General features: G+C 32.8%; 14 protein-coding genes, 1 long non-coding RNA gene and 2 other non-coding genes across 25 annotated transcripts; 8 read left to right on the forward strand and 9 right to left on the reverse strand.

Annotated features, from left to right (window-relative positions):
- Nucleotides 1-2,047: 2,047 nt before the first annotated feature.
- Nucleotides 2,048-4,714, forward strand: LOC107628858 (cytochrome C oxidase subunit). The gene is made up of 7 exons (XM_016331474.3): nt 2,048-2,522; nt 2,766-3,106; nt 3,208-3,360; nt 3,485-3,577; nt 3,791-3,849; nt 4,197-4,290; nt 4,444-4,714. The coding sequence occupies exons 1-7, from the start codon at nt 2,186-2,188 to the stop codon at nt 4,657-4,659; spliced, it is 1,293 nt and encodes a 430-aa protein (XP_016186960.2). The 5' UTR covers nt 2,048-2,185; the 3' UTR covers nt 4,660-4,714.
- Nucleotides 4,715-14,350: 9,636 nt separating this feature from the next.
- Nucleotides 14,351-17,425, forward strand: LOC107628857 (uncharacterized). The gene is made up of 2 exons (XM_016331473.3): nt 14,351-16,901; nt 17,019-17,425. Exon 1 carries the CDS (start codon nt 14,611-14,613, stop codon nt 16,885-16,887), a length of 2,277 nt encoding a protein of 758 aa, XP_016186959.1. The 5' UTR covers nt 14,351-14,610; the 3' UTR covers nt 16,888-16,901; nt 17,019-17,425.
- Nucleotides 17,426-17,675: 250 nt separating this feature from the next.
- Nucleotides 17,676-21,204, reverse strand: LOC107628855 (uncharacterized). The gene is made up of 5 exons (XM_016331470.3): nt 20,784-21,204; nt 18,923-19,025; nt 18,482-18,582; nt 18,257-18,378; nt 17,676-18,134 (listed from the first exon to the last, which is right to left on the reverse strand). The coding sequence occupies exons 2-5, from the start codon at nt 19,023-19,025 to the stop codon at nt 17,843-17,845; spliced, it is 618 nt and encodes a 205-aa protein (XP_016186956.1). The 5' UTR covers nt 20,784-21,204; the 3' UTR covers nt 17,676-17,842.
- A 1,009-nt stretch (nt 21,205-22,213) lies between these two features.
- LOC107628854 (Papain family cysteine protease) lies at nt 22,214-24,206 on the forward strand. The gene is made up of 4 exons (XM_016331469.3): nt 22,214-22,726; nt 22,927-23,046; nt 23,341-23,587; nt 23,680-24,206. The coding sequence occupies exons 1-4, from the start codon at nt 22,214-22,216 to the stop codon at nt 23,955-23,957; spliced, it is 1,158 nt and encodes a 385-aa protein (XP_016186955.2). The 3' UTR covers nt 23,958-24,206.
- A 456-nt stretch (nt 24,207-24,662) lies between these two features.
- Nucleotides 24,663-32,995, reverse strand: VHA-A2 (vacuolar proton ATPase A2). 2 transcript variants are annotated; one of them, XM_016331468.3, is made up of 18 exons: nt 32,574-32,995; nt 31,949-31,993; nt 31,470-31,589; nt 31,271-31,378; nt 30,341-30,451; nt 30,059-30,232; nt 29,775-29,912; nt 28,991-29,098; nt 28,684-28,791; nt 28,416-28,564; nt 27,634-27,787; nt 26,825-26,985; nt 26,514-26,720; nt 26,129-26,312; nt 25,958-26,041; nt 25,677-25,870; nt 25,368-25,427; nt 24,663-25,243 (listed from the first exon to the last, which is right to left on the reverse strand). In XM_016331468.3, exons 1-18 carry the CDS (start codon nt 32,724-32,726, stop codon nt 25,039-25,041), a joined length of 2,463 nt encoding a protein of 820 aa, XP_016186954.1. In that variant the 5' UTR covers nt 32,727-32,995; the 3' UTR covers nt 24,663-25,038. The 2 variants fall into 2 exon arrangements, with proteins under 2 accessions (XP_016186954.1, XP_088365467.1); XM_088509341.1 differs by having other exon boundaries at nt 25,677-26,041; nt 32,574-32,946.
- A 1,211-nt stretch (nt 32,996-34,206) lies between these two features.
- On the reverse strand, nt 34,207-39,792 carry MCM4 (Minichromosome maintenance (MCM2/3/5) family protein). The gene is made up of 19 exons (XM_021117980.2): nt 39,647-39,792; nt 39,104-39,555; nt 38,739-38,967; nt 38,512-38,640; nt 38,333-38,414; nt 37,749-37,881; nt 37,598-37,669; nt 37,374-37,496; nt 37,176-37,289; nt 36,878-37,090; nt 36,700-36,798; nt 36,381-36,541; nt 36,046-36,142; nt 35,791-35,952; nt 35,337-35,417; nt 35,166-35,244; nt 34,931-35,067; nt 34,779-34,829; nt 34,207-34,664 (listed from the first exon to the last, which is right to left on the reverse strand). Exons 1-19 carry the CDS (start codon nt 39,675-39,677, stop codon nt 34,590-34,592), a joined length of 2,520 nt encoding a protein of 839 aa, XP_020973639.2. The 5' UTR covers nt 39,678-39,792; the 3' UTR covers nt 34,207-34,589.
- Nucleotides 39,793-43,989: 4,197 nt separating this feature from the next.
- Nucleotides 43,990-45,275, reverse strand: SRS3 (SHI-related sequence3). Its single transcript, XM_021117514.2, has 2 exons — nt 44,966-45,275; nt 43,990-44,442 (listed from the first exon to the last, which is right to left on the reverse strand). Exons 1-2 carry the CDS (start codon nt 45,273-45,275, stop codon nt 44,051-44,053), a joined length of 702 nt encoding a protein of 233 aa, XP_020973173.1. The 3' UTR covers nt 43,990-44,050.
- A 9,553-nt stretch (nt 45,276-54,828) lies between these two features.
- Nucleotides 54,829-55,844, reverse strand: LOC107628852 (uncharacterized). The gene has a single exon (XM_021117981.2). The coding sequence runs from the start codon at nt 55,725-55,727 to the stop codon at nt 55,182-55,184; it is 546 nt and encodes a 181-aa protein (XP_020973640.1). The 5' UTR covers nt 55,728-55,844; the 3' UTR covers nt 54,829-55,181.
- A 2,550-nt stretch (nt 55,845-58,394) lies between these two features.
- Nucleotides 58,395-64,056, reverse strand: LOC107628851 (Coatomer, alpha subunit). Of its 2 annotated transcripts, none has more exons than XM_016331466.3 (4): nt 63,802-64,056; nt 63,228-63,497; nt 62,000-62,494; nt 58,395-61,689 (listed from the first exon to the last, which is right to left on the reverse strand). In XM_016331466.3, the coding sequence occupies exons 2-4, from the start codon at nt 63,433-63,435 to the stop codon at nt 58,736-58,738; spliced, it is 3,657 nt and encodes a 1,218-aa protein (XP_016186952.1). In that variant the 5' UTR covers nt 63,436-63,497; nt 63,802-64,056; the 3' UTR covers nt 58,395-58,735. The 2 variants fall into 2 exon arrangements, with proteins under 2 accessions (XP_016186952.1, XP_016186951.1); XM_016331465.3 differs by having other exon boundaries at nt 63,228-63,477; nt 63,802-64,051.
- A 470-nt stretch (nt 64,057-64,526) lies between these two features.
- On the reverse strand, nt 64,527-68,692 carry LOC107628850 (uncharacterized). Of its 2 annotated transcripts, none has more exons than XM_016331464.3 (11): nt 68,446-68,692; nt 68,261-68,352; nt 67,971-68,059; nt 67,702-67,800; nt 67,537-67,602; nt 67,339-67,455; nt 66,100-66,174; nt 65,688-65,790; nt 65,361-65,408; nt 65,096-65,217; nt 64,527-64,962 (listed from the first exon to the last, which is right to left on the reverse strand). In XM_016331464.3, exons 3-11 carry the CDS (start codon nt 68,007-68,009, stop codon nt 64,864-64,866), a joined length of 768 nt encoding a protein of 255 aa, XP_016186950.1. In that variant the 5' UTR covers nt 68,010-68,059; nt 68,261-68,352; nt 68,446-68,692; the 3' UTR covers nt 64,527-64,863. The 2 variants fall into 2 exon arrangements, with proteins under 2 accessions (XP_016186950.1, XP_016186948.1); XM_016331462.3 differs by having other exon boundaries at nt 67,971-68,079.
- A 525-nt stretch (nt 68,693-69,217) lies between these two features.
- LOC148569731 (small nucleolar RNA Z107/R87) lies at nt 69,218-69,327 on the forward strand. Its single transcript, XR_015908976.1, has one exon. It is a non-coding gene; the product is annotated as a small nucleolar RNA Z107/R87 (small nucleolar RNA).
- An 89-nt stretch (nt 69,328-69,416) lies between these two features.
- Nucleotides 69,417-69,519, forward strand: LOC148569732 (small nucleolar RNA R30/Z108). The gene has a single exon (XR_015908968.1). It is a non-coding gene; the product is annotated as a small nucleolar RNA R30/Z108 (small nucleolar RNA).
- Nucleotides 69,520-80,021: 10,502 nt separating this feature from the next.
- LOC148569733 (uncharacterized) lies at nt 80,022-80,918 on the reverse strand. The gene is made up of 3 exons (XR_015907370.1): nt 80,785-80,918; nt 80,547-80,669; nt 80,022-80,382 (listed from the first exon to the last, which is right to left on the reverse strand). It is a non-coding gene; the product is annotated as an uncharacterized LOC148569733 (long non-coding RNA).
- On the forward strand, nt 80,795-82,177 carry BZS1 (B-box zinc finger family protein). Of its 2 annotated transcripts, none has more exons than XM_016337656.3 (3): nt 80,795-80,980; nt 81,148-81,504; nt 81,757-82,177. In XM_016337656.3, exons 1-3 carry the CDS (start codon nt 80,795-80,797, stop codon nt 81,862-81,864), a joined length of 651 nt encoding a protein of 216 aa, XP_016193142.1. In that variant the 3' UTR covers nt 81,865-82,177. The 2 variants fall into 2 exon arrangements, with proteins under 2 accessions (XP_016193142.1, XP_016193143.1); XM_016337657.3 differs by having other exon boundaries at nt 81,148-81,499; nt 81,757-82,075.
- A 1,147-nt stretch (nt 82,178-83,324) lies between these two features.
- LOC107628849 (kinesin-like protein KIN-7D, mitochondrial) lies at nt 83,325-93,550 on the reverse strand. Of its 4 annotated transcripts, none has more exons than XM_016331461.3 (26): nt 93,321-93,550; nt 92,853-93,217; nt 92,601-92,698; nt 92,375-92,464; nt 92,093-92,145; nt 91,057-91,122; nt 90,872-90,925; nt 90,600-90,659; nt 90,064-90,142; nt 89,902-89,969; nt 89,591-89,647; nt 89,386-89,490; nt 89,117-89,221; nt 88,819-88,926; nt 88,589-88,720; nt 88,303-88,485; nt 87,730-87,933; nt 87,262-87,402; nt 85,767-85,886; nt 85,599-85,649; nt 85,363-85,410; nt 85,096-85,242; nt 84,194-84,910; nt 83,943-84,072; nt 83,734-83,833; nt 83,325-83,630 (listed from the first exon to the last, which is right to left on the reverse strand). In XM_016331461.3, exons 2-25 carry the CDS (start codon nt 93,194-93,196, stop codon nt 83,748-83,750), a joined length of 3,246 nt encoding a protein of 1,081 aa, XP_016186947.1. In that variant the 5' UTR covers nt 93,197-93,217; nt 93,321-93,550; the 3' UTR covers nt 83,325-83,630; nt 83,734-83,747. The 4 variants fall into 4 exon arrangements, with proteins under 4 accessions (XP_016186947.1, XP_016186946.1, XP_088364980.1 ...); XM_016331460.3 differs by having other exon boundaries at nt 85,599-85,652; XM_088508854.1 differs by having other exon boundaries at nt 89,117-89,214; nt 89,382-89,490; nt 93,321-93,527.
- Nucleotides 93,551-107,369: 13,819 nt separating this feature from the next.
- Nucleotides 107,370-112,138, forward strand: XK-1 (xylulose kinase-1). 2 transcript variants are annotated; one of them, XM_016331459.3, is made up of 10 exons: nt 107,370-107,511; nt 107,638-107,822; nt 107,969-108,108; nt 108,320-108,572; nt 108,650-108,782; nt 108,988-109,076; nt 109,330-109,607; nt 110,229-110,290; nt 111,490-111,559; nt 111,697-111,927. In XM_016331459.3, exons 1-9 carry the CDS (start codon nt 107,454-107,456, stop codon nt 111,555-111,557), a joined length of 1,266 nt encoding a protein of 421 aa, XP_016186945.1. In that variant the 5' UTR covers nt 107,370-107,453; the 3' UTR covers nt 111,558-111,559; nt 111,697-111,927. The 2 variants fall into 2 exon arrangements, with proteins under 2 accessions (XP_016186945.1, XP_016186944.1); XM_016331458.3 differs by lacking the exon at nt 110,229-110,290 and having other exon boundaries at nt 111,697-112,138.
- A 1,725-nt stretch (nt 112,139-113,863) lies between these two features.
- Nucleotides 113,864-115,873, forward strand: LOC107632279 (putative F-box/LRR-repeat protein 9). The gene is made up of 2 exons (XM_016335978.3): nt 113,864-114,254; nt 115,051-115,873. The coding sequence occupies exons 1-2, from the start codon at nt 113,869-113,871 to the stop codon at nt 115,871-115,873; spliced, it is 1,209 nt and encodes a 402-aa protein (XP_016191464.2). The 5' UTR covers nt 113,864-113,868.
- Nucleotides 115,874-120,155: the final 4,282 nt, after the last annotated feature.

Genomic DNA, 120,155 nt, shown 5'->3' on the forward strand with positions numbered 1-120,155 from the left:
GACCCGGGACTACCAACTCATACTTCGGCTCATCCTCTTCAGAAGTACAAATTTTGTGGTGAGTACGAAGGTGGGTGATAAACTCGGTATCGACTGAAGGCTCCTCCCCTAGGACCGTGACATCAACCCACTGAGAAAGAACATCTACGGAAGCCATTTTCTTTTCTTAAAAGGGGTGACAAGAAACCTACAAAAAGAAAAGGAAAATCAACACACGGTCTCTAAAGGGAGGGGGTACGGAACTAAAACCTACAAACCAATCTACCTACAAAATAAAGGCACGCAAATAGAAAGCATGTTACAGAAGGGGAAAAAGCTAACCTTTAAGTCTGAAATCAAGACTGGAGGAAGTAAAAGCCTTCGAAACGCAAGAATGTAGCACAAACGAATGCAAGGGAAATTTGAAAGATCGCAGAAACGAAACAACGAAAGAGAGGGAAAGTATTTATAAGAACGTTAGGGGCATAATGGTAAAATTGGGGCAATCATTAATGAAGATGCACCATTACCAAGGCCATTAAATCCCTACGCACACCCCTAACGGACACGACGCTTGATTAGACGTAACTGTCAGAACCGAAAGGTCAAGAAAAATCACGTCGGTTCTTAAACCATCACGTCGGTCCTCTTGCAAATCAGCTACGACCCCGAGTTGAATACTCGAATCCAAATCCTAAAAAGAAATTGGGCTCGAGTAGGGGCACTGTTCATACCCTGGCCCAATAATAAAGGTCCAGGATCCAAGCAAATAGGCCCAACCCAAAGGGTTGGCCCTCACCCAGTACCAGCCTTCATCCCAAGAAGTCGGTACTGAACACGACCTGCTCCAAAGAAGTGGGATACGAGGGTTAGCTGGCAGATAACACTCATTCGAATGAATAACTGCCCCTAGAAACTCTCTAACCACTTCATAGAGCCATATCTTAACCTCCCTAAGATATGGGAACGGTTATCCATCTAAAAAGGTGGCACTACTTCAGCGGTGGTTATTGGTTCACCACTATAAATACACTGACACCATTCAGGTATCTCTAAGTTCCAATACTCTCTAACCTGCTCACACTCTTGCTAACTTAGGCATCGGAGTGTCTTTGCAGGTACCACCTCCCATTCTTTCACACGTACAAGTCGGACGGAGGAACACCGAGTAGCAGATCCACTCGAAAGCCACCTCCTTCATACGTTTGGGCCAACCAACGCCATCCAGCCCATTAATCTCCGATTACCCACAGTAACAATATATATTAACTATTTTTTTGGACTGGATGGTATATGTATTTTTTGGTATTATTCGGAACCTAAGTCCAAAAAAAAATCTACACATAAATTAAGTTGAGTAAGATAGTCCTTCTTTCATCATTTATGAGAATACTAATAAAGTAACAAGTTTAGAAGTAGGTAAATATCAAAAAACATAGTTAGTTTCTGAGTTCATACTCCTGTTTCCTTCTCTATATATCTATATAAAAAATATATTCCACTTTCTTCTCGGTTCATTTACTTTTTTGATTATGCGGTTAGAGTGTCTCTCCAAATTCTTCCCCGTTCAAGAGACTCACCACTGTTGCATAATCAATCTCACCAATAATTCTACGAGTAATGTTAAGAAGACAAAAAAAAAAGCCAGAATTTGTCTTATTTATCATTTATTAATTGTCGCAATAATTAATGAATATTAAATAAGACAAGTTATAGTTGTTTTTGGCTAATTTTTTTTGTTTGTACCAGGGTATCCATTGGGCCAGAAGCCCAATGACTAATCTCACTAATCCCTCAGGTACTGCAGTAAGTATCGAACCCAGGAGAGATGATTAAGGGACACAAACCCTCATCTATCTGTACCAATTTGCGTTGGTATTTTTGGCTAATTTTCTTTGGTTACTAAACATTTATGTAATTCTACGAACCCAATGTCCAAGCCGAACTCAAAATATTCATTATCAGCCCAATAGGTTGCTTTTTTGGCCCATTTAATTTAGTTGTGGAAAAGCACGACCAAAATATTTTGGAGAAACCATTACCAAAAAAAAAAAAAAAAACGGAAAAAGAACCGTGATTGTGAGGAGTGAGAACCGTTAGTTAGTAATTGCCTTATCCAGGAGTGAGGAGAAGAAGTGCAGAAAATGAAATGACTGTGTTCTTTTTCCTTACAACTGAAAGTGTACATGAAAACGGTGTCGTATAAATGATGGCTTCATGGTTCTCTTCATTGCGCATTTTTCCCTCCCAGGCAAACACGCGCGTCCCTTCGACGACGTCGTTTAGGGCTCCTAAGCTGTGTTCTTGTGCTCTCGGCCCTCAAAATGCTGAACCTTCTGAACCTGAACCTGATCCTGAAACGGCTCCCGTTGATCCTGTGAAGCTCGCGTTTAGCAAGGCCAAAGCGTATAAGGAATCATCCAACAAATCGAAGAAGGAAGATTCTGTTGTTGAGAAGAAGGAATTGCCAGATTCTGTCAAGATTGCAATGGAGAAGGCCAAAAACTACAAGCAGAATAAATCCCAAATTGGAACTACCCAAGGTAGTAATCATGGAACTCAAGTATTGTTCAGTAATTGCAATCAAATGAATAAAGGTCAAACATGTTTCCCAACAGAAATTCCTGGGTGTCTGATTTAATTTTGGTTAGGAACTGTCTCTATGAAAAATTGTCAATGACCTATTTAACTTGATGACAAAATTTGGACTTGAAAGCCTGAAAGGTATGTGCTTTTCATTTCAATATGTAGTACTTGCTGAAATGGGTATCTGAATTTGTTTCTAGGGTTGCAGGGAGGGAGTGAGAAGGTTTCAGGGAACAATGTTGTGGTAGACAATGGTGGTGGTAAGAAGGGGGAACTTTCAGTTTCAAGGATTGATTTTGTGGGGCTTGACTTTGCGGATAAGAAGAGCACTAGGGGATTGCCAGCTGGACTGGTTCCTATTTCGGATTCCTTCTCCGACGGTGACTTTTCTGAGGTGGAGCTCATTGTTGGAGACACAAGCAAGTTTGATGCTGAAACAGATTCAAAACCTGATCAGGCTAATCAAGACGGCTCGGAACTTTACAAGCCAAAAGTTTCAACATGGGGTGTCTTTCCTAGGCCTAACGATATTTCAAAAACAGTATGATAGGATTCAGTATTTTTAAACTGATCTTACCTCAGATGAAGCACTTTTCTACCATTTCAGTGTCCATCACTTTTCATTTCCACTAACCTTTTCAGTTTGGTGGTGGAAGAACTATTCGTCCGGGAGAGGTCCTTGAGACCGAAGAAGAAAGAGCTGCTAAAGATGCACGCACTAAGCAGCTACTTGCTGCCTACAAGAAGAAAACTGGATTAGTTATTGATCCAAAGCTAAAATCCGAGTGCGAGGAGGTAAGCATATACAGTGGTACCACAAATATTACTGCCTTTCTTAGCAATAAAGTTATGGTCTATGGTTGATCCTTATTTATTGCTTAGTTATCCCAATTTCCTATATTATATATGATATTTTTAGGCATTGAAGGAGGGTGACTTGTTAATGAATTCGGGAAAACTGAAGGAAGCATTGCCCTACTATGACAAGGTCATGGATAACTTACCGTTCCAGGTAACTATTTTAATTTAAACCACATTGGTATATTTTGTGGGGGAAAAAATTGCATATGAATGTTTTAAGATTAGAAAGGTTGTAGATAACTTACCCTTCCTAATATCTAGTTTATGGACTTTCAACTGTAGTGACATATACCCTAGTAGGGAAACTAGGGGAAAAAATATTTGGATGAATATAAACATGATGAGGTTAATCATGTTTGTGCAGAGTGAGCTCCATGGTTTAGCTGCTTTGCAGTGGTCAATTTGTCAAGACTCTCTTAGTAGGTATGTTCAGAAACTCTGAAATATTTAAACTTAGGAATATTTTCCACCTAGAATTCAGTTACTCCTTAGTATATATCCTTTGAATGCTGAGAATTGATTGTTAGGAATAATATCCTTGTCACTGTAGTGCACTGTACTAAAACTCAAGCTTCTTTTAATATAAGACCCTGCTATCTCTTCAAAAATAATTGCATGATTTTCTTGGCATTCCCAGCACAGTCTTAAGAAAATATTTAGAAGTGTATGTGTGTGCACTGCAACTGAATTAGAAAGTGAAGGTGCTTTTCACTATTGCAGTGTCTGTTTAGTGATTCTAGATTTCCAAACACATCTTGATGTATTGACAGGTCTGATGAGGCTAGACTTATGTATGAGAAGCTCCAATCGCATCCAAATGCTAAAGTAAAAAAGAGAGCGCGACAATTCATGTACAGTTTTCAGGTAATTTCTGGTGCAATTTGTTCTATAACTCTTAACATGATTTGTATTCTTGGCTCTCTAATCTAATATATGTCCCTTCCATGGAGGAGTTTTAGCATGTTACATTTTTATACTTGCATTCATGTATGATGATATGGTTGTGGATTCTTGCAGGCAATGGAAATGATGAAGGTGAATACAGGATCTCCATTTTATTTAAAGAACACAGGCTACCAGAATTATTTTGATGCTTTTGTAGAAGATAAACAAAGATACACACAAGATGGCGTGGCTGAAGAAAATGCAATGACTCAGACCTTTCTATATATTATTTTCCTTGTTTCTCCCATTTTTGTTGTACTACTTATTGCTTTACAAAAGAGAATATAAATATCTCCTTTTTCTGGGGGTCATATTATGTCCAAAGTGACCTTTTACACTCAAATCGTGGAGTGATAAATTCATGATAGTATATAGTATATTTTAATAACTATTATATTGTTTGACAATTAACTAAACGATTATGTTATGAATATATTAAAATTAGTTACTAAAATTAATTATTGGTATAAAATATATATTAAAATATAAAATATACGTTAAAAATAAACTAAATAATACATGTATTTATACACAAATACATGGTGATTAATTTTGGTGTATAAATAATATTTTTGTTAATTAAAATATATACAATCTAATATTAAATTTGATGTGTTTTTTATTTAAAATATTTTGTAATGCAAAAATTTTTTATATTAAAGTTGTCTAAAACTACATATTTATTTGTTGTTTTTATTTTATTTGTTGTTTTTATTTTTGCATTTGTTTTAATTGACAAACTTAGTCTTCTTATATGGTGTTTGTCCTCTTTTTTTATTTTTAATTATTGTTGGAGTTGTTTCTTTTTTCTTTCTATTATAAGTTGTTGTGAAAACATGTTTTTTTCTGAACTGTTGACTTGTATGCATTTTTTATTATCTTGTTTGTTCCATCTTTGTATGTATATTCTTCATCTGAAGATGTATCTTGGATTCATTTATTTTTTTTTTCTCTTTAATCTCTTGATTGGTATATCATATAAATCTGACAATATTCGTGTTGGTGAAGTTAGTTCCTATAATCAATGAAAAATATAAATGATGTTTTGAACAAATAAAATTTTTACAATATTATTATCTGTTTTATTTGCTGTAATAGGGAGTGAGTTTCAGTATTTTTTGTTAGACAAATGTCTTGGTAAGAGATTAATAATATATTGTTAAAAGCCTTTTTTTAAGTTAAAATCATTTACTTTTACTTCAAATATAAGTACGTGGTTATATAAATTTTTCAATTAGAATAGCGTTTCAGTGTCATTATTGTCTTAGTGTGTAATTAGATTTAAGGCAGTTGTGCCCAATAATTTTTTTTGCTTCTCTATCAAATAACACAAAAATTATTGTAGCACTTTAAAATGAAACTTTTAATTTAATTTTAAATTTGTATTAATTCTTCAGTTAGTAATTTATAATTTGATGGATTTTTTATGATAAGTATAATTTGATAGAATTTGTTATAATTTAAATTTGTAATTTTTTTTATATTGTAGGACAAAAAACTCCATTTTTCGTATTTTTTATGAATTTTGTTTTGAGATCTACTTGTTTTTCTTCTTCTAGTACATATATTTTTTCAATGACAGCTACAATAGTGAGAATAAAATTGTTTAAAATATTTATTGTGTATATATATATTGAATAAGTTATTTTTAATAAGAATAATTTAAATAGCATAAAATAATAATATCTATTAATATTTTTTTTTAAAACCACTTTGTCAGACAATGTCGTGAGTGATACAAACTCAAAATAGTGTTAGAAAATGATCAAAATTGTATCTTTAATTTAAATAGCGTATTGAATTAAGTATAATTATAAGGATCTAAAAATATAATAATATGTAATGCATTGCAAAATAATAAAAAAATATAAATAGTTAAAATAATAAGGGTATTTTTTCTGTAAATTTGTTTTAAAAATGTAATAAATATTTTTATTTTGTACCTAGTCATCTAATAATATTATTTTTAAGTAGATAAATTTCTCTTCATTTCATCATTTGTTAGTGTAAATATTTTTCATAAAAGAACTACAAATTGTGAAATGAAGTAAGAATCTTATGTATGATATATAAATAGGTCAAATAGTGTGAAATTTAAATATTTTATAACTTAAATTTATTATGATAATGTTATTATTATGATATTTTTAAAATAGATGTTTATTATATTTAATTAAATTAATATTTATATTTTAATTGAATAATAATATGTAATAAATTAATTAATTATAGGAGTTATAGTTTTAATTATTTTAAAGATTTTTTAATTCAATTAATTTTTAAATTTTATCAAGTAATTAAAATTGATAATATAATATCATTAAAAAAAACATAAATTTAATGTACAACGAGTTATTATCAATTTTTATATAATATAAATAGTGTTGTGATAGGAATGGGACGTGGATGCCCATTTCCTATATAAAGTTTACATTCTCAAAAGAGAATGAAATAAATGAAGGTTGACAATCTTCCTTCCATAAGCCTATAAATAGGAGGTGAACCTCTGTGAATGTAACAGAACAAAAATACCATTCTCCCTTTCTTTTCATACACAAGTAAATAATAATAAATCAATCCTCTTTTATGCTGCAATCAAATACTCTTCTCCTTATATTTCTACTACAATTCTTTCTCTTCTTTTATTTTATAAGTATTTTAAATTCTATTTTCTATTACTCTTTACATATAATATTAATAGCAATATTAATCATCTTTATTATATTGAGATTGTAACAATAAACAAATGCGATTCTCTCTCTTTATTTTTAATACTTCTTTCTATCTTTGTATATATATATATACATTACAACATATAATATTATTATATATATATAAATTATTATTGAGCTAATTATTTTAATACTAGAGTCTTCTATTTATACATCTCTATTATATATATATATATATATATATCTTTTATTTCACAACACGTTATCAGCACGAGACTCTGATCAAATTTTTAGGAAGACTCAGGTAACAAATTTTCATTATGTCGAAGCTCTCTCATCTTGAATTCAATGCTCTTGATATATCTGGAAACAATTATTTATCATGGATACTAGATGCTGAAATCCATCTTGATTCAATGATTTTGGAGATACCATTAAGGCTGAAAATAATGCATCCCAGAAGGATAAAGCCAAAGCCATGATTTTTCTCCGTCGTCATCTTGACGAAGGATTGAAAAATGAATATCTTACATTAAAAGATCCTGCAGATCTTTGGAAAGACCTTGAAGAAAGGTATAATCATCAGAAAACGGTGATACTTCCTCAGGCCCGATATGAATGGACGCATTTGCATTTACAAGATTTTAAATCTATAAATGAATATAATTCTGCAATGTTTCAAATCACCTCACGAATGAAATTGTGTGGGAAAAAAATAACTGATCATGATATGTTGGAGAAAACTTTCTCAACCTTCCATGCCTCGAATGTGCTCCTGCAGCAGCAATATCGAGAGAAAGGGTTTAAGAAATATTCTGAGTTAATTTCTTGCCTTCTTGTTGCCGAACGCAACAATGAGTTGTTATTGAAAAATCATGAAGCGCGCCCAGCTGGCGCCGCCCCATTTCCTGAAGTAAATGTGGCAAATCATTACCCCAGAAGAGGTAAATGGCAAACTTTTAATAACAAGAAAAATTATGGAAAGAAAAAAAATTATGTTCAAAAGAAAGGATCTCACCAGAAGTGGGACAAAGAAAGGAATATCGGGCAGAATAAATCAACCGAGGAGAAGTGTTTCCGCTGTGGTGGAAAGGGCCATTGGTCACGTACCTGTCGTACCCCAAGGCACCTAGTCGATCTTTACAAGACATCTTTGAAAAAGAACGACAAAGGAAAGGAAACAAATTTTGTTTCAAATGATGCTGAGAACTCCACCACTCATTATGATGTATCTGATTTCTTTGAGGACCCTGAAGGAAATATTGGTCATTTGATCAATGATGGAATAGTTTAATATGTGAAATTGTGAAGTATCTATGTAAATAAATAATGTAAAAAATTTATTAAGTTTTATTTTCTATGTATTTAAGTTTCAAATGTGATGTACATAAATAATGAAATATTAATATGAATTTTGAAATTATTAAATATGTCAAATTTTAAAATAAAATTTTAGTATATGACATTATTTTATGTACAGTGTTTCTTAGAAAAAATAATTCTGATCAAGTATTCAATTTAACTGTGCATACTACTCATTTTATTATTATTTGTTTTTGAAGAATGGCAAGGATATGTAATGAAGATGTATGCCTTGCGGATAGTGCAAGTTCGCACACTATTCTCAAAAGTGATATATATTTTACCCATCTTGTGCCAAAAGAGGAATATGTTAACACTATTATTGGCTCAGGCAATGTGATAGAAGGCTCCGGAAGAGCTATAATTTTGTTTCCTGGAGGAACAAAATTTATAATAAATAATGCACTATTATCTACCAAGTCTCTGAGGAACTTGTTGAGTTTTAAAGATATTCGCCGAAATGGATATCATGTTGAGACGATGAATGAGGGAAATCATGAGTATTTATATATCACAACTCATGATTCAAATAAGAAAGTTATATTAGAAAAATTACCCTCACTTTCATCTGGGTTGTATTATACCAAGATTAGTGCAATTGAATCACATGCCACTGTAAACCAGAAGTTTATTAGCCCAAATGAATTCATAACTTGGCACGACCGATTGGGTCATCCGGGAACAACCATGATGAGAAGAATTATTGAAAACTCTCATGGACATTCACTAAAGAACCATAAGATTCTTAAAACTAGTGAATTTTGTTGTGCTGCATGTTCTCAAGGAAAGTTAATTTTAAGGCCATCACCAGTAAAGATTGGATTTGAGTCTCCTGAATTCCTGAAAAGGATTCAAGGTGATATATGTGGACCTATTCATCCACCATGTGGATCTTTTAGATATTTTATGGTCCTAATAGACGCATCTTCGAGATGGTCACATGTGTGCTTATTATCTTCTCGCAACCTGGCGTTTGCGAGATTATTGGCTCAAATTATTCGATTAAAAGCACAATTTCCAGAAAATCCAATCAAAGCAATTCGTCTTGATAATGCTGGTGAATTTACTTCCCAAGCTTTTGATGTTTATTGTATGGCTAATGGAATAAGTGTTGAACATCCAGTAGCTTATGTTCACACGCAAAATGGGTTAGCAGAATCACTTATTAAGCGCCTCCAATTAATTGCTAGACCCTTACTTATGAGAACAAATCTCCCAACCTCGGATTGAGGGCATGCTATTTTACATGCCGCAGCACTTATTCGTTTGAGGCCAACGAGTTATCATCAATTCTCTCCTATGCAATTAACTTTTGGCCAGCAGCCAAATGTTTCCCATTTAAGAATATTTGGGTGTGCGATATATGTTCCTATTGCACCACCTAATCGCACCAAAATGGGACCCCAAAGAAAATTGGGGATATATGTTGGATATGATTCTCCCTCTATAGTGAGGTATCTTGAGATACAAACTGGTGATGTGTTTAAAGCCCGGTTTGCGGATTGTCATTTTGATGAATCAAAATTTCCAACATTAGAGGGAGAGAATAAGCTTCCTGAAAAGGAACTTAATTGAAATGCATCATCGTTGATGCATTTAGATCCTCGATCAGGGCAATATGAACTAGAAGTTCAAAAGATTATACATTTGCAAAGAATAGCAAATGAATTGCCTGATACATTTTCCGATACAAAGAGGATAACCAAATCTTACATACCAGCAGAAAATGCCTCAATTCGAATTGACGTCCCAGTAGGACAAGTAGCCACTGAAGCAAATTCACGCCAGAAGCGTGGCAGAGCGGAAAATGCCCCAATTCGAATTGATGTCCCAGTATGGCAAATAGCCACGGAAGCAAATACACGCCAGAAGCGTGGCAGACCTGTCGGTTCCAAAGACAAAAATCCTCGAAAGAGAAAAGAGGTAAATAATATTCCTGTTGAAAAAGACATAGTAAAGACACCGGCAGTTGTCCAAAATTCTGATATAACGCCAGAAGACGTTTAGGTACCTGAAAATTGTGAAAATGACGAGATCTCGATAAATTATGTCTTTACAGGAGAGAAATGGGACCAAAATAAGACAATTGTCAATGAAATATTTGCATATAATGTGGCATTAGATATCATGCATGAAAGTAAGGATCTTGAGCCAAGATCAGTCGAAGAATGTCGACAAAGGAATGATTGGCCAAAATGGAAAGAAGCCATGAAGGCTGAATTAGACTCACTTGCAAAACGTGAAGTCTTTGGACCTGTAGTCCGTACACCTGAAGATGTAAAACCTGTTGGATATAAGTGGGTATTTGTGAGAAAACGAAATGAGAAAAATGAAGTTGTGCGCTACAAAGCTCGACTTGTGACACAAGGTTTTTCACAAAGGCCCGGTATAGATTATGAAGAAACGTATTCCCCTGTAGTGGATGCGATAACATTGTGCTATTTGGTCAGTTTATCTGCATATCATAAATTGCATATGCATTTAATAGATGTGGTAACAGCCTATTTGTACGGCTCATTAGATCGGGATATCTATATGAAAGTTCCTGAAGGACTAAAGATATCCAAACCATCCAATGAATATTCGCAAGGGTTATACTCAGTCAAATTACAAAGATCTTTATATGGTCTAAAGCAATCTGGACGAATGTGGTATAATCGTCTTACTGGGTATCTGGCCAAAAACGGATTCAAGAATGATGATATCTGTCCATGTGTTTTTATAAAGAAATCTGTATCTGGATTCGTTATAATTGCTGTGTACGTTGATGATTTAAATATCATTGGGACTCCTGAAGAGATTCCAATAATTATAAAAACTCTAAAAGAAGAGTTTGAGATGAAAGATCTTGGAAAGACTAAATTTTGTCTCGGTCTGCAGATCGAGCATATAAAAAGTGGGATCTTTATTCATCAAACAACATACACAGAAAAGATCTTGAAAAGATTTTATATGGATAAGTCACATCCATTAAGTCCCCCAATGATCGTAAGATCTTTGGATGTGAAAAATGATCAATTCCGTCCTAAAGAAGAAAATGAAGATATCCTTGGTCCTGAAGTATCATATCTTAGTGCCATTGGAGCGCTAATGTATCTTGCTAATAATACGCGACCCGATATATCATTTGCTGTGAATTTACTAGCAAGATATAGTTCCTCTCCAACCAGAAGACATTGGAGTGGAATCAAACAAATCTTTCGATATCTTCATGGGACGGTTGATATGGGATTGTTTTATCCCTATGGATCCAAGTCACAACTAGTTGGCTATGCAGATGCCAGATACCTGTCTGATCCACATAAAGGGAGGTCTCAAACAGGATACCTATTCACATATGGTGGTACAGCTATATCATGGAGGTCCACGAAACAGAAGATAGCAGCAACCTCCTCTAATCATGCTGAAATACTGGCGATTCATGAAGCTAGTCGCGAGTGTTTTTGGCTGAGGAGTCTGATTTAATATATTCTGTCATCATGTGAACTGATTGATCATAAGATAGCTCCAAATGTCCTGTTTGAAGATAATACAGCATGCATTGCTCTAACTTAAGGGTGGATACATCAAAGGTGATAGAACAAAGCATATTTCTCCCAAATTCTTCTTCACTCATGACCTTCAAAATCAAGGGACAATTGATGTCCAACAGATCCGTTCAAGTGACAATCTGGCAGATTTATTCACGAAGTCACTCCCAAAATCCTCCTTTGAAAGATTGGTACATGAGATTGGGATGCGCCGATTTCGAGACATCAACTGATGTCGACAAGAGGGGGAGACTGTACTCTTTTTCCCTTGGTCAGATTTTTTTCCCATTGGGTTTTTCTTGACAAGGTTTTTAATGAGGCAGTCCCTATCACTAAAGGATATTGTACTCTTTTTCCTTCACTAAGGTTTTTTCCCACTGGGTTTTTCTTTAGTAAGGTTTTAACGAGGCAATAATCCTAAATGGTCATCCAAGGGGGAGTGTTGTGATAGGAATGGGACGTGGATGCCAATTTCCTATATAAAGTTTACATTCTCAAAAGAGAATGAAATAAATGAAGGTTGACAATCTTCCTTCCATAAGCCTATAAATAGGAGGTGAACCTCCGTGAATGTAACAGAACAAAAATACCATTCTCCCTTTCTTTTCATACACAAGTAAATAATAATAAATCAATCCTCTTTTATGCTGCAATCAAATACTCTTCTCCTTATATTTCTACTACAATTCTTTCTCTTCTTTTATTTTATAAGTATTTTAAATTCTATTTTCTATTACTCTTTACATATAATATTAATAGCAATATTAGTCATCTTTATTATATTAAGATTGTAACAATAAACAAATGTGATTCTCTCTCTCTTTATTTTTAATACTTCTTTCTATCTTTGTATATATATATACATTACAACATATAATATTATTATATATATATAAATTATTATTGAGCTAATTATTTTAATACTAGAGTCTTCTATTTATACATCTCTATTATATATATATCTTTTATTTCACAACAAATAGATCGTCTAACAATTAATTCGTTCAGCAAAACGTTTTCCACCACAGCCAACAACCAACCCTGGATTTTTTTTTTTTTTTTTTTTGGGTCAAATAATGAATCATGCGTTTTCCTTTTAACGTTGATGAGATGAGATGACAGAAGAGGAGCCCATGGTAGGGCCCACAGGCAGCCCATCTTCGCCTGCCACAGGCTTGTCTTAATGAGTTTAGAAAGCTCCACCTATTCCATTCACTCTGCCGGTTAGCGTTTAACTTGAGTTGCATGAAAAAAAAAACAATTAAAAAGGCGTTACTCTATATTAAAACTTTTTAATAACAATTTTTCCAGCAATTTGAATTCAATCAAGTAGTGTCAAATCTCACAAGAGTTCACGAAAGGCAAGTTGTTTTCTCTTGTAAGAGAGATTAATGCAACTTGAATTAAGACTATATCTTTTTTATCAACACAATTTCATTGCAAAAGATATATTTATTTCTCAGTGAATGCTTCCAATCGATGAGAGAATGTATTTGGTTTTTAGCCATTCTGTTAGGTCCTCAAATAACATTGAATTAAGTAGCCTAAGTCCGAAGATTGAACATCCATCTTTTTATTATACAGTCCTTTCAAATCTTTGTTTAAATCGCTGGGATCTCACAAGAAGATGGCTAAAAAAAAAAAGCTGACCATATGTATATAAAGATTAAGATGGAAGTGTTTCCGTTGTTAAGTTGTTTTTGTGAACTTTTTCTACATGCATACTTCCCAACTGATATCACAAAATATTCTGTGAAAGTGTGAACAACTAATTTATGTATAACTACTTGTACAAATATTGTAAATGGATGCATTTTAGAACAATTTTGGAAATAAATTGAAATACACAACTTCAAAATATACCTATTTGTAATAATTGTACATATTATTTGTTCGAATAAAATTTGTGAATTGATATTCTCCTAGATAAAGGACCAACCTTACACCCTACACGAATCAGAAAAATACTAACCATGAAATATCCGTTGGAGCTATTGTTAACCTATTACCATTGTAGTAATAATAAAATCTGGCTACCATTAGCACCAATGATCTCATAAAATTCATTTATGTAAGATCATTACTAAGCAATTGAATAAGGAGAAGAAAAAATAGTTGAGGCTACTTCGTGAATAAAAGGGATTGCCTTAAAACAACTTAATTGCCATTAATAATAAGGGGTTGCCAGATAACCTAGAAGAGGCTTCAATTTGAGGGGTGATTTAGTCATTTTATGGACAGATGAGTTGGGGTATCATATATCAATTATCAGCAAAAATGTGATGCTTTAAATATAAGAAACAAGCCAGTAGCCAATGGAAACTTCCCATGTTACAAATACTAATAATTCCAAATCAGAAAAATTATGATCATGCAAGAAGGGTCCATAAACAGTTCCCTTGTGAGAGTCAGCATGAAACATTTATGTCAGCCTTATTCAAATTTCATTATCCATCAAACAACAACTAAGTAAAACAAACAACAAAGCTCACTGCAAATAAAGCAAATAAACAAAGAGAACAGAATCTCTCTTCCTCTTTTTCCTTTCCAATGTGAAATTCCTCAGAGAGAAACCAAAAGCACAAGAAGGTTTATTTTCTTCTTGTGCTTGAAATCCACAAAGTAAAGGAAAGGAAAACTGGTTTTTAATCCAAAATCCCAGTTTGAGTTTGAATATGGTTCAAAGAAGGGTTCTCAGTAAGCTTGGTATTCAAGCTGATCATGTCATATCTGAGAAGAGCTTATCTTCTCCTCAACACCAAGATGGTAAGAGCAGAAAGAGTGACATCAATAAGAAAAGCAAAAACACAAGGTCAATTAAGCTTTTGGATTTTGAGGCTCCAACTCCAAGGAGGAGCTTATATCAACCAGGGAACCAACGGCCTCTTCGTGCTCCAACTGCAGCATCATCATCACTGCAAAAGCATAATAAGCCTTTGGTGAGAATAGATGGCTCTCCCAATTACATGAAGCCCACAAGCAGTTCTGTTGCAAGAAAGGAGAGTTTCCCGGTGAGTCTTCAAAACACTCCAACTGAAAAGAATTTGCCACAAAAATGTTCAAGAGCTAGCTCCATTTCTTGTATAAAACAAGAAAAGCCTTTGACTCGATCATCTAATTTGAATTTGGCAAGATCATTGACAAAGACTACTACTTTCAAATCCACCGCAGCGATTTTGCATGCAGATATGAATCCACCAGTGAGAGCTACTTGTTCTTCAACTTTGAAAGACTCTAGGTTCCCTGCATACCTCATGCTGAATCATGGGGCAAATAATGAATATGAGGGAACTTCAGTCACAGAAGTTTGCCCCTACAAATATTGCTCTCTCAATGGTCATTATCACACTCCTTTGTCTTCATTGAAGAGCTTTGTACCAGCAAAGAGGCGTATTCTGAAAACCCAGAAGAGTATGAAGCTGGAAAGTCTGAGCCCTCAAAGATTGAAGATGCAGTGTCAGACAGACAGCAGTGATATTGAGCAGAATGTCCTGGATGGAAAACATGCACATAATGAAGCTGATAAACGTAACCCAATAACGACTCCCTTGGCACAAAAAAGCGCGATGGATTTCTTTACTGAAATATCTGTTAAAATAAAGGAAGGAGCTGGTGACAGAGAAAACATTTACTCTGCGGAAGACCTTGAAGATCAAGATGACATGAAGTCTGTGACTGAAGAAGATGGCATCAAGTGTGTTATTCAAACTATAAATCATGATCTTCCCAAGTGTGAGATCAATCTTGAAGATGATTTCAAAGACTGGTTTACTGCTGCTGCAATTGAAGCAGATAACAAAGGGAGCTCTCCCCAAGAAACAAATGCCGTAGACGCAGATGAAAACCACTCAACTATCTGGTTTGGTGAAGAAATATATATGGGAAGCTATACCAAAGAAGTTAGCTATGATGGTGAACACATGCATAACATTGAAGTTGATGGTTGTCATTCCCAGGATACTGATAATGTTGAATTGGATGGTTCTAGTTCCCAGGATACCGATATACAGTGGAAGGAGGAGGAGCAGTTTTTTTCATTCGGCCATGGAGAAAACATTGATTCTTCTATCTTCACAAAGGAGGAAAGTGACTCAAACTTTGAGTCCTTATCAGAGCGCTCACGTGATGATTCTGTGACGTGGTTAGATGAAATACTTGGCAACCATCATACGGATATTCTGGTAGAAGGAACACTCAGAGAAGCCAGTGACGAAAAGAACACCTATTTTGAAGCAAAATCTCATGGCTCTAATTCTGTTTTGGAAGGCACATGTAAAAGCATGGAACTTGAGACTCAAGAAAATGATTACCTGTCCAATGGCATAAGTTATGATCAACTTCCTCCAACAGATGATGAAGCATTTCAGCACCTCACAGATGTAGAAGAAATAGTGAATGAAAACTCCATGAACAAAAATTTAAAGGCTGAGGATAGCTTTGAAGATAGCAACATAAAGCTAGAGAATAATGTTGAAGGAATTAGCGAAGACAACCAAATTCACCCATTTGAGGTGCCAGAAGAAATCAATATTGTTGTTCAGGACCATGAACTACTGGAGGAAGATCAAGGTAACACTAGTAAGTTCCAGTGCACAAGCTGTATAGGTGGTGAAGATCTTAACACGAGCAAGGAAACAAAGCACAAGAGAATAGAGAAAGATGATGAGCAGCTGAGAAAGATTAAACCGCGAAAACCAAATTTCCTCACCTTGGTTCCTGAACCAGAGCCAGAAAAGGTTAATCTGAAGCATCAAATTATGGATGACAGAAAAGATGCTGAGGAATGGATGCTTGATTTTGCACTCAGACAAGCTGTCACACAACTTGCTCCAGCTAGGAAGAGGAAAGTGGCTTTGCTTGTTGAAGCTTATGAAAAAGTAATGTCACTACCTAAATGTGAAAGCCACAATTCACCGTTTGCTCATGCAAGACCTATTCAAGCTTGTAGCTGATGTATGTTGCTGAGGTAAACCAAATAGGCCTTTTTTTATTTGGTATCATCTTTCAACAACACATGATTTCACAATTTAAAACCTTATTCGCCAACTACAAGCTAATAATTACATTGGGTATGCTTTTGAAGTTAAACAACTTGAAGTTCGATCTTGCATTCTTAAGCAGAGGAGTAAGACAACCAGGAAAAGAAATGATCAGGAGTGATCTGCAGCATTATTATTACGGTGAAGAACTCGGTTCTGAAGCTTGGAGACAATTCAAATTGCCAGGTTGCGAGAATGAGGCATGGCTCTTACATGGAGAGTGAAACAAAAATACTGGAATTTGTAGTTTCTACTAAGCTGCATGGAATTGGTTCACAAAAATTGTTCAATGTTGTTGAGTGTTTGCTTTTCCAAGCTGTGTTCGAAGCACTATTTATTTTTGTTTTTATGTTATCCCATAAATAATGGGCACTTATGCTCCTGAATCCTGAACTGTTGATTTCACAATGTATGTATCATTAAGAAGTATAACTAATTTATATGCTTTATATATTTTATTTTTATTTTATCTTTATCATCATCAAATACAAATTGGATTAGCTAATGGTCGTGTGTAACAAATGAATACAAGAAAAGGATCAAGTCTTTTGAGGCCTTGTAGCCAATAAAGAAACCATCATGAGTGCAATAAATTATAGCAGCACCTAGGTTTCGATAGTACCTGATTAATTAATTGATCTGAATAGGCTTACTATCAATATAAAATAAAAAAAAAGAAGAGAGAACAAGGAGGAGTCATATATGACTTCATGTAAGCATCATGATTGAATTCACTGGTTTGGGAACTAAATTGCCTGTATTTATTTTATGCGAAACATATAATAAATTTTACAATCATGCACATGGAAGATATCAAAATAACCTCATATCATCTAAGCTAAACAGCTTTAAACACCAGGTAGAACACCTATTTTGGCTCAGGTAAATGAATGTCCATGGTAGGTGTATCATGAATCAGAGATTCAAGTTGTTGGTGATAATTTCTCAAATGAGAAACATGTGAAGTTTGCCAGGGGCTAACCTTCACATCTTTGCTCTGTTCTAAAGCTTCTTTTGCTTTGATGTCTTCATGAAAGAATCTAAGGGCATCTGCTGTTGACACAGAATGCACAGATTCATGCATCCCATGGAGTTCATTACGTTTTTCTAGCTTTTCAACCAGCTTCTCTTCTAACTCATCTGGAAGATGCGCAAATGCACTTTACAGTGTCCAAATAAGCAAAAGAAATATTTTAAAAAATAAATTAATGGGGAAGAAACATTATTGAACTCAATTTTACACAATATAAATCATCTCATTCTGAAAGAACAGAACGCATACCTCGTAACACCTCTTACAGCACCCCAGCTATAACCAGCAAGGACTGATTGTTTAAAACCAATATTGAACCCCTCCTGAGATGAAGCTTCCTTTCCTGCTATAAGACCTTCCCGATACCCGATCTATTAAAAATAAGCCAGAGAATGAAAAAGGGCAGCTGATCATTTCATAGAGTTAAGAAAATAGGAACAAAATAAGCAGAGTTTACTCAAGTTGTCAAAATACCGTGTGGAATTCATCATGCCTCCTTTGCCACTCTCTGTCCAAATCTAATGATTTATCCAACTTGTCATCAGAATCACCCCAAAAATCATCATCATCACATTCTAAAAGCATAATAGATAATTAGTACAAAGCACCAGCACCATGAGTTTATGCACAAACAAAATAACTTCTATGCCATAGAAAACAGATAAACCAACATCAATAATTTATATGATATCGACACTTCTATTGAAAAAAGCCATTGCCTATCTGACAATATCCTTCACTCATTACCATGATTGAGATGTGGAAGTTAGGATAATACAACGCACTGGCTAAACAAGAAATTCATACGAAATCATAGAATGGCATGAGTCATGGAGTGAAGTCAAGTCTAAACCAAACCATTTTTTGCATTTAGTAATAGAGTTTCCATGTCAACTCATCCACACTAAACCTTACCATGTAACTTATTTTCTTGATCATGAGCACTAGTTGATTTTAGTTCTGATTTTGAAAGTTCTAAGCTTTCAGCATAAAGTTCTTCAGCAAATTTACCCTCCATCTGCAAATAGAGAACAAAAAATAAAAAAGTAAATAAATAATTAGATAAAGTTAACACCAGAATATGATGGTTCTCCATTATATATATCAAATCACCAAACAACCCTTAACATTAGAATTTTTTTTCCAATTCAGTATATAATAAATATTAAGGAAATGAACCACTCCTAAAACTTAATCATGACAGGAACCATCAACTACAACTCAAAACAAAGACCAAAAAATAGTCCTGCTTTAGAACCATAATTTTGATGGCAAAATTTTTTTATTGGGATGTCCAAGGAAGAAAATCAAGCAAACATTATAATGTCACTGCGTCAGAAAATTGAAAAAGAAAAAGCTCTGTATGAGCTTATCAAAAGAAAAAAGAGAAGAGAAATCAAAAGCTCCTTACTTGAAACCCTTGAATGGTTGGAAAATTGAATTGATCAATTAAGCAATAGCAGTAATAATTAGAACAAACTCGATGAACGGGAGCTGCCACAAACAGAGCTGCAGCCACGAGCTGACAAAGTGACGAGGGCGACGCTGATGGCTACACTATTGGGCCAGTTTGGGTTTATCATTTGGGCCAATTTGGGTTTATCTGTTTTATCTGACCAATTGGACAAAGCTCAACCAAAGCCCAGAAGAGAAGCTTCTTACCTTACTCAACGATTTCAAGAAGCTACTTCCTCCTGACCAAAAAAAAGCTACTTCCTCCAATCTCTCGCCATGGAGCAGCGCCCGAAACTTCAATCTGATCGGAGAGTATTTTTCCGATTGGTTGGTTTAAAATGTGTTTTACTAATTTATTTTTTTTATTTATTTATGTTCTTGTTAATATGTAAACAGAAATTTATGTGAAATTAGTTAAGATAATAAATGTTTAATCTTATAATTAATAGTTAGTTCAGATTATATGAACAAAAAAATAACATGATCTAAACCAAGTGCATTTTAACATAGTTATCAGAACCGAACCGGTAATCAACCCGGTCATATGACCGGGTCACCGGGTTACTGGTTCAACCGGTGAATCACTGATTTATCCGGTTAATCCGGTCATAATTAAAAAAATATAAAATTATATAAATAAAATTAAAATAATGTCTTAAAACTTAAAATGCAAGTCTTTACAAACATTAATAATCTAATATCAAGTCTTAAACATAACTAATAATCTAAAAATAGATAATAAACTAATCTCTAGTACAAAATATGTTCTCAATTTAAATCAACAAGAACAAGTAAAAGATAACACAATCATTGATGCTGGCGTTTCTGATGGGGTTTGAGATGAAGACATTTTTTAAATTCTAGCAAAAGAAACCAAAAATATTTTCAGCAATAAAAGATTTACTTAAGTCAGTTTTTAAGTAACACAGCAACCACCACCATTCCACCAAAGTACAAACAGCAATTCAAAACAAGCACCAGCAACAAACAACAGCAGCTCTAAAAAACACAGCAACTCTAAAACACAGCAACCAGCAACAAACAACAACACTAAAAAACTAAATGCAACATCAGCAGCCACCAGATTCAAGTTCAACAATAATTCTAACTAAAGTAATAACCACCAGATTCAATAACAACTCTAAAAAATCAAATACAATAGTAATAACCACCAGATTCAATAACAATACTAACTAAAATATGCTCAGCTTCAACAACTCTAAAATTCAATTACAAATTTACAACAGTCAACAGCAACACCAGGTTCAGTATTCAACAATTCCAGTGAAAGACCAGGGTCAAAAACTTGAAGGGAGCTCACCTGGATAACTGGTTCCTAGACCGCGACCAAGAAGACGACCACCACCACCCGACTAACCCGAGGGAGCAGATTCAGAGCCAGAGATGCTGCTTGATTTCTGTCTTCTGTGAGCTTTCTGCCACCGACGAAGTGAACACAGGGCAGGAGCACGGGACCGCGACGACGACGAGGTGAGAGACTGATAGAGCGACGGGGTGAGGGCGTGAGGCCGTGACCGAGAGAGACCGATAGTGACAAGGTGAGTGGAGAGGCGACGAAGTGACGAGATGAGGGGAGAGACGATGGAGAGACGAAGTGAGGGCGAGGGTGAGCGACTGCCGAGTGCCGACGACGAAGGAGCAGAGAGACGAGGCTGGGGGTTCCACACTTCCCCTGGAATCAGACTGATTTCTCAATTCTCAGATTTGGCGCTATGGGGATTGGGGAGGGGGGAATAGCATTAGGGTTTCGTTGAAAGGGGAGAGAAGGGGGGAATCTGAAAGCCAAACGACGCCGTGTCTTTTTTTTTTTTTTTTTTAAAAGCACAATCCAGACCGGGTTGAATTAACCGGCCGAGTCACCGGTTTTAACGAAAACCCGTCGGGTCGAACTGAGTTTCACCGGATTCCATGTATAACCGGTTCGACGAGTAGTTCGATCCAATTAAATAACCGGATGACCGGATTTTCGATCGAACCAACCAGATCGAACCAGGTTTGATAACCATGCATTTTAATTAGTTCGGATACTAGGTTTCAAATTTACATCACCAGAGTGTGTGCCATCTGCCATGTAAGTTGTAAAAAACAAAAGACTATTAAAATATAATATAACCAAAGATACAGAGACTCAAATTCGAAATCTTTTAGATGAGTATAAAAAGATTATGTCATTTAAACTATAATTTATTGACATATTATATACTCAGTTAATTATCATGAAATATAAAATATATATTAAAAATAAATTAAACAAAATATATATATATATAATATATATAATAGCTAATTTGATAGTTTTTTTTATTTGTATAAATAAATAAAATATTAAATTAAAGTTTGTAAATAAAAAGATAGTGTGGCAGCTAATTTTCATGTGAGTTTTATCAAGTTAAGCATAGTTAATCGAATTTTTAACGATAATAAAAAGATATATAAAAAAAAAGGTCATGCAAAGCAGCAATGAAAACCGGGAAAGTTACAAGAAACAAACCAGTAAGCAACTACCATTCAAAGGAGGAGATTGGGCATACTATACGGAACACTGAATACCTTACCTCACTCCAAAGTTATCTATCGCTATCACCATTTCACTTTCAGTTTTTACTTTTTAGTGGGACAGAGATTCTTATCAGGTGCGACGCATCCCCACAGTAATCTAACATTCTTAACTCTTAACCTTCACGTTACCGTCACAAGCTTCGTATATATATATATAAACTCCAAATTCGCATGCATTGCTTCTTCACTTCCTCACACTTTATTTTCAGTATGGAACGAACAACACTCTTTCTCTTCTCTCTCTTCGCTCTCCTCTTTTTGTTTCTCTCTCCGATATCGTCGGAGGAGGACGGTGGTGCTGACGACGCCTTAATCCGCCAGGTGGTTGGTGACGGCGACGGCGACGGCGACGCGCATTTGTTGGGAGCGGAGCATCACTTCGCCGCCTTCAAGCGGAGATTCGGGAAGGTGTATTCTACGCTGGAGGAGCACGATTACAGGTTCGCGGTGTTCAAGGCTAACATGCACCGCGCGAGAAGACACCAGAGGATGGACCCCTCGGCGGTTCACGGCGTCACGCGGTTCTCTGACATGACGGAATCTGAGTTCAGGAAGAACGTTTTGGGGCTGAGAGGGGTTAGGTTGCCATCTGATGCAAACAAAGCTCCTATTCTGCCAACAGCAGATCTTCCCTCCGATTTTGATTGGAGAGATCATGGAGCTGTTACCCCTGTCAAAAATCAGGTTCCTTCTTTTCTGTTATTATCTTGTTTTGGACATTAAATTGGTTTCATTATATATTTAGATATTGATTTAGTTGTTAGATTGATGGTAAATTGGTAATATATTATGTAACATAGGATTGCTGTGAGAAAAAGTCTATACTTGATACCTTAGCTTGTATTGAAATGTTAATTGTTGTTGTTGTTGTTGTGGGGGTTTAGGGTTCTTGTGGATCGTGTTGGAGTTTCAGCGCAACTGGGGCACTGGAAGGTGCTCATTATCTAGCTACCGGGGAACTTGTTAGTCTCAGTGAACAGCAGCTAGTTGATTGCGATCATGAGGTTTGTGGTTTAAGACGCAATTCTTATCGTTACGTGGATACTAATTGGTTAATTTCTAAAGAGGTTTAACTTTTATGAATATCCACTTAAATGAATGGTTATGGTAGTTTAGGTAACATTTAGATTTAGCATATATTGATGATCACTTACAAAGTCATGAGATATTACAGAATAATATTTAAACGAATTGGATGCTTAGATTAGTAACCGATACCGAGTTTCATATATATTTTTTATCTACAGCAGCTTTTTATTGCATAGCTTGTCTAAACTTGGATATACTCCTCCGTGCAGTGCGACCCAGATCAACCAGGTTCTTGTGACAAAGGGTGCAATGGTGGATTGATGAACAGCGCTTTTGAATACATCCTTAAATCCGGTGGGATCATGAGAGAGGAAGACTATCCTTATAAGGGTAGTGATCGTGGAACCTGCAAATTCAACAAGACAAAGATAGCAGCATCAGTAGCAAACTTCAGTGTAGTTTCACTTGATGAAGACCAGATTGCTGCCAATCTTGTTAAAAATGGCCCTCTTGCAGGTGATTACTACTTTCTACTAGTTACAATTTTCTTGGAACAACTTTTGTTTGACCGTGGCTAACATGTTGCAACTCTATGCTGAAATATGCAGTGGCTATAAATGCTGTATTTATGCAGACATATATTGGAGGGGTTTCATGCCCATACATATGTTCAAAGAGGTTGGATCATGGGGTGTTACTGGTGGGATATGGCTCTGGAGGCTATTCTCTGATTCGGATGAAGGAGAAACCATATTGGATCATCAAGAATTCATGGGGAGAAAATTGGGGAGAAAATGGATACTACAAGATTTGCCGTGGACGGAATATCTGTGGGGTGGACTCCTTGGTTTCAACTGTGGCAGCTGTTCATACCACTGCTCATTAGGATGTTTAACCTTGTCATTTGTCTGTACATAAATCCTGGTCTTAATTTGCTGTTTCTTTGTTTCATCCTTAGGACACGCATCATTGCCCGCATTTTAAAGTGGGGCTAGAAGTGCTATTTAGTATTTACTTTTTAAGATGTGCAATCTGATAAACAGTTTCTGGGAAACTCTTTCATGAACAATTAATTGGATACTTATTTTCCTTTGTAATGACAAATTGCAAATTAACAACGGGGTTTTGTGCTTTACTTTGTGTGTGAATTATAAACAAAATGATCAAAATTGTTTTCTTCAATCAAATTCGGAACATTTTAAAGAGCAATCACTATCTAGTAGTTGCTCCATTTGCTCATTTTAGTTTAACAAATGAACTTATAAACTCGGATCTAAGTCTAACCAAGCGAACATAATACCTTGCGAACCATATATATTTTGTGAATAGATGAGTGATTTGAAAGTGAAGATCTTAGTCATTAACCCTGGCCACTCCCTTTGATTCAATTTTCTAAACACATTATAAAGCCCCTCTCATATTCAATGGTAGATCTATGTTAAAAGTAAAATGCAAATTATACATTTATAATGTTAATGATGATTGTATATTGACTGTACCATTGAGATTACTGCCCCGGGGATGTTTTACTGATTGTAAAGTTTACGAAGCTCGTTCATCACGCCAAGCAAAATGTTAAATACAAGTGCACTTGGGAACCCAACAGAAATAGATTCTTGATTCTAATAAATCATTTTCCACATGCTTCAAATAAGATGTCAACATAAGGCTACTTGTTTTGGGGACAAAAAAATGAAATAGACATCAATATGTCATGATAAAATTATTATTACAGCCACGCCTGCCTAGCTCATCAACGTTGCTCCCCCTAATGGGGACAATTTATTCCCCTCACTCACTGGCATAAATAAGATACGAAAAGGTGTTTGAATAAAAAAAGCTACCAGGATTTCCACCATATACAATGCCGCATTTACCAGTCACTGACTATTGTCACAGCAAATGAAAGAATCAATACAGGTCCAAAGCAATATTACTCCCACGTTCATATATATGATTTTAAAGCATCACTCCTCCTCTTCATCTAGCAATGCAAACGAGAAGGGGTGGAACTTGTATCCATCACCCTCATAGAATTTGTTTTGGAACTCCACCCAATGAAGCCTTAGAGCATGCAAAAAGGCACTCAGGGTTTCCATGACGAGTAATACTCCGACAGTAGCAAATACAAAGACAACGATGCCCACTATCAGGATAATCACATTATTGTACCTGTAACATCAGAGCGCAATTGCCAGTCATTGTTGGCATCAGTATCATCACTCCAAGTCTCCAACCCAAAGTAATCATCTCATTAGACACACCAATAAGAAATAAAAATTCATAAAGTACATACCCCCAAGCCAGAACTAGAACTTTCTCATAGAATACACTTGATAACTCTGAATGGGCAAGACTGGACACAAAGGAGGAAAACATTAGTTAATGCATCACTATAGTTTCATATACGTATATATAAATATATCTAAAGATGCATAAATAGTAAATGCATCATACAAAGTTCCAACCATATAGCTTGTAGAAGTGAGCATTATTAATAGAACAAAAGCCTAAGTTACTAGTCATAAAAACAGCTATATGTTATGCTAGAGCACATTGGGTAGTGTATGATTGTTAAGAGAAATCTTATATCATGGAGACATACCTAAGGGCCCATAGACGAAGGTAAGAAGCTGTGTTAGAGACTGCTCCAAGTACAAACTCTATGGTGTGTATAAGTTGATGCACAAAGACTTCACTGAACTCAAACTCTTCATGACCATGAGAATCATGATTTGACTCCACTTGCAAGCTCTCCTCTGTGGTTTGAAGTGCTGTATATGATTCATCCCCATGCCTCTGAAGTAACAAAACTATTCGAGTCAGAACAAAGGTAAAAGTTCGATATGTAAAAAGAGAAGAGGCCTTATTCAAAAATAAGCATACAGCTTGGTGTTGACTCTTCAAAATAAATGGTTTTGGGAGCAGCATCCAGGGCACAGCAACAAGAGCCAGAAGCAAAAGCGTCATCTGGCAGGAATGGAACAAAGAATATAAGTGTTGTTCATAGACAAAAACAGGGTTTTCAAGAGAACAAGGGTTTGGAAGCTAAACAACCTGCAAATATTTCTGACCAACAAAGAGTTGGTTTTCACCCAAATCATCTGCTGGACTCAGGAACATGTAGATCATTATATGGTATAAATCAGCCTGAGAACCAGTGCACCACTTCACAATAATAAGCAGGGAGAGATAGCCAAATAAAGCATTGAGAAATATCATCTGGGGAATAAATTGGAACCTGAGAGTAAAATGGTGAAATAACAAAATTATATTCACTTTAAATTAATGAGCAAGTTCATGAGATAGAAAGATATTTATTAATCTGATTGCATATGCAAAGAATTGTTGAATACTTTATGGGAATTATATGTTAAAGAATACCATACGACTAGTCGACTACCCAAAACAAATGTTCACGTTCAAATATATATTAACATACCAGACATTTACATTGTTCCGAAAGAATAGGGCATTGCAATAGCTCATAATAATTCCAAGATTCATTTGAGCGACCCCAAGAAGAATTGACATTTTCATTTTCAACGAGTTTAGGAATGGTAATTCACTTCTGGTACCATGCCATACAGGATCCACACCAAATGGGTAAGTGTGGCGCACTTTTACCAGGCCTGATGTGGTAGCATCACTGCATAAAGAATAGGGAAAAGATAAGAACATAAAAGACGGTGAGTAAATTCCTAAAAGAAAAATGCACAATGTTAAACATTGTGCACCAGAGATTTTAATTACCTGCAAGAAAGGTCATGGCATGCATAAGCAGAGGGACCAAAGAGTTCAAATGGGACAGAAAAGAACTCATTATAGATCAAACCAGTGTAGATTGAAAAGAGTGCCATCAACATAATAACATATCGACCTCCAAAAGTCATTTCGGTGATATCATCAAGCTTCTGTTTTTTGACCCAGACATTTCATGTGAGAATACTCATGAACAAATAAATTGAAATCTATTTATACTAATGGAACAAAAACAATGCACATCATCAAGCAAAGTTCATGGAAAATGGTAATGTCTGTCTGAAATGTTCTTAGTGTACATTAAATTTTAATGACTTTCCATCATCTATTAAACTGCAAAAATGAAATTGCTGAAAGTTGCTAATAAAGAAAAACTTTGCAACCAAAAGAACCAGCATTTGAATACACCTCGATTAGAGAGGGTGAGGCCTGCCTCCTCCACTAACAAGAATGTCAGCTCAATTTTTCAAAAAATAACTGGAATGATATTTAGACAAGCTAGATAGCCAAATGTTCATTAATGCCCTAGCAATACTAGCTCTGTACAATATGAACATAGATTACTAACAAGGCCAAAACATGTTTCTGCATTCACGATGGAGAAAATATGTTTAACCATGTATAGTAATGCCCTAGCAATACTAGCCCTGTACAATAAGCTCACCATGCATAGCATAAGACAGGTAATCAGACATTTTACATAACGATGGAGAAAATATGTTTAACTATTCTTTCAGAAAAATATGAATTTTTGTACCATTTTTTCAAAGGAAAAAGTTTCAGGTAAACTAAAAGACTACCTGGCTAGAAAGTTTCTTCTCCCTGATTATGAAATAAAGGGCTGCAAGTAGCAAACATATTCCATGACCCCAATCACCAAACATTACGGCAAAAAGAAATGGAAATGTAACTATAGTATACACAGTGGGATTCGCTTCCTGATACTTAGCAACCCTGCAATAGCACAAAATTCAATGTGCAAAGTACTGAGATATTGCAAAATCCACCAACTCTATTATTGTTTTTAACATTCAATATCAAGTTTGATCAGTTTGTTTTGAAACTATAGAACTTCAAAAATAAAATGTATTGAATTTTAACTTCTGCATTTGAACTGTTTAGATAATATCAACTTTAAACATTCACATTCTAATAATAAATCTAATCTGATCCAGGTGTCACTATGTCTATTAGAGTTAATAGACTGAGGCTTGCTACTCTTGACTATTTCAGTATTCTTCTGATGTATTTAATACAACCTAGTGCGTCAATGCTATAGTTTTCAGGAGAACTGCAGGACAAATACTGATTAGAAGAAGAAGAATATAAGTAACAGAATGAGGCTTGCTACTGAGAAGAAGAAAAAGGAAGTTTAAACTCATTCATGTATCATGACTTGCAACTATAAATGTCATTTTGTTTGTATATTGATACTCTACAGAATATGCATACTACAAACCTATGATGATCATGCAATAAATATGTTTCACTTATTTTTATATACTATCTATCCCTCCACGCTCACAGGGATAACCGAACTAATGGATAATAATGGGAAGCAAAAAATTAGAGTGATGCTCACCCATATGAATCAATGATTCCTTGAAATGAAGACGTAACCTTGTTTGTGCGAAAGTATGTAGGTGGCATCTCCCTAGTTTGCAAAACTTGGAAAATAGTACCAACTTGAGAGTTAGAATCAATTGCTGCCCGCTCTAATGCATCTTGAATCTGAAAAACCACACCAGCATATTCCATAAATCAATTTTAGTAACCCACTAACCCTAAAGAAAGTATTAACTCTGCGTAGACCAAATGAGATCCATGATGGAATCACAATAACAATTTACCTGCTTTGTTGCAAAAATAGGACTCCACCCTTCAGCCACAAGACATTTTTTCGTCACATCAAGGCTCAGCATGTTCAAGGTATGGTAAACAGATTTTTCCTTCCTCACCTTCATGAGTTGAGAAAAATATAATCAACAGAAAGTAATCAGTAACACCAATAGAAGAAAATACTTTTTGAATAATTGGAAGATGAACACTGGCACTCAACCAAATACTTATAAAGAAAGCTTTTCCAGACAGTTATAAAAATTCATTTTTATTATGTTGCATAACACAGAACATGGTTAAGTTCAATATTTAACATACCAAAAGGTTCCATTGCTCAAATTGGGCACCAATAGTCTGTAGCAAACTTCCCCGGTGCAGCGATCCAGCATCTATAGTAGTCTTCAATTCTGAAAGTCTTCCTGAAACCTGCAGGTAGGTTTGTTAAAACTTGTTCAGGCATAGAGCAAAGAAATTACAGCATAGCTAATAAGCTGTACAATCAGATGACTGGCTTCTGTATCATCGAAAAAAACTAGAAAACAGCTGAGCTAGAATAACGTCCATCTGCCGGCAACTGTATGGATTAATTTCATTCTTGACTAGGTTTTTCTCCTCCTTTTTTTAATTTGAATGAATAAGAATAGGGTCAGAGCAATGGACTATGGACACCTGGTTAACTGATCTGCTGACACACAAATTGAAAATTCCAAATAACATGCTTATGTTAAAGTTGTGGTTTATATCACCACCCAATGCAATTACAAGTAAAGCACTCAACATAAGCATGTTTCTGGAAGACACCTTTGCGGGAAAAATTCTCAACTATGTTACAGTAATTACACAGATACATACTTAAATACTGTGACTGATCCTTACAGAAAACATCTTGAACCAATCATTTTCTTGGATATTCAGGGGACACAACAAAGGCTACTGTTCACTACTACAAGAATATATTTTCATGTAATTTAAGCAACCAAAAACCAGCAGCAATCTGATGTCAAGGAATACTGCTAGATAACATCTCCCACTCCACCAATTAGGTAAAGACAGGCCAATCCAACCATTTCATAGCAACCAATTTAAATTCACAAAAGCAAACCTCTTTAATCATTTGAGCTTGTTTTCCAAGTTCCTCAGCAAAAGGGTAACGATCAGCACCAAAGGCATCACATATTTTCAGAATCTTGGCTTTTGCTTTTTCACCAGCATAGAAGACAACAAAAACATTTTTCTCAGTCTGCAGGTCAAAGTAGGTAAGTCACTATAAGATTATATTCCAATGAGCACAAAGCATATTTATGAACGATCCCTCAGCTATGAATAAAAAGGTAACATACACATAGTTTCATGGATTTTATGTAAAGAGAAAAACATAAGCAAGACCTTTTCTCCAGAAACAGGATCTATGACAGGATCCTCAACAACAGACTGCCTCAGAAACACATTGCCTCTAGTAGCACGAAATAAAATTCTCTCAAATGCCTGGGACTTCTCCCTGGGAACAAGGCCAGCTAAAAACCCCAACTTAACTGGCTTCCCTGAATCACCCAGCAATTCCTTTGCACAAAAAAAAAAAAGGAGGAGCAATAACCAATCCATTAGAAAAAGGTTATTGTTGACATTAAATGAGAAAATAAGTTATATAAGAGCAGGTGAGAAATCTACTTGGTCCTGCAACAAAGGTGTTTCCATGGATTCCCCACTCAACTGGTGTGATTCATATTCTCTCTGTTGCTCTATGGCACGGCTCTGAGCTGACTGGAAAAACTCACCAGCCTGAAAAGGGAAATAAATATTTACTGATTGACCTGGGATCAAGATTGATCATCTAAATATAAAGAATACAAGAAAAATGAGAAGCTAATGCATTTTTCATATCTGGAAATAAGCAAATATATGTAACATCAAACAGCCCAGCAATCAGAAAAGTATTAACAATGTTTATTGATCAAAATGAGATTTGAAATCGCTTCAATCAATACATACAAATGCAGACTGTACCACATCAAATTATAATTATTTTGCAGATATTAATATTTTTCTATTTAACCTGCAGAAGCAAAAGCCTTGAAACATTATCAATTGTTTTTCCTTCCATCAAGCATATCCTACATTCATAATACTACACAGCAACTGCTTATATGTTATCTTCAGTAAATCAATTGAACAAAATGTTAAAATACTACACAGCAAATATTTTATTTTGCTCAACTTTAACACGGATCAGCTTTCTCGTTAAATGCTCTCTCTGCCGCAATTTTGATTATAAGCTTTTCAAAAAACAAGAATTAGACAATCCAAACATGTTCGATAGGTAAATCTGAAACTTTCATATATTCTAGTTTAACATTGATTTAAGATACTGATCCAATGCTATACTTTCATTTTCCCAAAAAATTAAGGAACCAAATAATTTACTTCAGTTATTTTCACTAACTATGCATCTTGAAAGAGTATATAATGGTTGTTACAGGCCATTAAAATGCACAAGCAGGCTATATGTATGAGGAAGAAGATAACTAACATAGTTCCTTAGATTATGCAATGTGAATGTAAGACACAAAATAGTCCACTTAAGAAGAAACAAAAAGGCACCTTCTGCAGCACGAGCTTATACTCCACAAGTTCATTGTAAGTGCGTTGCAACTTTTCACCATTTGCATTCATCTCAGTTAACTCGACTTCAATGTCTGTAAGTTTGACCTATTACAAGACATGGCAAGTGTTAACTTATTAAAAAATAAAAAATATAGAAAGGGGAAAACAACTTTGTAAACAAAACATATTCACGTACATCAAGATCATCAATGTTCAGATCAACATGTCCTAAGGAATTTTTTGGAGAAACACCAGCCTTCAACATTTGCTCCTTGAAGAAACGCAACTTACGAGCCATCTCTCCACATCTTTTTATCTTGATAAGCACAAATAGTTATCCCGACAAATCCCAAAACATATAATCAATACTTCGATCCTTTGCTTGATAATCAAAACAATACGATAAAACTTTCAACATAAAGTCACAGCAGTATTTAATGAATGGTTGGCTTGGGTCACGTGATTGCTAATTCATGTCCAAAGGGTTTTGTAGAGAAGCCAAATGGCAATGGAGAGAATGCCAGTTCAATAGGCCATAATTAACGACATCTTTTTAAACAACTATTGGGATTAACAATTTCTCCTTTATTATTTTTTTTCTTTTTTCATCAACATTCACTACAAACAAAGCGTTTTCAAGAAGCAGTGGCTTAAGAAAGCAGCAAACAAACACACCTGAGTCGCATAAGTCCGCTGAAAAGGGCTCTTCTCTGCATTGAGCTGAAAGAAAAGATTCAAAAGAACTCATTATGCTTCAATTTAGAGAAACTTAAAAACACGATTATTTAATTCACTGCTATCTACGATAGCAAATTTTACCCTAACTATTCTGCACAATCCTTTCAACTTGATCACACAGACACACACAAAAACTGTTCAACCTTTATGTAAAAACTATGATCGATACCTACATTCCAGTTGCTAACGAATTCTGAAGTAAAAAATTTTATTCACAAAGACTATGTTCGCCACTTAATTAGCTATAATTAAAGAAGCCTAGCAGGATACTGAAATCCAGTAATCTACCGAGTCTCACGAAAACGACAGAATAAGTTAAAAAGAATCAAGTGAGAGATAAGCGAATTGAGCACGATGAGAGTGAAGCAGAAGTCATTCTCAAACAGGAACTACAGCTTCCTCAGATCAACAAGCACACGCAAATCATCTTTCAAATAACAATCGAAAACGAAGGAAAGTAAAGAAAAACCTAATTATCAAAAGCTAGTAAACGAAACGGCGATCAAAGAGAGAATTGAAGTGAGAAGGGTTTATGAAAGAGAGAGAGAGAGAGAGTACGGACATCTTTGAACTGAAGGAGGCCAAGGTCGCCGAGGTAGGAGACAGTGCGATGAGCGGATTCGATGGGAATGATGAGCTGAACAAGCTGCATCGGCTCCGAGCGGAACAGATCCATCGGAGGGCAACAACCACCGCCACTCGCCACCTCTCCCATTCTTCACCCTGCGACTGCGAAGCTTCAAGAAAAACCGATCTCAGTCACGCAATTATTGTTGTGACCCTCTCAGGACTCAGAGAGAGATTTTCACCTTCTTTCTACCTCTAACCCCTTCTCTCTCTATAATCAGCTAAGCTTCTTCCTACACGTTCCTTTCCTGGTTAAAACTTGTGATTGATTGATTGTGTAATTTTCTCCCCTTTTTTTAAAAAAAAAAAAAATAATATTTGTGTTAAACTGGTACCAACAAAATTGTATAAATAAGTACGTAAAAAAAAGTGTATGCTAATAATTGATATTAAAAGGTTGTGTCTATAACATCAATGAACTAACATTAAATTATCACTTTTTTTTTTTTTAACCAAAGATAAGAGACTCAAACCGCAACCTCTTAATTGAGTATAGAGAGACTATGTCATTTGAGCTATTACTCATTGACAACATTAAATTATCACTTAATCAATTTGATTGTATTAAAATAATCAAAATCTTCAGTAACACTAAAAATAAACTAATAATGTATTTTTATGGTGTTGCAAGATTTTTATTATAAATATGAATTTAGTTAATTGTATTATTTATTAAATTATTGAATGTGAATTTAGTATCATTATATGTTTCCATATAGGTAGTTGATTTCTAATATTTATATAGCATGATTGTATTTTTTTTTTATATGAAATAGAGTATGTATGTTTTACTATTTTTATAAATCATAGATTTTAAAAATTTTGAACTAAATATAAAGGTTTATTCGAAAATAAACAATTGTAATTGAGTTATATCAAAATTTTTGTTAAAAATCTATCGACCAATATCAATAAATTAGGTATGACTTAATTATAAATGTTCTTGTCACCAAAAAAAATTATAAATGTTCTTAAAAATAAAAAATAAAAGATGAATTTTTAAAGAAAAATTAGGGACCAACATAATAATTTTACCTATAAAAAGAATTAAAAATATAATTTTGAAAGGAGATGGAAATTAACTTTTAAAATTCGCTCATCACATGAAATACATCACAATCCAGAGCCCTGTTCATGGCACATGTCTACCATCTAAACCGCTGAATTTTTAATTAAACTCTCAAGTCTCGTCCATGCAATCAAAACAGATTTTAAGTATTTCGATTTTCGAATATCAGAGGGTCATGTTGTAACATCCACATCCAGACAACAAATTCGTTAAACCTAGCCAAATTAAACAACTGCTAAGGTAAAAAGCAGCTAAATTCATTTTGGTTTGGTTGACACATGAGCCACTAATTAATAGTCAATTGGGCTTTAATAAGAGAAATATTGCTGTTGCGAAACACTAACGATGGGACCAAAAATTTCTGCGGCTGTCACGGACAACGAAACTGCCTAGGCATTCGCAGTGAGACATTATGAAGTACGAGTATCCATTTGCTATCATTGGAACAACCAAACAACAAAACTCCAAGTAGACATTATGAAGTATGCAGGTCCTCTAATTCTACAAAAACACTGAAATAATGATATTCTTAGCACCAGAGCCATTAATTTTAGGTCTGTATCGGACTCACCATTCCACTTACAAGAAACTAATTTTACTCAAGTTATATTAGGCCCAAAAAAAAAACCAGAATGAAATGATTGAAATCCACTAAATACATTTACAGGGTACCAAATAACTAATTAACCGCCTATATAAATAACATCTACCACAGGTGCATGCATGGATAAACATAAAATGAAAAATACTACCAAAAAAAGTGGTTACAATTAATGCAAGATAGTGTGGACTGTGGACAATGTGCTTGTGACGACCAAGGTGAACACGTCAACCAGTAGGCCCCCTTAAATATCAAGAAAGGGACCACCGATACTTCTACCTTCATGATCTTTTAACGCTTTCACCATGCATGGTAACGAATCCTTCACTGGCGAGAGTAGCAACTGCATTCTTTAGCTGCATTATCAAGGATTATTAGACCCTATTAGTTCACTTATCGCTAGAGTCTAGAGATAGAACAAGCATAAACACATTTATTTTCTGAAGGGCAGGGGGGAAGGGCACACTTACATCAGTAAGTTGAACTTCACTGCCAGTGCTCTGTTTTAACTCTTCCAATAGCTGTAGGATATTTGAACTCATAAGAGCGACGTTGCAGAATTGAGACTAATTATATTTATTCTATATACATATGTCCATAGGCTAAGCAAAAGCAAGCATACCTCCAATAATCGCATGGATGGTCCCCCAATTTGCATCTTCTCCATGATTATGTTGCGGGTTGCTTGTACCATAGCTTCTCGTCTCATCCTTTCACTTGCCGAAACTCCAGTAGTAATAAGATCCATGTCGATAGTTCCTGGAAGGATAAAAGGCATGGCTAGTAAACACATTTGATCTTATTTTATTCTGGGTGGAATTTAGAAGAATCAGGCTTGTCAACGAAGCACAAAATACCAGTAGCGTGATCCGTTGCAGACTGCTGCATTGCAACTTCAAGAAGCCGAAATGCCTCCATTACATCACGCTTTTCAACCTGTATGCATTAGATTATTTAATTATTCGGTATAATTATTCCACCACATCATGAAGAAAGAAAGAAAATAAGAAACAGCAAGGTTAACTAACCCATTCTGCGAAGCGAATCCGGGCCAATGCTTCACTAAGGCGTATCAGACTCTCAAGCTGTCTTGGCGTTGCTGTTATCACCTGTTTAATTGATTGAGAAAACACCATACACAACAGAGAAACATGTAAAGAAATCAGCATCATTCCCTTGACTCTGCAATTGCAGCATACGTGGTGATTGGGAAATTTGCAGGGTATGAACAGTAAATATCAAATTACAGCAAATAAATAAATAGGCTAATTCTATGGTGCCTATCATTTGGTACTTAAATTTTGCCTAACTTGTCTTTTATAGCAAATTTTAAATATTTAAAAATTTTATTCATTTTTATACTTTTAAAATAAATATTAACTATTTTACTTTTGGCAATGGGTCACCAAAATTTTAGGCACAGCATACACCTAAATAAATATACTGAGAATGGAATCATATGAAAGAAGTGTGGGATTTCACCTTTTTGCTACTTCCAGGAAAGTTTCCTCTTCTTCTTATATCCACATAACCTCTAGTCAATTCTTCGGCAACTTCATCAGACAGCTGGGGGTGTATGTGCTTTCGGGCATAGCTCACATAATCAGTCAAGGTAGATATGTCCATCACATCTTGCTCCATGCTCTGTAAGAACAGAGACAGAACATTACAATTAAATAAAATCTCAGAAGTTTGGATCTTAGCCTTGAGCAAGATGATTGCAGGAATCTACTAGACCTCGGGATTCTCGAAGTGTAAGGAAACAATATGTTTGGCAAGTCGCCGGTCAGTCTGTTCATCAGCCTTGTCAAGAATTAAGTAAATTAAATCGAACCTGAAAAAATACATACCAACTCAATATAGCAACCACTCACACTGAATTGGCAGCAACTTATAAACAATTCAATAACATGATTGTTACACCTTTTGTCTTATTTTACATCATCACAAAGAATAGAAGCAACGCTAGAGTACTACACGGCTAATACTGTTAAGTTCCGCAGGTATCAAGAATTGCATAAACATGCTGCCAGGCCCATAATCTAGTTTACACGGCATGTGTAAAATCTAACCTGGACAAAAGAGTGGGAGGCAGGTGTATGTTGTCAATGACAGACAAGCGAGGATTATATCGTGACCCACTTGGATTTGCACAAGCCAACACGGAAGTCCTAGCATTGAGAGAAGCAATAATACCAGCCTTCGCTATAGAAACAGTTTGCTGTTCCATCACCTGGAGAGAAACAGATGTAATCGTCGTTTATAATTACAAGTACAGAGATGATGGTCTAGCAGGAACAGTGATACTATTTGCTCTCTTGCCGTACAGTGGAAAGAACAGAGTCATCACTAATACATAGTTAGCAAATGTATAGACAGAATGTAATCAACCTCATGTAACATGCTCCTTGCATTGTCAGACATTTTGTCAAATTCATCTATACAGCAAATACCTCGGTCACTCAAAACTAGGGCACCACTTTCAAGAACCTGAAGAATAAACAGAAATTACGTTCCAGTAATTTTAATGTACTTAAAATAGAAAAGATGATGCATTCATGACCCTTACAGTTTCCCCTGTTTCAGGGTCCTTGGTCACGTAAGCAGTCAATCCAACTGCAGAACTCCCCCTTCCACTAGTGTAAATGCCACGAGGAGATAGTTTGTGAATGTATTGAAGAAGCTGAGACTTGCTAGTACCAGGATCACCAACAAGAAGAATATTGATATCACCACGGAAGCTAGCACCAGATGCCAACTTCAAAGCATTGCCACCAAAAAGCTGTAACGAAATATAGAGTTATAGACTAGTATCCCCCCAAAAAACCAAACAATCAATATAATTTATTGCTAGAAAGATATCTAACCTGACAAAGAAGACCTTTTTTCACATCGTCTAGTTCCCAGATATTTGGTGCCAATGATTTTGTCAATCTTTCATATATATCTGGCTGTTTTGAGAGCTCTTTCAGTTGACCCACCTGTGACTCCAACAAGCATGCATATTAGCAATTAGACAAAGTAATCAGTCCATGGTTTCTGTACTAAATAGGTTAAAACTGTACCCTTTCTTCATCAAAGTGAACCTCTTCTGGATTTCTGCCCTCGCTATTGTCAATGTCCATAGCATCGTCTACCAGCATCCTTGACTTATCAGTCTTCTTTATGTGAAGACAATCAATATACGTCTACAACATTAAGGGAGCATAGCAAAAGTATGAATTAGAACAGACCAAAATATAAGGGTAGAGCACCAAGGAGAGTTAAGAAATGAGAGTGTAATGCATACCTTGAACAATGATTTCACAGTTCGCTGAGTTGATCCAATTCTGACACTCATAGCTCTATATATACCAGTCACCTAATGAATAAGAAAACATCTTATGATTAAACAACATATCAACACTTTACTTGTCAAGTATATTATACCATGGTCTCACCTCAACTCTATCTCCAGGCTTTCCAGCATCTACCAGCTTGTCATGCATTAGCAAGCTGACTGTGTGAGGAGTTCCACCTTCAGGTATCTCATCAGGTGTCTCCTGGAGCCTCACAATTTGCTTATCAGTAAACCTGATTTTAGAACAAGTAACTGTTAATTGCAGTTTCATGATTACAGGGATCTATAATTTAAGTTCACAATTGGCATGCAGAAGAGCTAGACAATCCTCTTTATAAGAATAGCTTCAGAGGCTCCATAAGCTAAAGGCTCAGAAATATGGGACAAACTTTAGCTCACTGGAGAACAACAACCAATTCAGAAGTTTAACTCATGAGGTTGTGACCAGTTATTTGACTACCTTTTACTTTGCCAAAATTTTCAGTTCTACCACTGATACTGTACTAAAGAAGATACCAAAAGGAACTGAGCAGTTTTCAAACATAAGATATCAATAAAATAAAAAAGATATAATGAAAGAGAGAAAGGTTGCTACACATTCGAGAAGATTTACCCCAATAGTCCAATCCCAAATAACCAACTTACGGTCACTTCCTTTCAAAAGTAAGGAGTAGGTTGCATTACCTGCATCGGTTGTGAAGCAGTGTCATGGAGTTCCTGGATTGACACTCTTCTCTCAAGCATATAGTTGGCTCGGTTATACGTCCTAAAAATCCCAACAGTCAACAAAACAGTACAATTGCAAAATCGACACTGGTGACTCCCCAACAGGTATTAAGCATAAAACTTCTCATGGAACTTACCTCTCTCTACAGCAACAGGGTCGGTGCAGTTCCCACACACAAGACACCTAAATATAGCTTCCCTAATTTCCGGTATGATTGAGCTACACCGTATAATCATACCCTTTATTGACACCATCCTCTCAATATCTAGAAAGGGGGGGGGGGACAAAGAACATATATCAGTAAAATTCCTTAATCTGACACGGATTTTTCAGTAGCAATGAGCAAAGACATTCAAAACTCACCAGTAGGATTCAAATTCCTCATTGTAGTGGAGGATTTGAGATTGAAAATCCGAGTCTGAATGTGCTTCTCGAACATAGGCTTAATCCTGCTAACCATATTCATAAGAACCAAGTCAAAGATCGCAAGAACCTCGAGAGGGTACCTAACCATCTTGGTGTACAAATCAGGGTCATGTTCGAACACATCATGCGCATCAACATCAAGGGAATCTCCCTCCACTTCAATCACCTGTATATCAGAAATGAGGAATCGAAGAACAGCAGTTAATAATAGTAACTAACTTACTAACCGGATAAATAACCGTTAAGTACTGAATTAACAATTCTAAGTTTTCTAACAAATAAATTTGGTAGTTGTAACAAACCTGTTTGATGAGCTTCTCGTACTTCCCATCGGTATGCAAGTGCTGCAACATGTCATCATCATTCTGTGACGAAGAAGCTTCTCGAAAGTCCCTCAGGAATCTCTGAATCGCGTCGTTAACGTCCTCAACGCTGATGTTCGTGCCCCAAACGAAGGTAGGCCTGGCGTCATCCATGTCGAAGCCATCACCGCCTTCAGAAGACGCCGGTATGTCATCGGTGGAGGTCGGAGTAACCGGAGGACGGCCGGCGCCTCCGGATCTCTGCCGGGAACGAGACGGAGTAGGAGTGGCATCAGCAGCGGCGGCAAATCGAGAACGATGCGCTGGCGGAGTATCGAAGGCAGACGGCGTGGAAGAGCGGCCACGGCGACGATTGCGGCGAGCAGCATCACCGGGGGAGGAGAAGGTGTTGCCGATTGGGCTTGAAGGGGAATCGTCGGGGGATGAAGGACCTAAAACCAAAAAGGTTTAAATTAAAAAATGGAAATTAAAAACAAAAAAAGATTACGAAATGGAAAGAAGAAGAAGGAAAGAGATGCGTACCGTTGTTGATGGGAGAAGAATCGGAGGCCATGGCTTTTGTGGGAAACTTGTGAAATGCGAACACAAAAGAAAGTGAGTGAGTGAGTGAGGGAGTGTGGGTGGAGTTGATTTGTGACTTGGTTAGGGGTTGAGAGTTGCTAGATTTGGCGGGTGAATGAGTAACGTTTTCCCGCCAGATATTTGTGGGCTTTATTGGGCCTGTTCAATTCTATCTTTGTTTCGATTTGGGCTTTTTGGATATGCTGATAAAGTGATGGAGGTCATAGGACGGCCCATTTAAATAAGAAATATTCTATACCAAAAAACAAAAGAGAAATTGTTATAGACCAAAAAGTGTAGTATAGGAAATGGTACGTTGGTATCCTGTGGGCCCCTAAATGAGTACCAAAAACAAAAATTATAAATATAAAAAAATTTACTATTAACAAATATTTAAAACTATTTATAAAAAGACACAAAAAATTATTTATAAAAAAATGAAACTAACGTAACATTATAATCTTATCAACGAACAAAACTACTCAAACTTAAATTTTCATTGATTGCTTTAAAAATTACCTAACTTTAGTTTATGGTACATTTTTCAATTTTTTTCAAAAACTCATCGTTCCTTTTAAGTGACACAAAATTAAAGTAATGTTCAACGATTTTTTAAAACACTTTAGTTTCGGCTTTAAGCTTCTTTCTGATGATAATGACATTTAACATGATATTATATTTGTTGTGATTAGATTAGAAGCATCTAGTGGACGGTTAATTACATTAAGTAAAGCATCAAAGTATAGTTTACTTGCTATATGCTACTTTAATTCGAACACAATATATTATAGAGACAAGGAAGAATCCAATAATCAATAAGACTACACATATATAATTGAGGGCGTTTGAAGTGTAGCTAACTTAAATCATATAAATCATATTTATCTATTTATCTATAACAATATATAATACCAATACATAGAATTATGTTGTCTAAATTTATGTTTTAATATTATTCTTAATAATAAAAGCTTTTTGGTATATCTGTCGGTTATTTTAAATATAAAAAGACTTTTATCATTAACAATTTATCTTCTCCTATCTCATTTTCATTTATATTTTTACTAACAATTACAGAAATACATAACCTCTTCAATTCTTTAATACAACAATCTACTTTTTTAAATTATTTTTCACCCTTTTTTTTAATTTTTTTTATTTCTTTTCTCAATTCTGGATGCGCTCCTCTCTATAAAATTATTATTTAGATAAATTCTGACTAATGAATTTTAAATAAAGTAAATTTTGACTATTTTCTTTTACCTCCCTATCATTATAGTTAAGATAAAATGTTAAATTCATTGCATGCTTATGGTAGTAACGTCCACCACATTTATTTAATCATAAATTACAGAAAATAGAATTATAACATGGCTAGAATTAGCAAGTTACATATAAATTATAAAGCCCTTTGTGGGAGAGAATCCACTATTAGTTTGGTAAGTTGTTGTTCCATATCAATCAAGTTTATATAAAGGTTTAGAGTATCAATGAATTCCTTATAGCTAGTGTGAGTGTGTACTGCTTCTTTTCCATAAAAGTTTGTAGCGCACTGGGTTCACAGTATCTACCACTTTGTTATAAGTGTAAAAGCTAACTCCAAAAATAAATTGCACAAGATGCCTCCTAATGCCCTTTCATATTATCTTTTTTGTACAACATTCATATAAAAAAATGAACCCAAGTAAATAAATAAATAAAAACGCATCATGTTGTATATTTATTAGGGTTTCATTGTATGTGATGCATGTGATTAACCTTAAAGACTAAAGTCCTTAATTCCTTCGTCTATGTAATCTGTTTGGCTATAATCTAGATGCTAATAAAAGTAATAATATAACATACGCTATGGGTGTTCAACTGTTCATCATCCACCCCCCCCCCTTTTTTCTTTTTGTCTTTAATTAGATTTTTTTTAATAAAAAAGAAAAAACAATGACATACAATACTGATCTCATAAATCATTTTACGAGGGCTCAAGGAAAAAATAAAAAATAAGTAAAAGATATTTAAAAAAAAATCACTACAACAATATATAGACTATTTTTAAGGATTATTATGTGTCAAAAAAAATTAAAATTCGTCAAAAAAATAAATTTTGACACTATTTTAACTATGAAAATATGTTAATAAAAGTTCTGTCAAAAATAATATTTTTAACATATAAGTAATTGTAAAAAAAGTTTAAATCTTATTTTGATAAATATTGGCCATAAAAAATAATTTGTTAAAAAATTTTGAAAATATATTTTTTGTGATATTTATTAACTGTCAAAAATACTATTTATTTTGACACTTATTGACCATAAAAAATTCTCAAACAAAAAGTTTTTAACAAAGAATGAGATGAGGTCTTAAAACTGAGAATAAATTGAGATTTTGAAGATGAAGAATGAGTAGTATGATTCCAAACTAAGAGCAGTGTGATGCCAAAATTGACGGAGCTCAACGAAAAAAAGGAATAATGAAGTATGTTGAAAATAAATGAGTGTCAAAATTGAGAAATAATTTTCTACAATCAAATTATAAATAAAAAAACATAGAAAATTTGACATTTGTGATATTTGTCAAAAATATATATTAATTTTTACACTTAACTATAACTGTTAAAAAAAATCATGTTAAAATATCTCTCTTTTTTTGTAACGAATAATGCTATACTACCAATAAAATTTTTCATTTTTACCAATGTTTAACCAAAAATATTTTTAAATTAAATTTTAAAGTATAAATCTTAATAGTATAAAAATAAAATATTAATCTAAAATATTAGTTAATATTAATAAAATAGTGTTAGTCCCCAAATATTTTTCTCTTCAAAACAATGTGCACACAGCCACACACGGCTACTCATTATTATTTACTTCTGTCTTAAGGACAAAAAAAGAAAATATTATTGTAGTGATGGTAATAGTCTTAGAGAAAAACTACTTAAATTCTACTTTAAAAAATGCCAAGAGAATATATAAGTATGGTAAAAACAAATAGCCTCTTCGTTTGATAATAGGGAAGGAAATTACCTTATGGAAAAAAATATAATCGTATTATATGTATATTAAAAATTATTTATTTTATAAAAGATAAATACTAGGAATTATCGAAATTTATTAATTTTTATCATTATTTAATCATTAACTTAATTTTTTTAGTATTATTTTTTTAATTTAATAATCTAACAACATATTTTATCTCATACTTTTAAATATCAATAATTAATTAATAATTAAAAATAATAAATTTTAATAGTCTTTAACATTTTTTTTATAAAACATATATTAAAATATAAAAATATATATATTAAAAATATATAAAATAATATATATAAACATACATAAATATATAATAACTAATTTGATGGTTAAATTATTTTATACATAATACTTTTTTTTTATACACAATACTACTGTTGAAAATAATATATTATGGTATGATTTTGTGCTTAATTGAAAAAATACATAAGCTGCTTGTGGAGACATACATATGGAGTATTTCGTGATCAGTGAATGTATCTCTACCATCATTTGAAATTAAACAAGCAAAAGTGCATCCTTTTAATGTTGCCACCAAACGGCATAATTAATCTCTCTCTCTCTCTACTAGTTATGTTATGTACTAACTACTAATATCATGTATGCTACTAATTAAATCGTTGTTCCTATCTAGAGACTTTGGGTTTGATGCACCCTATATTATAGTCTATATTCTATAAACATGGCACCGTCCGAATCGTGTGTTCATTTCACACATCTTCGGTGATTATTTTCCCTATATATATATATATTGCTTAAAGTTGGCAAAGTACATGTAGTAGCAGAATGGCACGACACGAAGAGTAGGAACATTATCATTAACATTAAAGATTAAAAGATTATATAAAGCGTATCACCAAAACAAATAGAGCAACAAGACAAAACAAACAGCAGAAAAACAAAACCTACTTATTATAGGGGCATGGGCATGTATACATTATGCTACATCATCCTACAGTAGTACTATAGTGTATCAAATCACGTAGGTACATGTGTAACAAATGAATAATGTATATAAGTTGACCCAGTCTCCAAGTTTCAACTAAATTAACAACAACAACAACAATAATAATAATAATAATAATCTCCTTCATAGGTTCTCATTTATTTATTAATGACTTTGTCTCTTAATCCCTTTCATCTTGCTAGCTACTTCTAGAAGAAGTTCTAAAGATAATAATATACATGAGATGAAGGTAGCTTAATTAGTTAGCTGAATTAGAGTTCCATGGTAATCCTTTTTGAGCATCATCACAATATCGTCTAAGTTCCTATAGTCACGTTTTTCATATGATGAGCAAGATATAATAATAATTAAGAAACAAATTAAATTTAATCAAGGTTTAGGAGGGTGTGAAAAATAATATGGCATAGCAGGAGGCCTAACAAAAGAAGTAGAAGAAGATGATAGAAAAGGCTGATCATGAGGAAGAGGAGGAGCATCAATAATGGTTGGAACATTATTACTACTATTACTCATCATCATAAGGTTGAGATTATTAGTATTACTGTGTAGGTGATCAGCATGATGATGATGATGATGATGAGGGTCTATGGAGTTTGATGGTGGTGGTTGATGAGGGCCTTGATCATAAAGAAGACCACTGAAAACATGTCCTCCAATGTTGACAGATGTTTGGTACGCAATTTCATTAACACTTTCATCCATGGAACGCACCCTAACGCATCTGAATATTGCCACCGAACTCATACTTGCTGGAAACTCCTCTACACATCATATACCAACAGTCCAACAATAATATTCATGTTACAATCATATTCATCATATAAATATTGTTCTTAATTAAACTTTGATGAATTAGTATGACAATAGTAGGAAATCAAAAATGTTATATGCACGTAAAAAAATCATTTACTAAATCAGTTATTATATATTTATATATAAAAATATGTATAATTTAATTTATTTTTAATATATATTTTACAGCATAATTAATTTTAATAATTGATTTTAATATTTATATAGAAAGAGAAATGACCTCGTGATATAATATCATAATTTTGAGGACAAAAAATTTAAAATTTGATATTTATTAATTATAAAGGAAAAGTTTAAGTATAAACTAAATAAAATAAAAAAATTTTATACAAATTTCATGCAAATCCAAAAAAATTCCGGGTGAGTTTAATTTTGTGAAAAAAATAATTTTATTACAACAATAACAAATAAAAGTTGGCATATAATATAACATTGCTAATAAAATGAGTTGTATGTATGTATGTATGTTACCTGATGATGATGAATATGGGGTGTGCTTGTGCCTTTTAGGGATATGTTGATGATGAAGGAAGTGTAGATTTGTAGTGAGAGAAGAGTGATGATGATCCATGAGTAGTAGTGATGATGATGAGGATGATTTATGGCGTCTTCTATCGACAGGGATCCAAGTGCTTCTAACATGGGTTGGGCAGTGGAATCCTTTGTTCTTGCAGCAAGTTCTGCACCTTGTGTATGAGCAATCTTTCTTTGCTTGGTTCCCACAGTCTGAACACTTTGAAGAAAAACTACTATTACCCTTCAATGCTTCTTGCCCTTCCATATTCGATGCCTTTAATTTCCTCTATAATCATCCCCTTCAACAATTATATTCTACTATATAGACTCTACTACTCTACTACTTTATATATAATATCAAAAAACATACCATACACGGCTTAAAAAATGAATTCACCTAATAAATATTGGTTACAACGAAGACTTTATAATTGTCTTCGTGTGAAATATTTCTTTTTGACTCTTAGATGATGGATTGATGGTTAGATTTTAATATTTATAAAAGTGTTGTCTTTGTTTAAAGTGTGGCTAAATAAATAAGTCACATTTTTAAACAAAATATCTTTATGAAAAGATGTTTTGTCATTTTTATTTAAGTAGTTATCATAAATATTACTATTAACTATATTATTTATGAACTTAATTTTAATGCATTATTGTGTAAAATATTTTATATAATCGTTTAATTATATTTATTTCTTTTAATAGTTATTTATACAATTAATATAAAAAATAATTATTTTTAATAACCTGATGTTAAGTAATCTAATATACCTGTGATTCAAATGTAGTTTTGTGTAAATTAAATAAAAATATTAAAATAAGAGATTAATAACCAACAAACTTATGAAAAAATACTTTTATTAATAATAAATAAGTAATACATACAAGAACTAAAAATATAAGATGATAATAGAGAATAAGTGTTGAGACATTTATTAATATATACCACAAAAAAAATAAATTAACTCTTTTAAAATGAAATGAACTTAAGTAGACCTTGTTGTTAGATGTTCCAATAAAACACTCGAAGGATAACTTTTAAAAATTTTTTGTATCTAACTGATAAGAAATGAAAAATAATGAAAGAACCAAAAGATAACAAGTGAAAAAATATAATTTCATAAAATTTTCAGATAAATAAAGCTTTCTAAAAGAAAAAAAGTTGAGGAAAATCTTTTTATATTCTCAAGTCATTTTAAAAAGAAAGTATCTTGATCAATAATTATAATATCATATGGGTAATGTTAAGTAGACAAAAAAAGTCAGAATTTGTCTTATTTAACGTTAATTAATTGTCACAATAATTAATGAATGCTAAATAAAACAAGTTATAGCTATTTTTTGCTGATTTTCTTTGGTTACCAAATATTTCCGATATCATATTCAGTCGATTTTTCTTCTTCCAAGATCATTCATTAAATGGGTAATTGACAAAGGATACTTTTGATTATTCTCCTATTATTTTAAGTTTCTTTAGTTAAAAATGAGTATAGAAAAAAATGAAAGTCTAGGGGTCAACAACTTTGTTAAATTCTGCCCAACATGTAACAAAAAAAAAAAGTGAGTTATTAGATGAAATTTCACACCAATCTCACACCATTAAAATTATCATTGATAACTATTTGATGTTTACAAATCACAAAAATTGATGGCCCTTAGCATTCCTCTAAAAAAAAATCCACATCCACAAGTTAAAGGTAGGCATTATTCGAAATGTTTATGTCAAAATAGTGCATACCTCTAGATAAAAGAGTTTTATGACATGTGACATTAATAAAAGAATATTTAATTTAATTTATTTTTAATTAAATGATATTATCTATACTTTAAATTCAACTAATCAACTTTACTAATTGAGTTCTTATTTAAAGAGAAACTCAACACATGTGAGTGTTTTTTTGAATTTCATCCTTTTAATTCAATACCTATTAAAAAACTTTACTCTCTTTTTTTTTGTCATATTTTGAATAATCTCATAATTATTCATACACAATCAATTTATATCTTTGCTGTATAATCAACGTGTAAATTTATTTTAAACTAATAGTATATTAAAATTAAATTTATAATCTATATATTAAAAAACAAATAATAAATAAATTATTTATATAAAATATATATTAAAATATAAAATATATAAAATAACTGATGTATTTATATATAAATATACAATAACTCATTTGACAATTTATTTTTAGTGTATACATAAATATTTTATTAATATTCTTAATAGTAAGAATAAATAGATGTGGCTCACTTATAAATAAATAAATAAATAGAAGTTAAGGTGCCAATCAATAATGGTGGAGATAGAATAAATTCTACTCTACATATTGGAGTAAATTCCACAAAGGCATGGAACTTATTATTGTAGCAAGAAAATTTAATGAAAAGAAAATGATAGTAGTAGTAGAAAGGTGAGACAAGTTCGTAAAATACAGGCACATATAATAATGGCTAGAGTTTATGATGGTGATTTGGAACAGATAGTAGTCTCGACTTTAATTTAATTTGCATCTGTCTATCAATATATAATCTAGGTATAGTACTATACGGACATGGACAGTAAATTAAAGTTGACACCTTGGTTTGGTATGTTAAAGATTCGTCCCATCACTTCACAAGTGCCTCACTTAGACTTTGACCTACGTTTACCGCCGCTTAAAGTTTAAGAAACCTACTTTCCAACGAGTGAAAAATAAATCATTCAAATTAAGAGTGGGTTGGTCAGACAAAATTGAAACAAAGGGGAAAAGATGTCACTTTTTATTTTTCATATTGAAAAAATTAATGTATTCGCTATTATTATTTAAATTTTGAGTGTTATTCAGAGATATGAAAGATAACTACTGTTAATAAATCGAAGAATCTTATTTAGTATGATATAAATTGGATGCTAATTTTTTTTAAATTCTTAATTCTAATTCACCAATTTGAGTTTTTAAACTTTTTATTTTTTAACTACAAAATTTATTCTTAGAGATTTGGGGAAGCAATTACTTACTTAGATGAGTGTGAGCTGCCTTACTTCGTCAATCCAGTCTCTTTGAGGAAGTCGGGCAAGTGGTGAAGGCCAAATCTTTTTAGATTGGACCTTTGAACTTGGTTAGACCTGACTTAAACTTTGGGTCAGAGTATGAACAGATGTCATTTTCTAAAATAGTCTATTATATATGTTGTATCGAACTTTGAAAGATTGGAAACACCATAATTTTTATAATTTAAAAAAAATAAATAAAAACACGACAATGTCATTTAACATTGTCAAAATTTTAAAAAATATTTTCTAATAAAAATGTTAATGACTTTTGCTTTTAAATTAATTAAAAATACGTTTTAAATAAAATGTTAGTGTCATTTTGTGTCTTCTAAAATATACGAAAAAGTTATAGTAGAATTAAATTGACGTAAAATCAAATAATATAGTATAACACATATCTTTGATCAATATTAAAAAAATTTAGTCAATTTTCTAGTAAATTGAGTAAGTTGCAAGAGATAAAGATAAGATTCGAAAAATCAAAACACCTAGTCTTGCTTTACAGTATGCAACGAAAAAATTATGATGTCAAATTAGCTTTGAGAAAATCGTGATTTAGAAATCAATTTTACGTTGATGGATGTGAACAAACACAAATACATATCACTCTAGGACAATAAACATACATTTCCGTGATAAAAAAAAGAAGACAACACAAAATTTACGAGTACTCACTCAATTCTTATTCAATTGCTACAGGTAATTATCCAATTTGGTGTTAGGCGAATTTTTATCAACACTAATTTTTAGACAGAACAGAGCAGAATAAGATTTTAGGTGTACTTACCGCTACTTGTTCTGATAATAATAATAATAAACAAAATTAAAAATTATATATTCATCCTTGATATTATAGGATTTTTTATTTTATTAAATAAAATAAATATAATATTTACCAAAATAAATAATTTTTAAAAAATTTACCGAATTAAATTCTCTTGTCATATCTTGTTTACAGTGTAAACGAGATGACAATGTGTATATTTCGTTTACACTGTAAATGAGATATGACACGTAACGTAACACGTGTATATCTTATATACGCACTGTTATCTCGTTTACACTGTAAACGAGATATGACCCATTCGCGCTTATATATAGAAGTCATTTATAGCATACTTTTGGGTTTCAGTTTGACTTTGTCAACATCTTTCTCCCCTCTTTTAACCCTTTCTGACTATACCTTCGACCCAAACGGTGATGGCGCGCCAAGTGGGGAACGACGGGGACATAAACAGGCTGAACGAGACGACACATTATGCCGGGGCGGCCGACTTCGAAGTTAGTTTCGTTATGGTTGTTAAGTTTAATGATGTTGTCATTGTTAGAGTAGTGATGAAGATCTGGAACGTTGGTATGTGTTAGGAGTTAGGTCTGTAGGCTTAAATTAGAACTCTATCCACTTGTGCTAGGTTGGTATGACATAAATATTATTAGTTTGGAACGCTGTTATTGCTATGTTGTTAGTAGTTATAAATTTAATGCCATTAGAATAGCGTGTATGACACTGTAACCCGTTAATAAATTTTGATATTTTTATTTTATTTGACGTTTAAGACTTTATTTTGTTGTATTATATTGTTTAATTTGTAAAAACAGTAATAATAGAAATAATTATTCTTGGGACTTTTCAGAGATAATAAATATTACCGAAAGTAAAATTAATTTTTTAAAATGTTAAACAAATAATTTATAAGTTATAATTGATTTTATATAATTTAAATTTTATTTCTGTTTGTAATTATTCAGAGGCTTCGCCTCCTGTTGCCCCCGCGAGTGAGCTATACTTTACTTCCACCGGACGCCATCGTCTCGTATCTGGCTGAGGCCGGATTTGGCGACACCGTGCTGCTGAGGGATTTTACTTTTGACAATTCCCTCATTTCGGCACTGGTGGAGCGATGGCGTCCACAGACACACACGTTTCATCTCCCGTGGGGTGAGGTCACTATCACCCTGCAGACGTGGCGTACCACCTGGGCCTACACGTACATGGTAACCCCGTCGGGGGGTGTCTCCGTGACTTTGCTAGGTGGTACCATACGGAGACGTGGGCGTTGGTGGAGCAGCTCCTCGGCACAAGGCCTCCCTTGGCAGCACATCAGGCGGCTTAGAGGAAGGAGGCGTTCACCCTGAAGCTTGTTTGGCTACAGGATCGTGTCCGCCAGATGTCCTAGACAGATGATTCCGAGACCCTCCGACAGTACGCCAGGTGTTATATCATGTTACTGATTAGAGGGTATCTAATGACCGACAAGTCCAACAATATGGTGCACTTTCGCTGGCTACCGCTGCTCCGGGACTTTGCGGAGTGTAGAGCGTTTTCGTGGGGCTCGGCTGTGCTGGCCTGGACGTATCAGTCCCTATCTTTGGCAGCTCAGGGGGCGTCACGGATATCGCTGGCTGCATTCCGTTGTTGATGTCCTGGATCTATCAGAGATTCCCCTAGTGGTGGCCACCAGATAGAGGTGTCTACCAGTATTCGTTGGCTGCGAGATGAGAAATATCTTTTTTATGTATTTGAGTTAAATTATTTTTTCAAATATTCTGGTATGTTACTTAACGAACAGTATATGCTCTCCTTCGATGTGTTAGGTTGGTTGGATTGCCACAGCAGAGCATGGATCAGCATGAGACCAGGGTCCTACGTCGGAGGGTTTCCCTTGACCGGCTACGGTTCGACGAGGTTAGTTGTAATATACGCACATTTTTTATTTTGGATAACTAGATAGATATCGTATACATTAGTATGCTTGTTATATGGATAATTCGAGAGATTTCGTCTAATAATTGTGTTTGTGTTATACTGAAAACTTTCTTTCTTTAGTTTGCATGGAGAGTATACGATGACCCCTCCCTGTAGGCTTTGTGTCCGCCCTGGTTTCGTGACGAGGAGGAGTGGGGGACATGGTTGTCAGCCGTCCCGCTGTTGTGCTTCAATATCGTCCGTTTTCACCACGTTGATCGGGTGAAACGGCAGTTCAATGGAGAGCAGCAGATACCAGGAACCCCGGTAAATCTTGATAGGTGAGATTGATGCTGTATTTCTATTTACTTATCTGCTAAAAGAGCTCAATTATTATGACCTAAGGAAGAATTTAACACACCATTTTCATTGACAGGTACCTGACTACTACTAGTCGAGGTGAGGATGTATGGTGGCCGCTCAAGCTGAAGGAGCGGTACGATAGATGACACCAGAGGTTTGAGCCCGGTCGCCGGATCACTGTGTAGCACACATGACGGGAACATCCAAAAGACTTTGTCGAACATGCAGCAGTCGCGCGCTAAGAGGTGTCCTTCGTAGTACGGTTTGACTTGTAGGTCACATATGGTGCCCGGGAAGCAGCTCTGCAGTGCCTGAAGCAGCTTCGGCACCTTGTTGTACGACTCTTTCCAGTTACCGTAGATCCGTGCAATGACCTTCTGTTTCGCAATTCACACCTTTCTGTTCGAGGATTTGAAGTGATAGCTTGCCTGCACCGCACCTTGCAAGACCGGGATACTAACAGACGGGTTGGACTGAATCAAGGGTAATATGACTCTGCTTATGAGACTGCTATCTAACTGACGATGGTCTTGAGACTGGTGGGTGCCAGACAGCTGTGTGGTCCACCAAATCTCCAAACTTCCCTAACCACCACATAAAAAAATTTATTCTTACACGACATCTCTACCGGAAATAACATATAAGACAAAACTACTCAAACTCACAATTAAACTTGAACTTACCAGTATCCGAGATTCTGACGAAGAGCGACACGGAGGCTACATTGACACCCACTGCTGGCTTGACGGCACTGCATATGGTACTTTAAGCGGTCGGACTCGATCACCCGGTACTCACCACTCCTACAAATACTGTAGTTCTTCACATCTTGAAGCACCGCCTCTCGGCTTATGAACCTGTGTCCGACCCGAAACTATACGCCGCCGTCCATGTTGTAATCTACACCATAGCTGTCCTCCACTGGGTTCCTCTCATGCATGGCGTCCAGATGTAGACTGTGATAGTGACTTGGCACAGCCGATAGCGCCGGAATTGGATGAGGTGGAGGCAGCACATGGCGCGGCGCAGCCCCCGCAGGTGTCTCCGGCACAAACTCATCCTCATCGCCACCATCGGAAGACTTAGTGTCTGCACTATCCGCCACGTAATCCTCGTCCGACTCCTCCTCACCCTCCTCTGCCTCATGCTCCGGAATCGCGACACGAATGGGAGGTGGTGCGAGAGGTCCGTCGTCCTGCACGTAGGTTTCCTGTACGGACGACCCACTACCACCGTGACCCACCTCGGCAGCCAGCTCCATTACCTGTTCACACATGATCCTCCATGAATGTCGAACATCAGTCGCACATGCTCGTCTCCGTAACCGGAAAACTCCATTTTCCATGGGTGCCAGCAACCTATACGCCACCCTTCCGATTTTCCTCCCTTCGCTTGTGTCCCACCGAGCTTGCTCAATATCAAACTCTTCAAATCCGACAACGTCTCCACACGCTGAGTGTGAAACAATATCGGATCCTGACACTCAAATGTCACTCTGTTGTCGCCATTCCTCATGCGACAATTGGGATAAAGAAGCACAACTATGAATGGATTGTTACTGGTCATTCAACTATGTTTTTCATATAAATAAGAGACAGAAGAAGTATATGAAATGTGTGTGAAGAATACCAAGGGTTACACATCCTTTTATAGAACCTGAACATTTGTTATATATATATATATTTACAGTGTAAACGATGTAAACGAGATGACGTTTTTACATATGTCGTTTACACTGTAAACGAGATATACACGTGTCCGTCTGACTTACGGTAAAAATCATCTCGTTTACAGTGTAAACGAGATATGGTAAGAAAATTTAATTCGATAAATATTGATAAAAATATTTATTTAGGTAAATATTACATTTATTTTATTTAATAAAATAAAAAATCCTGATATTATGTGACTATTATTTTTTAATTTAATTTATATTTGCATGATATTTAAAGTTTTATAAATTTTAAAATTTAATTTATATCATCTCTCCAAAACAGTTAACCAAATAACCAACCATACACTAAGGCTTGGTTTGTTAAAACTTTTTGGAGAGGTGTTTGTACTTTTAAAAAGTATAAGCACATCATTTTGCGTTTGGTAAATTAAAAAGACCAAGTGCTTGTGCTTGCAATTTTTAAAAGTTAGGGGTGCTTTTGAAAGCACCTAATAAGGAACTTTTTAAAGTTGGCTTGTGCTTTTTAAAATTTAAAAGTCTAATATAATCTCATATGTTAACTAATTTTCAAATTTAATACTTGCATTTATATTTATTATAATATTTTTAAATTTTAAAAGCTATTTTACCAAACGCAATTATTGTTACTTGTGTTTATTGAAAACTATTTTTAATTTGATTTACCAAAAATAAATTCTACAACTTTTATAAAGTCATCTTTTAAAAATTAGCTTTTACAAACTACTTTTAAAAAGTAAAAGCTTTACCAAACTAAAGGTTTGTTTGGGTGAGCTTTTTAAAAAAGATCTTTTTTCGAGTTATCTTTTTTTAAAAGATCTTATAGAGAAGTAAAAGTAATTTTATGTTTGGATATGTCATGTAAAAAGGTCTTTTTATCAATCAATTATGTTTGGGTATAACAATATAAAAGTACTTTTTTGTTTATTTATTACATGAAAAACATCTTTTTTTTATTTTACTAGTGCTTTTACTTTTACTACTAGAAATTTGCCAAACACGTTAAAAAATAAAAAAAGATATTTTTTCATTGAAAAAAGATCTTTTTTTAACAAAATAATGGCACCCAAACATGCACTAAGCCTATATCTATTACTTCTCAATGACGGTGCCGTAATCTCCATCATAACATCATTCCGTGACGGCTTACACTTGGCATATTTGTTACTTGTGCATTACTCCTTCTTCTCATTATTATTATAAAAAAAAAAACTACTAATCATCTTCCCATTCCCCTAAAGGGACTATATTCATAATCCCGTACAACTACTTCTACTGAAGAATGCCTATTGCCAATTGCTGTAATATGAAATGAATGTATAAAATATCAGAAACTTTTCGGTGTAAATAATTAAGAAACTAAGAAACAGTCCCATCCTTTAGTTCTAAGGGCTAGTTTAGATGTCATTAAATTATTAAATTTTTAATATATTTGGTACATGTTTTAGTAATTATAAAACAATAAAAAATAAAATTAACTTTTGTAGAATCCGCAATATTCATCTTTTACAAACTTGCTCATAAAAATATAGTTTTGAAAATATTCCTAAATAAAATAAATATAATAATTACATAATACATAGAATACAGATGAATAAGCTGTTTACATCAATGATCATCCTGTTTCTTGTTCGGAAAGTGGGACTTGTGTGTCTTGGATATTTGAGATCAACTCAAAACCTCTTATTTATAAAGAACTATTTTTAAGAGAGATATGATTAATTTATTTATATAGAAATGCTTTCCATTTTTCTTATATATTCCCGTGGGCTCAATATATCACAGAAAAAGTCTTCATCCTTGATAACATGTTCCCTTCAAACTAAGCACTATGCAGGCAGAGTATTCCATGAGATTAAAGGATTGAGAATGTGATCATTTTGAGATTATTAACCCAAACTAACTTCGCCATTGGTGAAAATATCACCTCATAGTTACAGATTCAATGTTAGATGTGATTACTTACCAACAATGCTTGCAAATATCAAACTAATAGTAATATCTGAATTAGAAAAAGTGCATACACATTCACATTATTAAACTCAGTGTTATTGCCTGCGGATCAGAGATGGATCTCAATTGAATCCCTTTAACAAAACATAAAATAAAAAAGATTAATTAACCCCCTTAACTTTCAGTCAAATTAAAGGCTAGGAATGATTATTCAACTAAGATATACATTTAGAAAATGGTACCCACGTTAAAGAAATTCATTTACATAATACATACCTAATCCTAAACAACACAGCCATAAATATTCAAATAAACACAAACTAAGCAACAGTTCAACTAAAATCTAAATAGTTAAACTAACTAGAGAAACCAGCAACCCAATTCAAAGCCCTAATTATTGAAGAGCCCTCCAATTAGCAAATTGGATCGATAATTAGTAAGTGTGCTTAAGACCTAAACCATGCTTACCACGCACACACCCTGGCCTTGTGTACAAATAAGGGTTCCTCTTTGAATTGTTCATTTTCGAACATGCCCTTTTCCCTAATTTCCTCATCCTCTGCCTCTCAAACCTGTTCCCGACATTCCAAGGAACAAGCTCATCATCCAAGTCATACCCATCGTCATCATCATCATCATCTTCGTCGTCAACACATTCAACCTCTTCATCATCGTCGTTGTTATCACGATGACCGTGATCATGATCAACAACGTCACGACGAGGGATGAAATTGCCAATTCCTTCAATTGGGTCAACATTAGGGTAAGAAATGGGGGAAGAATCAGCGTAATTGAATCCATCATCAACAATATTACCATCATCGCATTGTTCTCCCCATTCTTCTTCAACATCAAAGAGATCAACAAGTTCCCACTGCGAAAGGGTATCTTCGTTCACATCCAAGAACCGAACTTGATCAAGGATAAGGAACTGTGTCTCCATCAAAGACGAAAATGAAGATGATGATTGGTTTTCCATTGTTATCACAATAACCCTCTTTCTTTTCTCTGTTTGATTTGGATTTGGAGTGGAAAACTTAAACTAAGGAGAGTAGTTTTTTGGGATTGGGTTGTGATTGTGTGATGTATGTTGTGTTTTTTAATTTTTTATATAAAAAGCTTTACTTCTTCTACAAGACTATTCTGTCATGTGGAACAAGGTGACAACGTGGTCCAACCAATGAAAATTTGCCAAGTGGTCACCAATGTATTATTTTTATATTTTAATAAAAAATACAATAATAATTATTCTATTTTGTTAATTAGATAATTTTGTGTAAAATATTTTATAATATTATTTTATTACAATATTTGGCCCTATTTTTAGTCTCTTTAGGTATTTAATAATTATTTAAATATAGTACTATTTACTCAGAAAATATAAACATTTTTGATGAATTATACAATAGAGATGTAAGTTTATAAATTTTTTTTATGGGATGAAATAGTATTTAAAAAATTATAACTCACATTTTAAATAACAATAATATAATAAAAAATAACTACAAAAAAAAGTTATACTCTCTATACAATTTTAATCTGTCCAGTAAAATATCCCAACAATTTGTTTCCTCAAAATTTAAAAGAAATAAAACATTTGTGTCAACCATTATTCAATCAAACGTGCCTCCCAAGTCCCAGCTCTGAAGAGAGGACTTTTATTGACTTTCACACACTTTCTTCCTTCCTTCCTCAGCTCACGGGAAAATTATGAAGGAAACAAATAAAAAAGAAATTTAGCTGGAAAGTTTTGTGGACTCTATAGTCTATAGTATCATTCCAATCTTATTATTTAAATACATTAGCTTTCTTTTTAAAAATTTAAAAATAAAATAGAAAAATTATTATGACAAAGAAAGAGTATAATAAAAGTTTGGTCTCTAGTACAGAAAAATGGCTTGAATGTTGGGATACAAAAGTTATAAAAAGTTAAAAACACAGTGGCGGTGAGCGAGGAGGGAATAAAGCGGTTAAGTATTATAATTGACTAATTGAGAAAACAATAAAAATTTTCCTTAGTGTTTTAACTCCGATAATTAAAATAATTCTCATATGTAAATTTGATGGAGGAATTATTTTAATTCACGGTTTACAATTTAAGAAACTATTTTGATTATATATTTAAAACTAGGAGACCAATTTGAATGTCAAATTAAAGTTGAGGGACTATTTTAATTATTATTTTCTATCGGTGTAAAAATTAATGCGTCACATAAATTTTTTGTTAATGACATTAACATAGTGATTGATGGAGATACAATTTAATTTATAGTTTAAAATTGATGGACCATTTTAATTATTTTAAAAACTAAAAAGGTATTTTAATTATTGAATTAAAACTGAAGGATCATTTTAATTGTTATCTCTATTATAAAAAAAATAAAGTATTAAATTAGTCCCTACATTTAGGCATAATCCTATTTTGGTCCTTAAAGTTTAAAGTGTCATAATTGAATCCAAAAAAATTTCATTTTTAGTTTTAATGTAGTCTCATCATGAAGTCAAAGTTAAATAATGAACGAAATATCCTACATAACAGCCGTACAAAAACAAGGCCTCATGGTGGGACTACATTGAAGTTAAAAGAAACTTTTTTAAATTCAAATAAAATATTTTAAACCTTTAAAGACGAAAATAGAATTACGCCTAAACGTAAAAAACTAATTTAATACTTTACCCTAAAAAAAAGTTTAGGACGGGGGCTTCATAAATACTGCCGGAGGGATTTTTTAACTGTGGTTCAATTACTAATGTGGATAGCTAATTTTTTTAAAAATATTATATAATTAATAAAATTTATTATTTTTAGTTAATATTTAGTTTATGTTCTAAATACTAAATACTAAATTTTAAAATCTAAATTTTAATAGTATAAAAATAAAATATTAATTCCTGATATTTCTCTCTCAAAATATACTAATATTTATACTAATGTGGATGACTTATTTTATATAATAAAATCTATATCTATATCAATACAAGAATACAAAGGTCGGTACAATAAAGTATAGAAAGATTTAATTTGAGGACTATATATTAAGGTTGTAGCTAATAATGCTATTTTTACTCTTGAAATATATATTGTTAGGTAATTTCTTTTTTTTTTGTTTAGTTATATATTGACTATAGAATTGTTAATCATATAACATAATTCGAACTATCTAATATAAAAATGCAATTAACAATTTTATTTTCACTCTGCTTAAAATATATTGGATTAGTTAGCTTTTTCTTTTTTCATATATAGCTACAAATTAGTTATAAAATTGTTAACTATATAACATTATAATAACATATCCCGTTACTTCTTTAATCTATGGACAATGGTGTACTTACAAAAATAGTCATTTGAAAACGATAACAATAACTAAATTAGGGATTAATAGCTAATATGCTAATGTTAATTTGTCAATTACAAGTTTACAACAACCCTAATAATCAATAACTAAGTATTTTTTTTTTTAATTGTGAAACTACACCTACTTCTTGGTGTAAATATAATAGTTATCTACCCAAAATATACACCTAATTGTTGATTGCTATCAAATTCAACAAGGGGGAGATTTTGGGTGAAGCTTCAAATGAAAATATGCCAAAGCCTAAAAAACAAAAAAGATGAAAAGGTGAAAATAAAAGAAAATAATCATGAATACTGAATAGACATATAATACTTATTAAGGCCTCAAAATGTAGCGATATCCAACTCAACCTAAAAATTAATTCAGCAGAGTACATGAATGAAAAATTCACATGCCCAAAATATTGATAGGCTTTTTCTCCATCATCCTCTTATATTTGGCGAAGAGTAAAAAAGAATTAAAAAAGAAAACCATGAAAAATAAGAAAGAGAAACGAAGAAACATACACAACAACTTCTTTTAGCTTCTACAAGGAATTATATTAATTGAACAATAGGGACTAGTATCTGTTGTTGAAAATTGACCTGAAACAAAAACTGAACAAAGTGCTTCCGTTCCAGCGAGTTCATCAACGTATCTGGGAAGGAGAACAGAGCAATCCAGAAGCATCGGCCCCTACAACTGCAAGGTCACACACAGTGCATAGCTGACCCTCCTGGCTCAGCACAAAGCGTGCAGTGCAATACGGGCAAGAAACATCCTTCTGTCCGCGGTAAATTGGCACATAAGTTGCACCACAAACCACAAATGGGTTTCTGAAATCATAGTTCAACTGCGTGGTATCGGTCATGTTCTTTTCTGCAGCTCCCAGAACTTGCCGTGCTGTCTTGGCATGGTTTTCGACAGTAGGATTGGTCTCGAGTAGCCTCCTCGCAAAGTTGGCAGCTGTGGCAAGGTTCTTTGCCTTGTAGCAGACAGTCATTGCATTAAGCAAAGCTAGCCTCAAATGAGGTGTCTGGAGATTGCAATGGGTAAAATATGCGGCAAGCTCCTGCTGACGAGCTGGATTGTCCTTAATTTCCCTTCTCTTTAGCTCCATTTGCAGACCCAAAACATATTCTTTGACTATAATAATCAATTCCTTCACATCATCAACTTCCCTCCTCGACTCAACGACAATCAAAGGAATTGTATGAAGAATACTGGTAAATGTCTTTAGGGCCTCGGTGAATTTCCCTGCTGTAGTTGATTTATAACCAGCTTTGAGCTTTTCATCTAATTGAGACAGTTTGAACGGCAGTGCAGGTGGGCCTCTCACATTTGGACTAGATGACTCGCTCCAACCTCTTTCAACAGCAAGCGATATAACTGGGGCAGATGAGAAGGCACGCAGATAGGAGTGGCTGCTAGTATGAAGATCAAGGAAAATGGATCTCAAGGGAGTGAAGTTCTTTATTCCAAGTTGCCTGTTCAGTAACCTCATTGCCGTATCAAAATTGCCAGCAGCTGCATGATCAGCTGCAAGAGATGATTTCTGAATCCATATCTGGCTAACTGGCATACCAGGTGTTGGGGCCACGAAAACTGAAGATCGAGTACCAGAAGCTTTTGGAGTTTCAGCTTCAGGGGGAAGCTCCAGATCTTCCAGCTCCCATCCACCTTCTCCATCATCCTCTTCACCCGGCTCTCCATCATCCAAAATTGCAGAAATGTCTCCATTTTGTATGCCATCCACATCAACCATATCAAGCTCCTCACCCCAATCACCATCAGCAGCTTCATACTCTTCTTCTTCAGCATCGTGCTCTATATTGCTAAAGCCACCTTCAAATATGCCTCGCATCACCCTAAGAAGGGGCCAATCACCACTGGTTATTACAGGTGATGGTGGCATCAAGAGAGATGGTTTTTTCCCCTCAGGCAAAGATGGAAGATCATCCCCCAGTTCAGCTGCAAGCCTTTCAGCAACATCATGTAGTCCATGGACTTTGGCAGTGATGTATGCCAGATGCAAATGACCCACATTCTCCAAAATCTTAACACGCTCTCGGACATCACCCATATATAAGGCATTGTGAAACTGGCCCATCACATCGTTCTTGACTTCGGCAATTTTCAACATCTTTGCAAGTTTCTCCACATTACCAGTAATGAGATAAAGGAAAGACAATCTCTCAAAATTTTTGGTCCTCTGGTATGCATATTCTACTATACCAGCATTTCCTTGTCGAAGAGCTTCAACCCCTAATCGATACCAGTGATCTTTCTCATCAATTGCAGTGGCTGATGCAACGGCAATTTGAATGTTCCCACTCTCTAAAGCCAAATTGAACCGAATTCTCTCATCTTTCACAAAATGGAGGGCAACTTCAGGAAACCCTTTCTGCTGTAGATATGCAATCATAGCCTGCCCACAAAGCTGGGAGTTCTTTATCATGTTCATAACATGGTCATATCTTTTCTTCAAGAGAGAGAGCTTAAAGATATATTCAGTCGCATCAATAGCTATAGCTCTGTTTTTCCCATCCCGACCCAAGCAGAATATGGTGTTTCCAACAACTTTTGTGATATATATTGGGACATCCAGTGTTTTTATTATCCCGCTATCGCCATTAGGAAGGCAGTACTTGATATGATTTAATGTTGTGTAAATAAAAATGCCATTTTCATCCCATGCTCCACTTTTCACGCGGATTGTCTCATGGAGGGTGCATTGGTGAACAAGCTTCTTGCTTGCAATGACAATGGCATGTTTGCTGAGCAAGGCAACACTTTCCATGTCATTAGACCAGACAACATACTTGATAAAAGGGGTCTGAAGATCCCCAATAACAAGCCTCTGCTGAAGATCAAATATAAAAACCCTATCCTCTGACCTACACAACAAGTTGCCTGTTCCAGCATAAAATATGGCATCCGTGGCAATTGGCAGAGCGCTCTTTTTAACAAGCTCATTCTTCAGATTTTTAACTAGGACTTGATTGCTGGTTTTGTCGAGCACAGCAAACCTATTCCTAGCCACAAAGACAGCTGATCCACCAAGACCTTTCTTTGGCTCTTGCATATCGCCCCTACCAATAAATGCGCCATCCTTGGATATGGTATACAACTCATAAGACCCACCCTCCACATCTGAACAGAGAAGAACTGCATTTTCAGACGCGCTATAGGAAAGAGTCTTCGGACTTTGATTCAGGGTTAAAGAACCAGGTCGTCGAATTGTAAGAACTTGTGTCTCTCTCTGTGTTGAAAATTCATAGTAACGCAAAAACCGGTCTTTTGCATAGAATAAACAATCACCACTAACAGCAAAAGCAGGCCTTTCTCTCTCCAGTTTAAAGACAATCATTCCACTGTCATGACCAGCAGCCAACAGATTCATTTCAGGATGTGTTGCAAGAATCCAAAATCGATCATGCTCTCTCCGGAAGGTTTGAATTCCAGTGCGCTTTGTCGCATCCCATACTCGAATACTTTTATCTTCAGAATTTGATACAATGATGTCCTGTTTGGCATGGAACATAACACATGAAACATTATTCATGTGCCCACGCAGAGTATCCACTTCCCATGCCTTAGTATCTGAACAGAAAACATAAATTTTATTAATGAAAAGTGCAAGACGACAGCAAATACTTTCTCTTCTTGGTTAACCAGCTACTACAAAAGTTAATGCACACAAGAAATGTATTTTATGATACATTTTTGCTGCCAGCACTAAACACTGATACGCTAATTTTTTTAATAACCAGAATGGCATCAAGAGTATAGTATATGAAAGCCTAGGGCAGCCCAACTATAGTATGTATGTAAAATAGGAAGTCACAAATACTACCACTCGGTTGTTATTCCGGACAACATAAAAAAAAAAATAACTAGGCTTCAGTTTTACCATTCATCCTCCAAAGTTTCACTTGTCGGTCATCAGCTCCAGAGACAATGAGAGGAAGTGTAGGATGAAAAGCAGCCCAGTTGACCCCCCGATCATGACCTTCCAACACATATTTAACAACTGCATCAACACCACCAAAAAGATCCGTGTTCATCTGACTCAAACGCAATATATCATCTGAAGGAGGCCCAGCCTTCCTTTTGAGAGAACCAATATCCCAAACGCGAACAGTCTGATCCAGAGAGGCTGACACAACAATATCTTCTTTTGGATGGAATGAAGCACACATAACATAATGATTATGCCCCGTTAGGACAGATATACATGTTCGTGATTGCCAGTTCCATATGCGAATAGTCTGATCATCACTGGCACTCACAATCCACGGGTTCTCATGATGAAATTGCACAGTGCGAATATAATCAAGGTGTCCTAGAAGAGTGAACAAACATCTATGCAGCTTGTAGTTCCAAACTTTAATCTTGTAATCGTCCCCTGACCCAAAAAAAAGAAACACGAATAAGCAGCAAATAATATGAACCCTCCCCCTTCTACAAGTAACAAAATATTTTTTCTTTTCTTAACAACATAATACACCAAATTCCCTTCCCTTCTTTATCAAGTGACAAACATAAGTGCAGGAAAAATCACATTTAAACCCAACCAATGGCACACAGCTTAGTTTAAAAGAACAGATTAGTTACTAAGTTAACAGATCCAGATAATCTCAATTACACCAAAGATATTTCTTTTTAATATAAATTACAGCCAAAAACAAATCTCGAAACATTACAAAGTGTACCCCTCATTCGTACTGCTCATTGTATCAACACCATGGGGCAACCAAAGATTAACAGGCAAAGAGATAATGAGATTATCAGCAGGGATACTCGAAGCATACTTATTACCATAGATCTACACAAACACACACAAAAACGCTTTCTAAAACTTAAATATATTGCCTAGCAGAATTGTTTGAGTGGATCCTAATATAATTTAGATGAGTACAACATAACCTAGATTATGTTTCCATAGTTGACTACCCTTGCATAGATATATGCAGACTAACAATGAATATCCACAGTAGCGGATGCACAATCAATGGATCAGTTGGGATCAATGCACAAATCAGAGTATTAAGCAGTCAATAGAACAAATCAATGGCACAAACAACACAATGGCCACTTGCGTATCAAAAAAAGCAATGGCTGTGAAATGGCGAGGTTACCTCCGGAGACAAAGAGAGGCTGAGAATTGTGGAAATGAACACCTCTAACGGGGCCATCGTGCTCGTCAAACCTGTCGATGAGGGTTCCCATGCGGTAATCCCATAGTTGGATCACACCACTGTGAAGACTCGCAAGGATCCAGGGCCTCTTGCTGTGGAAACTAAGCCCCTTCACTCTGTTACTCTTGGTCTCGAACTTGGTCAACATCTTCTTCTTCCCCCTTAATCACAAAGCACTCTTTCGTGCCCACTGCAGCACAATCCAATAAACTAAAACGGGATTAAATGAAGACAAAAAGAATAAGATTCTCGCAAAACCATAAGCTCAATTCTGATCCCATCCCGAAACAACACTTCCCACAATCACACACAAAGAGGAAAAAAAAAAGAACAAAAAGCGTATGTTTTGCATCGCAATTGAACCTCAGAATGTGAATATCAGCATAATAATCACATTTTCGTTACAGATCAGACTAAAAAGGAAAGAAAAATTGGAATCTAAGCGCATGGAATCGTTACTGTATTGAATTCTTTCGGGGAATGCAATGTGGGAGTGATGAAACATGGAATTTACCTCAGATCTGATTAGAACGGTGAAATCAATGAATCGAAAATCAAGTTCACCGACACAAGTGAGCTCATATATATGTAGAGAGAGAATATTCAGTGATCTTGTTTCAGATGAGATCTGTTAATTTTCGAAGACAAAGCTCTCAAAAGAAGAAGGGGGAGAAAAGAGAGATGAAGAGAATGGAATGGAATTTTTATTTAGTACCAATTTATATTTGATGGCTATTTGTATTTTTGTATAGTTTCGAAAATTCATTTTATTTGCTTACTGCAGTGCAAATTAAAGCGCATTTGGACCAACCCCAAAGTTACACATAACTCTGCGACTACACACTAGTCAAGTAATAAAACTTAATTACTTGCACGAGATAGTAATTTATGGCCTAAGGGATCTGGAATTTGCGGTGGCAACAAATGTGGTTTTTACTTTTTAGCTTAATTTGTAAGCAAGTCTGGTGCAAATTAAAATGGTATTACTAATTTACTGTGGACAAATCATTACACAGGGAAAAGAGGCACACACTTAATTTTGCTCCCAAGTTAATGTAGTTACTGAATTTTTCTTTTTCCACTTTTTTTTCCCTTTCAGAAATAAAGTATAAGTTAAGGACCCCCTCGGCAGATCCAGGATTTTTCTTTTCTGTAATACTATATAGTTGAATCATGTATTTGAATAGATCAGTAACAATGACAGATCCGACGCTTAATTAAACAAATCATAAGTCATTATTGCCAAAAGAAAAAGAAAAGTTCTGTATTGCTTGGTATACTCTCAAAACAATAATCTCTTTACAGCTCTATATCAATTTGCTAAGAAATAAACATTCCACATTCTAGACTCCACAACAATACTTTCTTTTGTTTTCTTCTCTACATTTTTTTATATACCAACTTTGGCTACAATATTAATAACCAGCTGAACAAAACCCAAACATGGTAGCCAAGTTATATTCTGATCCGTGTAGGTAGATTGCTACCTCTATAACTTCTCCAACTCACAATGTACTTGCTTCATGACCTCCGCAAACAATGATCCACTGAAGATATTCCACTGCCAAGCCAGCAATTATGGTTTCCCCTGAAGCACCTGAACAATCTCTTCTGCTCTGGTTTCGATGCCTTTCAGGTATTCAGTCAAAATCCGCTGTTGGTAAGAACCTCCCTCCTTTGTTTCCCAGAGGTGGGCAGTGATGATGATGATGATGATATAGAGCATGAATATGGAAAAGGAATAACAGCAGTCAAAAAGAAGATAAAGACAGGTGAAATAATGAAATTTTAAAGCATGGTTGTCTCACTGTTCTAATTAAAGTGCGCTCAATTCGTTTCTTGACGACAGCATCGAGCTCCTCTGGTGAAATATCTCCAGCACCAATTGTCAATCCTTTGATCAAAATATTGTTCCATTCTTCTTCAGGAGCTGCAAGGATCCAAAAATCGGTTGATGAGATATATGTAACCAGTAACCACACTTGCAGATTAAAAGTAGAACACTATATTTCAAACTAGACACACCACCCAGGCACCCACACACCAGAATATAAAGTTTATGGGTGTTATTACCTTGGATTATATTTTCAAGGAATTGTTCATCCTTCAAAACTTCACTCCCTGCAAGAAGAATACACAAATCTTCAAAATTAGATTAAAAGTTTAATATTTATGCCAATCAACAAGAATATGTGGAAAACAAGCCAAGACAAAAATATGACAAAAATTTAATGTCCAGCTCTCATTTCCATAATCAACTTTGTGATCGCCATATTTTTCTGAAAAGAATGGTTTTGTTAGTAAGTGTTAAAATAATGTCGGATCTACCACTTAAAAATCAAGTACATAATCTATTTTAAACATCATTTCATTCATTGGATACATCACATACAAAATTACCTTTCATAGCGTAACTTCGTCTCGAGAGAACAGTTGAAGCATAAAGTTGCAAAACCTTTTGCAACATAGCCTCAAGACCAGGCTTATCGCCATCTTCCTTTGCCTGCATATTACAACCAAGATACATGGTTGAGCCTCACAAAGTGATACCACATGTAATTTCAGCAGAGAAATGATAAATGAATGTATCATATATAAGATACTCATGAAACCGAACAAAAGCAGCATATATGCAACATCCCAAGAGATATCCTACTAGAACTAGAAGCTACCAAGGAATCTCAAAAAAATGTTGTGACATCTAACCAATCGATTAATAAGACTTAAATTATACAAAATTCTGACGGCCATTGACAATTGAAAATTCTTTCGGTTACATATACATGCAGAAGAAGTGAATAGAAAGACTCACTTGTCGTAGTTGTGCATTAACTTCAGCAAGGAAGCCCTCATCTAGCTGTCCTTCTTGTTCCCTTTGACTTATCTCCTAAATATTAGAACTTCAAATTTAATTAGATAAATAAAAAATGCTGATAAATACTAGTGTATTATGATCTACCTTTTTACTTATTAAATATATAAAATTATAATAAATGTGACATTAGTCAAATTGGTAAATATCTTTCAGTCTAATCAAGAAGTCTAGGGTTCAAATCCTAAAATAGCAAAAAGTATTTTAATGGATATAATGGTATTTTAGGAACGAAAATTTGTGTACCAAATCCCTCCCTATTCCCATTATATATAGTAGATATGCAACTCTTAAGAGAAATTTTCACTTTCAAATAAATATTGTGCTTGATTCAATTCAGCTGGAATTACAGAACAATACATAGCAATTACTTATACATAAACATGTTCATTATTGTTGTTAGTCATTTGGTCTCTTTTAAGTCTTATCCAATTCATTTTTCATAAAACTTGAAGATGAATAATACTCTGCCTCTGGAGATCTCACGCACATTACAGTAAATGATTATTGATGTGAAAATTGTATTGCAGCGTTAATTTTCATTGATGAGAATAAAAACAATCATCTAACACGCTCTGTGAATAGAGAGAGCCAAGACTTCACTATAACAAAGCAAATATGTTATGTGATGCATTGGGATTTTGAGTAACATGAGTCTTAAAGCAAAATGATAGATCATTGGTTATACATCTAAATAATTGAAGAGATATGAAGGCATTATAAAATACAGCTGTAATGTTTATATGGTGTGAATTGTTTGATGTACATGTTTCATCAGAAAAATTTAAACTTAAGGCAAAAGGCGTTGGATTGAATTTCTAAAACACTACAATTGCACTCTACAGAGAAAGTATCATGCTAACATTATCTGCAGTCAAACCAGCTGTCAACTCCACTTGAAAGTAACGGTAGAGCCAAAACACCTTAAGAAGTGGACAAACTAGAGTTTATATATCATTTGCCAAGATGCATAGACAATCAATGCTGTGGTTACTTGTATGTCATAGGATTGGGTCCATCATTAGTGATTATCAAATAGTATGAAATTTAATAAACTTGATAAGTTAATATTAATAATTATCCATAAGTGCAGAAAAACAGTGTAATTTAAATGAATAAGAAAGGCCTTCCAATAAAACAGGCCAGCAAAGTGTAGGTGACAAACAAAACAAAACTCACCATTTCCATCAATGTGAGTCCCTGAGGATCTCTTGGAGGCCATGAAATCTCTCCTTCATCGTCAACCACAGGTTTTAGCACACCCTTCAGGACATCAGTGGCAGACTCTATCTTCTCCTGCAACACAAGAAGAAATACCAAGAAAGAAAGTCAAATCACTTGTTAACAATTGTTGGCCAACTGAAGATGAAGGGATACCTTGGTCTTATGAACCACGCGATCCACCACGTTCATAACAGCTGCAGCCAACTCTTCATAATCTTTCTACATTTCAACAACAAACAAACAAAAGTATGTAGTGTAATAAAAGAATTTTGCACAGAAAGCAAATAATGAAATATTCAGAAAAGTTTAATATTGTACTTTATCATCCTCAGACTTGCATGTGTCAGACCTTGCCGCAAGTCGTATCCAGAAGGTTGGATTGAAAGCAAGGATATTCTCAAGAACAATTTTCTGAAGCTGATAACAATGCAAAACAATATCATCATTGAAAAACCAAAATCCAAAATCTATCAACACATATCATTTGAGTCCAAGCATCACGAACCATAAAATATGGCTACAATCAAGAAATCAAACAAATAACTAATAAAATAAGAGGAAAATGAAAGACAGAAGAAATAGTTTACCTGGTGAGGATTAGCTTCCCTAAGCATATCTATAAGCATATCGATTTCGACGGTCTTCTTGAAAGCATCCTCGGCTTCTTGATTTTTGGCTGCACATATGAAAGTTCCCCTGTGTTTTTTAGATCCAAACACGCCAAATTCACTATTCTTGATAACATCCTCATCTAAATTTCTAATCTATAGAGTTAGCACTACATAAACCTTCAGAATGATATAATAGCTAAATATTAACTTCTAAATGATAATGATAATTGATGTGTAGCAGTGCTAGTGTTTGTGTGTTACGGTACCTTCTCCTGCAACTCAAACGGAAAGTTGTGAGCCTCAAACAGAGACTCTGCTCCGAGAGAATCCGAAACTTACAAGGTTGGATGAGTGAACCCTAAATTATGAGAACAGAAATGGCGTCATTAAGGTAAGGAGAGAGAGAGAGAGAGAGAGAGAGCGAGAGAGGTGAAAAGTGTGAAAGAAGCACCTGAGCAAGATGAAGTGGATGAGATGGAGGATTAAGAAAAATAGAAGCAGAAGCAGAAGCGGAGACAGAGAACAACAGCCTCATTTTGATTCTAATTCTTAGTGTGAGATACAGATAACAGTAAGTTACTTCAATGGCGGGAGAGAAAGAGAGAGAGACACCTCTCAAGTCTCACCAGAAGTGCGTGCGCGACTTGTCACCACTCGTTAACTCCCTGGCCAGTGGCCAGTGGCCACCGCCACTTCCTGAATTTTTTTCAAAAAATTGTTGGGTTCATTATCGGACCGAGGCCCAACAATGCCTATTTTTAATGGGCATACGTAGAAGGCAGAGACCTCTTTCTAGCCCCAATTTAATGGGCCTACATCATAGGGCCGAGCCCAAGAGTTCCCTTAAACCCTATTTGCTTCCTATAAATTCAGACTCTATCTTCACTCACCACCGATCTTATGAAAGCCTTAATAGGAAGTGGGAGGCAGGAGGTATCTTTTAACAATTTCTTGTTGATTAACCGATTCATGATTCTATTGTATTATCATCTTTGTAATTCTTATTGGTTTTTTCATTATTACATATGTGAAAATTTCTTGTTGATTACCGATTCTTAGTTCTACTGTTTTTCCATCTTTGAAAACGTTTCTTCTCTCGTTTGTTTTTTCAATATAAGATCTGTAACAATTTCCTGATGATAACCGATTCATGATTCTACTATTTTTTTTCATATTTGAAAATATTTCTTCTGGTTCGTTTTTTCAATAAAAGATGTGTGGGAGATCACGGTGATGACTCCATGAAATTCAAGCTCAACAGACCGGAATGCAGTGCTTTCTCTCTTTCATGAGATTGCTTTGCGTGTCGACCACCCCGCTGACCTGAGTGATCTCTTGCACTTCTTCCTCCTCTTTTCTATGCTTTATTTTTCGCATTTTCTTTCATTCTTTTTTTTTTTTTCATTTTGAAATGGGGAAAGAGGTTTTGACAATGAGGATATAAAAGCTCCCTCTTCTGAAATTGTAGTTGAGGAATGTTGCTGGCAGAATCGAACCATAAAAACCTTTTGCCATCACTGAGTTATCTCTTTTCCCCTCTTAACTGTCCTGCTTTCTCGTTTTCTTCCACTTTTTTTTGTTTTATTTTTCGCATTTTCCTTCATTTTTTTTTTTCACAATAGAACCATAAACCTTTTCCCTTCACTGAGTTGTCTCTTTTCCCTCGTCTTTTACTTCCCCTTCTGATTCCCCTCCCTCTTTTGAATAACTAAATTGTTCGATTTCTAACGTTAATTTTACAAATTGCTAATATATGGTTGTCTATATTGGCTGGTCAATTTGGTTTTATTCCACAAGATTTATGGGGTTTAGGGTCTAGGTTAATTTATGAACCATGAGATTGTTAAAACTCGGAAATACTTTGAAGTTTGTGGCGTTTGAGATGTGAATTGAAAAGGATAGTTAGCTCATTGTGGCTGGTTGTAGGATTGTTTGGTAGTTTTATAGAAGATTATATAGTTTTAGTGTCATTGATAAAAATTGATTTAACCGAGTAATGTAATTAGGATTAATGAGAATGAGAGTTTTATTCCATCATCTCAATTAGAAACAGCTTTGGGTTCGACCACCCCGCTGAACTGAGTGATCTCTTAAGCTTGCCTTCTTCTTTTTCTCAAATTTAAATCTTGTTCTCTCCACTGAGGTAATTAATGCACCACTCGTTTTTGAAAAATTATTATTTTCATAAAGGTGCAGTTGTCTTAAGTCTTAACAACTTAGTATATCTCAAATCATCTCATATAGAGTTTTCACCAATCATAAATTGTTTCACTGAAAGTGTGTTCCAATCTCCAACATCTTGACTATGTAGGTGAGGTCTATGATGATGATTTCTATTTGCCTACATTGGCTGATTAATCGGTAGTTAGATTATGATGTGTACCAATAATCTGAGACCTCCAAGTTACATAACATGCTTGCGATGATCCCCTAAAACCTTGTGTTATATCGCACAGAACTACGTTTGTTTGGTTTAATGGATCACAAGTTTTCATTGAATTCTGCATATGAAATTGATTTAATAATTAATGATGAGATTAAAATTGGGAAAGTGTTGATAATTGCTTTAGATGGATTTATGTTGTGGGGGAGTGGATCCTCTTCAATGTCGAAAAAATTGAATGGTGTCAATTGTGATTTTTCACCCTTTATTATTCTCTTTCTCTCTCGTATTTAATTTTGATTTTACTTATAAAGTTAATGGTGAGAGATTACACTGTATTTTTTTAAGTGTTAAAAAAATTGGAGATGATCTATTTTCTTGCCGATAGGAATCAAGAACCAAATAGTGTAGGGAAGGGGACTCTCGACCCACTGGAGAGTGGAGACTATTCCTGTTGCCTAAACTTTATTGAGAAAAATGTCTCTTTTCTGTTTTTTTTTTTTGTCAAGGAGAAAAAGGACTTTTTTTCGGTATGCATTGTTTACCATCGTTTGGGCTTGGTCGGCTGCAATAACGTTGCGCTCACTTGGGTCATGGTTTAAGGCATTAAGTTTTTGGACCCTACATGTACACCAAATAACCCATAGATGATAAGCTGTTAGAACATTATTCTAATAGACATTAAAAAAAACATGTTAAACAGAAAATTCTTTTATTTTTTGGCGTCTAACATAATTTTTTGGTGTCTAAAACAACAGAAAACTCTTACTGCATAACATCCATGTTTTGTTCATAATTAATCTTTGGCCTGTCGGTGGGAAACAGAAAAAAAATATCTATGTTTTGTTCATAATTAATCGTACAATACTAATTAATGAATAAAAAGTGTAAAGGTGTGTGTTTCTAGAAAAATGGTGTTTTTACTTTTTAACTCAAGTTTTAAATGTTTTCAAAATATATTACGGATATAAAATCGTTTTTCCTTTTGACTTGCATACCCATTATGGCATTATGCTCTAGCAAAAATGCAAAATCCATAACAAGATTAAGAGGGAGAGCTAAGAACGGTGATGTGTTATTGGGTACGTTATAGGGCCAAAGCCCAAGAGTTCCTTTTTTATGGTCTTAAATTGAAGGAAATTTAGACCTTTATGGTAGCTAGCCCCAATGCATTAATCCAGCAGAAAGTTGAGAGTCCAAGATGCAAGAATTGATTTATATCATGTTGGACTTAATGTTACTACATGTGAAATCTTGAGCTCAATATAGCTATTGTTTAGTCACACATTTGATATTAACATGCAGTGCTTGGACCAAAAAACAAAAGCTTACACAGTTACAGTAAGGTATCTTTGCATATTGATATATTTGAATAATGACGGAGATTCAGAGATTATAATTGAGATAGTAGTAGAAAAATAAACCAGAAATAACAAGTTATACACTTTTATGAATAAAAAGACCATAAGGCAAGAATAAAAAGAATTGAATGGTATGCTATAAAGTGAAGAAAATAAAATAAAACAAAATTGATATACAAGTTTCACATAACCTGTTCACCCTTCATAAAGGCCCATTGCCCATCAACTGCCAAAAGTGGAAACTACAAGAATATTAAATTGATTCTATAAAAAAAATGAATATTAAATTGATTGGAAATATATAGATATTTATAGGCAAAGCTAAGTTGGCTATAAGGTCCCCCCAACACCTCATTTACATACAATAAATGGGCATACCCATGAAGTGTCAGTTGCAGTGCAAATAGAATGTGGTCCCCTAGCTTCTAGCTATTAAATCTGTGAACTTCTAGTGGGAATATATTTTCGTGCAAAGTAAGCTATAAAATTAATTGATACAAATTTAATATTAAAAATTAAAAGTGCACATTATACATGGTTAATGAGCTATAATTCAAGCCAATGAATTATAGTTTAAATGGTATAATCTTTTCATACTCATTTTTTTTTTTTACCAAAATTATGAGATTCGAATTTGTAACCTCTTAATTGAGTATAGGGAGATTATGCCATTTGAACTATTACTTATTGGCTCTCTCCATACTCACTTAAGAGATTGCGAATTTAAGTCTTTTATCTTTGGTAAAAAAAATGAGTTATAATTCAAATGATATCATTTTTTCATGCTTATTTAAGAAGTTACAAATTTGAATCTTTCTATTTTTAGTAAAAAAAAAAAACATACATTACATGTATATTACATGGAATAACTGATTTTATATCCTTTTTTAGTATATGAACAATTATTATTTAAAAATAAAAATATAATTATTTTTATATTATATAAAAAATAGTAAAAAATACAAATATTATTTCTCACATAGAATATATATATATATATTGTTCTTTTTCTCTATTCCAAGTTCACATGCAGTGGGAAACTGACCATAAGGCGCTACTTTTTGTCCTTCCCTACCGTCTTGTGTTCTGCCATGCCCACTCTAATTGCAGTCTCAATTTTCTGCTTCCATTTAAGTTCTACAAAATGTGGTTTTTTTTTTTATTTAATTGACTCGTGTAGCACATGAACTATATGTAATTTTCTCACTATTGGCGCTTGATAACTTATATACATGTATGTTACAATATACTGAGTATTTTTGTTACGAGATGATCTCTCCTAAATATGTTTCATATTATTAAGAGACTTTAATTTGTTGGTCCTAAAATGCATACAACACAAGCACTTCTTATCTTGTACTGAAATTCACTATTTATTCATTTAGAAGGCCAGGTGAAGTAGCAATTTAAATCAAACTCTAATATGCTAACTATATTAGATGATCAGCTGTCCTAAAAAATCAACTCTTCACAAATTAAGTTATATCATTAGTAATAAAATTTATGCATCTTGTATTTTAAAGATCATATTTTAATAGTATGATAATTATTTTTTTAGTTTTTAATATATTTAATTATTAAAATATAAACAATTATTTTTTAATCATTTTTACTATATTATTTTTAAAATGTTTTTTTTAACACATTATTAATAAGATCCTAAATAATAGCCATGATGATTTCTAGCTAGATGATAGAAAATACTTAATTATTTCGGTAGACACTTAATTATTCATATGTGAGGAATTATTTTGGCTCATTTTTTGGATATGAGAAGTATGTGTGTTATAGTTTGTTGTTGAAAATATAGGTGCTAGACATGGATGTGAGATAGCTTTTTCTAAAATAAGATACGAAGAAATCGGACCATTCGATTTCTTTGTAAAAATAATTAAGCCTACTAATCGGACAGTCCAATTAGTGTGAAGGAGAAAATTTAAATTTTGACGAAGGTAATCGGACTAGGGGTGGCAAGCGGGGAAGCCCGCCCCGCCCCGCCTAGTGAGGCGGTCCCAAAATCCCAGCCCGCCCCGTCTAACGGCGGGCCGGCGGGCTAAGCCCGCCAAATATCTTTTTTTTTTACTTTTAATTATTAAATAATATATATAAAAGTATAAAAAATCTCTTCTATTTTTTATTTTTAACTATTATAATTTCTAAAAATATAAACAAATTATAATTTTTATATTCACAAACATTAAAGTCTTTGTAATTATAAATATCTAATAAATATAATTATAAACCAAGTTTTCATCCAAAACATAATTATAAATATTGTTCCCAAAGCAAAATAAACATAATCCAAAACATAATTATAAATAGTCTCTAAAACAAAATAAACATAATCCAAAACACTCAATTTTCATCTTCATTCTCTTGTAAGTTGGGTTGGTAAAAGTTGGGTTTTGGCAAAAAAAAATTGTAAAAATAGCCCTTGATAAAAAAATACTAAGCCCGGCGGGGAAGCCCGCCCCGCCCCGCCAAAGCCCGCCAAAACCCGCGGTTTAAGCGGTGCGGGTTAGGCGGGCTTTTGCTATTTGGCGGTCCTAATTTCCCAGCCCAGCCCGCCTTTTTTGGCGGGTTATGCGGGCCGGCCCGTCGGATTTAGGCCCGTTTGCCACCCCTAAATCGGACCCTCTAATTTGTATTTAAAAATTAAAAAAATTTAGGATACATCCAATTTGTGAACCCCAAATTTTTTTAAGTTTTAAAACACAAATCAAAGAATCTGGTTTATATTTCCAAAAATCAGACGATCCAATTTTTATTTTTGACACCATAATTACATAAAGCACTTATATTCTTGATAATTGCGTCCTTTACCATTCCCCCAACTACATGTAAATTAAAAAGTGAATTATTTCACTATTAGATTCAAACACAATGCCTATAGGAGTAAAAGTACAATGTTCCTTTCTTATCTTCAAATAACCCTGTTTTATGCTGACAACTGGCATGTCTTTTACAATATCTTGTCTAAGAGATTCTCAAACTAGATAATCCGTATCCAGTCTCAAAAAAAGTATTTTCTGTCGTTTAGTTTGGCCGATTTCAATAGTGTTCCACACTTATTTTCTTGTACTTTCTAATTTTAATTACATTTATGCTATTTAAACAATTAAAATTGAGTTGTTTATAGACATTTAATTTAATTTAATTTAATTTAAAGATAGAAAAAGCAGAGTTATAATATTAAAATAAAATATCAAATTATAATTCAACATTACTAAAATACGTGTTAACAAAGTATACAAAATTTTCTTGTTAATGGAACATCTTTTTTTCCTTTTTGCTTATTTGCGGCCGTTCCCTTGGTCAATTATCATTATGATGAAATGTAAAGAACAAAGTCCGCAACAACCACGTTTTAATTTTAAAAAAATTGTTTTGAAATGGAAAGGAATTGCACAACTAAAAAGTTGAAATCAAAGCCGAAAGGAAGCATATTATTGGTATTTGGTCAGAACAAGCTAAGCAACACTAAAATATTATTGTATCACTTTTTAGGTCTTCCTTCAAAAGCGCAACTATAGGAAGCTTCATAAACAACAACCATATCAACTCGTTAGCTGAATCTACATTATTATGCTTTCAACAGTTAGAGAGTTAGATTTTAATTTAGATTCAACTAATTTAAAAAATAATATTTTGTGTATTACTTTTTTATTAATTTTGTTATGGTCTCTCTGATTATATCCAAAAAATACCTCGTTCTAATGTGGCTTGAAGTTCTTCGGTCTTGTTGCAGAGTATGTATCTACAGAAACACTCAAGTCAATAAAAAATATAGATTAATTCATTTATAAAAAGATTATTTTAACGTTACAACAGTAAATTTATAACTATATTTTTAGGACAATTTACTTAAATAAATAAAATGGAGAAAGAATTTACCTAATTACACAATTTTAAATATCAATATACAAATGCATTTTTTTATATTTCTATAAAAATCGCTACTGATAATAGCAGATTAGGTTATAATGTAAATCGCTACTGCTAGCCACAGTTTACGTGTGTTTTGGGGTTAACAGAAATCGTTATAGGTAATAGGGGTTTCTGAAGACATTTGGCCATAAACCGCTACAGGCAGTAGCGATTTATGCATTGTGGGCATTAAACGTAAATAGCTAGAGACAGTAGCGGGTTACTTGGAGTGTGCGTCTATATAAACCGTGGCATGCAGCCGCGGATTTCATTTGTGTGACTTTTGAGTTTGGCTAGAGAGAGAAAATTCTAGAGAGAAGGAGGAGCACTTGGAGAGCGGTTTTGGATTTTTTCGAGCGCTAACTTTCAGTTGGAGATCATGGCAGACCAGCAAAGCTTGTACCGACTGAACGGTGTTGCTCATATTGCTGGTGCCATTGCCGATGAGGTTAGCTTTGTTTTATTTATCTGAGCATTAACATTTGTTAGATAGATTATAGAATGTAGCGTTTAGGAGATAGAATATTAATCTAACCCTTATAGTTGAGTATTAGATGTTACTTAGGATGTGAAATGTAGTAGGGGTATATGTACAAAAACTAAAATTGCAATAACCGAATTCGACGGACTGGCTCTAAAACTATATCCATGGTTTTTAATAATTTATTTAGGAAAATCAAATTGGTTTGAAAATCGGTTTATGTTAAGTTAAACAACATTAGAATAATAGTTAAAAAAAAATTATTTTAGGATTCCAATTTTAATTATTCGGTTTAAAATATAGATAAGAAACCGGCATAATTGAATAATAATTTTATTTTCGGATTCTAATTTGATTTTATAATTGAATAATAATTTAATTAATTAATTGTTTAATTGTATTGTTGTGTGGTAATATTTATTTATTTATTTGGTCTAAGTAGTTAGGATTTTTTCGTGTTGCATGTAAATTTTAACAACGTTGTGTATATCTTTCGTGCATGGTGCAGCCAAGTAGGTGTATCTACAGTGTGAGGCGACAACAAAATATGCCAACACATGACAGAATCATACCTTTCTAACCTCCAAAAAATTCCGCCGATAGTGAAACAAGATCTGCAGGTCTTCATCGGACCCTATCACAAACGTCTCGTACTTCACACCGGCGGACACAACGGCAATGAAAATCTTGTAGAAATTTTTTAACCCACTTTGTCCCACGCACACCCAACTTCTGTAATATGTTCTGTTTTATTTCTGCCAATGTACTCGACGACCGGATAAAAACATTAAGCGGTTTCCTGTCTGTAAATTTAATACCGTGCCTTTGACTTTTTTTTTAATTTTTTCAGAGCAATGCACTAGAGGCACAAAACTCTCCTCACCATCTATTTGTGAGAAATGACACACTCTTTTTAGCTCAATAATGTCTTGGAGGAGTGTTTATAGGCAACCAGTATAACACACACTCTACGTAAACTGCTACTGTCTCTAACAGTTTAGGTTCATGTCCATAATGTATAAACCGCCTGTAACGGTTTATGACCAAACGAATTTCTTTAAAAACCATTACTGTCTATAGCAATTTCTGTTAAGCTCAAAATACACGTAAATTACGGCTAACAATAACAGATTACATTCTAACCTAATCCACTATTGTCAATAACAATTTTTATAAAATTATAAAAAAATATATTTACATATTAATATTAAAAAATGTATAATTGAATAAATTTTTTCTCCACTTTATTTATTTAAATGAATTGTCCATATTTTTATATAAAGTAAAAACAATAGCATCAACATTTTGTGTCTCGTAAATTCGTTGAACGTGCCACAACCAATTTCAAGAGTGTGATCACATTTGAATAATGAATACAATGATTAGTTATAACTTTTGTATAAGTTCCATAAATAAAAATGAAGCCTCTAATTAGGTAGGTATTATACGTAGGCAAAAACAACTTTAAAGGAGAAAATACTTCATCCATATTACGGGTGTACACGACCCACTTCGGCTCGAAAATCCAATTCGAATCCGAATATTTTAGGAGTAATTTGGTGTGATTTTATTGGATTTAAAGTTAAATAAAAGTCTAAAAAATAGATTTAGTCATTATTTAGAGTAGGATCCGAATCAAGACAAATTTCGACTTAACCCAACCCGTGTGCATTTTATGGGAACTAAAAAATATATATATATTTTAAATTAATTTTAATATTATGTTATATTAAGTATAAACTTATTGTTTTGTTTTTAATCACATCTGTTGAATTAGGAAATAGATTAAAAAAGTATTAAATTAGAATTTATAGACAAATTTAAGTTTAAGTATAGTTATCGACTTTTCTGTAACAAGTATTTTTTTCTTCTTTACAAATAGGTGCATCATAATTTTTTGACAATTTATCAAGATCCAGACTTCACTTGGTCGAGATCTGATTTTAGTATGGCTCGAAAGTAGTGTGATTTCACCGAATTTAAGATCGGATAAAAGTTTCAAAAATATACCTAATTACTATTTAAGATCAGGTCCGGATCAAAGCGAATCCGATTTCACCCGACCTCATGTCCACTCCTAATCTATATAATTAGAACATTTGATTAAGTGTTGATTAGAAAAAAGATTTAAATTAAGTGTGCATAATAAATATTAGACTAGTGTGCATAAAAATTAGACTAGATGAGAGTTCAAGAGTACCGGAACCGATATTTAAATAAAACTTTTTTTATGAGGAGGTATGATGCATCTATTGAAAAATTTTTAAGTGTATTGATATATTGATATTTTAGTACTTTTTAATCATTGATCTTTATAATTAAAATTAATAATTAAAAATTATTGAAACATCAGTGTATCGGTATACTTAAAAATTTTTCGCATTTATAATAGTTGATGGTTTAGAACGTCATAATAGAGCAAAAAACACGTGAGCATTACGCTAGGACATTTTCAATAGCATCTTTCGGATATTATTTATACTAGGGGAAGATATTTCAAATTTAGATTACAAACTTCTTTTAGAGAGGCACCTTGTTGGGGCATCTCTGGCTATGCCTTTTTGTTTGTTTGTTCAAAATAACCTCTTAGTTTTGCTTTATCACATGCCATGCTAGGCACATGTTTACCTACAACATCGGGCACTAGAAAAGAAAAAAAGAGAAAATATTATGTAAGTCATGAAAAATCATGAGTATAAAGATGTAAACCAATAATGTATCATTCTTTATGCACTACCTATAAAAGCATTGTCTAGAAAAAGTATCAACCTATTATATAAATATAATTTGCTACAAATAGTATAGAATTAGGGTTTTCTTTCCCTATTTTATTTATCCAATTATAGGAAGCTCATTTATTTGCAATCAACTATTAGCCAACACAAAATTTAGGCACAGTTTTTTTCAGGTAATATGAGATAAAAAAAAAAAAACAAAACAAAATTGAGTGAATATTAATTGAAAAAAAATTTATCATTACATATTAGTGAAAACTCAACTATGCAATCAACTTCACGTAAAATTGATAACTAAAGATCTTTAGATAAAAATTTAGTCAAATCAATCAAATTATTTAAGGACTCTCAACTATCAACTTTACATAAAATTGATTGCACATGAATTTTTACCTTATTTACATATTACGTTACATCCCTTCAAAATTGTATTCCCATTTTCACAAAGAAAAATACTATAGTGGAAATCATTGACTAATGAAATTCGTAAGTTGCCTCTCATTAATTAGTTATTAGTGTTAAAGAGTAAAGAATTTTTTAAAACTTTTATAAAACATATTATATTTTTTTATAAATGATCTCAATTTTTTTGAGTTTAATTTTAATATACCAACAGTCATAAAATTATATTTGTTCTTTTGGATAACTACTATTCATATAGTCAATGTAAAAAGGAGTTGTTTTTGCTGATGTGACCTTATATAATTGGATACACATGTAAAACTACTTTATACTACTAGTACATCAATTTTTTTTTCACTTGCCAATGTTATAAATATCGATCTCTACCCATCCAATATCTTCTATCATATTATTATTTCAATTACTTTTCCTACAAATTGTATAATAAATAATACACAATTATACACATCTTATGAAAGTAACTAATATACAACATAGTTAACATACATAATTACCATTAATAATCGGATAAATTACATAGATAAATTGATTGAAAATTAAAATTACGGAGATGTCCTAAATTAAATTTGATTACATGCATACCTAATTAGTCAAACAAGACATGCATGTAACCAAATTCAGTTTAGGACATATGCATAATTTTGATTTTCAATCAATTTATCTATATGTAATTTAGCCTTAGCAGTGATATATATAGTTTTAAAGATGTATAACTAGTAAAATCTAGTAGATCATGCAATAACATAATTCAACAGTGTAAATATGAAATGATTCTATACATACAGGAATCTCGCATAATAAATAGATGCTCTAAGAAGGAAGCTTCATGAGTTTGTAAAAGCCGACATTGTCACATTGGTTCTGTATCTAATCTATAACCTGAAGGCCATGATCAAAAGCTGAAGCATTCATTCATTCACAACAATGCAATAAAGGAAGAAGATGGTAATGCATGATGCTTGGCCATGCCTCCAAGTTCAGACAAACTCATCACACAATTGAAAGTGAAAGCATTATTATTTCCCATAGAATAATAATAATACCTAGCCAACTTGCTTTGCTCCCCTGCCTCTTTACTCTTTACTCCAAGAAAGAGAAATCCACATGGACATGGACAGAGAGAGAAAGAGATAGAAATCAGAGATATTAATGTATAATATATATAAATAGTAACAGCTACTATTGTCTCTGATATTGATATAGCATTGATCCAGAGTTTTCTATAAGTCAGAGAAAACACACATTTACATACTTCTGAGCTTAGCTGTTTGCTGTTCTCTATGGACCATCACTCCTTAAAACGCCCATAATTCTTTGTCCCCATTTCCCTTTTCTTTTCCGAACCCGCACTATCTATCTATCTCTCTTTTCAAACACACACACACACACACACACTCAGAAGAAGAAGCAAATCAAATCAAACACCAAAAAGAAAAGAAAAGAACAGAAATAATCTATATAGAGAGAGAGACAAACTGACAAAGAGTGATATGAAGATCCAGTGTGATGTGTGTCACAAAGTGGAGGCCTCTTTCTTCTGTCCCTCTGATGAAGCAGCTCTATGCCATGGCTGTGATCGCACAATACACTGTGCCAACAAGGTTGCAACCAAACACACGCGCTTCTCTCTGCACCACCCTAACTCCAAAGACGCCCCTCTTTGTGATATCTGCCAAGTAATGCCTTCTTTCTATATTCAATTCATTATTCTAATCCTTAGTCACATGTAATTATATATTAAACAACAAAAGAAAAGGTTTAAATAAAGTGTCACATCTAACTTAAAGAAATGTATTAATAAAAAATCTCTTTTTCTGTTTTTTTGGGGGGGTTTAATTTACAGGAGAGACGTGCATATATATTTTGCCAAGAAGATAGAGCGATACTATGCAGTGAATGTGACGTTTCTATCCATGGAGCCAATGAATACACTAAGAAGCATAACAGGTTTCTTCTGACAGGTGTAAAGCTTGGTGCTGCTTCTTCTTCTTCTTCATCAGAGCCAACATCAATGTCCTCGAGTAGAGCCACAACAAGCTCTGAAGCAGCAAATAACCAGAATAATAATAATTATTATATGGGTAGTGACACGGGTTCAGTTTCAACAAGCAGCATTTCTGAGTATTTGATTGAGACCATACCCGGTTACTGCATGGAAGACCTTCTCGATGCTTCATTTCCGCCAAATGGTTTCTGTAAGGTTTGCTATATGCTGGTGCACCATAGCTTGTAATAAGATTTCAGAAATTCTTTTAGCTAACTTCAAGTTTCAACACAAATTATTATCACTTATTATTATTTAGTTTGATATTGAAGCTCTAAATTATGATATGTACAAATGATAATAAGAGACAAAGCTGTTGTCTAAACTAAATATATGCTTGGCTTAGAGCTTTCGAAAACTTAAGTTAAAAACCTTTACTGATGAGATTGTGTTGTGTGTTTTTCACAGGAGTATGAGCAGCAATCATTGTTTCAGGACCGAAATAATGTTCATCACTATGTCAGCATGTGTTCGTTTCCATTGGAAGCATGGTCTCCATCATCAACCCCAACTTAGATCTCCTTAGTTTGTGTAACAATTCTAGTAATCTTCCTCAGATGGATGATTATTGTTCGGTAGAAATTGTGGAAATAATGCCAAAAGCAAATACATCCCAAGGATACTCGAATAATTCGAGAAAAGATGGCTTACTCATAATGCAAATGTAAATGCTCCCGTTGATCACAATTCTGTTTGATTTGTTGGGGAATGTTCTCCTGTCTTGTTCTCTTCATTTCTCTTTTCATCAGCATGACTTACCCCACTTGGCCACTTGTTATAATAATCTCCGCTCCCTAATAAGATACGTCATTCAGCTAATAACTTTAAACTAGTAAGTATTAAAGCATTTTATGACCAAAAAGGGAAGCATGCAATCAGTATTTCCGTGTACTTTTTTGTCTTTTGGTATTTTGAGCCCGGCACATGATATACGTCAACTAATTATTAAGTAGACTTAGATTTTAGTATTTCACTTTAATTTTTCTTTCTCACTTTAAAGAACTTAATTGTGGTTTATACTTTATAGTATCTTGTTTTCTCTTAAAATTCAGTTCGCAACTTCATTTATTCTTCCGTGACCACCTTTTCTTTTTCCCTTGGTCGAATTCTTGTGTGAATACTTGAAACCAACTACGATTGAAACCCCATTTTTTTCAGCACGAAACGAACTCTGCTGTTTTCAACACTTCTGAAATCCTAGAAATCTGTATTGCTTTTCTTTTCTTTTCTCGGGGTTCCAGAATCTGTATTGTTAGGAATCTCACCTACTGGCAATGCCAATTTGGCATTAGTATGCCACCGACACTAGTTTGTTTGACGCACCCAAGTAGATCATGGAACTTCAACCCCTTTTACATTTTTCTTTCGAAAAAAAGGACCACAATATTCAATGTTGAAAAAGGAGATATCAATTACTTATACGCAAGGTAGATAGATCAGAGATCTAAGGTTGCTTTTTGTCTACTTATTCCGCTTAATTTTACTTAGGTTTTATTCCTTTATACTTTCAAACCTCCCCAAAATCGGTTTTTTCTTAATTATCAAAAGTTAAGCACAAGAACCAGTATTGATTTTTTGAAATAGCCAAAGAACCTGTATCCCATAGCATTTTCTTCAATTACTAATAAACTGGGAGTTGGAACTCGAGCAGCACCTGCAAAACAGTACCAGATGCTTCCGAGAAAAGATTTTAGATACGAGAGCATCTGAGCTTATTATTTTTTATCATCACTTAATTATTAACTTAATTTTTTTAGTCTAATTTCTTTAATCTAATAATCCAACAATATATTTTATTTTATACTTTTAAATATTAATAACTAATTAATAACCAAAAATAATAAATTTTGATAACCCTCTAGTATTCCTCATTAGATACCTCAAGATAAGCTTGGACAATGAGATAACAATGCCTACATCTTCATACCTTGTGCACGAGTAGAAAATTATATACCCAAACATTTGAATGTAAAATATCAAAAGCAAAGGGAGAGAGGTAAAACCTCACTTGTCTAATTTGATTTAGGCATCCATGATATACAACAAAAATCAGCAACGCACATTGTGCTCAAGTACTTGAGCATTGCTGTTTACAGTTTACAGACACCCTTTCCTTTTTCCATTTTACATTTCCCCACCCCCTTCATTTCACCTTATTATACAGCTTAAAGGGGTATAGTAAAAGAAAGATAATATACCTTTAAAACAGATTTACATACAAGCAAACTAAGAAAAGAATTCCACCTGTAAAAGGGGATATAATAATTCAATAGGATAAAATCCTGCAGAAAATTGGACAGGCAAAAGTAAGTTATGATTTCGTACTTGTAGGTTATAACATTTGAATGCGGCTCAGAAAGGTATGATAAAAGAATTGCACAAGACCTCTGTTAGAACGGTCAGGATGTAAAAGCAAAAAGCCTGTCTTCAATATTAGTGCGGCATATCGGACACTCGGAACAAGCTAGTGAACACGATTTACACACTGAAATGCAATCAGGCTGTTAATTCAGAGTAACAAATTTAAACCCAAAATGAAAACACCCTAAAGTTTGATATCGGAAAAAACACATACTAGTGAGGAAAATACTTACAACAAAAATGACGGCATGGAAGAAGAATTGCAGCTGTTGAAGATTCAAAACATACTTTGCATGTATGGGAATTGGCATCTCCGTTGCTAAGGTGTTTGAGTTCTTTTTCCTTCATCTCTTGCATGCGTGACTGAAATCATAGATCACAATAAAATCTTTCTTAGATAATCCTATTCAGTCCAAAATAGTAATAATAGTAAGAGTTCAAATTTTCCCAAGATAAGAAGGCACAAAACAATGCAGAGTTTTACCCTTAGATGAGCGACCGAGGGTTCTTCATTAGGAATTTCATTTTCTGGTTTTGAAAAATCCCCATTCTGCTCCATGAGGACAATATTAGTTTCATTGCCATTATTCATAACATCATTCGTATGTGATTCCCCAGCACTATTTTTTTCATCAATGTTTGTTTCTGAGACACAACCGCCTTCTTTTTTTAGCTTAGCAACAAGCACCCACATATTTGCTAAATCATTCTCTAAGGCAGCTTCTCTGTTCTTGGCCTCTTCGACCCTTTTCCTGTACTCATCTTCCACAAATTCCTTTTCAGCTAATGCGGCCTCAAGAACTGCCTCTCTTTGTTTCCTAGCCTGCAGTTCCATCTTCAGATCCTCAAAATCAAGACTCCATGATCCAAACTCGTCCAGACTAGCTCTGCTGGATGTTCTTCCCTTCCTTCCAGACCTTACATCATTGTGCTTGCGATTAACACCATTAGCAGTTGGCACAAAAGCACTTCGAGTGTTGGCCAACTCTCGAGCAGCCATCAATTCTTTTTCCAACTTAGCATTCTGCAATGAAAGTTTTGTCACTTCCCCTGCCAAAGTCTTCAGTTCCACAGCAGCTGCAGAGGCCAGTTCTTTGGCATAACAAGCCTCTTCTGAGAGTTTTTGGTTCTGCACGTGCAACCCACTATTCTCTTCTGACAGATGCACTTGCTCCAGCTTCAAGTTTTCATTCTCAATCTCCTGAAAAGAGAAGAAAAATGTCAATTAGGTAAACCAATCAAATTAAACAATAAAAAGGACTTGACAGGATATGCAAACTTCGTTTACGCAGAGAATCTGGAAAGTGACCATACATATTAATCCTAACATGCAACTTCGTCAATAACAATAGACAAAATCCTTTCAAGCAATGAACTCTCAGTTACCTGTGATTTTATTTTTCTTTTCAACTCGTCAATGTTTTCTTCCAAGGGATGTTGATCGTTAAACCCCAATGTAGTGCCACTACTAAATGTTGCAAGTTGCTCCTCTAGGAACTTGACCTTTTCTTGCAATTCACTAATTTCAGAACACTATCAACAAATACAACATGCCAAAGAAGGGTGTCAACACAGCTCAGTAATAGTGGGAGTTTTTGTAGCATTTTCCAATTTTAACACAGAGAAGGAAACACTCAAAATATAACCACGTACCTTGTCATTTAATTGTTCTTGAAGGACACGGTTGTCCGCAGATTTTATCTGTAGATATATTAAGAAAATAGATTATGTACCACAATTAATAAATTCATATACTGCACATTGAGAATATAAATTGTGAAATACAATGGCAGGATATGACAATAAAACAAAAAGTCAAATCTGTGAGTAAATTGGTGGCTCAAGATGAAAAATCAACATTGTTCTTATATTGCTGAAATAGTACTTACTTCCAGCTCAAACTCCTTTTCATTACATTGAGTCATTAATCTTGTGATTGTCTGCTGGAACCAAGAACGAGAAAAGAAAAACAGGTATAAATGACCCTATCACTGAATACACGTAGTATAAAAACTTCTAAATGAAAACAGATATAAGAGAATATATCAAGATGGCACCTGCTGCATTTCAACCAGCGATGAGCTAGCGACAGAAGATTCACCACTCTCTATTATTCTTTGTTCTAAAAGTTTCATTTGCTTCTTTTTTTCTTGGATATCTTGTTCCAAATTCTCAATCTGTAGCGGGAAACAAAAATCAAAATTAGCAACAAACTGTATGTGTCATCGTATGGAAAATACATGCATAAGAAGTGCTTGGCATCACTGTAAAATGTGTATGACATCTAAGAAATTATTTAATATACCATCACCCTAGTTTTATACCATTATCCAATCCAATATATGCTTCTATACATAAAAATTTTAAGTTGAGTGTGGTTAGTCAAATATTATGATGTTATATGATTAAACATGAGATAATATTTTCATATATATTTTCACTATAATTCTTTTATACGAATATAATTTTAATCAGCGATAATGTACAAGCATCCCCTTTCTTTTCACAATAATGGTATAATTTATGGTATGTGTAAGGCATTACCAACCAAGGTCAAGATCTGCTTCCAGACTTGTTCAGTACGTACGAATTATAAATTGCATGTGACTAACAATTTCCAAACAAAATACAAAACAGGTAAAGCAACCGAGTAATACTCTATTATGATATAGGAAAACCTGATTAGATAATTGGCTAAAGTAAGATAGAAATTATATACAAAACCATGAGTTTTGCAAGATAATAGTAAATAATTTGTGAAAGATGTTTTTTTTTATTAGTGGAACACGGAACATGCTATTGGAAACCTATGTTTTCCTTTTACAATATTGAAAATCAATACTATTTTCAATTTAAAATCCTTTATAAAATAGAGTCCGCTAGAGAACCAATGGAATATTTTAAGCTGATTTTGGGTTCACAAAGAATCGAACTCTTGACCTTTCGGATCTAGAGCTCTGATACCATGTCATGAAACCACTCATCCCAAAAGCTTAAGCTGATGGGAAAAAGTAACATTAATGGTTATATCTCTAATACTGAATCGGACATCCCTAAACCTCCATTGTACATATTGTACAACTATTCTATTGGCTCCCTATACTTCTAGTCTTTCCCTTCCACAAAAGTTTCCCGATCCAAATTTAATTGCTCCCTTCTCGGATGGCTCGAAATTCACTCCATGCATCCCTTCGCTTGAAAACTCTCCCCTCTCCCGTTAGGTAAAAATTGAAAGTGTGAGAAAAAATAACCAAGCACGTTTTCATGTATCCCAAAAACAGAAAAAGATAATAGAAAAACTGCACTCCCCAACATGTACGGCATATTTCTGTATACCATGTAAGCATACACCTCTAATTTTGTCGTATCGTGCATCATTCTAATTGCCTTCATGGTAAAATTAAGAGTTAAGACTACTGCATTAGGCATTTAGACCTACTCAAACCGAGAAATTAAAATCTCTCTCATGTGGATCAAAACAAGAACATTTTGGTCCCTAGAATCTAAGAAGTTCCAATACGAAGCATCATAGCTTGAGAAACGGTATAATACCTGTTGTTTGGAGTTTTCTGGGTCATTTACAGATTGCTCCATCAAGCGCTTCAGAGTGCTTGTACTGAAAGCAATATCTCCAGCAAGCAACTTTACTTGCTCGACAAGAAGATCAACCTGATCGGACATCGTCACCCCTCCCTGCAATTCAGTAGGAAGTCAAAAACGTATTTATTTGGTGAACAGGTGCGTAGTAACGAACCGCTACATGTAACTATGTAAGTAACAGGACATGCCATTGAGACTAATTAGCATCCAACAATACTGTGTTTAAAACATCTAAGGAACTTTAGTACAATGGAACTGTAACTCTTGACCTACAACTGAGGGTAAAAAGAAAATTTTTAAATTTGTTCTGGGAGATGAATTATTTTTATGAGTCCCAGGTATCCCTCAATTAGGTCCTAAAATTAATATACATATTCCAAAATTGAAACATTTTATATGCAAACTATGAAATTAATATACCGCTGGGAGCCTTGCTCTGGTGATCAGTTCACCAGCTTGTGTTGATTCAGTAATAATACTGCTAGTTGGGGAGAGTTCATCGTTCCATTTACTTGATGATCTTCTATGTCTAACATCGTAAGGCAGTTCAGATGACATTGTGGAACCCTCTTTTTTATTCTCATTTTCAATCAAAAGAGATCCATCAACAAGGGTATCAAATTTCTGAATTGAAGAGAGAAAAAAAAAAGAATCAATAAGCTAGGTTTACAATCATGTTAACATATTCCAGTCTTCCAGAGGAGAGTACTCCCACAATGAAAGGCTCCTTAGAAGGAATATACTTTCCTAAAAGATAAAATTATATTTACATGTAGTTAAGGACTCAACATCTTAATTAGCCTACAAGCTCAAGATGTTAGTAGGTGTAAACTGTAAAGTGTGTCAGCAAGGAGAAAACACTTGTCCACTTCATAAAAGGCTTTATTTCAGACAAACATTAATGTCTGAGAATAACAAGGACTTCAAATTATTGCAGTTCAGGATAAATATTAAAAGGATGGTACAACATATGCTATTGAATGAGGAACTCACATCATCCTCACCAAGAGAGAGGCTTCGCTGGTGGCTAGGAACATCAGTTAGATAACCAGGAATAGAATTTTTTGATGAAACCAGAATAAGCTTGGTTAGCCTCTGGATCCTACTCATAAGAGCAACCTTAGCTTCTTCCTCTTCTTCCAATCTTGATTGCATTTTCACTTGACCTTCTTCCAACTATTCCAATCAAAGTATAGAATAAGTAGAAGATCCCAATAAATAATCAGGAAAAAAACTGCAAAAAGAATGAATAAGAAATGTATTAAGGGGATGTTAAAACCTGCTGCTTTAAGCTCATAATCTCCTCGGGGTTGACACCGACAAGAATGCCCTTCCTTAGCTGATCAAGTTCTTGTTTGAGGATTGAAATTTCTCTCTGGTATTTCTTAATTAGAGATTTTTCATCAATGATCTGTTTTAACAAACAATTCACAAGTGAATTAGGAACCTCCTCATGCACAAGCATATCTAGGTGCAGTACTGCAGCTAATTAATAATTTTAGAATGAACCTTATTACGTGAGGCATATATTTCTACACGCTTCGCCCTGCTGGCAAACTTCAAGGTGTTATGAGTTTCCTCCATGTTACTGGATGCTGGAGTTACTGTGCATATAAGCTGAAAATTCACAGTTCATCAATTTTAATGATTTGACGCTCATGTAGCCTGTCTAACAACATTACAACATATACATGAGAAGGAAGAAAGTAAAAGAAAACCTATTAAAAAGCCATAGCCCCACTTAATTAGCACAAGGAAGAAATACAGTTGAACAATTGAACCAAAGTGGTGTAAAACTCAAACTCACTGAAACATGGCCATGCCCACTTAGTGAAGACTGCAGGAGGCGGGTAAGCTTTGAGTCTCGATATGGAACATGAGATGCTTTCCCCTCACTTAATTTTCCTATAACCTTCACATTGACAGCATAAAATCAGAATTTCAAGAGGCACATTTTCCATTTTGTTTGCAAAGATATAAATTGTAGACAATCCAACAGCTGGTAACATATGTCCAAACAAAATGCCAGAACAAACTAATCCACAACCAAAAACAGAAGAACAGTAAGACACCTACAGTTCCAAGTGTCAGAAGACTTTTGTTTATGTAAGATCCTTCTTTTCTTCTTAGTCCAGTCGTTTCAGTTTTTGAGCTCTCTGATCCAGCAAGATCAATCAAGTTCTGATCAAAGAAATACAAACACACACAAAATGAGAACAGTCAAACAATTTCTATTATTTATCATATATATGGTAACATCTAAAAAAAAACATTCGCATACAAGCTGAGAGAAGATCACTCCATCATATTCATCACCATGGGCACTGCTTTCAATCATCTGCAAATGTAAGATAACAGAAAACGTTGCATGTAAAACAACGGTTGGTTTGGCAAGGTCCAAGAGAGCAATAAAATACAGTAACTAGCAATGATCACACGTTTAACCAGCATGTACATATAAAATAATCACTCGTGCAATATATCCAGCCTCAGGTTGTGACTAAGCTATATTTCCGTTTAGTAAAATTGAATCAGGTGTATAATCCAGTGCTTTGTTACTAGATTATAATACTAATATACTAAGATTCTTACAAGCGTAAAAATCGTATGACTTCGGCTGCTGAACAGATTAAAATTGTTTGACCCAACATGACGATGCTCTGCCATCAAACATGTTTGTTAAGTTTCTGAATCAACAATTAAAGCATGAGTACAAATGGAGGAAAATATTCTGTCATCACTCATCAGTTATACCTTCTCCAGCAGCAATAAAAGAAAGGGCATGTCCTGGCGATAAAACAACTTCTTCCTTTATACCCTCCACATAAGTACCCTGAAATTCAAGCCAATATAAATCATCAATTATACTTTAAACAAGTCCTTAGAAATTTTGACATAATGAACTTTTTGGTACAAAATACAAAAAAGATTTATCTTGTTGAAACAACAAATACTGTAACTATTAAAAAAAACAAGTGGAAGGTTAAAAAAGTGAACACCCTACAGATGAATATAATGTAAGGGGAAAGTGTAGAAGGTTAGAAAAAAGAGAATCAAAGAGCAAAACCAATATTAATCAACTGAAAGAAACAAGACATTCTATAGTCCTAAGTCCATGTATAGATCTGATGCCACATTATAGAGACAATCAGAAATATCAGTGTTCATGTATTCAAAGACAACTAAGAGCAACATAACAGGTGGTTCATGTTCATTCCAAGATATGGAAAGAATGAACCCAAAATATAAATTAGATTTCAGTTTCAATTATATAAGAATAAGAAAGAAACCTGTGCATCTTCTCTAACACGCAAATTTTGGCCAGTTGGGTCAAGCAAGTCATTTATCACCTGATATACCAAGCAGAAACAGCCAAAAAGAATCTTTATTAAAACCAAAACTTCAAAGAAAATTTCAGACGGTATAGCTTGCAAGTGTCACAAAGTGATAGAGCCACATATGTAAGACAGAAAGTGTTGCAGGAGTCAAGACAAGTACGAATCAAAGTACAAAATCATGTTCAGGAAATAGACAGTGGAGGAAAGAAATGTTCGGCGTTTACCTCATTGTATATTTCCAGATATGAAACTCGGAGTAAAAACTCTCTTCCTGGAGTCTGCAGCAAACACAATTAGCCATTCCAAGCAGAATATCATAATGCAAATCAATGACAAAATACTACTACATAACCAAAATAACAGCAACATAACAATAACCAAACTTTGTTAAGTATGCATGAAAACTCACATCTTGTATTATGCTGAAAACGTCTTTTATAGCCAATGGTATAATACCAGGAAAATCTTGGTCTCCCTGCACATATCGTTGTTGACAAGCAAATCATAAACAGCACAACTGAGGAGATGACATTAATTTTTTATTAATAAAAGAACATAACTAAGAAGAGCATTTTCTAGGCAGAAAATTATTTGAAGCAGAGACAATAAATATGTATTTAATAAACAGCTGTAAGAACTAAGAACAGTTGTTAACCAAACATTTGAATGCCAAAGAATGCTAATTTATCTCCAGAGTTGACATATTTAGATGCAGTATTTAGCTGAGGTAGTAGACCTAAAATTTTGGCTGCTAATTTCATGAATGGTTTAATCTCTAATCTAACAATTCAGTTATAGTGTATGATCCTTATCCAAAGTTAACAGGAATTAGACTACAAAAATTCTCTACTTCCAGCAAATTCATTCGACTTACACCGAATAAACAAATTCCTCTCTAACTTATCAAAGCCAAATGTTCAGTTATATTTCTTTCAATTCTACCAGCTTAACTATGTCTGATAAGTCTGTTTCAAATTATCAATTTCTGGTGAAAATGATTCAGTACTCGAAATTTTTCCATTTGTAAAATGATTGGACCATAACTAACATTGTCGCCAATTGTATTTAGCCAAATTGCATGATACACGAAACTACCAAGTACCAAAACAATTATCTTGATATCCTCTATCTTAAGAAATATATACGTCAATACAACCCAAAGATGTTTAGATCTCCATATAGTTCTTATTTATTAGTTAGCCTCAGAATCATATGTAAGCAGTGAAGTTTGACATCATCACAAAATTACTAACATATCTAAAAGGCCTCAACTTTCAGATGAGCTACAGCACACAAGCCAGTAGCTCGTAGGAAAAAATACATGTACTCAATACAAACTTCTGAGTTGTCGTGAAGACGTAACACACAACAAATTGAGTTACATCAGAAATTCGAAATAAAAATGACAAACATGGAATGCGTTGATTTTAAAAAGTGACACTTACATGCATAGTATGTGTCTTGCCACTACTTGTCACACCGTAGGCAAACACGGTTCCTGCAATATTTACTGCATGTTATGCTCCAGACTCAACAAACTCCAATAACCACTTGAACACCAAACCAGTATATATTAATCATTGCAAACTATTCCATCCAATCAATGCATCACCGAAACTAGAGGAACTTTCATCAATGCAATGCAATGAAATACATTGACATTACAAAAAATAACACTTACACTCGCATTATGATATGATTTTGAATCAGATAATAACATCACATACCGTTGACGCCTTCCATGGCAGCCCTCACCACAGGTTTGGCTGCTACTTCATACACCTCATCAGTACTTGTGTGCGGTCCAAACACTCTATCTACAGCAAAATCAAATCGAAAATTTTATCATCGATCGCCATAATTTTAACATCAAATTTATAGCCAATTTACTACCACTATAACCACAAAATTGCATCCAATACAATAATAGAAAGAATCAAAAATGGAAAATACCGAATGCATAAGCAGTAGCTGGATGATACTCATTCCTCACGATCTTATCACCATCCGCATACCACGCGATCTCATCCCCTCTCTGGTACTCTCTTTCACTGTATCAAAGCAAACACCGCAACCGAACTACGCAGTCACATTTTATTTCAAAATAGCATAATGCTTTAAACAAAACAATCAAAGAACCCAGATTCTATCTCATTTACACAGCTAATGGATCTGATACCGTAAATCGCAGATCTAAAGCATTACCTCAACGGTCTGAACCGAATCGTCACCGAAATGCTGTCCCGAGAGGTCGACGAATCCAGAGGCTCCGCGATCGCCTCGTCCTCCATTCCGAACTCCACCGGCGAAGGACACATCGCGTCGTAGTAGTTTGACTCGCTGAAACCGTGACTCGGAGTGGCAGATCGGCCACCGAGTCCGGCTCCGGAGTTGAAGAACGAGGAGGCAGAAGAAGAGCACGAGCGAGGCATCAACTTACCGTTCATGAAGGAAGAAGAAGTGGAAGAGGCAGGGGAGTAATAAGGAGTGTTTGAGAGTTTGCGGTGCGAGAATGGCGAGCTGCTCCTTGCTCGTGAGGACGATGCCATTGAGTTCACTCGCCCGAGTTACTGAGTCAGGGAAAACTAGCAGAATGTTAAATGAAGAAGAGTTGAAATGATAAATAAAAAGATGAAGAAGAAGCAGAAGAATAGCATTTGTCAGAACTCTCACATGGACATTGGAACAAAAGCGAAGAACATTTGGTTCTCTTTTCTTTCTTTGTTCACTTTGACGCTTTAGGATATTATTCTAGCAGAAAGAAAGTGAGTGTGTGTGTTGAGTGTTGAGTGTGGGTTTCGTCTTCTCTAAGACAAACAAAGTTCAGTGGAAGAGAGAGAAGCTGGGTGGTTGAAGCGGAAGAAGATGAGAGACTAGTGAGAGAATGTAGGAGAAGGTGACTCAGTTTAAATTTTTTTAAAATCCTCAAGAAATAAAAAATACTAAAAATTATTAAAATTTATTATTTTTATTCATTATTTTTAATTATGAATCTAATTTTTTTATTTAACAATTTAATAATATATTTTAATTTATATTTTTAAATATTAATAATAAAAATAATAAATTCTAATAATTTTTTTTTATTTCTCAAAAATAATTTCACTGGTTTTCGAATTTTTTTTGTTGGAAGTATTTAAAAATTGATTTGGTTTTCTTCGAGAGGTGACATGGCAGGTGAAAAGGCTAAGGGAGATTTGAAAGTAATGGAACCGCCCGCGCAAAGTCTAATTTATTCAGATTTGGCCCATCATAGTTATAGTATTTAATTTTTAGCAAATGTTACTTGTTTAATGCGTTTTTGGGTAGAAAAAAAATTTCCTCTATTCTCCAATTCCTATGGAAAAATCCCGCTTCACAGTTCAATTCACCAACCAAATTTACGGGAATCTTTTAAAAGATTTTACTGATCAAATTAATTCTCTAAAAAATAAAAATAAATTATAGTTATTTTTTTACTCATTTAACAATTATTGTTTATAATTAATAATGTAAAATGTTAATTAACAACATACATCACATATGTTTATCCTATTGAATATTAATGAGATATGTTTAAACAAATTTATTAATTTAATTTTTTAAATTACATAAATTTTAATTTCAATAATCAAAATTTAAAAAAAATAAATTAATATAATTTTATAAATATATTTAATCAGTATCTAATATGACATATGATATTATATATATTGTCATGAATCATTAATAATAAATGTTAAAAGAGTAAGAAAAAGACAAGTGTACTTTATTTTTAACCTTTTAAAAACTACTTTGATGTTTGATTAATAAAATATTTCAAAGACGATTTTAATAATCAATCTTTTAAAGATAAATTGGATCATTAAACCGAAATTTATGTATGCTAGTTCCAAATATAATATTCCAATATTTTTTTTTTGGTGACATAATATTCCAATATTATCTATAGTAATTACTTACATTGATATAACTAAAATAAATTTTATATAAAATTAATAATTAAAATTTAAATATGTATATGTTAAATTAATTATTTAATAATTTTTAATTATTATTTTTTTTGTAAAAAGTAACTTAACTATTTTTATATGAATAATTATCATGATTTGTTTAATAATTTTATAATTTAAATGAAAAAGAATCAAATTCATATAGTGCCATAACTTATGGAGCCAATAAAAATCAATAATTCCATGTTCGATAACATACAGTAAAAGACAAAAAAGGTCGACTACTAGAAATTGAGTCCATTGAAATATTCAATGTTTTAATAAACTCAATCCAAAACTATGTCTATATAAGCAAAAGCAGTACATATATATATATCATATTATCATCCCTCTTTAAAAATAATCAATTAATCAAGTAGTGTTCATGTCTATGTCTATATCAATGTCATTCATGTATATTCGAATTTTTTTTTAAATAATTTTTCAAAATATGCTAGCTTACACATTAATATATGACTATAGTGAGTTTTTACTTTTTACATACAATACAATAAAGAATGGAGCGTGTGGCACCACAATATGAATATGGCTTCAGTAGTCTCTCGCGGTTGCTCACAGTCTCACACAAATGCTAGTCAATGTGCATTGTGCAGTGATTTCTGGTTCTACACCTTTTATGGCGACAACCGTAGCATACACCGATGCATGGATTTCATTTCTTTTTCTTTTTTTTTTTTTTTTGGATAAAATCATCAAAGTATCAAACTCAACCACCTTAGCTACCCCACTCGTGAATTAAAAACTCGCCTTTGCATGTGATTTGCTGAGGTGCACCTTTCTCCATGTGCATTAATAAGATCTAACATTATATTGCCTCAAATATCAAATGTAGTAGAAGATTCATTGCTTTCTCTATTTTATTTTTTGGAATATATTTTGTTTTGAATTATTCGACTCATCATATTACCATTAGATTTTGATATGGTTTTATTTTTAATATATAACTCTTATCATTTATAGAGTATAATTTTTATAAAAAGAAATCAATTATTCCCTTTAGTAAGTAAAATTATATATTTTTTTAAAAATATTAAGACAGTAATTTAATTTTCTATCAGCAAATGAGTTATAGCTCAAATGGCATAGTCTTCTCATACTCAATTAAGAGGTTACGGATTCGAGTCTCCTATCTTTGATAAAAAAAAATTTAATTTCCTATCAGATTATAAAGAATTGGTTTCACTATCCTAATAGTCACTTAATAGATTAAAGTTAAAGTGTACGGCAACCGGAACTTTCCACCAATAAACTTCTCATTAATTCATCGGTAAGTAAGTTATTTTTTTTGGTGACTTATCGGTAAGTAATAAGTTAAGTACTACGTTAAGTTAGTTTAAATTTTGAGGGAAATAAAAATAATAATGTTGTTAAAAGACCACCCTAGCGGGGTAGCTACGCTTTGTCTTTTAGAGCAAGCTAAGGGCTATTTGCCGTGGAAACCATTAATACTAGAGTCCCATGAAATAACAAGTTTAAGCTCGGCTAATTTTTTTAATATGGAAAAAATTTTGGTGTGACACTCCGATATTAAATTTTATTGTGTTTTTTAAATTTTTGGAGGCGGAATAAGTCTCTCACGTATTGTATATTTTAAAGAATAATGTTATATATTTAAGTATTTTTATGGATCAAGTCTAATTAAATTAAATAATAAAATTTAAAATAATATTAATTATAACTAATTTTTATTATATTAGACTAATTTAATTAAATTTAATTAATAAAAAAATTTAAATATAAAATATTATTCTATTTTAAAAAATATCATAAAATCTAACAACGAAATATTACAATAAAATTTTACCAATATCTAACCAAATAAACAGTAAGTTCATCAGAAAGTAAGAGAGCTTTATACATAAACTTCCGTTCCCCGCCACTTTGCTGTGTGGTTCAATTTTGTGTTGTGATCAAGTCATCATAGTGTGACAAAATTGAAATATGAATTGCCTTATATTGTCCCCACCTCATATAATGTGGATTCTTCTATATTTTAAGCTTTTGAGAAGGGTGCCATGATCCAATCCGACCTAAAAATTCGACTCGAATTCAAATACTTTAGAGTTAATTTGGTATGATTTTATTGAATTTAGGATCGAATAATTATCTTAAAAATAGATACATTTATTATTTAGGGATCGGATTCGAGTCAATGCGAACTTGGTTTTGTCCGAGCCATGTGCATTTTAGGGGACTAAAAAAGTATATATGTTTTAAATTAATTTTAATATTATGTTATATTAATTATAAATTTATTGTTTTGTTTTTAATCACATTTGTTGAATTAGAAAATAAATCAGTGAAACATGAAATTAGAATTTATGGACAAATTCAAATTCAACTATGGTTATCAACTTCTCTACAACAAGTATTTTTTTTTTTTCTTTATAAATGAGTGTATCATAATTTTTTGATATAAAATTTATCAAGATCCAGACTTCACCCGATCAAGATTTGGTTTTAGTGTAGCTCGAAAACAGTATAATTTATTGAGTTTAAGATCAGATAAAAATCTCAAAAATAAACTCGATTATTACTTAAGGTCGAATTCAAATTAAAACGAATCTAATTTCATCCGTCTCCACGTGCACCCTTACTTTTGAGATTGATTATGGCACCAAACAATGTACTGCAATAATGCTTATATATTCCTGATTACCTATATTAATATGTTTTTATGCAAATATAATAATTAAAAAATATTAAATAATTTATATATTTAACTAAATTATTTTTAACAGTGAATCAGTGTAGAGGCATGGTATATCATCATTAATTGGTTAATGAAATTTAGAAAATAATCCAACTATTAAACTGAACTTCAATTCTCTTTTTCCTTTCAATCATAATCTTTTTTTTTAAATATTTGGATGACAATCATTTTTAACCTAAAATTGTCACAATTTTGTAATTTTAACTTTATTTATATCACTTGCATACAATATTATACATATATCTCACATGTATATACAATGTTAATTTTCATTAATTGGATAAATATCAATACGGTAATTGTCTTAAAGACTAATGGATCAAATATCATTTAATTGGTATTGATAATATTTTATTTCTCTTTTAAAATCATCATACGTTTATTTTCATGTTGGGTATATAATTTGCATTAATAGTAACAAAAACATATCCCATATTTTTTTTTATAGTCGATGATATAATTAGGGTTTCAGCATCTGAGATATATGCATCATAATTTAAATATTTTTGCATTCAAGATATATGGTAGAATTAGTTTATTTATAGAGTCCATTTCAATACCTTCCTCACACAATTGACAAACCAATATTTTCTTTTTCTTCTTTTCGTTTTGTTTTGATGGAGAATAATAATTTTTTCTTTGTTGTGATTTATCCCAATGAAATAGTCAGAAAACAGCGATGAATGAGTGATTTTCGAGTCTGACAAGACTATTATGTTGCGCACTACTTACTGAGTTAATAGATTGGATGCGCTAAAGACGGTCATGCTGAGTAATATGGGGGAGTAGGTACGAAAGAGGTTGGGCGGGTTGTATATAGATTTCTGCACACACTTTCGAACGATAGCAGACTTGTTTGTGAACAGAAACCCCCCAATAAGCATCATCAAGTAGCATCGGACATACTGACGGAGTGTATTCGGGGATGTTCCATCAGGATTGTGTGCAACCCTGTCCCTGAGCCACGTCATCCTTATCCCGAAAACCTGCTTCCCTCCCTTCGGTTGTGGTGGCGACCTGGCGCCCAATAAATCCTCAACCCACTCCCAAGTGGGGTGTCCATGTCATCGGTGAAAGTCTCTAGTATAACCTCCAACGGACTCTCTAGCAGTGCGCAGACCAATGTGATAGGCAACATCCTGTAGTGTAATACTGGTCTCACCCCATGGAAGGTGGAACGTGTGGGTCTCAAGCCTCCACCACTCGACAAATGCAGAGATCAAGGAATTATCAAACATAAAATCTTTCAACTCTACTATATGTCCAAATTCAGCCTCACTTATGTAGGCCAGCAGGATGGCCGACAGCGGGAGACCCAGGGTCACACGGCGTGACAACAGTAACCGTGGTATTTGCAAATTTCCAAAACATTTACTAGCGTATACTAATTACATCTAAACCATTAATTGTTGCTAAACATTACTAAAACTTATAATCCATCTAGATAAGCATTTATATTAAATATAACAGATACCTATTTATTGGAATAACTGGTTAAATAAGAGTTACTTATTTTATTTATTTAACTTAATTTACAATTAGATACCTATTTTATTTATTTAACTTAAGTAATTATAATCAATTATACAAAGTATGCAACGATCCTAGGTATACCAAAGAAACCAATGTAAACCTTCTAATTTTGTCAACTCACTATACCTACTCCATTAACTAAGTTACTAAAGACTAAACATCTAAACTTATTATTCACTGATAATAAAAAAAGGTTAAACTACTAATCTCAAAGTTTAAAGCTCCAGCTACGTGCCAAGTAGCATTCAGTCTATTGATGTCTCCTTCGCAAACATATTGTCAGAGGGCCATTTTTTCTGAAGGAACTCGAATTCACGCATCTAGAAGGCCATAAAAGTGGAAAAAATGATTGTAATGCACGTAATTCCTGGATACTGTGACTTATATGCGCATACGAGTTTATCTCGGATGCTGAGCCCCATCCATGACAATTGCTCTTATCTCGGGTGCTGAGATCCCCTTAACAAAACGTTCCTATCTCGGATGCTCAGTATCCGATATTAGCGCTTATACATATTTCAGATGCACCCATAATGTGACTCAGTGTCACCTAATCACAGCACGGAGTCACAGCATTCGAAATATGACTATTCTTGAGTTAGCCCCCTCAGCATATGAGATGTGTCTCAGAATGCACTTTCGTAATTAATTCACTGTTTATTCATTTTCGTAATTACTATATTTATTTAATTTAAATAAAAAATCCTTAATTTCAAACTATATATTTTTAAAATTATTCCATATATGTACTAATAAGTCATAATTTTAAATTATTTTAATATTTTTATATATATTTATTTATTTATTTTAATTTGATCAATTAATAATTATATTTAAAGTTATTTCATAATTTTTTTATATTTTATTTATATTTTTTTTTATTTTATACCTTATAATGTGTATGTATAATATGAATTGTATAATAAAATTATTAAAATATCTCTAATTTAATATCCATAAATTTACATATATAACATCTATAATTTAAATATATAACATCTACAATTAATGAATCGAGGTTGATTTATTATTATTTATTATTTATTTAATAATCAATTGAACTATAATATTGGGAAATTGCACCATTATGCAAAGCAAAACTTTGGGGGATCATAAAAAATTTACAAATTACTATCGAATAAGACTCACCATATTATCATGGAATCTGTCAAAGTTGACACTAATTTTTGTTAATTTTAGTTGTCCACACACCTATTAGTATACTCTCCCTAATTTAAAAGATTGAAATTCTCTAGTTTACAATATATATATTTATTGTGAATATTTTTTTATTTTATGTTACGTAATATTAGTAGGGGTGGCAAGTGGGAAATTTGCCCCGCCAGAAGTCTGTCCTTTGGCGGATTGGCCCACCCCACCCCTCCTAGTGAGCCGGTTTCAGAATTCTAACTCGCTCCGCCTAACGGCAGGTTGGTGGGCTAAACCTATCAAATATCTTTTCTTTTTTTACCTATTAAATAATATATATAAAGGCATAAAAAACTCTTCTGTTTTTTACTTTTAACTATTATAATTTCTAAAAGTATAAATAAATTATAATTTTTATATTCATAAACATTAAAATCTTTGTAATTATAAAGATTGTTCCCAAAGTAAAATAAACATAATCCAAAATATAATTATAAATATCGTCTCTAAAACAAAATAAACATAATCCAAAACATTCAATTTTTATCTTCATTCTCTTGTAAGTTGGGTTGGGAAAGTTGAATTTTGGCAAAAAAAAATTGTAAAAATACCTCTTACCAAAAAAATACTAAGCCCGACGGGAAAATTCGTCCCACCTCGCCAAAGTCCGCGATTTAAGCGGTGCGGATTAGGCGAGCTTTTGTTATTTGACGGTTCTAATTTTCTAACTCAGCCCACTTTTTTAACGAATTACGTAAGCCAACCCGACGAATTTAGATCCGTTTACCACCCCTAAGCTTAATGTAATCTTTTGCTATGTAGAGGACGTATTGAGATTTGAGAGATTCCCATATCTTATTTTAACATCACTTTATTAATCACTTTATACTTCAATGAATATATATCAATTATGAACCATTTAATGCTTACAGTTTTATAAGTATTAATTTAACTAACTACTTAAATTATTTTTTGTAAGTTATTATTTGGTCTTGATCAATCAAAGATATAATGATATAATCGTATATTTCTAAGTTTTATTAATATTTTTGTAGTTATACTTGAAGTTGTTAAAAAATATTAACAGTGCTAATTAAACTATAGAATGCTATACTTATTAAATACATGAAATTAAAATTGAGATGCTTCCATTAAATTCTATAATTATAAACTCTTTTTATTTGGATAAAGTAAATATATTACTTGTATATGTTTAAAGTAACAATAATTAAATTACTCTCCTTGGTTTATCTCATCCTCGTATAACATGGTTGACTTTATATTAATTAATTTTAGGTCAAATTATTTTTAAAATCCTTAAAAATTGTAAATCTTTTTCACTTAAATATCCAAACACAATATTTTATGTTAAAAAATTTTAAATTTTATCTAAAATTAATTTTTCTTTTTAATTTATCCTATTCATGTACTCTTTAAATTATTACAGCATTAATTCCCATTCATTTACAATATATATATTCTACAACCAAATAAAATAGTTAACTAAATCCAACTAAATTGATTAAATGTATTTTATACTCATGCATTTTTTTTTCTTCTTCTACGATACATTTCTTCTTCTTCTTATTTATATCCTTGTTACTACTTCTTCTTTCTCCTACTCCTTTTTCTTCGTCTTCCTCTTTCATTATCGTCGTTGTTGTCACCAACACCACCACCACTACAAGCTCCTCTTTTTCTCCTTCCTTCTTTTTTCATTTGAATTTCTTCTCTCGCTTCTTTTTTTTTCTCCCTCCATCATCATCATCTTCTTTTTATACATATTGTTATTACCGTTATTGTCGAATTTTTGCACTTTATTCTACTTAATTTCGCTGTGTTATATACATATTTTTTCACTTATTCTCTTTTCTATTAAAAATTTATGAATCTACAGCTAAAGTCTTTGTGAAATAAATTCTTAGTTTTATCACATCATTTAGTTGAAAATTTGGGTGTTAGAAAAAAGATATTTCAGTGTTATTTTTAAAATTTTTATGTGTTATTTTATATATAAGATAAGCATTCAATTGACTGAATGTGTACTATTTTTTAGAAATATTCAATATTTTTTTATATTGTGTTACTGAATTTCTAGTATCAATTTTAAGTAATTTCGGTGTTATCTTGTTTTATCTTATAAAGTTATTGTGATCTTTTAGTATGCAATTTACTTTTTATATCCTATATCATTGTATTTAAATTCTAGTATCAATTTAAATAAATTTCGGTGTTATTTTTATTTCTAGAAAGAATTCAATCCAATAATTGTGAACATACATTCATTCAACTAAATAAGATTGCAATACAGTATAGACATATTTATTCAAATCTAATATGAAAAATAATGCTTCGAAAAAAAATAAGAGCAGCAAAAAAGAAAGAAGAATAATAAGAAGCAAAAAAAAAAAAAATACAGCACTGAACAAGACATTTCTGTATTTTTGTAATAAAATTTTGGTATCAATTTCTGTGTCACAGTTAAAAATATCATCATCTTCTTCTTCTTCTTCCACCCGATTAACAAGAACTTGCGTCACAGTTAAAATTAACTTTTCAAGCTCTATTTTTGCGAAAGCATAAATTACAGGAGATTTTTTCGTTTTGTCTCATGTGCAAAACAGAAAAAGAGAAGGGAAGAAGAGAAAGAGACCCGCATGTATCCTAATTTTGGATTCTAAGTGCAATGAATCCTACGTCCAGTCTCCACCACAAACCATGGTGGAATTTTCAATATAATCCACTGATTACATTTACCAATACTATTGAATTACTCCCTAATTCAACTAGTATCTACCCCTAAGCTTTCTTTACCAAGGCTTAGCAACTCAAAGTGCTAACCTAACTTGGAAGGGGAATATACACAGATTCAAACTCACCAAGTGCTAACCCAAATACACAGAACTTCAGTGGCTTTTACATGCATCACTCTTGCCTTTTCTCTCTTGGCTTTTTCACTCACATATTCAGCCTTTTCTCAATACACAAGATGACACAAGATAGGCATAACAAAGAAAATCAGAAATTAAGCACTGGTAGAAGAAAAAAAAATTCAGCTCAAGGGTGAATAGATGATGCTCTGAATTTGCTCTATTTTTCTTGTCTTCGAATGTTGGAATGATGTCCCTTTTATATCTTCAACTTGCTCTTCAATTTGCCTCTTCCATTTCTTGTAACAGCTACCCGTTGGAGCTGTCCCAGCTAGCATGCAGTCCTTACTCCATTCTGCTCCACTTTCTCTGCTAGTTGAGGAACCCGTCCACCACCTCTACTGTCCTTGGATTTGCTTTCTTCCTTGGCATGCATTACCTTTTTCTTTTGCTCCATTATCCCTACTGTCCGAGGAGCTACACCACTACTTCTGCTCTTCTTGCAAATTTGTGTTTTGCTCTCCCATTTCTAAATGTTGCTTTTGTTTAATGAGAGTGACTCCAACTGTTCTTGTGTTTGTCTTGGTATTACAATTGTCTATATGTGATGCCAAATGTCCTTCCTGCTTTTTCTTTCTTTTTCGTTCCCACTAGTTTATTCAGTGCTTTCTTCTCTTGGCTCATGGGAACTGATTTGCTCATTAGCAAGTAATAGGCTTGAGTGTTGGAGCTGTGGCATGTTAAGTTGCTTAAGTAATATTATCTTGGATTGAATCAACTTATAAAATAAGCCTGCATCACTTAGCACGCACGTTAAACTAACTTGGGCTTTTATCCCAAATAATATTTGTCATCATTTATAAAATTCAAAATCAATATTAGCTTAACATGAGTTTTGTTGGATTTGGACCAACTTGGTTGGATTTAATTACCAAAAAAATTTAGATGTGTAACAGAATTAATTATATATATATATATATATATATATATATATAAATTTAATGTATTTAGATGACTTTTTAAATAGTGAGTAACGTAAAATTTTGTAAACCTCCCACAAGGCAGACAAAAAATTGCCATTAAATTATGTTTTTAGAATTTTGCTAAACTGTCACAAATAAGTCCATAATACCTCAAATTTGGAGATTTGAGAGTTTTAAATCGCCACAAAAAAAAAAGACCACAAATAAACTTGAATTTTGTAAGAAAAATGAAATTCATAATATTTATATAATAAGATATATAAGTGTATGATAATGTATGATAAATATCATTATAGTTATAATAGATATAAATTTTGAGAACATTTAAAAGATATAATTAAAATTAAAGTTATATTTTTTATTATTTGATAATATTTTTTAATTTAAAAATAAAAGCAAAAAAATGATCAAATTAAAATTTTGTCAAATAATTAAAAGTGTTATTTTAATTTTATCTGTACTTTTTAAATACTACCAAAATTTCATAACCAAGTAACCACCCTCGTAAAATTCTGCATGTAAATATATATATATATATATATATATATATATATATATATATATATATATATATATATATATATATATATATATATATATATATATATTGATACATTCTTGGGCAGTTAATAATGTTACACATACCTATATTAAGTATCAACAAAGATGCTATAGTTAGGTACATAAACATTCATTCGTTTTCTATGGTGGTAATGGAAATTAGATAAAGATATGAGATAAGAAAAGGAGTTTGTACGGTGAATATATAGGGTAACAAACATTCTGGATGAGGGAAAGGGGCAAGCACTAGAAAAATGATTGATGATTTATTTATCATTTAAAAACAATCAATCATAATCCAGATGGTGATGTGATCATAAACTTAAAAATTAGTGAAAGAAGCAGTATAAAGTTGTGTGTAATTTTTTGGGTCGTCTCAAAGGGAAGCAATTAATTAAAACGATGGGTTGGTTTTAACTAACCAACTACCACCGTTCATGCTCCACTAACAAATTAAACGACAGAACATTAGTTATCGAGTTTTTTATCTTTTGAAAAAGAAAGAATTAAAGAAGGGTGGATATTAGAAGCAAAGACAACTGTGTTTTTCTTCCATAGATGTAAACTTTGTATCTTACAAAATTATAAATTCAACCCATACTTTTCACTGTTTTTCTCCCGTTTTATATATTTTTTTTCCTACATCTATAATCTGCAAAGTAGTTATTAGGGAGCTAACTTTTCCATTTAATCTTAAATTATTTTTGTTTTAAATTTTACATTATAAATTAAAATTTAAAAATTTAATTTTGAAACTTAAATTTTAAAAAATTAAAGGTTAGAAAAAATAATTTTACAAAAAAATAGATATTAATTATCCCTCTTATATTTTGATAAAATCACTCATATATATAAATATATAATATAAAAAATTTATTTGTAAAGTGATATTATTATAAAAAGAGAAATTCGTTGGACCAATAATTTTTAGTATTTTTTTATTATTATTTGATCAATACAAATATTAAATTATTTTAATAAATAAATTTTACTAATTCATGTGTATAAACTCTTAAAAAATGTGGGTGCAAACTGTATTAATTTATGAATGTAAAATTTTAATAAATATAGATATAAATTATATGTATTTTATTATGTGCAAAATTTCTATAAATATAAATATAAATTATTATTGATTCAATAATGATAAAAAATAATTATATTTACTAGACATGTAATATTGCTCTTATAAAAAAAAATATGAGTAACATTGTCGTCTAAAAGAAAATGTTGACTAAATTCTAAGAGGAGGGTTGTACTAGATTATTGACAAATAACATGAAAAAAATTGTCGAATTTTCATTATGGGTGATGTGATATATATACGAGCATATATTAAATTACATAAATTAAAATAAAGGTCTGTCGAGACTTTACTTAGAAGAGCAGTTGGCGAATAGTCTTTAACAAAAAAGTAAAAAGAGGTCTGAGAAATATTTATGACATCTTATCGTTTAATTAATGTAACACATTATATATCTAGCGAAACAGCTTATAGTTATTGATGTTTGCATTGCATGTATGCATGGAAGAGTACAAGCAAAGAATAGATAGAATGAAGAGGAATCTTGTTTCCAATTGAATCCACCTTGTGTGGATGGATGTTATTACTAGCTTTATATATATGGCACATGCATGAGATAACCTTTTCATTTTTGAAGTGGTCCTCTTAATTTCATTTTTTGATGCTTGTGAATTGTGACTGTGACGAGAAGCTAGCACTAGCTGTCACCTCTAATTAATTATATCTCACAACATTTACTAGTTACTAGTGGCGACTCACATGCAACTGGGGACATACATATCTATTTTTGAGAGCTTAGGTAGTTAGTTATGTTCATTCCAACAATCATAATTTTCATCTTCCCTTGTTTGGACCTAAAAATTGAATAAACGAGTTACGTTTCATGCCACAACAGCACAGGTCCCTACTTAGTACCTTCTTGCACGATCCATAGGAGATGAGAGTTGATACTCTAAAAAACTCTTATATGGATTCTAAAGTCTAAAAATGTTGATATTTTATATTTTCGTTAGAATTAGATACGTGCATTGTGGTATAGTATTTAATAGAGGTTCGATTAAATTCACCAATATTTATTTGAAAAAAAATGTAGTGTCTAGTGGCATAACTTGACTACTTGTGCATAATTTTCTCCCCCTATTTGTGTGCTTTTTGCCTCTTTGGACATATACCTCTTTTCCTTTTCTTTTTATGTCTATTTTTCGACGGGGTCTTAGAATACCTTATGTTTTTTTTTTTTTTTTTGTCTGATCATGCAAAAATCATTCACAGCTTAAAAAAATGGTAAAACTATCGCACGATGTCGTATTCGTAAAAGATAAGTTATATTTAACAAAAATATCAAAGTATTTTACTTCATTGAAAATGATAAAAAAATTTTAAAATATCCTTATCTTTTTCATCATCTTCAACTTATGAAACCACCACCCGTTTTTTTCTAAATTAAAAGCTTCTATAAATCTCCACTATCACCACAATTACCATCTTAACGGCCTTTTAACACCATATATAACAACACCTATTTCAGCATACTTAGGATTAATCCATCGTAGATTCTGAGCTTCATTTAAAAGTTTGTTACTAGTCAATAGATTGTTGCATGATTCTAATTCGTGACATTTGTTTAAAGAGACTAGTAAGTTAATTACTAGACCAATCCAAGTTGGCTTATCTCTAGAAATTTTTTTTTTTTGGTGTACAGCTTATCTCTAGATTAATCTCTATACATTGATAATCGCCACATATATATACCTAATGGGCTCTATTAGGCCCATATTTTCGAAGACCCAAACTGACTACTGAGAACATGGGTCTCCAGCTCTTCTACTACACATATTTTTTTAGACGTTTTCCTCATTCTGACCAAAAATAATTTTTCTTTTGAAACTTAAAAAATAAAAAATAGGACTTTCTGAGTACTTAGCTTCCTCCTCAAGTCCCTTATCCGGGACTGAGTGGGAAAAGAAAGCTAAGAGCAAAAATGTTAGGCGCAATTTCAGTAACCCACCTTGCACCTTGGACATCAATCCAGAAATTTGGTACTATAACCTTTCACTGTCACCAACTTCTACTAATGATGCTTTGAACATAATATAACATATTATTATTATTATTATTATTATTATTATTATTATTATTATTATTATTATTATTATTATTATCAGGAAATGGATCCTTTTCTAGTAAGTTAAGAAGACAAAGGGCAGTATCAATGTCTGTGGGTGTTGAAGAAGCAAGTGAAAGCCTCTATCTGGGGTTGGACTTTGGCACTTCTGGTGCCAGGTTTGCCATCATTGACAAGGGTGGCACAATTCAGGTTGAGGCAAAGAAAGAGTATCCTCTCTACAAGGTATCTATTTTTCTTATTATAATGGAATGGAATGTTGAATTTTATAGTATGGTTATAATCTTAGTATAGAGGTAGGGGGAATTGTTAATTGTTAGTGATTGTATATATTAATGCTACTAAGATTCCTGTTTCTCTTGTCTAGAAAGAATGGAGAGTCATATGATTGGGTACTCTCATGGAAGGAGACAATGTTCTTGCTACTTGAAGATGTCCCACTTGAGCTTCGCAAACACGTCGTTTCGATTTCTCTTGATGGCACTTCTGCAACTACAATCATTGTTGATAGGTGAATAATGATCATTCAGTAGCAATTTTTTTAATGTAATTGTTTAGGGAGTAAAGTTGAGCATCTAAACACTTGAAAAGTCCATGCATAACAACCCATGAATCTGAAAATATCAACTTTTCATCAACAATTCCGATACTGCCTGTTAGAGTAGCCGAATCCTGATAATGCATCTGAATTCTGAAGTAGAGATATGAATCTTGTATTGCAGGGACACTGGAGAACCAATATGGAGACCTTTTCTTTACAATGAGAGTTGTCCTGATGCACTTCCAATGGTTAAATCCATTGCTCCTCCGAACCATACAGTTTGCACCGGCTCGTCCACTCTATGTAAGCTCGTCGAATGGTGGATCAATGCCGGTTCAAATAAAAAATCAGCTCTTTTGTTGCACCAAGCAGATTGGCTTTTGTGGCTTCTTCATGGGAAGCTAGGAATTTCAGACTATAATAATGCTCTCAAGGTGTTATTTAATAATCTCTAGCATTTTGTGTTGCAATTTTTATGACAGGAAACTAACCATTGTTTTGTTTTTCGCAGGTTGGCTATGATCCTGAGGCGGAATCATATCCGCCGTGGCTAGTCTCTCAACCATATTCTCATCTTTTGCCTTCAGTTCTTGCTCCAGGAACTCCAATTGCTTCTTTAAAGGAGGAAATTGCAAATAAATATGGTATGTTTCAATGAGAATCCATACCTTCCAAACTTAAACTTCAAATGTCAGTTTTGGCACCTTTTTCTTATTTCTAGCTTTCTACTACTTCCACTTTGATTTGTGTCACCTTGGTATTCTGTTCAAAATTTTATTTGTACTTCCAGGGTTAAAAACCTTGCTGCTGTAAAATTGAAAATAATTTTTGTTGTGTGAATCCTTTCAGGTTTCCAGAAAGACTGTGTTGTATGCACTGGAACAACTGATAGTATAGCTGCATTTCTTGCTGCACGTGCCAATCTGCCAGGTCAAGCAGTGAGTTTTTTAAACTTCATCTTTTCTTTAATCACAAGTATTCATGATCTGCCATACTCTCATTATAGACAGCTTAATCTTGTTATATAAGAAACTTCAGCTTCAAGAATGTTAAATATGTTGTTCCATTATTCATCTATATCATTATTTTGCATCTAAATCTTTCTCCTAGGCCATTTGATTAGACATTCATTCATCCTATTCTCAATTATTAAACTAAAGCTTGTTTTTCAATCATATTCTTGTTGAATAGGTCACTTCTCTGGGTTCAACACTTGCTATTAAGCTATTGAGTAACACAAGAATTGAGGATTCAAGATTTGGTGTGTATAGCCATCGCCTCGATGATAAATGGCTTGTTGGCGGTGCTTCAAACACTGGTGGGGCTGTTCTTAGACAGCTTTTCACTGATGATCAATTAGAGGAATTGAGTGAACATATTGATCCCTCAAAAACCTCTCTTCTAGACTACTATCCCCTCCCAAAAACTGGTGAAAGATTTCCTGTGGCAGATCCAAACTTGGCTCCAAGGTACTTAATCCTTTATGATTGTTGTTAGAATGCAGAGTCTTTGAAATTTAGTTCCCATATAAATTTAGCTTTGATTGGATATTGTTTTCATATAATTCAGTTCTAAATTTGTTAGAATCTCACAGTTGGGGATTTTTTTTTTTAAAGATTTTTCCTCCTATTCTGTTTCAGTAAGCATTATAAATTAAAATTGTGCCCTTGCTAAGGTTTAAAATTGAATAATATTAGATGTAATAAGTGTGTAATTATAAATGTTACATGTATGAAATTATAAATGTTAAGTTAAATAAGATAACTTTGAGTCATGGTTTGTAAATTAAAATTTTGCCCTTGCAAGGGTAATGCTAGAGAGAAAAAAAAAAACAGCCAGAACTTGCCTTATTTAGCATTCATTAATTGTGCAACAATTAATGAATGTTAAATAAGGCAAGTTATGATTGTTTTAGGCTGATTTTCTTTAGTTACCAAACATTTCCGCCTTTGCAAAGGGTGAATTGGTTGTAATTGAGATTTGAGGGTGGTACCTGTTCTTAAGAAAAATAACAGTATTTGACTATACATTGATTGCGGGGACAACAATTTATTTCCTTGTTAAAATATGCATTTAATTTCATTGTGTAGGACTTTATTTGATTGGGATCTTGTCTGCCCCTTATTACTGGTTATGTCTGAGCCAATATTTGGTAAGAAGAAAGGAGGTCTTAAATTCTACATATAGAATCGGCCTTAATGATTGCTTCATTTATTGTACTGTGAGTTGTGACAAAGCTCAATTTAGTTTGAGAAAGGAGAAAGTCTATCTCAACCATGCGTGTCAGACTGTCAGGACATACTATTTAATACTCTATTAAAGTGAATGAAATAACATTTTTTAAACTTATTTGAAAACATTTGTTAAAATGTAAGATTGAATTGTGAAAACATATTATATATTAAAGTGTCTTTTGCTTTTTTTGACCTCGACAGGAGGTGTCAACCAAGCTTGTATCAAGATTTCAATTCGATGAGCAGATACACCTCTTCTTGTGGGTTGTTTTTAGGATTTAGAGATCATGTTCAATAAAAGTGTAAAAAAAAAACAAATAAATAAATAATTATAAAAAACAAAAAATAAGAAAGAACAAGTGCAAACAATAAAGAATTGAAAATTACAAGACTTATATTAAAATATGCAGAAATTGATAAAAACTTGAATGAAAATAACAGAATTTAAATAACAGAAAGAAAATAACTAATTGAAATGACTTAAAGAGAAAATGGAGTCTCCCAATCCTTACATGGACTCATGACTCATGTTTCTGGGAATTAGTGTGACTAGGAATTTTTAGAGTGAATGAGTTTGTGAATGAATGGAAGCTCCCCGGTTTATTGAAACTAATCTTATTTATAGAGAAAAAATCCTAAGCTAATTGATATAACCGTAGATTTCATCATTTCAAGTAAATTTGCTCTTCAAGTAGTTTTGGACTTCAAGTAGTCTTAAATCTCAAGTAATCTTAGACCTCAAGCAAACTTAGACCTCAAGTAGTCTTGAACTCAAATAAACTTGGGCACCAAGTATAAGGTAATTTGATCATCAAGCCTAACCCATTCTTAATTTCTTTAACCATGGTGTGCTTCATGCATATATGATCTTCGACTTTAAATGTCTTTTCGACATTGACCATTTGGCACAACACATACCCATATAGCTATGGATATTCATATAACACTAAAAGTTGTATGAGTAACTTGCTTTGCATTGTACACCTATCTTGTCTGCATATATCTTAGTTCATTTGATTTTGCAATTAACCTGTCAAAAAATCAACACATGATGCACATTCCAAAGACTCTCCTCATTTCAATTATGATTTACCTAATTGAATTCATGTTTCCGTAGACTACAACCACGTCCAGAGGATGATGTTGAGTACTTGCATGGGATATTGGAATCCATTGCACGTATAGAGGTAATAGTTCTTTTGCTTCATATTTTCACATTTTTAATGACCCTTTTGGATCCAAAAGTGTTGGGGTCTCAGACATCATTAAATTAACCAGAGTCTAATGTAAAGGACTCTCTTGTTTTGTGTGGTATTATTTTTAGGCCAAGGCATATTCGTTGCTGAAGGAGCTAGGGGCAACAGAGGTAGAAGAAGTTTTGACAGCAGGGGGAGGATCCAAAAATGAAAAGTGGACTAAGATTCGAGAGAGGGTGCTTGGTTTGCCTGTGAGGCGTGCAAATCAGACGGAGGCTGCATATGGTGCTGCTTTGTTGGCAGTAAAGGGTCATCAACAAAACTAAAATATTTAAAAATAAAAAAAATTAGCAAAAAAACAATAAAAAATTATATTATTTAACATAATAATTAATAAATACTAAATAAAATAAGTTTTTGTTATTTTTTTTTGTCTTCTTAACATTACTGACAAAAATAGTAACTACTTTCTAGTTTTTACTGTGTGTGTAAAGGTGACAAGGATCATTACAATGCAACATGTGTCAATCATGTATCCTCTAGTGTGAAAAGCTTTACATTATTTTCTTATGTATTTGATTTGATCTGATGTTTCTTTCTCTTTTTTTTTTGTGTGTGTTTATTGTTGATTAAGAGGATGAGATTAAGTATAAAACATCTTATTAATTAATAATGTAGATTAACATGACATATATTGATATAGTAAAGTCTTATTATGAAATTAATCACGGCTTCCCATCACATACTATATACTTTGATTATTAAAATATTTAAACAAGTTTTAATTATAAAATTAATTATTCTTTAAATTTTTATTTTGTTAGATAAATTAATTCCTATACAGAATGTCAATCTATCTATTATATACAAGAAATATGAAAAGAATTTGGTGTCCAAATTCCTTTTCCTAAAATGCCATAACTTATAAAAGAAAAACATTTTTTGTTATTTCAAAAATTTGAATCAGAAATCTCTTAATTAAAATAATAAATATTTACCATATTGAGTAACTTTATATTCGTTATAATTATACATGTTTAATTTATAAAAAGATATATATTTAATTTATAAAAAAGCCGTGCTTATATGCACTATATAGGTACAGGGATTGATATATGAGAATTTAAAAAAACTTAAAAAATTGTTATATCTTTATAAAATAATTATGATTAGAATTACTTTCTTTTTAGAATTTGACGAGATTGATTAAAAAAAAAGGAATGAGTTAACAATTAAAATATAATTATACTCTATGTCTCACTAAAGTTAGTTACCAGCATAAAATATATATTGAAATATATATATATATATATTAAAAATAAATTAAATCGTACATAAATATATTGATAATTAATTTTAGTGATTAATTTTGACGTGTGAATATCTTTTTTACTAAAATGTGTTATGTTTCAATTAATATGTATTACTCTATTTTGATATTGCATTTAACTTTATGCGAAATTGTAGGGTGAGCGTGAATAGCGGGTATTCGATTACTTGTCCGAATCCGAACCAAACCAATTAAATTGGTTCTGGAATCAACGGGTAATGGAGTCCAACCCGAACCAAACTAATGACCTTTGTTAGTGATTAGTTCGGGTATCGATTGTGAGGGTACAGAATTCAAACCAACCCGTGAACCCGATCATATATTAATTAAATAAAAAAATAAAAAAAATATATGATTTTTAGTGGCTTTTAGTGAGATTATTTACTATTAATATGTTTAGATTTTAATAAGTTTAGTTTTTAATGTATTTGGTGTTTAACATGTTTAGATTATTTATATTAATGTTATATATTTATTGTACTTATTGAATTTTTAAGATAAAAATGTGATTTTTTTATGAATTTCAAAGTACCCAATTATCCGAATTGAACCAATCTGTTTCAATCAATTTGATTTGGTTCGGATACATACACAAAAAAGTACAAATCCAAACCAAATCGAACTAATTACATCTTAATATGTTCGATTCTAATTTTAGTTTAAACCCAAACCAAACCGACCTGCTTGCCCCTACGAAATTGACTCCTTGAGTTTTTACTTTTTATCAAAATCTTTCCATTTCAAAATATTCAATGCACCGTGAGTAAACGTTTCAAGAGAAAGTAACGGAAACAGATCGAATCTTGAGGATTGAGGATTGCGGAACACGAAACACGATTTTAGCTCTCGCTACTCACTAATATTTTTTAATAAGCAGCTTCATGGCAAAGAGAAACCCTAATTCATTTCTTTTTTCCTTTTGTCAACAAATCAAAACCCTCACCAGTCACCATCATCTCTTTGTTCGTCAATGCCATGGGAAAACAATCTATTATGGCGACCCAAGAACAGAACCCGTTGGGACACGAATCCGTTGTTGCGTCCCAGAGCCTGCACCACGGCCACGAGGAACTGGCTGGATCTTCCATACGAAATGACTCTCCTCATCATGACAAAACTCGGCGCGTTCCATATCCTTACCAGTGCCCAGAAAGTCTGCAAGCTATGGCGTAGCATCTCCATGGATCCATTCTTGTGGCGCACCATTGACATGTGCAACCTGGGGCGTGCAAAGCATGAGACCTACGATTTGCGTAAGATGTGCCGCCACGCAGTTGATCGAAGCCGTGGCCAGTTGGTGGATTTTGAAGTCCAGGGTTTTGGTGTCAATGATCTTCTCAATTACATTCTTGATTCGTAAGTTCAAATACGTTTTCTTTTTTTCAATAATTTTTTTCTTCATTTTCTGTTTTGGAAACAATAAAACTAGTGATCTTAATCCATCCGAATTGGTCTATTAGTCAGTTTACTTATCTATTTATGCAAGTGTATGCAGCCATCTTTGATACAAAAATGCTACATGCATGTAAATCTAAAATCAATCATTATATATTTGTAGAAGCAACTATATTAAATGGATATTAAAATTAACCATAAAATACACATTGAAATATCAAATATATATTAAAAATAAATTAAATTATACATATATTTATACACAAATATTAATGTGCAAATAGTATTTTTATTGTGTATGAATGCATATATTATTAATCTTATTTTTAACATATATTTTATATTTTAATATGTATTTCTATTTTGTTGATTGATTTTGGTACCATGAATGTAAATAGTATTTATGTTTGAAAAGGATTTAAAAAATTCAAAGCCTAGCTAGATTAATTTGAATAATCTAAGCCTTTGTATGTGCGGTTAGTAAGATGATATATAGCTGAAATTCTATTAGACATGTTTAATTAAACACACTTTGATACGTTAGATGTTAAGATTTCAATTACATAAAAATTGTTCTTTTTAGACATGTTTAATTAAACACACTTTGATATATCAGATGTTCAGGTTTCAATTGTTTTATGTGAGTAGTTATTTTCAGCTATTTGTTTAAATCAATATCTTCTTTATGGTCACTTTTTCTTTATATAACTTTTTACTAGCACACATTGTTGAGCATGTTTGTATTATCATTCTACAGGGGATGTCATCTGCGATGTCTATGTCTTGTTCAATGCAATTTGCGTTGGGAGTTTCCAGAATTAAGTAAGATGGCCCCAAAGCTTTCGGTACTAGAGGAACTTGATCTTACCTTTTGTCGTATATCTGTATTTGAATTGGAAGCTATTGGTCAAAGTTTTCCCCTGTTAAGATCCTTGAAGTTGAGGCATGCCGGATTCATTTTTGGAGGAAACAAAGCAGCATATATTATTTCACGAAATATGCCCTTGTTACGCCATCTCGAACTTTATGATAACCCCTTAAATCATAAGGGCTTGTTTGCAATTCTTAAGGGTTGTCCTCATCTTGAATATCTAGATTTACAAAAGTGTTGTCGTCTTAAGTTGCAAGGGAAATTGAGGAGAAAATGTGTTAGACGGATCAAGAATTTAAGATACTTAGATGCATCTACGCAAGAATACTATCGATTTAGTTCTGGACGATTGCTTAAGTCATCAAAAGATTATGCTGATATTTCATCTCGGTTATTATGGACATCAAATGATGCAGATCAGGATGAGAATGAAAACATGTTTAAAAAGGGTGAGGGTGAGGTACCAAAAGGTTCAACTGTGGAATATGATGAAATGCAAGATTATTGGGAGGATATAGATGCTATGTGGGCAATTGCGAAAAGTAAAAGATTGCATCAAGGAAAGAGGAATAAGCCTAAAGGGTTTCAAGGATATCATAGAGAAAAGAAGAACACTATATCCAATGAGAAGAAACATGGAAGAAAGACAAAGACAGGGAGGAGGATTGAGCATGAAAGCATGATGTGTTTTGAAAAGGAATTTTGGTAAACAAAATTTAGGGAGTCAAAAGGTTATTGATTTAAGGCTCAAGTTTATGATTATTTTTTACTTTCTATGTTAGTTTTAATTGTAATAAATATTTAGTGGATTTTAAAAAAAAAAATTGTCATTCATTTATCATTATAAAAGATTTTATTTAGTTTTTAAAGTGGATTTTAAATGTTTAATGGTTGTTTTTAATATGGTTGAGTAATAAATGTTTAGTGAATTTTTTAAAATGTTTATCATCTATCCAATACTATATAAAGAGATTTTATTTATTTTTTTAAAGTTAATTTTAAATGTTTAGTATTGTTTTTAATTTGATGTAATAAAGCAACAAATGCTTAATGAATTATTTAGTAAGTTGCTATCTATTCTGTGAGAATTATTCTCTTTTAATCTTTCGTAAAATTCTTTGAACTTATTAAAGTTACTTATTTTTGTACTGTTTTTACTTTTTAGACTTAACAATCTTTTGATAGAAGCTTTTGTTCTAAACAAATATATTAATCTTTAGTCTCGTTTATAGGTAGATAACGAGAATACTAAATAATGTGAATAATAGATATGTCGAATATTCAATTCAATAGGTATGCACTTAGATGATTATATTCATTATTTTTAATTAGATGATTATTTTTTTTATTCGATTCACTCATACTCAGTTAATAATGGCTGAATGTTGGATTCACTAGGTGTGTAGATAGTTATCCTAATGTTAAGGTTTAGGAGGTAATTTGAGAATGAAATGTTTTTTTTTAAATTTTATTAGGTCAATTCCAGAGTCCTTTATTCACATTATTTATAAAAGTCATTTTCTATCTAATAAAATCCATAAATATATAACTTAAAATTAGATGATTTGAATCTATTTTATGATTTAGAACATGAGTTTTCTTCTCGTAATAAAATTATTGAATTTTGATACCTATACTATGATATATAAAACATAGTTATTAGAAATTTAGAATCGAATCGGTCGAACTATTAAAGGTGTGTTTGGCAAACGTGTTACAAGAGAAGAAGCACGTTTAGCCTTCTTAAAAGCTTCAATTTTTTGTTTAGCAAATTTTTTATTCATGAACGTATAAGTAATTTTGCTTTCAAAACCACATTTACAAGAAGTTACAATTTTGAGCCTTTGCGTTTCACCGAGCTTTTAGCCATCAATACTCCATCTTTATTTACCTTTTACCAACTTTATCCTTTATGGATGTTATTATATTATTTATGGAATTCTTATTATTTTTGTTTACATGAACTCTCTTTTTTTATTATTTATTATTTTTGTTTTTTATTAATTATTTATTTGATATTATACACTTTTATAATTATAATTTTTTGTATTATTTTTATTATCTTTTATAATATGATTTATTGATTCTATTAGGTAAAGTAAATTAAACAAAAAATTAATTGTAAATAATAATAATAATAATAATAATAATAATAATAAAAAATTATAGCATACTAAAAAAGAGTACTAAGAGTACTAAAAATATACTATATAAAAAATATCATAAAATTTTTTTTGATTTATTTCAACTACTACCAAGATAAATATTTAATTTTTTTTATTATTCTTAGTACTCTCTAAAATTTATATTTTGTTAGTTTTAATTAAAAATATATTTTGCCAATTTTTATATATTATTTTTATTTTAGTGTATAAATATTAATTTTATTATAAAATTAATTAATAAAATCTATTCAATTATCTAAATTAAAATGATAAGATAATATACAAAAATTATTCAAGTTTGTGTCTATTTTAATAATTTTTTATCTAAAAATAATTTTGAATAGTATAATCCAAACAACATTTATTTTACTATAATTCATTTTGATGTAAAGATTGCCAAACATAAATCACTTTAACAAAAACTTACTTTTCATCAAAATCAAGTTTGCAAAATCAATTTTATTCAAACTCCTGTTTGTAAACTGTAATCCAAATACACACTAAATCAATAGATTATTGGTTCAATCGGTGAACCACAGATTAAACACAAATTAAATCGGTTAATCCGATTATAATTAAATCATTATATAAAATTTTATTTTATTTTTTTTATTGCCATAATAATGTTTTTCCTAATTTTATTTTATATTCAATTAATTATTATTTTTAAATTTTAATAACTCATCAATTAGTTTATATTTATTATACGCTTCAAGTGTTTATAATTTATATTTATTGTCCTCTTTAAATATTTATAAAAAAATAAAAATAAAAAATATATTATAGTTAATAATTTGTTTTTTTAATTTGTAAATATAATTTAATTTTATTTATGTAATATATTTAATAAAAAAATTATGCATAAAAAATAATATTTTTTTTTAGTTTAACTAGATTTGACCGAGTTAGTTTAAATCAATTTTAAATGGATTTGATTAGATTGTATCATATTTAACTAAATTTGACAAAATTAATCGTTTAACCAATTTAAATGGTAACTCAAACTTGAGTTGATGATCGGATAACTGAGTTTTTTGGTCCGTCTAACCGGATTTAATAATTATGATACAATGTTAAATTATACAAAATTTAACTTCTTTATCAATCTTGATAAATCCTTTTTAAGTGATTAATAAGGTTTGAATCATATCACTCATCATAATGCATAAGTTGATTTTTTTCGGTATTGTTCTTGCTGAGATTGGCTGGTGTATAACTCGTCCGCCAGTAAATATTTATAAGCTCTCCGTCAAGATGAGGTATACGTCGGCAATGAGAGAACAAGGGGTGGGTACTTGCAAAAGACACTCCGACGCTCAAGTCAGTAAGTGTTTAAGAGGTATAAGAATAATTCTATGAATATAGAATGTAAAACATAAAATAGAAGTTATCATGTGTTGTGTGTAATAATTCTATGAATATAGAATATAAGATATGATATAGAACTTATAGAATTTATCATGTTGCCTCTTGAGATTAGATATAGAAGATTCATTTCATAGGCATAGAATTGATGAATGATATTCATGTTATAACCGTTTGGTCATTAAGATTGAAATGATGGTCATTAAGTCGGTAATGAAGGTGTCAGTTACAAGTAAAGAATAAATGATAATTAACGCCGAGTTATAAGGTGACGGATTATAGCCCCCAAACTTTGTCTGCCGATCATATGATCCAGGGTAAGCTTATGGTGAGCCCCAAACTTTGTCGGGTTATTATGTCGGCACTTATTCAAAAAATAATTGAGTGATATAAGAGTCATTCAATCAAGATAGTTGTGTGGGGATACTTTTCCGCTTAAGAACAATTTTAGCATTTGATTGTATGTGAACTGAAAAGTTCAGAGATAGATATTCATTAACGGAATCGATTGTATGATCCGAGGATATAATGATTAATTGTCTTGGAAATTTTTCCGGCCCACAACAATTTATTGATAAATTTCTCGCTCAAAGCAATTAGTTATTGAATATTTACAATTTATAATAAAGGTCATACGACATGAATAAGATAAATTGAGAAAATGAATATGTCTAAAGTCGTAACATATATTGAATAATATATATTGTAAAAGTAAAAGAGTTCAAAGTAGAAAAATATACCTTGAAAGTTGATAATTGTAGAGAAAAAGACAACATATATGAATGTCATATATGATCTGAATTTTGTTTTGTAGGACATGCTTTAATTTGATAATAAAGCAATAAGATAACAGTTATTGAATTATATATTTAGTATAATGTTTCTAGCAGTTACAATATGACGAGGGATATTCTTTGTGCAATAATAGTAAATTGCCTATTTAATTTTCTACATTAAACAAATAGTAACATAAAATTTAATAGCATAAAGTGAATAGTGTAACAGTTATATACAATTGATATATAATTAATTTTTGATAGAATCCAATTTTAAGATTTAAACTCATCATTACTGTCATTTAATTGTATAAATAAAATCATTAAGCAATAAGAATATAATACATAATGAAATAAAAATGCAATTGACATGGTTGTTATATGTCATTATTGTATAGAACATATATTGAGGTTTGAATATAACTAATAAATCAATAAATATTAGTTACACAAAATATAAATGCAAAAGTATGTTGAATAAAATATATAATTTTACTTGTGTAAATAGAAAACTTTAAAAAAGTAAGCAAAATTGATAAGTGAGTTTGTGCTCGAATTGATTGAAAACCGAGTTTATTCTCGGATTGATTGAAAGCCGAGTTTATTCTTGGATTGGTTCATTGATCGATTATAATATGTGAAAGATTATGATACGTAAAAGTAAAGCAATTCAAATGTATAAAGT

Source organism: Arachis ipaensis, chromosome B3 (genome assembly GCF_059453495.1).
Source record: "Arachis ipaensis isolate K30076 ecotype BB chromosome B3, ASM5945349v1, whole genome shotgun sequence".
NCBI classification, from domain to species: Eukaryota; Viridiplantae; Streptophyta; class Magnoliopsida; order Fabales; family Fabaceae; genus Arachis; species Arachis ipaensis.

What these genes read in the sequence shown, in the direction of transcription:
- LOC107628858 (XM_016331474.3), top strand. Translation starts at nt 2,186, where the DNA reads ATGATGGCTTCATGGTTCTCTTCATTGCGCATTTTTCCCTCCCAGGCA. An exon ending in CCAAATTGGAACTACCCAAG is followed by an intron (nt 2,523 to 2,765) that starts GTAGTAATCATG and finishes ATTTGTTTCTAG; the next exon opens with GGTTGCAGGGAGGGAGTGAG. An exon ending in TGTCAAGACTCTCTTAGTAG is followed by an intron (nt 3,850 to 4,196) that starts GTATGTTCAGAA and finishes ATGTATTGACAG; the next exon opens with GTCTGATGAGGCTAGACTTA.
- LOC107628857 (XM_016331473.3), top strand. Translation starts at nt 14,611, where the DNA reads ATGGTTCAAAGAAGGGTTCTCAGTAAGCTTGGTATTCAAGCTGATCAT.
- LOC107628855 (XM_016331470.3), bottom strand. Translation starts at nt 19,025, where the DNA reads ATGGAGGGTAAATTTGCTGAAGAACTTTATGCTGAAAGCTTAGAACTT. An exon ending in TCAAGAAAATAAGTTACATG is followed by an intron (nt 18,583 to 18,922) that starts GTAAGGTTTAGT and finishes TTATGCTTTTAG; the next exon opens with AATGTGATGATGATGATTTT. An exon ending in GCTGTAAGAGGTGTTACGAG is followed by an intron (nt 18,135 to 18,256) that starts GTATGCGTTCTG and finishes GACACTGTAAAG; the next exon opens with TGCATTTGCGCATCTTCCAG.
- LOC107628854 (XM_016331469.3), top strand. Translation starts at nt 22,214, where the DNA reads ATGCATTGCTTCTTCACTTCCTCACACTTTATTTTCAGTATGGAACGA. An exon ending in TAGTTGATTGCGATCATGAG is followed by an intron (nt 23,047 to 23,340) that starts GTTTGTGGTTTA and finishes TCCTCCGTGCAG; the next exon opens with TGCGACCCAGATCAACCAGG. An exon ending in TAAAAATGGCCCTCTTGCAG is followed by an intron (nt 23,588 to 23,679) that starts GTGATTACTACT and finishes TGAAATATGCAG; the next exon opens with TGGCTATAAATGCTGTATTT.
- VHA-A2 (XM_088509341.1), bottom strand. Translation starts at nt 32,726, where the DNA reads ATGGGAGAGGTGGCGAGTGGCGGTGGTTGTTGCCCTCCGATGGATCTG. An exon ending in AGAAGAAACTTTCTAGCCAG is followed by an intron (nt 26,986 to 27,633) that starts GTAGTCTTTTAG and finishes GTCAAAAAACAG; the next exon opens with AAGCTTGATGATATCACCGA. An exon ending in CGGAACAATGTAAATGTCTG is followed by an intron (nt 26,313 to 26,513) that starts GTATGTTAATAT and finishes TTTTACTCTCAG; the next exon opens with GTTCCAATTTATTCCCCAGA.
- MCM4 (XM_021117980.2), bottom strand. Translation starts at nt 39,677, where the DNA reads ATGGCCTCCGATTCTTCTCCCATCAACAACG. An exon ending in GAGGAATTTGAATCCTACTG is followed by an intron (nt 38,641 to 38,738) that starts GTGAGTTTTGAA and finishes CCCCCTTTCTAG; the next exon opens with ATATTGAGAGGATGGTGTCA. An exon ending in CTGCTTCACAACCGATGCAG is followed by an intron (nt 37,882 to 38,332) that starts GTAATGCAACCT and finishes TTCTAAAATCAG; the next exon opens with GTTTACTGATAAGCAAATTG.
- SRS3 (XM_021117514.2), bottom strand. Translation starts at nt 45,275, where the DNA reads ATGGAAGGGCAAGAAGCATTGAAGGGTAATAGTAGTTTTTCTTCAAAG. An exon ending in CCCATATTCATCATCATCAG is followed by an intron (nt 44,443 to 44,965) that starts GTAACATACATA and finishes TATGATGTGTAG; the next exon opens with AGGAGTTTCCAGCAAGTATG.
- LOC107628852 (XM_021117981.2), bottom strand. Translation starts at nt 55,727, where the DNA reads ATGGAAAACCAATCATCATCTTCATTTTCGTCTTTGATGGAGACACAG.
- LOC107628851 (XM_016331466.3), bottom strand. Translation starts at nt 63,435, where the DNA reads ATGTTGACCAAGTTCGAGACCAAGAGTAACAGAGTGAAGGGGCTTAGT. An exon ending in GCCTCTCTTTGTCTCCGGAG is followed by an intron (nt 62,495 to 63,227) that starts GTAACCTCGCCA and finishes TTTTTGGGTCAG; the next exon opens with GGGACGATTACAAGATTAAA. An exon ending in GAAACTTTGGAGGATGAATG is followed by an intron (nt 61,690 to 61,999) that starts GTAAAACTGAAG and finishes TTTTCTGTTCAG; the next exon opens with ATACTAAGGCATGGGAAGTG.
- LOC107628850 (XM_016331462.3), bottom strand. Translation starts at nt 68,529, where the DNA reads ATGAGGCTGTTGTTCTCTGTCTCCGCTTCTGCTTCTGCTTCTATTTTT. An exon ending in GCGTGGTTCATAAGACCAAG is followed by an intron (nt 67,456 to 67,536) that starts GTATCCCTTCAT and finishes CTTGTGTTGCAG; the next exon opens with GAGAAGATAGAGTCTGCCAC. An exon ending in ACGAAGTTACGCTATGAAAG is followed by an intron (nt 65,409 to 65,687) that starts GTAATTTTGTAT and finishes TTCTTCTTGCAG; the next exon opens with GGAGTGAAGTTTTGAAGGAT.
- BZS1 (XM_016337656.3), top strand. Translation starts at nt 80,795, where the DNA reads ATGAAGATCCAGTGTGATGTGTGTCACAAAGTGGAGGCCTCTTTCTTC. An exon ending in CTCTTTGTGATATCTGCCAA is followed by an intron (nt 80,981 to 81,147) that starts GTAATGCCTTCT and finishes TTTAATTTACAG; the next exon opens with GAGAGACGTGCATATATATT. An exon ending in CGCCAAATGGTTTCTGTAAG is followed by an intron (nt 81,505 to 81,756) that starts GTTTGCTATATG and finishes TGTTTTTCACAG; the next exon opens with GAGTATGAGCAGCAATCATT.
- LOC107628849 (XM_016331460.3), bottom strand. Translation starts at nt 93,196, where the DNA reads ATGGCATCGTCCTCACGAGCAAGGAGCAGCTCGCCATTCTCGCACCGC. An exon ending in ATTCGGTTCAGACCGTTGAG is followed by an intron (nt 92,699 to 92,852) that starts GTAATGCTTTAG and finishes GCTTTGATACAG; the next exon opens with TGAAAGAGAGTACCAGAGAG. An exon ending in AAAGAAAAATAAAATCACAG is followed by an intron (nt 84,911 to 85,095) that starts GTAACTGAGAGT and finishes TTCTCTTTTCAG; the next exon opens with GAGATTGAGAATGAAAACTT.
- XK-1 (XM_016331458.3), top strand. Translation starts at nt 107,454, where the DNA reads ATGTTAGGCGCAATTTCAGTAACCCACCTTGCACCTTGGACATCAATC. An exon ending in GACATCAATCCAGAAATTTG is followed by an intron (nt 107,512 to 107,637) that starts GTACTATAACCT and finishes TATTATTATCAG; the next exon opens with GAAATGGATCCTTTTCTAGT. An exon ending in GATCCAAACTTGGCTCCAAG is followed by an intron (nt 109,608 to 111,489) that starts GTACTTAATCCT and finishes ATGTTTCCGTAG; the next exon opens with ACTACAACCACGTCCAGAGG.
- LOC107632279 (XM_016335978.3), top strand. Translation starts at nt 113,869, where the DNA reads ATGCCATGGGAAAACAATCTATTATGGCGACCCAAGAACAGAACCCGT. An exon ending in CTCAATTACATTCTTGATTC is followed by an intron (nt 114,255 to 115,050) that starts GTAAGTTCAAAT and finishes ATCATTCTACAG; the next exon opens with GGGATGTCATCTGCGATGTC.